The sequence below is a fragment of the Oncorhynchus mykiss genome, chromosome 13, assembly GCF_057628025.1.
Source record: "Oncorhynchus mykiss isolate SJ-2025 chromosome 13, ASM5762802v1, whole genome shotgun sequence".
NCBI lineage: Eukaryota > Metazoa > Chordata > Actinopteri > Salmoniformes > Salmonidae > Oncorhynchus > Oncorhynchus mykiss.
The window spans coordinates 65201371-65319576 of NC_143034.1; the positions used below are offsets into that span (position 1 = coordinate 65201371).

At 44.6% G+C, this 118206-nt stretch overlaps 5 protein-coding genes across 11 annotated transcripts in view; 3 read left to right on the plus strand and 2 right to left on the minus strand.

Moving 5' to 3' along the window:
* Positions 1-1103, plus strand: part of LOC118938331 (retinoic acid-induced protein 1) — a 235966-nt gene extending 234863 nt beyond the window's left edge. The window contains exon 5 of the mRNA XM_090197175.1: positions 1-1103. This exon is cut by the window's left edge and continues 860 nt beyond it. The gene's annotated coding sequence lies outside the window, so the exon portion shown is untranslated.
* Positions 1104-5550: 4447 nt separating this feature from the next.
* On the minus strand, positions 5551-39959 carry LOC110486859 (sterol regulatory element-binding protein 1). Of its 2 annotated transcripts, none has more exons than XM_036941593.2 (19): positions 39571-39959; positions 35548-36132; positions 34010-34173; positions 33566-33709; positions 28860-29078; positions 26797-26911; positions 26157-26317; positions 23318-23534; positions 22906-23090; positions 19872-20130; positions 17779-17945; positions 17467-17635; positions 17032-17140; positions 14646-14755; positions 9607-9739; positions 9269-9434; positions 8554-8736; positions 8317-8428; positions 5551-7871 (listed from the first exon to the last, which is right to left on the minus strand). In XM_036941593.2, exons 1-19 carry the CDS (start codon positions 39671-39673, stop codon positions 7651-7653), a joined length of 3522 nt encoding a protein of 1173 aa, XP_036797488.1. In that variant the 5' UTR covers positions 39674-39959; the 3' UTR covers positions 5551-7650. The 2 variants fall into 2 exon arrangements, with proteins under 2 accessions (XP_036797488.1, XP_036797487.1); XM_036941592.2 differs by having other exon boundaries at positions 26797-26914; positions 39571-39952.
* A 2933-nt stretch (positions 39960-42892) lies between these two features.
* On the minus strand, positions 42893-90011 carry LOC110486860 (TOM1-like protein 2). 6 transcript variants are annotated; one of them, XM_036941599.2, is made up of 16 exons: positions 89897-90011; positions 73242-73326; positions 69055-69133; positions 66501-66650; positions 65904-66038; positions 64863-65048; positions 64326-64442; positions 59172-59305; positions 58798-58840; positions 57429-57636; positions 55730-55847; positions 55242-55320; positions 54056-54127; positions 48863-48922; positions 47911-47953; positions 42893-47394 (listed from the first exon to the last, which is right to left on the minus strand). In XM_036941599.2, the coding sequence occupies exons 2-16, from the start codon at positions 73277-73279 to the stop codon at positions 47249-47251; spliced, it is 1608 nt and encodes a 535-aa protein (XP_036797494.1). In that variant the 5' UTR covers positions 73280-73326; positions 89897-90011; the 3' UTR covers positions 42893-47248. The 6 variants fall into 6 exon arrangements, with proteins under 6 accessions (XP_036797494.1, XP_036797490.1, XP_036797492.1 ...); XM_036941595.2 differs by lacking the exon at positions 89897-90011 and adding an exon at positions 89063-89183; XM_036941597.2 differs by lacking the exons at positions 54056-54127; positions 89897-90011 and adding an exon at positions 89063-89183.
* Positions 89955-101755, plus strand: LOC110517037 (dynein regulatory complex subunit 3). The gene is made up of 13 exons (XM_036941601.2): positions 89955-90054; positions 90544-90749; positions 90908-91024; positions 91227-91393; positions 91576-91722; positions 92332-92451; positions 92700-92812; positions 93049-93223; positions 94507-94638; positions 98144-98214; positions 98467-98590; positions 101136-101267; positions 101472-101755. The coding sequence occupies exons 2-13, from the start codon at positions 90590-90592 to the stop codon at positions 101577-101579; spliced, it is 1566 nt and encodes a 521-aa protein (XP_036797496.1). The 5' UTR covers positions 89955-90054; positions 90544-90589; the 3' UTR covers positions 101580-101755.
* A 413-nt stretch (positions 101756-102168) lies between these two features.
* LOC110516169 (glucose-induced degradation protein 4 homolog) lies at positions 102169-110252 on the plus strand. The gene is made up of 6 exons (XM_036941602.2): positions 102169-102586; positions 103211-103270; positions 105948-106055; positions 106228-106329; positions 106467-106597; positions 106941-110252. The coding sequence occupies exons 1-6, from the start codon at positions 102362-102364 to the stop codon at positions 107002-107004; spliced, it is 690 nt and encodes a 229-aa protein (XP_036797497.1). The 5' UTR covers positions 102169-102361; the 3' UTR covers positions 107005-110252.
* Positions 110253-118206: the final 7954 nt, after the last annotated feature.

Sequence of the window (118206 nt, forward strand, 5' to 3'; positions counted from 1 at the left end):
AAGAAAAAATGACTGAATATAACGCTCTTCTTCCGGTATGTATTTTGATGTGCATATTACGGCTATACGACACCACTGAGTCAGCGTTGGTATCTGTCCCGCTTTGTGTTCAATTAAACATTTTTATAAAAATAAAGGTTTCAATATTCACACTAGCGTACTACTTTAGAATGCATGCCTTATACATTGCTTCATTCTAAGTGGGTAGTGTGCTAATTTGGATATTGGGGGGTGGTCAAAACTCTGGAGGTCACCGAGTCGAAGTTCAGACGTGTGCTCATACAACATGATGTACAGTAGACGCCACATCATCACCATAAAGGTTAAAGGTCAGGGCATAGGGCCCGGCCGGCATCATCTCACACGTCGTCATCTCATCTCACCACAGTTCTTCATCAATATCTCTGTCCATCATCTCCATCACCAAAGGCTGCTGTCTCCATAAAAATGAACAAGTATTCGACTCCAATAGATTCTTAGTCCTACACGACTTGAGTTCTCAGCACCATAGAGCTGAATCAACCGTACAGAGACTCAAATATGTCATAATATGGACACCGTACAGTAACACAGTCCTCCCCATTAAATGGGGAACCGTGACTGTTGTACAGTGTCCGTATTCGGACTGTTTCAGTTTTCTGACTCCACATCAAGTGTCTCTCTCATTCCTTTCTCTGTATGTGGCACTCACAGTAGCGTAGCCTGTTCCCCTTACTGCAGCATTCTCACACACACAGACAGCCTCTTTAGGGTGTAGTGTACAGTACTTCAGTACTGCTTTAGGATGTAGTGTACAGTACTTCAGTACTACTTTAGGGTGTAGTGTACAGTACTTTAGTACTTCATATCAGTGGACACATACAGTATTAGGGCGTACAGTACAGACAAGAGCAAAGCATCACACCACAAACCTCTTCTTCTTCTGATTCTTGATTATGATGCTCTCATTATTTAATGGTGTATATAAGTATTTGACGCTGTTTAACTGTAAGATGTGATGTACTAATATAATTGTGTATAGTATTTCCTAGAGATGTTTATTTTCTATAAAATGAATATGTTATTGCTTATAAAAATGTTATTAAAAGAATCCATTCAGAAAAGAGACTTTTGGGAATGTCACTCGTTCTAAGTTGAGCATGCAGTGTTTTTTATTGTTCATGTTTTCATTGTTTGAATCGATGACACTACAGCATCAATTTGTGTGAAATGTTTTTGTAACGCCAATGTCAAATATACCAGCACCTTTCAACGCTGCCCAGACCAAGGACTGTTCTTTTTTTCTCATCTTCTTCCAAATCTACACTGACACACAGACACACATTTGTGATCATTAATGACAGACTGTGAGGACAGAAATACAGATGTAAGAATAGGACATGTCATGACACACAAAGGTGCACACACACACACACACACACACAGTACACACACACAGTACACACACACAGTACACACACACACACACACACAGTACACACACACACAGTACACACACACACACACACACAGTACACACACACACTACACACACACACACACACACACACACACACACACACACACACACAGTACACACACACACACACACACACACACACACACAGAGTACACACACACACACACACACACACACACACACACACAGTACACACACACACACACACACAGTACACACACACACACACACACACACACACACACACAGTACACACACACACATACACACACACAGTACACACACCAAGGTTATCATAGTTTAGTTGTTTTATATTCAAGTGTATTTCTAGAATGTAGCTTTTTATGTTAAATTCAGTTTAGTTTCAGTTCATTTTCAGACCTGCTAGTTTTGATTTACTTTTAGTTGTATCAACATATTTCTATTCGTTGTTATATTATTCCGTTTCAGTTTCAGTGTTAAGGACAGAAAGCATGCGTTGGAGCAGCAGCAATACATAAGGTCATGGGTCAGGTCATAAGTTAGGTTCGGTTTCTAAAATAAAGTCAATCTCAATGTGACTTGGATTGAAAAAGAAAGAGCGCTGAGACTGGTGCTAAACGTATGTTGTAAACACTCTAAACCATGTTTACACCAATCCAAAGCTTTTTAACTTTAGTAGCACATGTAAGAAGAATGACATGTTTCCCTGTTAGCTAGCTATGTTTCCCTGTTAGCTAGCTATGTTTCCCTGTTAGCTAGCTATGTTTCTCTGTTAGCTAGTGATAGCTACACTGTAAAGGGCTTGCGTGGATTTGACAGTAACTAACAGGCGGCAAAGTGGCAAGTAAGTTATATGTATTTCATATTGTAGTACACCTACTGTAATCTAAACACAGTATCAAAGCAAGTACTGTGTAATGACACAGTATAATACCGTAGAATGATGAATGCATGAATAATTGACTGGATGAATGAACGAAGTTCATTGAGTGGAGATGGGATTTGTATTTCACAGTATTTTACTATAATTACATGGAATTGGTACAAGCAGGCTGGCTGAAAGGTCAGGTGTTTACACATTACAGCACATCAATAAATATTTGGTGGTTTATATTACTTGCCCTTCTAGAAACCTGAAAGAGATTCAGCAGTACGTTTGTATACTTTTTAGCCAGTAATTCTGAAAGATGCATTCACAAGACGAAAGTGGTCCCCGAATATTGCGTACTACCTCACATACAGTATGGGCAGATATGTGCACCACGTCATTGCTCTCTCTCTAACTCTCTCGCTGTGCTATGTGTGCGCATCTTGCTAACTGTCACTCAAATGGCAAAGGGCTGAAGCTCATTGGCTAGGACCAGTGCTTGACATGGGCAGGAGTACCGGCATCTCAAATGTTCTAGTTCTTGAATTCCTGCACCTCTTATTAACTCAACAGTATTGTTCCTGCACCTCTTATTAGCTCAACAGTATTGTGGAGCTCCTGCACCTCTTATTAGCTCAACAGTATTGTGGAGCTTCTGCACCTCTTGTTAGCTCAACAGTATTGTGGAGCTCCTGCACCTCTTATTAGCTCAACAGTATTGTGGAGCTCCTGCACCTCTTATTAGCTCAACAGTATTGAGGAGCTCCTGCACCTCTTGTTAGCTCAACAGTATTGTGGAGTACCTGCACCTCTTATTAGCTCAACAGTATTGTGGAGTACCTGCACCTCTTATTAGCTCAACAGTATTGTGGAGCTCCTGCACCTCTTAGTAGTTCAACAGTATTGTGGCGCTCCTGCACCTCTTATTAGCTCAACAGTATTGTGGAGCTCCTGCACATAAATGTAAACAAAACCGGCACCCGAAATGAGTACTGGCACCTATTTTAGTCCAAGTCAAGCACAGGCTATAACTGTAATTGCAAAGGGGCTGGCCCTCACGGGGGGAACATTTTTGGGAAATGGTGGAGCACAGTTCTAGAAAAAACAGTTGCTTTCAAACTCGGGATTTGGTGGCTAATTGAGGTAAGACTAATTCTGCATGTATGAACTACACATTGACACATCCAGCCCAAAGCGGGAGATTAAAAAAAAATACTTAGTAATCGCCAAAGTTCAGGAGCGTCTTTCCAAACTGACAGCCACTACAGGGCAAAACAGGTTAAAAAAAAGACATGGAAAAATGCTCAAGCATTAAAGGTTTAAGACTTGCTGCCACTCTAATCTGTCTGTTAATCTGTTAAATTGATGGGCATTACTACCACATACCAGTTAAATTGGTACAGCACTATTAATATAGCCTCCTATAAGACACTCCTAAACATAAGACAGAAACAACAATACCACTCGTGGTCAAAATGTTTTCAACCCACCAAAAATGCCATATACAGCAATTACCCCCCCCCCCCACACACACGCACAAAATGTTCCCACAATGCACCATAATTGACAGCATGCTGCAGTAAAACTTTCACAGTATTTTACTGCTGATAATAGCCCAAATGACTGTATGAATGCTAGTTTTATGTTAGTGTGGTGCAGAGCCTGTGAGCAGGGTTGTGGGTGGAAATCCTGTTCATCGCTCTCTTATGGAGTGGTGCTTGTCCACCACTCTATGCCCCATGTCCTTTCCCACCCTCTGCTAAAAACTGCTCTGTGCCCCCGAGAGTGAAAAACACAGTGTAACGGCTGTTGGTGGAAGAAGGTGAGGGCCAAGGTGCAGCGTGGTACGTGTTCATCATTTATCAAATAGAACTGAACACTAAATACAAAAGAACAACCGAAACAGCTCCGTCAGGTGCAAAACACACTGAACAGAAAATAACTACCCACAACCCATAGTGGGAAAACAGGCTGCCTAAGTATGGTTCTCAATCAGAGACAACGATTGCCAGCTGCCTCTGATTGGGAACCATACCAGGCCAAACACATAGAAATACAAAACCTAGACTACAAAACACAGAATGCCCACCCCAACTCACACCCTGACCAAACCTAAACAGAGACATAAAAAAGGAACTAAGGTCAGGACGTGACACACTGCCATTCCAAATTCACTCCAATCAACCAACACCCATCTATTTCTGTGAATACCTGGACCTACCAATTGGTTTTGAAGTATTGAAACCAAACCATATGGATTTGAATGGAAAGTATTTGAAAAAACATTAAAAGGTGAATCAGGATACGTATCTTTTCAGATTCCACATTGATTCTTTAGTTGTGGACACTACACGTCCGCAATCCTTCTCTTGCTCTTGGTCCTCCTTATCTTTGTAAGTGACCTTGATTTTTCACCTGAGTGTTTCACCAGTTTCTTTATGAACATATTTAGTAAACTCCATGACAGTAGCTACAGCAAGGGGCTGTAGCAGCACACAAGTAGACTAGAAATGCTGCTGGGCCAGGCATGCACGGAGCTCGTAAAGTGAGCGCTTGTGGAGCAGTACTGGAGCAAAATTGTAGCCCCAACCTTTGGAAATCTCAAGCCAACCTCCAGTCAAATTGGGCGAGCTCCGCTCCAGCTCCGGTCTCGACCTGTATGTAGTATGGTGACAGCAATGCACAACATCTCCATCTCCTGGAGGAATTTACCCGCCAGATTCGACAAACAACAGAAGGCAAAAAACTTTTTTTTTTAATTTCATGGTGGTTTTAATTTTATTTAGTTCATTTTGGAGCCAAATATAGAACTATACTGATAATACTTTATAATAATATTTATTTTGCAGGTATTTGTCCTATTTCACACATATACACGTGTGTAATAATACCCATGTGTAAATTAACCCAGGTAGTTAACCCACTGTTCCTAGGCCTTCATTGGAATTAAGAATGTGTTCTTAATTAACTGACTTGCCTAGTTAAATAAAGGTTAAATAAAATGTTTTTTTTGCCTATCCCACTCTCCCTGAGAGACCCTCTGAGAGTGGGGTCACAGCCAGGGTCAGCCATTATCAACAGTGACCCTGGAGCAATTAGGGTTAAGTGCCTTTCTCAAGGGAACATCAGATTTTCTTGTAGGATCAGGGATTAGGACTAGCAACAGTTGGGTAGTTTCAGTTTCTCTCACCCCCCCACACCCTACACCCCCCATCAAAGCACCACAAGAGACCCTTAGGCATTTCGTTACAAAATTGTATTTTTATTTACATATCCAGGAATAAACCAATGAGCAAAGAAGGAGAAAGACAGGAAAGGAAATAATATGTTGATTAAGAAACTAAATAATAATAATACTACATGTTCAGATGTGGTTGTGATGATTTAACACAGTCACACCACAGACTGACCCAACACACTGGGAAGGAATCATCAGTCCAGTGTCCCTCAGTCAGTCATTTACAATGATACACTATTACAAACTAGCATGTCCTGGGATAAACACAACAAAAGCATGCTAAAGAACCAAATGGGGTTTTACAGTCTTCTGAAAACAAAAACTGTGGTTCTGGAACAGCGTTGTACACACAACTCTTTCACTCTGTCTTTTTAACATATGGGTCCCTGTTCAAAAGGAGCACACGTTTTAAAAACGTTTTGCAATGGAAAACAAAAATAACAGTTTCTTATTGGACAAGAACAACCCATTTTCTTCCATTTGGGGCCTAGTGAACAGGACCCAGGGGCCTGACTACAGGAGGGTGTGGCAGCCTCACTACAGGCCTTCTTTTGAAGAAGATGATAATAACAAGAGTCAATTAAATCATGAGATCTAGAAATACTAGATGAGACTCGGGCTCTTTTGTAAGCTACTGGTCTTGAACGGAGTGACTTGGGGGGGGGGGGGTCACCACCATAGAAATAGAATTACTAGAATGGACATTCCCATTAAAGTCAATGTTCTGTTATGGGTGGCCCAGCGGCTCAACCCTAGACTGGAGCCTATCGCTTGAGGACTCAACACCTCCAATTCTTTCTGATATCATCATAATGGCAGCACACACCTTGCACAATAGTGCAAAGGCTCACATGAGTCTGATGACAATATTGAATGGTCTTTGACACTCCTTGGCCCCAAAAGCACATGGACACTGTCCCCTTTTTTGATACACTTACCAACTATGGCAACAAACATAGGTTGAGTAACACATACCAAATGGCACCCTATTCCCTTTTGTGCTGCACTACTTTTGACTAGGGTCTATAGGAAGTAGTGCACTATATAGAGAATAGGGCGCCATTTGGGACTCATCCATACTCCCCATTGGACCCCAAGCCTCTGCCTATGCTACACAATGAGGGTGGAAAGTAATAATGATCACCCGGCCAATGGAAAATACTGATGAGCAGAACAAATCTCAGACAGATTATAAATACATTGTAAAATATATACACAGCAACAACGATAAAGAAAATAATATGAAAAGGAAAAGCTACAACATTACACAACTCCTCAAATACAGCCCCTCTGGGCCAGTGCAGATTAAAAGATGTGACAGAGATGCAACATTTCAGACCATCGCAGATAGAAACACAATGTATAGATCTGTCATGGTCCTCTTTTCAACATGATAGAGAAAACCGTCTGCTCTATACGATATATTTCCATTTTTTTCTGAAATGTTGTGCTCCTCAAAGAGACCAGTCTGTCCCAACGCAGTTTCCTCCTCCCACCGCAGCCAATCAGACAGACAGCCACTCTCTAAACACACCAATCACAACAAGAATGCTTCGCTTTGTAAGGTGCATCGTCCAATCAAAACATGGGGCTAGTAGTGTACAACTGCAGGTAAAAACCTTTCCCCTTCTCTCTCTCTCACACACACACACACACACTCCCAGCCATCACACCTTCACAGTCCTGCAGAGGGCGCCAGAACCCCACCCAGTGGACACACTCCGCCACTACAGTGCATTTCACGCAGGGGAATAGAAAAGAACCAGAACCGTGAACCTATATATCCTGGTGGATGATGACTAGCTTACATTGCAGATCATGTCAACAATGTCAACAGCAACACTTTACTGGGGTGAAGTCCTCCCCTGCTAAACTGTCACTCTGAGAGCTGTCTACTGACAGGTGATATGAAACTAATGGCAGGTAACTGTCAGGTATGTTCATTCGTCTGTCTGTATGCCTGATATGATTCTCAATGTCTAGTTAGACTGTCTGTATGTCTGTTCGTCAGCTGCAGGCCAAATGCCAAAAACCTCCATCCATTTGTGTGTGTGTGTGTGTGTGTGTGTGTGGGGCTGGTCTCTCTGCCTCGCTCTGTATCGTCTAGGCAGAGGTGACAGTGGTGCCGCTGCCCAGCTTAATGATCATCTGCTGGCAGTCGTGGAGGGTGCGCTTGTCCCCCAGCTTCTCCAGTGTCCGCGCTGCGTCCGCCAGCATGCCCACCCGCTGGCCCGGTGCCGACAGGAAGGAGGGGGGCAGGTAGCGACACGCCAACATCACCGCCTCAGCCTGCTCCCTCTGGCCAGGACGCATCTCACACTCCTCTGTAGAATCACACACACAGGTGAGTTGTGGGGATACAGAGAGGGATACTACACACACACACACACACACACACACAGGTGAGTTGTGGGGATACAGAGAGGAATACTACACACACACACAGGTGAGTTGTGGGGATACAGAGAGGGATACTACACACACAGGTGAGTTGTGGGGATACAGAGAGGGATACTACACACACAGGTGAGTTGTGGGGATACAGAGAGGGATACTACACACACAGGTGAGTTGTGGGGATACAGAGAGGGATACTACACACACAGGTGAGTTGTGGGGATACAGAGAGGGATACTACACAGGTAACACTCATATCGCGCCGTGTCCCTTTCGACCTCATTATGAAAGGCTTAAAAAGGCACACAAAACCCACAGAACTTCCAACCTTTCTCACACACGCAAACTACAAAAAACCCTCTCTGCAGTTACCCGTCTTGGCTCCGGGGGTGGCTCTGCGTCTGAGCGAGCGGTCCAGGAGCTGATGTGTTCGTGTGGGACTGGCCCCAGCCATCAGCCTGGCGGTTGCCTCATGAAGAAACAACTGAGAGGGAGAGAGAACAGTGTTTGATGAGTGAGAAGTCAGAAATCTACCTAGATCAACCTGTGTCCATATACACGTATGTGCCCGTGTCTACATGTGTATGCATGTCTTCCTCCACGTCCTACCCTGCGCATGGCGGGCCTGAAGCTCTGGGCCAGCTTCCTGAGGGAGGAGAGGTCCTGCTGGAAGCCGTGCAGCTCGGCCGGGGAGGCCTGCAAGGAGAGACCCCCGGGACTGGAGCTCTGCTGCAGACGCCACACGTTAGTCCGCATCACCAGCAGCAGGTCACACAGCAGCAACTGGACCACCTGGGGAGAGAGAGAGAGACAGAGACAGAGACAGAGAGAGAGAGAGAGAGAGAGACACAGAGAGAGAGAGAGAGAGAGAGAGACAGAGAGACACAGAGAGAGAGAGACAGAGAGAGAGAGAGAGAGAGACAGAGAGAGAGACAGAGAGAGAGAGAGAGAGAGACAGAGAGAGAGAGAGAGACAGAGAGACAGAGAGAGAGAGAGAGACAGAGAGAGAGAGAGAGAGAGACAGAGAGAGAGAGAGAGAGACCGAGACCGAGAGAAGCAAACCTTATGGTGTGCGTATTGAAAATGACATTAGTTTGAAAGGCAGTAACAGTGTGTCAGGGTGTGTTGATGTCTCCTGCCCATTGTGCTGTATGGGGCCCAGCTCTGTCTTGCACTGCAGGAACATTGCACCCAGCTGAGAGACACATGCAATGCAACTACAATGCACCACAGCTCTGGCCATAGCTGCTGTGTGTGTGTGTGTGTGTGTGTGTATATATATATATATGTGTGTATGTGTGGATGTATATATGTGTGTGTGTACCTTGTCTAGGCTGCTGCTGTGACAGTGTGGTCCCAGGTTGAGGCTGTCTCTCAGCAGGCCGCTGGCCCTCTCACTGTGGCTCAGACTCAGCTGACAGTTCTCTGGTTTGGTCAGCATGGCGCGCACCGCTCGGAACGTGTTCAAAGACGCCTTGGGCAACGGACTCCTGAGGCCATATGAACAACTCTTTTCAGAAAGGTGGTGGAGAAGAACTGGGGAAGTGTGTGTGTGGGGGGGAGTAATCTGTATGTCACTCCGGAATGTTCTACAACAGCTTGGTACAGTCCCTCGGCTGTGTGTGTGTGTGTGTGTGTGTGTGTGTGTGTGTATACACTCACTCTGCAGTCTGTAGACTACGGGGCAGGTGCTCGGCGGCGGGGTACAGTCTCTCAGCCGCTGCGTCGTCTCCTTGGAGCCAGTTAATGATCACCACGGCAACCGACGACCACCATTTGGAATGAAGGTCACAGCCTGGAGGTCCCAGACAAGGTTTACACACAGTCAATAAAGAAAATACACACAGAGACAGGTTATTATTGGGATAGTTCCTGTAGCTGATCTAGAGATATCAACTGTAACTCTGTTGATACACAACAGCTTGCTGGGGTTAAGTTCAGGGTTATGTTTAGGGTTAAGTTTGGGGTTAGGTTTAGGATAAGGACAAGGGTTATGTTTTGGGTGAGGCCTAGGGTTAGAGTTTAGGTTTAGGGCTAGGTTTAAATGTATGTTGAAGGTTAGAGGATAGTTAGTTGACATGATGTTGACAGGTTTAGAACATCTATCTACAAACCATCTATGTGGGACTATCCAGACATGCTGAAACACAGACACTATTCCTTCCTTTATCTCTCTCTGTTTCACACATGATCAAATCCAGCTGCTGATGACGACCTGAGTTTCAATCTGTTCTCTGGCATGTTCCCCCTCTGGCATGGTCACACCCTGCTAATACTGCAGCTATACTGATAGCCACATCTCTCCAAGGGAGAAGACCTCCTTGGCTTAACATTGGGCCAACACAGCTTTCATCAAATCAGATGGCTGATTCATCACAAAACCATTTGATGTTGCCAATTATTTCAATGATTACTTCATTGTCAAAGTGGGCAAACTAAGGCAGGAAATGCCAACAACGAACAGTGAGCCATCGTACACATGCATAAAAAAAAACAATACTGACAGAAAAGCATTGTAAGTTTGAATTTTGTAAAGTTAGTGTGGGAGAGGTGGGAAAATGATTGTCATCGATCAATAATGTCAAACCTCTTGGCATTGACAACTTAGATGGTAGGCTGTCATTGTAAATGAGAATTTGTTCTTAACTGACTTGCCTAGTTAAATAAGGGTTAAATAAAAAATACAAATGGAAAGCTACTGAGGATGGTAGCTGACTCTATAGACACTCCTATCTGTCATATCTTTAATCTGAGCCCAGAGGAAAGTCTTTGTCCTCAGGCCTGGAGGGAAGACAAAGTCATTCTGCTACCCAAGAGTGGTAAAGCGGCCTTTACTGCTTCTAACAGCAGACCTATCAGGTTTCTGCCAGCTTAGCAAACTGTTAGAAAAAAATTGTGTTTGACCAAATAAACAAATTAACAATAGACTTTCAGCATGCTTATAGAGAATGGCACTCAATATGTACTCCACTGGCACAAAATAAATATATAAGAAGAAGATTGTGGGAGCTTTACTGTTAGATTTCAGTGCAGCCTTTGATATTATTAACCATAACCTGTTGAGAAAATGTATGCGTTATGGCTTTTCACCCTCTGCCATATCAGGGTTTTCTTTAATGGAAGCTTCTCGAATGTAAAACATGTAAAGTGTGGTGTACCGCAGGGCAGCTCTCTAGGCCCTCTACTCTTTTCTATTTTTACCAATGACCTGCCACTGGCATTAAACAAAGCATGTGTGTCCATGTATGCTGATGATTCAACCATATACACATCAGCAACCACAGCTAATGAAGTCACTGAAACCCTTAACAGAGTAGCAGTATACTCTGGAATGGGTGGCCAATAATAAAGTGGTTTCTTAAACTAAGAGCATTGTATTTGGTACAAATCATTACCGAAGTTCTAGACCTCAGCTGAATCTGGTAATGAACGTTGTGGCTATTGAACAAGTTGAGGAGACTAAATTACTTGGTGTTACCTTAGATTGTAAACTATCAGGTTCAAAACATATAGATTCAATGGTTGTAAAGCTGGGGAGACGTCAGTAATAAAGAGATGCTCTGCTTTTTTGACACCACACTCCACAGAGCAAGTCTGTCAGGCTCTAGTTAGAGCTTATCTTGATTATTGTCCAGTCATATGGTCAAGTGCTGCAGGAAAGACCTAGTTAAGCTGCAGCTGGACCAGAACAGCACGGCACGTCTGGCTCTTCCTTGTAATCAGAGGGCTGATATAAATACTATGCATGCCAGTCTCTCTTGGCTAAGAGTTTTTATAATAAAAATGAATGTGTTGGAAATTCAAAATTGTTTGCATAGTCAACTTAGACACAGCACTGACAGACACACACACTTACCCCACCAGACATGACACCAGGGGTATTTTAACAGTCTCCAGGTCCAGAACAAATTCTAGGAAACGTACAGTATTATACAGAGCCATGAGTGCATGGAGCTCCCTTCCATCTCATATACAGTATTATACAGAACCATGAGTGCCTGGAACTCCCTTCCATCTCCTATACAGTATGATACAGTGCATGGAACTCCCTTCCATCTCATATACAGTATTATACAGTGCATGGAACTCCCTTCCATCTCATATACAGTATTATACAGTGCATGGAACTCCCTTCCATCTCTTATACAGTATTACACAGTGCATGGAACTCCCTTCCATCTCTTATACAGTATTATACAGTGCATGGAACTCCCTTCCATCTCATATACAGTATTACACAGTGCATGGAACTCCCTTCCATCTCTTATACAGTATTATACAGTGCATGGAACTCCCTTCCATCTCTTATACAGTATTACACAGTGCATGGAACTCCCTTCCATCTCTTATACAGTATTATACAGTGCATGGAACTCCCTTCCATCTCATATACAGTATTATACAGTGCATGGAACTCCCTTCCATCTCCTATACAGTATTATACAGTGCATGGAACTCCCTTCCATCTCCTATACAGTATTATACAGTGCATGGAACTCCCTTCCATCTCTTATACAGTATTACACAGTGCATGGAACTCCCTTCCATCTCATATACAGTATTATACAGTGCATGGAACTCCCATCTCTTATACAGTATTACACAGTGCATGGAACTCCCTTCCATCTCATATACAGTATTATACAGTGCATGGAACTCCCTTCCATCTCTTATACAGTATTACACAGTGCATGGAACTCCCTTCCATCTCTTATACAGTATTATACAGTGCATGGAACTCCCTTCCATCTCTTATACAGTATTATACAGTGCATGGAACTCCCTTCCATCTCATATACAGTATTATACAGTGCATGGAACTCCCTTCCATCTCTTATACAGTATTATACAGTGCATGGAACTCCCTTCCATCTCATATACAGTATTATACAGTGCATGGAACTCCCTTCCATCTCATATACAGTATTACACAGTGCATGGACCTCCCTTCCATCTCATATACAGTATTATACAGTGCATGGACCTCCCTTCCATCTCATATACAGTATTATACAGTGCATGGACCTCCCTTCCATCTCATATACAGTATTATACAGTGCATGGAACTCCCTTCCATCTCATATACAGTATTATACAGTGCATGGAACTCCCTTCCATCTCATATACAGTATTACACAGTGCATGGAACTCCCTTCCATCTCATATACAGTATTATACAGTGCATGGACCTCCCTTCCATCTCATATACAGTATTATACAGTGCATGGAACTCCCTTCCATCTCATATACAGTATTATACAGTGCATGGAACTCCCTTCCATCTCATATACAGTATTATACAGTGCATGGAACTCCCTTCCATCTCCTATACAGTATTATACAGTGCATGGAACTCCCTTCCATCTCATATACAGTATTATACAGTGCATGGACCTCCCTTCCATCTCATATACAGTATTATACAGTGCATGGAACAGCAAACCTGGTTTCAAAAAAACAAATAAAGCAACACCTCACGGCACAACAAATAGCTTACAATACTCTACTCAGCAAACTGGATGCAGTCTATTATAAGCCCCTTATACCACCCACCACTGCAACCTGTATGCTCTAGTCGGCTGGCCCTCGCTACATATTCGTCGCCAGACCTACTGGCTCCAGGTCATCTATAAAAGCCTATGCTAGGTAAAGCTCCGCCTTATCTCAGCTCACTGGTCACGATAACAACACCCACCCGTAGCACGCGCTCCAGCAGGTACCTCTCACTGGTCATCCCCAAAGCCAACATCTCCTACCTCCCCACACCATTTGCACACAGTGTATATAGACTCTTTTTTTCCCTTTTTCTTCTTCTATTGTATTATTGACTGTACGCTTCTTTATTCCATGTGTAACTCTGTGTTGTTGTTTGTGTCGCACTGCTTTGCTTTATCTTGGCCAGGTCTCAGTTGTAAATGAGAACTTGTTCTCAACTGGTCTACCTAGTTAAATAAAAAGGTGAAATACATTTTTACAAATAATAATAAAAAACGCCTCTCCCCCATGTGACCTACTTGTTGTGTGTATGTACTGACGTATGTGTAACTGATAGATGCGCGTACACACACACACACTTTAAAATGTAAAGTATTTTGTCTGTAAAGTATTTTTGGTTATGTGTCGTACCCCAGTAAGAATAGCTCCCATTGGCGTCGGCTAATGGAGATCCTAATAAATCACATCCAATCAAACGCACACTCACACAAAGAGACAGCTATGCTGACTGGGCAATCTAACACCATGCCAAGAAAAGTCTCCTTTCAAACGCTCTTCCTTCTCTAGCTACTTCTCCAAGATGATTAGAGGCTTGACAGGACTGGTAGATGGAGCGATGCAGAGGACCATGCCTTTTAACCTCCCATCTCCTCTCAGAGAAAATGAGCGAGAGAGAGAGGTGCTGAAAGGAGCGAGGCTATCTGAGGGGGCATCTCAACAGTCTAGAGTGGCTTCCTCTCCTTGTCTTTGATTGCACTGATCTGACAACACAGGGATCAGTGGAAGCAATGTCAGAAGATAGAGACATGTTACTGAAGATCAGTGTGACTGAAGGAAAGGAGATAAGAAGAGGAAGCCACTTTAGACTACAGATACACTGTCAAGTACACCCTAAATGAGAGAGTACCCAGTATTTTGCCTGAACTGCAGAGGTGAAACTCGGACCACAGCATATAGACACATAAATATAAGGCCAGGAGTCATACCAGTGACGGTGGCCATGTTGGATCCGATGGCGAAGGACTGGGTGTTGGCTCCGGCGGCGTCTGATGCACTAGTCAACAGCTGAAGGTACTCCAGAGCATCCGCATACTCCCTGGGGAATACACACACAGTTTAGTTAGTTAAAAGTACTTAAAAGACTATTAGTTCTCCCTGAGGAATGCACACACAGCTGAGTTATAAGTATTTAAAAGACTATTAGTTGTCCTTGAGAGAACACACACAGCTTACAGTTGAAGTCGGAGGTTTACATACACTTAGATTGGAGTCATTAAAACTCGTTTTTCAACCACTCCACAAATTTCTTGTTAACAAACTATAGTTTTGGAAAGTCGGTTAGGACATCTACTTTTTGCATGACACAAGTAAGTTTTCCAACAATTGTTTACAGACAGATTAGTTCACTTAAAATTCACTGTTTCACAATTCCAGTGGGTCAGAAGTTCACATACACTAAGTTCACTGTGCCTTTAAACAGCTTGGAAAATTGTCATGGCTTTAGAAGCTTCGGATAGGCTAATTGACATCATTTGAGTCAATTGGAGGTGTACCTGTGGATGTATTTCAAGGCCTACCTTCAAACTCAGTGCCACTGCTTGATATCATGGGAAAATCAAAAGAAATCAGCCTCAGAAAATAATTATAGACCTCCACAAGTCTGGTTCATCCTTGGGAGCAATTTCCAAACACCTGAAGGTACCATGTTCATCTGTACAAACAATAGTATGCAAGTATAAACACCATGGGACCACGCAACCGTTATACCACTCAGGAAGGAGACGCGTTCTGTCTCCTAGAGATGAATGTACTTTGGTGTGAAAAGTGCAAATCAATCCCAGAACAACAGCAAAGGACCTTGTGAAGATGCTGGAGGAAACAGGTACAAAAGTGTCTATATCCGTATAGATACAGAAAAACAAGTCCTATATCGACATAACCTGAAAGGCCGCTCAGCAAGGAGGAAGCCACTGCTCCAAAACCGCCATAAAAAATCATCCAGACTACGGTTTGCAAATGAGCATGGGAACAAAGATCGTACTTTTTGGAGAAATGTCCTCTGGTCTGATGAAAAAAAATAGAACTGTTTGCCAATAATGACCATCGTTATGTTTGGAGGAAAAAGGGGGAGGCTTGCAAGCCGAAGAACACCATCCCAACCGTGAAGCACGGGGGTGGCAGCATCATGTTGTGGGGTGCTTTGCTGCAGGAGGGACTGGTGTACTTCATAAAATAGATGGCATCATGAGGAGGAATATTATGTGGATATATTGAAGCAACAACTCAAGACATCAGTCAGGAAGTTAAAGCGTGATTGCAAATGGCTATTCCAAATGGACAATGACCCCAAGCATACTTCCAAAGTTGTGGCAAAATGGCCTTAGGACAACAAAGTCAAGGTATTGGAGTGGCCATCACAAAGCCCTGACCCCATCCTATAGAACATTTGAGGACAGAACTGAAAAAGCGTGTGCGAGCAAGGAGGCCTACAAACCGCGGCAGGTAGCCTAGTGGTTAGAGCGTTCGTCTATTAACCGAAAGGTTGCACTATTGAATCGCTGAGCTGACAAGGTAAAACAATTCTGTCTTTCTGCCCCTGAACAAGGCAGTTTACCCACTGTTCCTAGGCAGTCATTGAAAATCAGAATTTGTTCTTAACTGACTTGCCTAATTAAATAAAAGGTAAAAAATAAATAAATAAATGACTCAGTTACACCCGCTCTGTCAGGAGGAATGGGCCAAAATTCACCCAAGTTATTGTGGGAAGTTTGTGGAAGGCTACCTGAAACGTTTGACACAAGTTAAACCATTTAAAGGCAATGCTACCAAATACTAATTGAGTGTATGTAAACTTCTGACCCACTGGGAATGTGATGAAAGAAATAAAAGCTGAAATAAATCATTCTCTCTACTATTATTCTGACATTTCACATTCTTAAAATAAAGTGATGATCCTAACTGACCTAAGACAGGGAATTTTTACTAGGATTAAATGTCAGGAATTGTGAAAAACTGAGTTTAAATGTATTTGTCTAAGGTGTATGTAAACTTTCGACTTCAACTGTAGTTAGTTAAAAGTATTTAAAAGACGTAAAAGGCTTGTTCAAAAAGGGATTGTAGACAATTTAAGACAAAATAAGGCCTAAAATATTAATAAGTCAACATTCTGTATTTTACAACTCAATGTTAGATGGTTCTCCACGCCCTGAAAGTAGACTATGGGCCTTTTTAAAATGTTTTTTTTTTACAGCCACTAGAAACATCAGCTAACTTTAGCCACCACTGGCTAAAATTCTGTGGGATTGATAAAGTCAACTTTTAAGACTTCTGCAGATAACCTGAGAACACTATTTGGCTGTGTGTTGCACCTACCCTTCTCCATCACTGGGGGTCTTCTCCCCCCGGGGCTGGGCCACACAGTATAGAGCCTTCTCCAAAAGGTGTTCCCTAAAGGCCTGGGTCACCTGGGCCAGAGGGTCCACTACGGAGACAGAGAGAGAGAGAATAATTAGGGTTAGCATAGTCATGGCAACCAATTTAGACAATGAAAACTTGTTGCCCATATTGCTTTCATCATAACCAGTTTCCATGACAGGCGTTTCCTTTCATAAAGACACAAGCTGCCCACCTGTAGAGCCTCTCAACGCTCATTCTTCTGAGGGGCTCTTGTCAATAGTTGTACACTATATACCAGGGAATAAGGTGCTGTTGGTCACATACACGTGTTTAGCAGATGTTGTTGCGGGTGTAGTGAAATGCTTGTGCTTCTAGTTCCAACAGTGCAGCAGGTGTGTCTACAGTACTGACCTGTGTTCCCTGCCTGGCTGTAGATGCTATCTTTGGGGGTGCTGCGGACGGCCCAGTCCCCGTCCACAAAGAAGCGGTGGCCCAGAGGGTGACAGAGCCACTGCATGGCCGGGGGGACACTGCCACTGGAGGAGAGACACGCCTGGCGGGCACTGCTCAGGAACACACGCTGGGGATGGAGAGAGACATGTAGATACAGGAGTGAGTAACGAGGTAGAGACACGCACGATACACTGAGCAACAAACCACACATTATAGCCAACACCTCCCCCTCTCCCCCACACCACTTGGTAACCTAACTCGGTTACTCACGGAGGAGAAGTGAAGGAGTCTGGGTAGGCTGGCTTTGACTCGTAGGGCTGCAGAGACGTAGATCTCTCCTAGCGTGGCCACGGGGAGACAGGAGCCTGAACACTCGGCCAGGTTTACAGCACTCAGAGCCATGTGAACCGCAGACAGGTGGCTACCGCCCAGCTTACCTGCACACACACCCGTTGATTATAGACAGCTTGGCTGAACAAACACAGAAAACACACAGGATTTTCAGACAAAGACTCCTGAAAACACGCATGCATTCCTCTCAGGTCTACATAAAGTGTGTAGGAGTAGGGAGCTAGTGGATAACTCTGTATTAGACAGTAGTACTGCAGAGGAGAGAATGTACCTACTGTGTGATCTTGGGGAAATCTGAATCCATTTAGTGTTTGTTTTATTTCCCTACGTATGAGGATCTGAGACATGTTGGTGACAACCCTGAGGTATTCTGGTTACGAGACGAGCAGGGACACGTTGGTGACAGCCCTGAGGTATTCTGGTTACGGGACGAGCAGGGACATGTTGGTGACAGCCCTGAGGTATTCTGGTTACGGGACGAGCAGGGACACGTTGGTGACAACCCTGAGGTATTCTGGTTACGGGACACGTTGGTGACAACCCTGAGGTATTCTGGTTACGAGACGAGCAGGGACACGTTGGTGACAACCCTGAGGTATTCTGGTTACGGGACACGTTGGTGACAACCCTGAGGTATTCTGGTTACGGGACACGTTGGTGACAACCCTGAGGTATTCTGGTTACGAGACGAGCAGGGACACGTTGGTGACAGCCCTGAGGTATTCTGGTTACGGGACGAGCAGGGACACGTTGGTGACAACCCTGAGGTATTCTGGTTACGGGACACGTTGGTGACAACCCTGAGGTATTCTGGTTACGAGACGAGCAGGGACACGTTGGTGACAACCCTGAGGTATTCTGGTTACGAGACGAGCAGGGACACGTTGGTGACAACCCTGAGGTATTCTGGTTACGAGACGAGCAGGGACACGTTGGTGACAACCCTGAGGTATTCTGGTTACGGGACGAGCATGAACACGTTGGTGACAACGGGACGAGCAGGGACACGTTGGTGATAACGGGACGAGCGGAGGCTTAAATTCTGTTTCAGACAGGGCATGTTTCAGACAGGGCATGTTTCAGACAGGGCATGTTTGTTCATAATGCCTGGAGGAGAAGGAGAAATGTATTGTTGGTGTAGGGCGGCTAGATGGTAGCCGGCTGTGTAGCGCGGCTAGATGGTAGCCGGCTGTGTAGCGCGGCTAGATGGTAGCCGGCTGTGTAGCGCGGCTAGATGGTAGCCGGCTGTGTAGCGCGGCTAGATGGTAGCCGGCTGTGTAGCGCGGCTAGATGGTAGCCGGCTGTGTAGCGCGGCTAGATGGTAGCCGGTTGTGTAGCGCGGCTAGATGGTAGCCGGCTGTGTAGCGCGGCTAGATGGTAGCCGGCTGTGTAGCGCGGCTAGATGGTAGCCGGCTGTGTAGCGCGGCTAGATGGTAGCCGGCTGTGTAGCGCGGCTAGATGGTAGCCGGCTGTGTAGCGCGGCTAGATGGTAGCCGGTTGTGTAGCGCGGCTAGATGGTAGCCGGTTGTGTAGCGCGGCTAGATGGTAGCTGGATGTGTAGCGCGGCTAGATGGTAGCCGGTTGTGTAGCGCGGCTAGATGGTAGCTGGATGTGTAGCGCGGCTAGATGGTAGCTGGATGTGTAGCGCGGCTAGATGGTAGCCGGTTGTGTAGCGCGGCTAGAGGGTAGCCGGTTGTGTAGCGCGGCTAGATGGTAGCTGGATGTGTAGCGCGGCTAGATGGTAGCCGGTTGTGTAGCGCGGCTAGATGGTAGCCGGTTGTGTAGCGCGGCTAAATGATAGCTGTACCGGCAATGATCACTGTATGCATATAATTTGTCAAATGTTATTTTGTTCTGTAGTCTTGTAAGCCCATGTGGGCTGGGTACCGGTAGGTGTATGACACTTAAATCATATCAATCAACTAGCTGGTAACATTGACAAGGTAGACAAGGTTAGCCTTACCCTTAGCATTTGAGCCACAGGTCAAGTCCCGTTTCCAATTTCCACCTACCGGTCATGTGCAGCTGGTGCAGGCGGTGGTAGACCAGGGCAGCGTCGCGGCTGCTCATGCGAGCATCCTCCCGGAGCCCCCTGGCGCGGAGCCCCCCAGCCCTGGCAGCCAACCAGCGACCCACCCCTAGTCGCTGGAGGCAGAGGCGGAGCAGGGCCCACAGGGCGGCACAGGCCAGGTCCAACTGAGAGGTGGGTAAGGGGCGACCCAGGGCCTTGAGGCAGGTCCATAGGTTCTGACTGGCCTGGGCAAAGTCTCCCTATTGGGGGAGGGAGAGAGGTGGGTAAGTAACCCTCACAACACCAAATTTGAAAGAGATACAACCTACAGCGTTGTAGTCTAAATGGTCACAGCAAATGAACGTTACATTTGTCAACCGTGTAAAGTACAAGTTTATTAAGGTTATGATATTGTAGAGAACAATCTAATGATTCATTCTGTGTCATTTATAATGACATAGGGCAAAGAGAACTGTTTTGACGTTCATTTTATAGCAACCTCTTGGATTGCCCCGTTTCTATCTACATTATAGAGTGGTTCTTCCTAAAAGTTGCGTTGCACTGCAGCACAGCTTGCGGGCTGCCGCAGAATTCTATGGCACGTTATTTAAGTGTCAGCCATTGTTGCCATTAATGCTAGTTACTGCTAGTTTGACCACCAGAGGGCATCTTTGAGAAGCATTTGACTGTTTTTAATATTGGCTGTACTACCGAATTTAAAACCGTTTTGTAAGAACATAGTACACGGGATTGAATAAGAAATGTAGCTTAATTCATTTGATTAATATTATGGTGTGTCTATTCCAAGAAAAACCTCTGCGTTTCCATTAGGAAAATATGGCACTGTACAACGTGACCGGTCGGGAGTAGGCTACTAAGTGACTGAGAGTGAAGAGCAAAGTAATCCGAACATTTCCAACCCCTAATTGCAGGCTAACCAATACCCAAATAGATTAATCAAGTCTAGTCCCCATGCTTGTCTTAGAGGAGCGCAAAACGGTGCTGAAAACCCTACAAGCTGGTAGGCTACTGCTTCAAATCCTCTTATAACAATTGGATGACTTTGTTACAATTTGTTACTTTCATTAGCCTACTTTATTCCAATATTTCTGTCATTCAGTGATATTTATTCACATAGTAATTAGTTATGGAACCATCCAACCATAGAAAACAACGCAGCCTGTTGTCCTGCTGATAGCCCATCAGGGGTGGACGACTTAAAAGAACTCCAGCACAGAGAAGAGAAAAGAGTCTTGAATAATTAAACATCTGGGTAAAATACTGTTCGACCTGGGGATTATGGTCATGGACAGTGCTATTTGCCGGTGTTACGCCGAACATGAAAGCCCAGGAAAATGAACAGGTACAGTAGGCTACAATACCATAAAGTAGGCCTAATAATGCTAAAAATAATGGCTAAATAAATTGACTGTTGGTCTTTACTGTACGCTGCACATTTTGACATTCTATTCCATTTCCAGGGAGACCATTCAAGCCATCGACTCACTGATGGTTGAAGATGATGAGCGATCGGCAAAGGCAATCTGGAATCTGCTGGCATCATCGCACAACATCAGCATCGCTCTAATCACAGTCAGAAGACAGTTGAAGAAACTGGAGTGAACTTAGAGAAAGGCTCTGTAAGACACTCATTATTTTTTATTTTATTTTTTCTTCCTCAGAACATTAACCATGTGTGTACTCTTGTTTTGACCCAATGACTCGTCTGACAAACAAAGAACTTTGCGTGCTGCAGGCCAGCCATGGATCAAAGCTGGCGAGACATTCAATGACATCAAGAGATATGCTGGACCCTATGTCAGAGAGGTGTTTTTGGGACCACATCATGTCTATTGTCCTGCTAATAGCCCTTGTAAAAAACAAGTGTTGTTATCTACTATCTAAGGGGCTTTTATAGAACTATAATGCAGGGTTAATAGTAACAATAATAATCGTTGGATGGGCTCTCGGGACTCATTCTATCTTCAATATATTCATTCATTCAGAAGGTTAAACCCTTAGGTTTCAGGCCTGCAGTAGGTTATGGAAACATTGTTTTCAAGTCCTCTGGTGGTTACAGTCCTAACCCTGGAACGTGTGGCACCATTGAAAGAAGCTGGTTTGATGAAAACTGTCAATTTCGTCTGTTCTCTTTGGTAGCAATGTCATAGTTTTTTTATGAACACAGTTACCAATAAAAAAACAATATGTTTCTCTCTTCAACTATTTTACAATCTATATGGCACAGCTGGCATTGTTTTGGTCCTTAAATGAAACTAGTATATATTTTTATTTATCACAATTTTCTTTTACCAATTTTGGTCTTTAATCCAGGGCCGACAGACAAGTTCCTTACTTCTTCCACTTGATAAAGGTTCCAATTAATCATGTTTTTTTTTATCTATTAGAATATTTGAGTTTAACCACAATATGATATTTTGGAGATGATTTTGTTTTCAAATAACTGAAAGTCAGAGGTTATAATCTGAATAAAGGGAAAAAGGCCATTCTTGAACACGCGGTGAGACATTCTTAATCATTTGTAAATAAAGCCAGTTTTGTTATTTAGAATTATTTATTTCTGTTTTTAGAGTGAAAGAAACCAAAAGCCAAACGTGCCTATTTTTGGGAAAATCGTCAGTCCACATGTAAAGTGTAATTCCCTCATTTACCCAAGTTCTCACTTAACTCCAGGCACACAGCGACAGTTTTTTTGTTGTTGCCTGATGCAGGACTCTAGTGCCAGAGGAGACTCTCAGACTGAAAACACTTCCATTAATTTACGAAAAGACAGTCAATTTGTGCCACAGTTTAGACTATCGATAGATCAGCGTTCTAACTCCGCCTTGTGATAGTGTGGCGCAATGACAGAATGCCACCATCTAGCACTAATGGTCGCAGCATAAGCTTGCAACTTTTAAAGGAAGAACCACTGTACAGCAGTGAGTGAACACCATACACCCTATTCCCTACATAGTGCACTATATAGGGAATAGGATGCCATTTTGACAAAATCACATTCTCCATATTCTCACCCGTGCCAGGTCGAGGTCTGCCTGCTTGCGGTGCCTCCAGAACAGCACGGAGGATCCAGAGTGGGGCCTGGTGACTGGCTCTCCATAGACCAGCACTCTGACCAGAACCCCAGCCACCAGCACACCATTCAGCAGCCAAACCAACAGAGTGGGTAGCACCCAGTCCATCCAGCCCCACGAGTCAGCTAGGAGGAAAACACAGAGAGAGGATGACTTTTGGAGACACCCACACAGAATTACTTTTGGAGATACAACAACACAATGAGTTTGAGACGCGCACGCAAACACACACACACACAGACAAAGAAGAGATGGACTCACAAGAAAATACACATGGGAGTATTAGATGAACTCACTAGGAGTAAGATACACACCTCCACCACCCTCCAGCTTTCTCTCCCTCCCTCCATACCTGCGTTGTCTAGGCCCAGCATGATCCTGCCTGTCCCAGGATGCACTGCTTGGTTGTTAGCGGTGGTGCTGGAGCCCATCCCTCCACACAGCATGGCAGCCAGGGGATTGAGGGAGAGGAAGAGGAAGGTGAATGTGCACAGCGCCATGCGGGAGCGGTCCAGCATGCCAGCACTGCCCGGAGTGGATGAGGACGTGTCCATCAGATTGACCGCCGGCTGGACGGGAGAGGACAGAACACAAGGAGTCAGGGTTAGAAATAGAACTAAAGCAAGAGGCAGAGATGGAACTGGAACTATAATTGTAATCAGGGAGTTAGAACTAAGAACTATAACTTATATAAGTTTACCTTACATGATAATTGGAGACACCAATGGTTAGCCATTGAACAAAACAACGGTTTAGCTTCTCTGTTTAAGTTTGTCTCCAGCCTTGTTGCTACAGGATGTATGCTGCTAGAGAATTTCCTTTCATAGCGTTCTATTCTAGGTAACTATAGCTGAGAAGTCCAACATCTTTCAAGCTCCTTTCTTAAAGTCACGAGAAGCATTAGTTATGGGTTGGGTTGCAATGGGTCTGAAACTTTCCGGGAAATTTCCGGACATTTTCCATGGGAAGTTAAGCCCTGGAATTTGGGGAATTTAGCTTAAATTCATCAAAAATGTTAGCTTATAACAGTGAACCTTTTTTGTGGTACAGACAAGGCAATTCTAGGTCTGTGGCATATTTTGGTTAAACTATCCCCAATTCAATTGAATTCCAACCCTCTGCATGGACAGTGCATTCATCCATCACATGTGCAGTGCACTCTTCCATCAGATGTACAGCTAATTCTCAAGATCTTGCACACTAATGAGATGCTATTGAGCCCACACTAATACACTGTCTGAGCCAAGGACTACATGCTTTCTGGTAAGTTTTGATTACAATGCTGGGTGGGGTGAATATATTTTATACGACAAACATGATTATTTGTTAAATAGTAGTCTACAGCAAAGTGTGTTTAAATCATTTATAACTTGTTAACAATTTATGCTAGTTAGTTTCTGCTACCATGTTGGTTTTAATTGCTTGAGGCTGCTAACTGAGGAGTGTTAATTCACCTGTTTCCATACATGTTTCATTTTAAAACATTTATCTTACAAAGGAGTTGTTTAATCTAACTGCTTAACCATTTATCTTTACATGGAATTTTATTTTTTCTCATCTTTACAGGAAAATGCCACGGGCACTATCTGATGTGTGGAGACATTTCCCTGCAGCTAATGTAGAAGGAAAAGCTGTGTACATTTGCAAATACTGTGTCAAATCATACGTGCAGAATGCAACAACGATGCAGAATCATCTGGCCAAGTGCATAAAGTTCCCTCAGCGCTCACAACAAGCAACCTCTGACAAAAGTCCCTCTACTTCTATTCGAGGTGAAAATGATGAATCAGATATCTTATCGATAGCAACAGCTCATGGTCCTCCTGGAATCAGAAGTTTTTTTTAACTCAATGGAGGAACGTAGTCAAAAAAAATGCTGATGAATGTCTTGCTCGAGCTGTGTATGCAACTGGTTCACCTCTGATGCTCACAGGCAATGTGTATTGGAAGAGATTTCGCCCAGCATACACCCCTCCAACCAGACATGCTTTATCTACTAATTTGCTGGATGCAGAGTTCACCAGAGTTCAAGTGAAGGTCAAGCAAATCATAGAGAAAGCAGACTGTATTGCAATCATCTCTGATGGGTTGTCAAATGTTCGTGGGCGAGGAATAATTAACTACATTATCTCCACCCCTCAACCAGTATTCTACAAGAGCACAGACACAAGGGACAACAGACACACCGGTCTCTTCATCCATACACGCTGCAGTGTACATGTTGGACCCCAAGTATGCTGGCAAGAGCATCCTGTCTGGTGCAGAGATCAACAAGGCCCATGGTGTCATCACTACCGTGTCTCGCCACCTTGGCCTGGATGTGTGCAAGGTTCTTGGCAGTCTGGCGAAGTACACTTCCAAGCAAGAGCTTTGGGATGGAGATGCAATATGGCAGTCGTGCCAACATATTTCATCAGCCACCTGGTGGAAGGGACTTTGTGGATCTGAGGTTCTTTCCCCTGTTGCCTTCATCATCCTCCAAATCACACCAACATCAGCCGCATCAGAGCGCAACTGTTGCTTGTTTTGGAACACACACACCAAAGCACACAACAGGCTGACCAACACAAGGGTTGAAAATTTGGTGGCCATCCAGGCAAATTTTAGGCTTTTTGAGCCTGACAACGAGCCATCCTCAACAAGGTTAGAAAGTGATAGTGAAGATGAGGCCTCAGAGTCTGATGTTCAAGAGGTGGACATTGAGGAGGTCCAGGGAGAAGACATGAAAGCTTGAGAGGAAGACAACCAAAGCTTTAGTTTCTAGACTATCATTTTATGTTGAAAACATTTTTGGCAGATGCCATGGATCATTGGGGATCATTCAATATTCCCTTTTGTTGTTCAGTGAAATCATCCCATGTGAAGAGTCAACTCATTTAATTAAAGTTAAATTAGTAACTAAATCGTTTTTTTTTTCTATTGGAAGGATTTAATCATTTGCAATTGTGTCTACTTATGATAAGGTAAAAGGTTTATGTTTATGTCTCCATATGATATGGTAAATATATCCAATGCAAAAAACATCTATATTTAAATGGTATTAATATTAATTCCCGTATATTCCCGTTAACTCCCACGGAAAGTTTCCACTTCTGAATATTCAACCCTAGTTACGGGTAACATCCAGTCTCCTGACTGGCTCCACTCAATGCTTTTCAGTGAGGTTTCACGTCTCAGGTTGTGAAACCCACCTTGCTGTCCTCCCCCATGGGGCTGTCGGGTTCTGAGTCGCTGCCACAGTGGGAGTAGGAGGTGGGAGAGCCCACGTCGGATGGCGGCGGGGTGGGTAGCTCGCTCTTTACGTCCGTCTGTGGGCCATCCACCTCCATGGCAACCAGGTCCTTCAGAGACTCTGGAGAGGAGGGAGAGAGAGGAAGGAGGAGAGAGGAGGACAAAAGAGAGGAGGGAGGTAGAGAAAGAAAGGATGAACCTCACAATAATTCAGGCCAACCTCATCACACTGTTATGACAACTATATCTGTATCTATAAAGTGTCTCAGAGTGCTGATCTAGAATCAGTTTAGCCTTTAAATCATAATGAATACAATTATATGGACAGGGGGAACCTGATCCTAGATCAGCCATCCTACTCTGAGAAGCTTTATGAATACGGGCCCAGCTCTTGATCTGAGCACAACAAGCACTTGCTATCAGAAATTGACTGCATTTCACAAAGCACTTCTTTAAGCAATTAAAAGCTTTAGCCATGAAGAATCCTTCTTCTTCATAAAGAATAACAATAGGATCATGATAAAGGGAGGATGGAAGAGAGGAAAGGACAGGCATAGAAGGAGAAGAAGAGCCAGGGCAGGGAGGAGAAGAACCACTCACTGTTCTTCTGGGCAGACATCTTCAGGGCCATGTTCTCTTTTTTCAGTTTCTGGTTGGACTGCTGCAGGTAGCGGATGTAGTCTATTGCCTTCTTCAGAATTGCTGACTTGTTGAGCTGCTTAGCAAATGAAAAGGGTAAATACAACAACTTGTTGAGCTGCTTAGCAGATGAAAAAGGTAAATACAACAACTTGTTGAGCTGCTTAGCAGAACATAATAAAAAGGTGAATACAACAACTTGTTGAGCTTCTTAGCAGAACAGAATAAAAAGGTGAATACAACAACTTGTTGAGCTGCTTAGCAGATGAAAAAGGTGAATACAACAACTTGTTGAGCTGCTTAGCAGATGAAAAAGATAAATACAACAACTTGTTGAGCTGCTTAGCAGATGAAAAAGGTAAATACAACAACTTGTTGAGCTGCTTAGCAGATGAAAAAGGTAAATACAACAACTTGTTGAGCTGCTTAGCAGATGAAAAGGGTAAATACAACAACTTGTTGAGCTGCTTAGCAGATGAAAAAGGTAAATACAACAACTTGTTGAGCTGCTTAGCAGAACATAATAAAAAGGTGAATACAACAACTTGTTGAGCTGCTTAGCAGAACAGAATAAAAAGGTGAATACAACAACTTGTTGAGCTGCTTAGCAGAAGAAAAAGGTAAATACAACAACTTGTTGAGCTGCTTAGCAGAAGAAAAAGGTAAATACAACAACTTGTTGAGCTGCTTAGCAGATGAAAAAGATAAATACAACAACTTGTTGAGCTGCTTAGCAGATGAAAAAGGTAAATACAACAACTTGTTGAGCTGCTTAGCAGATGAAAAAGGTAAATACAACAACTTGTTGAGCTGCTTAGCAGATGAAAAGGGTAAATACAACAACTTGTTGAGCTGCTTAGCAGATGAAAAAGGTAAATACAACAACTTGTTGAGCTGCTTAGCAGATGAAAAAGGTAAATACAACAACTTGTTGAGATGCTTAGCAGATGAAAAAGATAAATACAACAACTTGTTGAGCTGCTTAGCAGATGAAAAAGGTAAATACAACAACTTGTTGAGCTGCTTAGCAGAAGAAAAAGATAAATACAACAACTTGTTGAGCTGCTTAGCAGAAGAAAAAGGTAAATACAACAACTTGTTGAGCTGCTTAGCAGATGAAAAAGATAAATACAACAACTAGTTGAGCTGCTTAGCAGAAGAAAAAGGTAAATACAACAACTTGTTGAGCTGCTTAGCAGATGAAAAAGATAAATACAACAACTTGTTGAGCTGCTTAGCAGAAGAAAAAGGTAAATACAACAACTTGTTGAGCTGCTTAGCAGATGAAAAAGATAAATACAACAACTTGTTGAGCTGCTTAGCAGATGAAAAAGATAAATACAACAACTTGTTGAGCTGCTTAGCAGAAGAAAAAGGTAAATACAACAACTTGTTGAGCTGCTTAGCAGATGAAAAAGATAAATACAACAACTTGTTGAGCTGCTTAGCAGATGAAAAAGGTGAATACAAATTTAATGCAAGATTTTAAGAGCCTCTGATAAACAGTATGCATTTGAATGCAACCAATGAGCTTTTCTTCGATATAATACGAACACAGCATTAACGTCTTGACATTGGAATCCACAAACAAAACAGTGGCCGTGTCCCAATACCCATACTAGCGTACTAAACAGTACGCAAAAAAATATATAATGTATAGTATTTTTTTTTAAATGTAATAGTACTCCAAATGAGTCATCTAATATGAGATTGCGTTGATTCCTGCTATTCGTTCGTTTTGGTACAGCGTGTCAATTTATCTAATTATCAGCTGTTGTCAAACACTCGAGTCGGAAAAGACGAGTGACTTAAACTAGATCAGCCTAAATGAGTATGCAGAATGTAGTACGCTAGTATGGGTATTTGGACACAGCCAGTTACTTTTCTCTGTCAGATGATTCAGTTCTTGAAAGCTCTACTGTATCTCAATGGGAATCTCCTGCTTAAAATGTATGTTGCAAATAATATTTAGCAAATATATATATATATTTTTTAATATATGTATATATTTCCAATATTAATACCTTGGCCTCAGTCCCGGCCACCAGGTCTTTAAGCTCAAGGATCTTGTCGTTGATGGATGAGCGGTAGCGCTTCTCGATGGCGTTGTGGGCGGTGCGCTTCTCGCCCTTGGGGGGCAGGCCCATAGGTTTACTGCTGATTGTGATACGGTTGATGGGCAGCTTGTCAGAGTCCATCATCACTGGCACTGTGGTCAGGAAGGTGCCACCACTCATCAGAGCCTAGAGGGGTAGAGAGATAGAGGGAGGGAGGGAGGTATGGAAGAAGAAAGAGGGAGGAGAGAAAGAGAGGGAGGGAGAAAGAAAGAGGGAGGAGAGAGAGAGGGAGGGAGGGATGGAGAAAGAAAGAGGAGGGAGAGAAAGAGAGGGAGGGAGGGATGGAGAAAGAAAGAAAGAGGGAGGAGAGAAAGAGAGGGATGGAGAAAGAAAGAGGAGGAAGAGAAAGAGAGGGAGGGAGAAAGAAAGAGGGAGGAGAGAGAGAGGGAGGGAGGGATGGAGAAAGAAAGAGGGAGGAGAGAAAGAGAGGGAGGGAGGGATGGAGAAAGAAAGAGGGAGGAGAGAAAGAGAGGAAGGGAGGGATGGAGAAAGAAAGAGGGATAAGAGAAAGAGAGGGATGGAGAAAGAAAGAGGAGGGAGAGAAAGAGAGGGAGGGAGAAAGAAAGAGGGAGGAGAGAGAGAGGGAGGGAGGGATGGAGAAAGAAAGAGGGAGGAGAGAAAGAGGAGGGAGAGAGGAGGGAGAGAAAGAGAGGGATGGAGAAAGAAAGGAGGGAGAGAAAGAGGGAGGGAGAGAAAGAGGGAGGGAGGGATGGAGAAAGAAAGAGGAGGGAAAGAAAGAGGGAGGGAGGGATGGAGAAAGAAAGAAAGAGGAGGGAAAGAAAGAGGGATGGAGAAAGAAAGAGGGATAAAGAAAGAGGGAGAGAAAGAGAGGGATGGAGAAAGAAAGAGGGAGAAAGAAAGAGGAGGGAGAGAAAGAGAGGGAGGGAGAAAGAAAGAAAGAGGGAGGAGAGACATTGTTTCTAAGAAGACAATCACTAAAGTAGCATCTAGATCAGGGGTGTCAAACTCATTCGGGCTTCAACGACGTCCAGAGGGCCGCAATGAAAAATGTGTTAGATACCATTGCCGTCAAAATGTGTAAGAAATTGTTCTCTATCCATCGTTTTTTGGAATTTTGCATTAGTGAGCTGGACATAGGAAACTGTATGAATGTAGGTCCAAGACCATTTCTACACAGTTTCCATTCAGTGTTAGTCATCATCAAGTATATTGAGTTTGTTTCCCCCTCAAACAGGCAGTATGTTTGACACGATGTCCTATACACCACAATACTTTCTATTCTTCCACTACCATAAAAATACTTTTAGACTATTTTTCTTCGGGAAAATGACCATTTCTAAATGCTGTTACTACTTTATGACATTACTATTCCTACCATCTCGTTCCTACCTGGAGTGAGTGGGTGGTCTGGGCTGTGGTGGTGGTTCCTACCTGCAGTGAGTGGGTGGTCTGGGCTGTGGTGGTGGTTCCTACCTGGAGTGAGTGGGTGGTCTGGGCTGTGGTGGTGGTTCCTACCTGCAGTGAGTGGGTGGTCTGGGCTGTGGTGGTGGTTCCTACCTGGAGTGAGTGGGTGGTCTGGGCTGTGGTGGTGGTTCCTACCTGCAGTGAGTGGGTGGTCTGGGCTGTGGTGGTGGTTCCTACCTGCAGTGAGTGGGTGGTCTGGGCTGTGGTGGTGGTTCCTAACTGGAGTGAGTGGGTGGTCTGGGCTGTGGTGGTGGTTCCTACCTGCAGTGAGTGGGTGGTCTGGGCTGTGGTGGTGGTTCCTACCTGCAGTGAGTGGGTGGTCTGGGCTGTGGTGGTGGTTCCTACCTGCAGTGAGTGGGTGGTCTGGGCTGTGGTGGTGGTTCCTACCTGCAGTGAGTGGGTGGTCTGGGCTGTGGTGGTGGTTCCTACCTGCAGTGAGTGGGTGGTCTGGGCTGTGGTGGTGGTTCCTAACTGGAGTGAGTGGGTGGTCTGGGCTGTGGTGGTGGTTCCTACCTGCAGTGAGTGGGTGGTCTGGGCTGTGGTGGTGGTTCCTACCTGCAGTGAGTGGGTGGTCTGGGCTGTGGTGGTGGTTCCTAACTGGAGTGAGTGGGTGGTCTGGGCTGTGGTGGTGGTTCCTACCTGCAGTGAGTGGGTGGTCTGGGCTGTGGTGGTGGTTCCTACCTGCAGTGAGTGGGTGGTCTGGGCTGTGGTGGTGGTTCCTACCTGCAGTGAGTGGGTGGTCTGGGCTGTGGTGGTGGTTCCTACCTGCAGTGAGTGGGTGGTCTGGGCTGTGGTGGTGGTTCCTAACTGGAGTGAGTGGGTGGTCTGGGCTGTGGTGGTGGTTCCTACCTGCAGTGAGTGGGTGGTCTGGGCTGTGGTGGTGGTTCCTACCTGCAGTGAGTGGGTGGTCTGGGCTGTGGTGGTGGTTCCTACCTGCAGTGAGTGGGTGGTCTGGGCTGTGGTGGTGGTTCCTAACTGGAGTGAGTGGGTGCTCTGGGCTGTGGTTCCTAACTGGAGTGAGTGGGTGGGCTGTGGTGGTGGTTCCTAACTGGAGTGAGTGGGTGGTCTGGGCTGTGGTTCCTAACTGGAGTGAGTGGGTGGTCTGGGCTGTGGTTCCTAACTGGAGTGAGTGGGTGTCTGGGCTGTGGTTCCTAACTGGAGTGAGTGGGTGCTCTAGGATGTGGTTCCTACCTGCAGTGAGTGGGTGTCTGGGCTGTGGTTCCTAACTGGAGTGAGTGGGTGGTCTGGGCTGTGGTTCCTACCTGCAGTGAGTGGGTGCTCTAGGATGTGGTTCCTACCTGCAGTGAGTGGGTGCTCTAGGATGTGGTTCCTACCTGCAGTGAGTGGGTGCTCTAGGATGTGGTTCCTACCTGCAGTGAGTGGGTGCTCTAGGATGTGGTTCCTACCTGCAGTGAGTGGGTGCTCTGGGCTGTGGTTCCTACCTGCAGTGAGTGGGTGCTCTGGGCTGTGGTTCCTACCTGCAGTGAGTGGGTGCTCTGGGCTGTGGTTCCTAACTGGAGTGAGTGGGTGCTCTGGGCTGTGGTTCCTACCTGTAGTGAGTGGGTGATCTAGGATGTGGTTCCTACCTGCAGTGAGTGGGTGCTCTAGGATGTGGTTCCTACCTGCAGTGAGTGGGTGCTCTGGGCTGTGGTTCCTACCTGCAGTGAGTGGGTGCTCTGGGCTGTGGTTCCTAACTGGAGTGAGTGGGTGCTCTGGGCTGTGGTTCCTACCTGCAGTGAGTGGGTGATCTAGGATGTGGTTCCTACCTGCAGTGAGTGGGTGCTCTGGGCTGTGGTGATGGTTCCTACCTGCAGTGAGTGGATGATCTAGGATGTGGTTCCTACCTGCAGTGAGTGGGTGCTCTAGGATGTGGTTCCTACCTGCAGTGAGTGGGTGCTCTAGGATGTGGTTCCTACCTGCAGTGAGTGGGTGCTCTGGGATGTGGTTCCTACCTGCAGTGAGTGGGTGCTCTGGGCTGTGGTTCCTACCTGCAGTGAGTGGGTGCTCTGGGCTGTGGTTCCTAACTGGAGTGAGTGGGTGCTCTGGGCTGTGGTTCCTACCTGCAGTGAGTGGGTGATCTAGGATGTGGTTCCTACCTGCAGTGAGTGGGTGCTCTGGGCTGTGGTGATGGTTCCTACCTGCAGTGAGTGGGTGATCTAGGATGTGGTTCCTACCTGCAGTGAGTGGGTGCTCTAGGATGTGGTTCCTACCTGCAGTGAGTGGGTGCTCTAGGATGTGGTTCCTACCTGCAGTGAGTGGGTGCTCTGGGCTGTGGTTCCTACCTGCAGTGAGTGGGTGCTCTGGGCTGTGGTTCCTAACTGGAGTGAGTGGGTGCTCTGGGCTGTGGTTCCTACCTGCAGTGAGTGGGTGCTCTGGGCTGTGGTTCCTACCTGCAGTGAGTGGGTGCTCTGGGCTGTGGTTCCTAACTGGAGTGAGTGGGTGCTCTGGGCTGTGGTTCCTACCTGCAGTGAGTGGGTGCTCTGGGCTGTGGTTCCTACCTGCAGTGAGTGGGTGCTCTAGGATGTGGTTCCTACCTGCAGTGAGTGGGTGATCTAGGATGTGGTTCCTACCTGCAGTGAGTGGGTGCGCTAGGATGTGGTTCCTACCTGCAGTGAGTGGGTGCTCTGGGTTGTGGTTCCTACCTGCAGTGAGTGGGTGCTCTGGGCTGTGGTTCCTACCTGCAGTGAGTGGGTGCTCTAGGATGTGGTTCCTACCTGCAGTGAGTGGGTGCTCTGGGCTGTGGTGATGGTTCCTACCTGCAGTGAGTGGGTGCTCTGGGATGTGGTTCCTACCTGCAGTGAGTGGGTGCTCTGGGATGTGGTTCCTACCTGCAGTGAGTGGGTGCTCTAGGATGTGGTTCCTACCTGCAGTGAGTGGGTGCTCTGGGATGTGGTTCCTACCTGCAGTGAGTGGGTGCTCTAGGATGTGGTTCCTACCTGCAGTGAGTGGGTGCTCTGGGATATGGTTCCTACCTGCAGTGAGTGGGTGCTCTAGGATGTGGTTCCTACCTGCAGTGAGTGGGTGCTCTAGGATGTGGCTCCTACCTGCAGTGAGTGGGTGCTCTAGGATGTGGTTCCTACCTGCAGTGAGTGGGTGCTCTAGGATGTGGTTCCTACCTGCAGTGAGTGGGTGCTCTGGGCTGTGGTTCCTACCTGCAGTGAGTGGGTGCTCTGGGCTGTGGTTCCTACCTGCAGTGAGTGGGTGCTCTGGGATGTGGTGGTGGCCAGGGAGGTGATGCATGGAGAGGCCACAGTAGTGACCATACAGGGGTCACGGTTCAGGGTGGTAAGCAGCAGAGACTCAGCCTTGATAAACTGGGGCTGGAGCAATACCTGAGAGGAGGAGGAGCGAGTGGGAGAGAGAGAGAGCGAGTGGGAGAGAGAGAGAGCGAGTGGGAGAGAGAGAGAGAGCGAGGGAGAGAGAGAGAGAGAGAGAGATGGAGGGTTAGACTATAAGCCTGAGGGAGCAGTTCTGTTCCATTGAAATAAATTAGAAATGAAACAAATACTAGGACAATAATAGGTTTGAATGCAAAGAACAAATCATTTTTTTCTGGTGTGTTGATATTCTTAGGGTTAATGAGTCTCATCAAACATAACACACACACACTCACTCCAGGTGAACAAACTAACTTGTTGAATGTGATGTGATGCGATGGTCTGAGCTGGGGGGCTTGCTGAGGTGGTCAGGAGGGGGGCCGTGGTGGTCAGAGCCTGGATGGTCATTGGCTGAACACCGGAAGGGGACGACGACAGGCTGACCATGGGCTGGGCGGGGCCTCCTTGATGATTGACAGCTAGAAAAAAAATCAGGGTCATGTTCATTAGGCACCAAACGGAAGAAAACTGCCTGAAACAAGGAGGGAGTACTTAAACATTTGTTTCTGGGTTCAAAACGTCATGCTAGTATGGACTCAATTGTGTTTGAAATAGTTCAAGCTGTAAAACCAGCTGTAAAACTAAAACACCATATAAACTGGCGTCACCATAAGTCTTTGGCGAGGCCAAAGTTCACATACATTTTTTGCGTGGCTTAGTAGTGTATGACCTTTCCCCCTGGTGAGTGATATCATTATGGGATACTGGCTGAAGCGGGGAGTGTACACTACAGTACGTTTGGTAGCTATAAAGACACTTGAGTCACTGACCGATAACAGTATGGATTATCATTGTAGGAATGACCTTTGACCTCTAGAAAACATATGATATGATGACTGTAGCAGGCAGTGTGTAACATAACAGTACAGGTGGCTGTAAAGACATTGGTCTACACAGAGTCAGTAGGTTTGTAATGCTGGGGCATGGCTGCATGGGGCAGATATCTTACTGTAGTTTATAATCTAATTTTATTTGTCACATACACATGGTTAGCAGATGTTAATGCGAGTGTAGCGAGACATTGTTAAAGGGACAGTGTTGCACAGGTATGCGACACGGGCAAGGTGTGTATATCTGAATATGGCTCATAGAGAGCGTAGACAAAAAACCCTCTCTCAGCCTCAGGGACGGTCCTTCACTTTGACCAACGGGTATTAGATTGGGATTTTGACTGACAGTCAGCGGAGGTTGTTGAGTAACCCACTGACTCTCCTTTGGAAACATGCTGAACTACTACTGTTACTGCACCATAGAACACAACTCTATCTCCTCATAACATAACACCAAGTAGGCTTTCTTCAGGGAGTGAGTGTTTTTGCTTTGTATACCAGTTTCCATTGTCAGTCCCTACCTTTCGCCTTGAGAGAGAGAGACAGAGAGAGAGTGTGTGTGAGAGTGGGTGAGACAGTAGGAGTGTGAGCATGTGTAAACTGTTCCTCCAGTCATGCTCTGCTCTCATCCAGACACAACAGCATGGCCCTGCTCTGCATCATAAATAAGACGTCTTAACGACCATGTGGCTCTACTACTAGCAACACATGGTGGGGTCCCTCCTTCCCTCCCATTACCTGGCAGGACGGGGCTGAGCAGGGAGGGCCATGGGGAAACCCCTACAACCATTAAAATAGCTATGTTTCATCTCCACGTGGAAGGGGTTAGGATTAGGGGGAGTGACTCAGTTTTACGTTTCCTTGCATTCGTTTGCTCCCTTGGCCTTATTTTCTGACTCTCATCCATCTACTACCAGCATTTCAACTATTAATACAGAGGAATGGAGACAATCTGTTCCTCACCTTTGTAGCCATTGTGGGTGCTGTAGTTAATCCGTATCTGCTGGGTGTGGGCCTGGGACTGCTGGGGGGCAGGAGAGGTGAACAGGGCTTGGGGGGCGGCGCTGAACACGGGGCTCTGGCCGGGTACAGTATGGGGGGAAGAGGCTGGGGGAGGAAGCTGGACTGGAACAGGGGCTGGGGGGGAGAGGACCGGCAGGGGCAGGTCCACCTTGGACTCCCTGAGACCCTGAGCAGCCTGGGCTGATGGAGAGCCCTGCTGGGGAGCTGGCTGCGGCCTAGGTAGTGGTACAGGGGTGGAGGTGGTGACTTGGGCCAGGGGTGACTGCTGGAAGGTGGGGGGGTGGAAGGCCTTGTCTGGGGGGGAGGAACTGCGGATGATGGGGGGCCCCAGGAGAGCATCAAGGTGGGGGCTGCTGCTCAGGATTGAGGAGGTGGTGGATGGAGGGGAGGTGGTGGAGTGGGGCAGGCTGAGGGCAGGGAGGTCCTGGGTAGGGGTGACCCCTGTGAACTGAGGGGGGTCAAAGAGACCCGCCATGTCCTGGTTGAACTCCACCATGTCCTGGTTGTTGATGAGCTGCAGCATGTCTGAGGAGAGATGGGGATATAGTCAGAGTACTCCATAGATTGAGAGAAGCAGAGACAGCGAGAGACAGGGGATGCCTTGTTAACCATGACATTACCACAGAAATCAGGAGAAGAGGGTCAAATAAGACAAAACTAAAACAAAGTAATCTAAGTTGAAGACTGTGATTAGTTGAATCATGTGTTAAAGCTAGACTGGAACAAACAGCTGTACACACACACACACACACAAAGCAGAGCCTTTTGTTCACTCCATACTGCAGTCATTTTGAACATCTTAAAAACCTCTTGAGTGTAGGGGGCAGTATTTTGATTTTTGGATGAAAAACATACCCAAATTTAACTGCCTATTTCTCAGGCCCAGATTCTAGAATATGCATATAATTGTAAGATTAGGATCGAAAACACTCAGTTTCAAAAACTGTCAAAATATTGTCTGTGAGAATAACAGAACTGATATTACAGGCGAAAACCTGAGGAAAATCAAACCAGGAAGTGGCTTCTATTTTGAAAGCGCCATGTTCCATAGCCTGCCTTCGCTCCATTTAAAGGGATATCAACCAGATTCCTTTTCCTACGGCTTCCCCATGGTGTGAAAAGTCTTTAGACATAGTTTCAGGCTTTTATTTTGAAAAATGAGCGAGAAAGATCACATCGTGTCAGTGTATAGCTGGGTGTCCCCAGAATTTTGCTTGCGCAAAAGTTTGGAGCAGCCTTTGTGTCTCTCTCTCCTATTGACGAAGCTAAAGTACCGGTTGATATATTATTGATTATATATTGAAAAAACAACCTGAGGATTGATTATGAAAAAAAGTTTGACGTGTTTCTGTGGACATTACGGATACTATTTGGAATTTTCGTCTGCGATGTCGTGACCGCTCGCGCCTGTGGATTTCTGAACATAACGCGCCAAACAAATGGAGGTATTTTGGATATAAAAATAATCTTTATGGAACAAAAGGAACATTTATTGTGTAACTGCGAGTCTTGTGAGTGCAAACATCCGAAGATCAAAGGTAAGCAATTTAATATATTGCTTTTCTGACTTTCATGACCAATCTACTTGGCTGCTAGCTGTTTGTAATATTTTGTCTACTGAGAGAGATGTTCTGCTGATGTTGACGTAAATGATCTCGCTAACGGGATGGGTGCATCAGCGTGCCTCCCAATGACCAAACCACGTTTCTGGGCCTCTGAATGGAGCAGAGATAAAACCCTGTAACCCAATCGGAGCGTTTCATGATTGTCAACTAAAGGCTTAAATTAAGACTTGAACCACTGGGTGACTGACTGACAGAGCATTTCTCCCATCTCTCTCGCCACACCACATGGTAATGTGTCACTTAATCTCTGCCCTAACTCCACTAGAAAAACCAAGAACTGGGCTCAAAGTGTCCCAGAGTAGGTGCTGATCTAAGATCAGTTTTGATCATAATGAATCAGATTATCATGAACACAAAAGATCTGATCCTAGAACAGCACTCATACTCAGATACTTTGTGGATATGGGCCCTGATCTGCGAAGTAGAGCAGGACAGTAAATGAGGCCAGCTCAGTTCAGTCCTGGTCAGTAATGCAGTTATTATGGAGCCACTGCAGCAGAGGAGACTGGCTCTATGCCACTCTAATGGGCTCCAAAAGGGCCACAGCGAGACAGGCAACACAATAGACACTATGATCACAGTCACACCATCCCAGACCTGCAGCTACTTCACTACTATTCACAGCATTATGATGCACACGGTCTGTCAAAAGGACAACAACCCTGAGTAGGTGAGGATGGAGACACAAGAAGAATTGAGTGTTGATGAAAAGGGTGATGTTTACTATGCTATGCTGCACCCTCCATGTAAACATGGCATGGTAGCACTTTACATTAGAACATGGAACTGAGTAATAGTAGCAAGTTAATTACTCAAACTGAAAACTTTATTCTCTAATAATACAACAGGCCTTGTTTTAGGGTAATACACTGTATAGCATACTTGTTTCATCAGCTAGAGATGCTCACAATTATTGTCTATGAGAAACCTTCGTTAGTACAGGATAGCTTATTCTTCTGGATTTCCAACAGAAATAGGCTGTAGGTTAGGCTATCCCGAATGAGTTTCAGGCAGCACAGTGAGGAGGCTGTTCCCTGGCAAGGAGAAATACCATTTTGTTTAATCTTAGACCAAATCATCAAGCTAATAGTCATATGTTATAAGGACTAGGTTCAGTAATAACGGAACACACTTCATGCTTCTGCCTTTGCTCTCTGTCTCTCTGCACACCAGTCTGACTAGCCTGGATTTGTAAACCAATGTTTTGTATGAGGTGATCGCTGCCGACCAATCAGAAAGTGCCTCAGACACTTGCAATGCAGACCAGCCCCCAAGATAGAAAGAGAGGAAGCACTTGTGGTTTCAATGAGAAGGGGTTACTATGGGACAATTTAGTGCTGGGTTACTCTCGGTCAATTTTTAGGGTAGTGAGTGGAATCAATGAAGGGTGAGATGCTGCAGCAGAGCAGTTGTTGGCAAACAACCAACCATTGATTATACTGACAAATAACATTAGTTAATATCACCAACGAATCGAATAGCCACCATTCAACTGAATGCACTTATACATTGACGTAACTAGGTTCGATATAACTATACTAATTTAAATATAAACGATTAACATTTTATTAATAAGACTGCAACATATGATTAATTCATACATAAATAGGAATTATATATGGGTGGGAAAAAAGCAACCATCAGATCATGATTCATGTTATAGACTTATTTCACGCCTCTTGAAATGAACCCGACAGGGAACGCTCGACATTAACCTCGTCGTGATGTCAGTAGGACAAGTTGGAGGGGGCGGGGCACATTAACTAGCGTCTGTTCCGTTCATCACACACAAGCTAGCAGTGAACTATCAGCTCGTGTAGTATGTACATTGTTTTAACTTATCAATAACATGCAAAATAGCAGATATAAATGTGTCTAGAGTTAGATCAGAACCAAAACGCAAAAACGAGAGCAGCAACAACAGAAAAACAAGCACCGAACTCAGACAGTAGCTAGCTAGTTCCATAAGGTTAACTAGCCTCGACCCTGAGAGAAGGAAGCCTTCTCCTACTACCACATAACGTAACTGTTTGAGTAAAATATAACTCGTTAATTTGATTTACGGTCATAACTAATGTAAGTTAGCTAACTTGCTAACATGACAGCTAACTAAGCTGTACATCATTCTAAATTACTCACTGGGTGCCTATACGTAGTTAATGATACCTCACTCAGTAACGCTATGTGTACAAGCTGTTTCATATATGTGTTGCTGCTATTGTTGTCACTTGTTTGGCTAGCTAACATTCGCAACAACAATAGCTAACTAGCTAACGCGTTACCAAGTTCAAGTTGTCCGTTTTGCTAGCTAGCTTACTAGTAAGCTTAACGTTCTTACCATCAATGTCATTGAGCAGAGCCGTGTCAATATCGCTGGGGTCATTTAGGGATATGGTTGGATCCAGATTATCCAGTGACTGATCGTCAAAAGACAAGTTCATTTTTGCTGTCTCGTTATGGTTAGATAAATCACTGTGGCTAAAAACTTACACAAACATCGATTTAAGTGGAAATCGTATCTAGCTACATTTGCAATAATTCCAGTGAGATAAACTCTGTTATTGATCTGTCAAATAGTGCCTTCTTCTGTCTTCATATTGATGCCCAAGAGGCACACTTCTCACGCTAAACAGTGCTCATTGAGGATCCACATGTTTAGCCAGCTAGTTACAGAGCGCTTAATGAGTGACACTTGTTCTAGCCAACCCCCGACCACTTGTGAATGCTGACTCCCCCTTCATGGTCTCATACCTTTCTTTGACTGGCAACTCCAGGACGAAATACAGTGTCCATGGTATTTACATTTGTGCATGGCTATTGCAAAGAATAAAAAGCAGTGTTCCTTGAAAACGAATATATTGTTGGATGAACACTGTGGGGAAATACATATCCAAAGTCAATAAGCTTCTTCAAGTGCCAAATACATAAATTGAACGTGGAAATATCATGTCATGTTTTTAATATTTGTTTTGTTTCGTGGTCTGTACTTATATAATGCATTAATGACGTTTTATAATCGAGAAAACGGTATTGTCCTCTGGAAAACAACAGCATGGGTGTTTATTATGGGCTTGTCCTTAACAGCCAATCAACGCCAAGCAGGGGTGGGCTAACTACTGTTCAAGCTTGTGTGGCCCGTAGTGATGACTGTCTGTAGAACCAGAGAATTCGACCAATGGGGAACTCGGAAACCGAGTGGGGTGATCTGACATCACGACTTTGGCTCCCGTGGTTACATCATGTATTTCTCCTGGAGTAGTGGAGGGGAAGGGGGAGCAGGCTAAATATATGGAGGGACATACATAGTACAGTGCGGCTTCAAAACTTTTAGGGCAAGACGAGATTAACAGGGTTGATTTAACAAAGCTCATGGAAGTCCCCTTTGGTTGGACAATGACATGTAGCATAAAGTCAAAGCAAACATTTTCCTCAAAGAATAAATAACAAAAACACATATTATTCAAACCATGGTAATTAAGCAATTAACACAAAGTAATGGCTCTCTAAAAAGACCATTCAATAATCAACAATAATAACCTTGATCAAATTATCCGATATGTGGATTGTAGTAGGACATGTGAGCCGTGTGTGAGCTCACCAAAACACAAGCACACACAAAGGGGGCACAACAAAGGTGTGGTACTGGAAAGAAATGGGTCAACGACCGACAGTAGCACAGCTGCAAACTAGTTGTTGAATAGCAAGCAGTGGAGCAGGAGAGATATAGTATATAGGGGCCCGGCCTGCTTTCAGCAGGACTGCCTTTGTTGCCTGGGGCGATTGTTGTCCTGACTGACATGATGCTCTTTTGAATCTGGTAACACACCAGGAGATCAGTGTGATGCTCAACAGGCAGCCAAAGGAGCAGTCAGTTATCAGCATAGATCCAATTGAGAGGTCTATGGGTGTGCACTGTATTCAGTCAGGGAGATCCAGGCAGATCTAAACTGAACAAAAATCTAAATGTAAAATGTTGGTCCCATGTTTCATGAGCTGAAAAAATAAAATCCCAGAAAATGTACATAAAAAGCTTATGTCTTTCAAATTGTGCACACATTTGTTTACGTCCCTGTTAGTGAGCATTTCTCATTTGCCAAGATAATCCATCTACCTGACAGGTGTGGCATATCAAGATTAAACAGCATGATCATTACACATGTGCAATTTATGCTGGGGACAATAAATGGCCAGTCTAAAATGTGCAGTTTTATCACACAACACAATGCCACAGATATCTCAAGTTTTGAGGGAGCGTGTAATTGGCATGCTGACTGCAGGAATGTCCACCAGAACTGTTGCCAGATAATTTAATGTTAATTTCTCTACCATAAACCACCTTAATGTCATTTTAGAGAATTTGGCAATATGTCCAACCGGCCTCACAACCACAGACCACATGTAACCACGCCAGCCCAGGACCTCCACATCCGGCTTCTTCTCCTGCGGGATGGTCTGAGACTAACCACCCGGACAGCTGCTGGAACTGGGTTTGCACAGCTGAAGAAGTTCTGCAAACTGTCAGAAATCATCTCAGGGAAGATCATCTGTGTGCTCGTCATTCTCACCAGGGCCTTGACCTGACTGTAGCTCTGCATCGTAACTGACTTCAGTGGGCAAACGCTCACCCCCGATGGACCCCGGCGCGCTGGAGAAGTGCACTCTTCACAGATGAATCCCGGGTTGCAACTTTACCGGGCAGATGGCAGACAGAGAGTATGGCGTCATGTGGGCGAGGGGTTTGCTGATGTCAACGTTGTGAACAGTGCCCCATGGTGGCAGTGGGGTTATGGTATGGGCAGGCATAAGGTAGACAACAAACACAATTGCATTTTAATCAATGACAATTTGAATGCACAGAGATACCGTGATGAGATCCTGAGGCCATTCATCCGCAGCCATCACGTCATGTTTCAGCATGATAATGCACAGCCCCATGTTGCAAGGTTCTGTACACAGTTCCTGGAAGCTGAACATGTCCCAGTTCTTTCATGGCCTGCATACTCACCAGACATGTCACCCATTGAGCACGTTTGGGATGCTCTGGATAGACGTGTACAACAGCATGCTCCAGTTCCCACCAATATACAGCAACTTCGCACAGCCATTAAAGAGTGGGACAACATTCCACAGGCCAAAATCAGCAGCCTGATCAACTCTATGCGAAGGAGATGTCGTGGTGCATGAGGCAAATGATGGTAACACCAGATACTGACTGGTTTTCTGATCCACGCCCCTACTTTAAGGTATCTCTATTCCCAGTCATGTGAAATCCATCGATTAGGCCCAATTTATTTATTTAAAAATTGACTGAATTTCTTTTGTGAACTGTAACTCAGTAAAATCATTGAAATTGTTGCATGAATACATCTGGAGTGTCTGCATGGACATCAACAGGAAACTATTACCTTGGCATGGGAGGGGAGGTATAACTACCTACAGTATAAGGGGAAAGGTTCAGGGTAGGGGAAACATGCAGTGCTATGAATAACATGGTGCAAGAAGTGAGTCTGTTGCATCACTCAGTGGGCCACTACGCCAGGTTGAACTATGAGCTTGTCTCTGCCTGAATTTACCATGTGTGTTCACTATCATATTTCATATACTAACACCATCGCAAGGACAAATGTAATACACACAAGAAAATAACCATAAACAAAGTGTTGGTAGAGGTCACACGTTGCTAGTGTTTTATTGGTTAATACGTGCATAATCAGGTCACACAATAGAAAGCTGAAACCAAAGTAATGAATTGCAGAACAGCACAGCCATAGAACACCCACATCATCATACAGGAGGGACAAGAGTTCTCCTGACCATTTAGTCTAGACCGGAACATTTCCTAGTCAGGAAAAACAGCTGTTCCTCAACAGAACACCGGAGGACACAATTTCCAGCTCCCCCATGTCCATACTCAGTGAGCAAAACTGGTTGAAAAAACATTTAACTAGTTTTGCTGTTGAAATTACATATTTCAACCAGTTTTGCGGGTAGTGAAGAGATACATTGGGTTACAATGTCCAATAGCTCATTCCTGTTGCAACCCAACAGGTCCACATGTTCCATAGCAATCCAACAGGTCCACATGTTCCATAGCAACCCAACAGGTCCACATGTTCCATAGCAACCCAACAGGTCCACATGTTCCATAGCAACCCAACAGATCCACATGTTCCATAGCAACCCAACAGGTTCACATGATCCATAGCAACCCAACAGGTCGACATGTTCCATAGTAACCCAACAGGTTCACATGATCCATAGCAACCCAACAGGTTCACATGATCCATAGCAACCCAACAGGTTCACATGATCCATAGCAACCCAACAGGTTCACATGATCCATAGCAACCCAACAGGTCGACATGTTCCATAGCAACCCAACAGGTTCACATGATCCATAGCAAACCAACAGGTTCACATGTTCCATAGCAACCCAACAGGTCGACATGTTCCATAGCAACCCAACAGGTCGACATGTTCCATAGCAACCCAACAGGTCGACATGTTCCATAGTAACCCAACAGGTTCACATGATCCATAGCAACCCAACAGGTCGACATGTTCCATAGCAACCCAACAGGTTCACATGATCCATAGCAAACCAACAGGTTCACATGATCCATAGCAAACCAACAGGTTCACATGATCCATAGCAAACCAACAGGTTCACATGATCCATAGCAAACCAACAGGTTCACATGATCCATAGCAACCCAACAGGTCGACATGTTCCATAGCAACCCAACAGGTCGACATGTTCCATAGCAACCCAACAGGTTCACATGATCCATAGCAAACCAACAGGTTCACATGATCCATAGCAAACCAACAGGTTCACATGATCCATAGCAAACCAACAGGTTCACACAACCATCTGATCGGAGGACAGCGTAAAAGATTAAGCATATACATAATGCTTTCTGGTTATAAAAAATAAAAAGTGACACACATAGAAATCAACTGTTTAAAGTGACATGTTATATTTGTTCAGTAACAAAGAATCTTAGTTCAAACATCTCTATGCTTTGTCCAGCCTTAAGACATAAGAGGAACAGCAACTGTTGATTGTAAAATGTATGCTACTATTTCATAAGAGGTGGAATTAAAGCAACAGAAGACCAACTAGGACAAGAATGAAACAGAGTTAAAGCGCATTAATAACAGTTTATTCTGTTACAGTATTCTAAAACACATTCAAACATTAATGCCCAAGACAAATCATACAAATAATGTACTTGTTTGTAATATCACCCTCACATTTATAAATGATTGTTACAAATAATGTTTGATCTGGAAGCAGATGTTTTTAAATAAAATACAGTAAGGTCTTTTTTACTTATTTGAGTATCTCATTTACAGTATAATACACATTACTTTGATAAGTATATAAGGATACTTGCAAGTAAACACATAGTTCCTATTGAAGTGAAACGTCATGGCGTTTTGTAGTTATTCATTTGGTGTTAATTGTAGAAGCTTTATAAGCATTAACTTTGAAAAGTACTGGCAAAAGAGTTGAAATGAAGAACGAACCTCTTTTGCCTCAAAGGTCTGTAGCCCATGTTTTCCTGACAACAGGAAGAGAATGTTATGCCCGCATCTAACTCCATTACCTACTGTAGGTAAGCAAAGTAAAATAGAATGTTAACAGGTTAAAATGGGCCGTCCCACTAGCAGAGTCACAGCCCACAGCTACCGCCCACTGTAATCCTCAAAAATAAAAGACAGGAAGCTTTACCAGACAATTTAGACCACAGTAAAAACACATAAAACACGGTAAAAATAACGTTTTTGGTCATCCTTCTGAAGCACATCCGAACCTATTTCTGTTCCACACATGTATGTGTAAAGAGAGGAGAGCAGGGGAGCTTCCCCAAAGTAGAAAGGATCTGGGAGGAATTTGTTTTCCTGCATGACATTACTGTACATATACAACCAGGAGACCAAACAATACATTAATGAGTTAGCCTTTCGACTAGGCGACCTACACAAAAGCTAATAATTCAGTTGGACTTATAAACATGTACTGCAGGTAATACTCACATATTTCTGATGTATATACATATATTTATGTAAACATACATACATTTTTTTTTATTACAATAACTACATGTATAAGCGTTTGCAATAACTCTTTTCTGTGAAGTATGCTACCAATACGCCATCATAAATTTACAATTTGATTCGATTTTCAGTGCCATATTTCACCTGCACTATTCCTTTAATTTCCATATCAGGAAAAAGTGTCCGGTTTTCTATTTACGGCTGTCTGTAAAGTGTGCTTTGTAGAGCAGAAAAGGGCTGAAATTTCATAAAGATATAAAATCTTATGCAATTAGTCTAAGAAAATGTCTTGTGTCCTATAAAAACAGTTCCCATCTTATTAACACAAGGATAAACATACCGAAACGTTCAAGGGTCCAAAAGTGCATAAAGTTCATTAAATTGGTCTCATGGTAGAAGGGGAAGGAAAACATTGAAGAATAGCCCAATATCAGTAGACACCAGTGGAGGCTGCTGAGGGGCTGGAAAGAAGCAAACGGAATGGCATTAAACACATGGAAACCATGTGTTTGATGTTGTTGATACCTTTCCACTTATTCCGCTCCAGCCATTACCACGTTCCCGCCCTTCCCAATTAAGGTGCCACCAACCTCCTCTGATAAACAATTACTAAATTAGTTTGTCATTAAAAAGTCTTTGGAAGAACTCAAAATCGCTACACTTACATAGTGTACAGATAGTACCAGAGCGGAACGTCACTGCTGCAACTCATACGGTTGTTGTCGTGGTAGTATTAATCACATTCCATTTGTCACATGCGCAGAATACAACAGGTATTTCACCTTACTGTGAAACGCTTATTTACAAGCCCTTAACCAACAATGCAGTTTTATGAAAAATAAGAGTTAAAAAAAATATTTACTAAATGAACTAAAGCAAAAAAATAAAAGAGCAACAATAAAGTAACAATAACGGGGCTATATACAGGGGGTAACGGTAACGGGTCAATGTATGGTACCGGTACCCCCTGTATAATATCCATCAGAAATATTTGGTGGGTGTTACTTAGGTTCTGATTGAAAAGACTACTTTGGACCCTTTCCTTCCCTACAGTATGTACACACCACACAGATAACATGGAGGGAAGTTGACAACAGCTTTTCAAAGAGGAAAGCAAATATAAAAGCTGTGTGCCAGATATTTGCTGTGGTGCCATAGGGCTTGAACCTTGACATGGCTGCTTGCAGCTGTATATATTTTGTCCTTCTCCCTTTTGAAATGTGGAGACAGACAGATACAGGTAAGTCATGTTTGCTATTTGGCCCTGCAGAACTATTGTGCCATAATTGAGTAACACTAGCATGGAGTCTGTCAAACAGTAGTCTTTCCTCATGCATTGCCTTTCCCTGTACCAACATTTCACAACTGTAGAATGGGTAATGAAAGGGTTAAGGAAACCTAAAAAGGAACGTGAGTAAATAATAAAAAAGAGACAACTACAGAGTGCAGCGCTATTACATAGTACAGTACAAACTGTTAAAAGAATAAATGCATCAATTATTCATAAGCTACATTTATTAAAATAACACAGTACTCCTCTGTTTGTATAGACTATATGCCTCGGTCTGCTTTTTCAGAAGGATTTTTTCTGTTAACCTTCACACCTTCAGAGGAACATAAAGACGAGGTTGTGTCATTTTATCCTCATCCTCACAATGTTAGGTTATATCCTCCTTAGGGTAGCTAGCTGCAGATGAGATACAAGACGACAGACACATCCCACACTGACAGACGGATCAAACCCTCAATAGTAATACATGATGCAACGCGGCTGGGCAGGCGGACAGCAAGCAGACAGCAAGCAGACAGCAAGCAGACAGCAAGCATGGTCCTCTGCAGGAGGAGGATTGGTGTTCAGTTCAGTAGCTACACTGCTGCTTGGCAGGAGTGGCGGATAGGGGATACCTAGGTACTGCAGATGTCTCAGAGAGAGAGGTTTCCTGGGGGAGAGTCTACAAGGCAAAGAGGGCATCCTCCGTCCGTTCAGCCTTCTTGCGGGTGCCGCTGGGGGCGCTGAGAGGGGGACCAGGCTCATCACCAGGGAGCGATGGTAAGGAATCGACCACCTTCGCTCGATCCTCCAGAAACTTATCAAACTCTAGAGGAAGAGGAGAGAAAACCCCTGTTAACAGCAGGACATATACAAATGGTTAGTCAGTTGTTGACTTTTTGGGTAGTGATCCTCATTGCTGCACCTTCTGGAGAGGCACAGTACTGCATGTTTTTGCCCCACATCAGCAGTGAAACACCTGATTCAGCCAATCAATGTGTTGAAGATCAGTAGATTGGTTGAATCGGGTGTGATGGTACTAAACTGAGACAAAAGCCTGCAGTACTGCGGCTCTCCAGGAGCAGGATTGAGAATAACAGCACAAAGGCTGCGTTTAAACAGACAGCCAATTCTGATCTGATTGGATTGGTCAAAAGACCAATTAAGTGGCAAAAGATCAGAATTAGGCTGCCTGTGTAAACGCAGCCTAATATATCAAGTACTAAAGAGCTGATCAGAGAATTTTGACACAAATTAGGAAACTGAATCTATGCCACATTTAATGAGAGCTTCTACATGAGACATGCACAGTATCAAGTGTTAGTGCCCTGAATCCATCCATACCTTCACTCGTCACCCCTTCCTCACCATCTAAACCATCGCCTTTCTATTCAGAGGAGAAGAAATGGAAATCAGTGAATCCATAACATTTGTGGGCAAGTCTGCCAGGAGGAGCACACAACCATTGACTCACCAAGATGCCTTACAGTAAATGGACATTGTTAGGCGTCAAAGTCGAAACATTAGTCTTCCCTTCGGTATTGAATAAGTATGGGTTGCAAAATTATTTCCCAAAATCCCCTTGTTCTCCTTAAATCTCGGAGTAGAATTCACAGATTTCCTGCTTATTCCCTCTTGATTCCAGGAATCTTCCAACAAGGATTTCTTGAAAACCAGGGGATTTTGGGAAAGTTAGACATGTTACAACCCTACGTACAAGTTGACTAAGCTACTTACCTCCCTGACCTCTACAGGACACCATTCACAACTCAGGGAGGTCACTCTCACGCAGTGCTTTTGTACTGACATTGAGGTACTTCAAGAACATGTACTTTCCACCACTGTGACGGACCCATGCTTCCACCATACTTCAATAGACCCATCCACTCGTCCATCCAACTTTTCAGAACCTGTTTACTCTGCTATATATCCCTTTAAGGACCTGTGAGTACCTTTCACATTCATCAGGGAGAACCACTGTAGCATCAACTGGTGTGATATGATACAATACCAATGTCATCTTTAGACAGGCAGGTTTTATTCTTCACTCCAATAGATTCTCTAGATTAGCATTATGGTAGCATGTGAGAGATAGGTCACAGTTATATCACTCTCATCATTGGTGGAAAACCATTAGTCAGATAATGAATGGAAGGAAGATGGTCAACTAAAGTTTGGAACACTACATGTGATCTACCTGGTTACGTGAGATGGATAGAAATGTGAATAAAGAAAAATAAACGAGAGAGAAGAGGAGAGAGAAGAGAGCGAGAGAAATCAAGGTAAAGAAGCTCACCACATCAGCACAGAGCCACTCCTCTATGTCATCCATGACAGAGGACTGCGATACGGGGATCTATGGAGCAAAGCCATGGACAAACCCAGCGGACGGCACAAAGCCACACAATAATAAACCCACCCGACAACACAACAGAACAAAGAAATGACAAAAACAAAAGAAAAACAACAAGAAAAGATTCACCGGAGGCTCTGAGAGGAAAATGACAAATAACAAAAACAAAGCCATCAAACCAAAACCAAGATCAGAGGAAGAGAACACCAGACACATGGCCGTAGTCCTCAGACAGTCTCTGTCTGTGTGTGCAGGTTCCTCTTTCATGTTCAACTCATTGATTTATTATGCATAGGGACCGGATTTCTAGCTGACTTCCTGACCTGACCAGGAAAAAATAAATAATAAGAATTGGGTCCCTGGGCATAGGCTATTATTACCAGTTCATAGGCTATTACCAGTTCATAGGCTATTACCAGTTCATAGGCTATTTATTACCAGTTCATAGGCAGTAACCAGTTCATAGGCAGTAAACAGTTCATAGGCAATAACCAGTTCATAGGCTATTACCAGTTCATAGGCTATTACCAGTTCATAGGCAATAACCAGTTCATAGGCAATAACCAGTTCATAGGCAATAACCAGTTCATAGGCAATAACCAGTTCATAGGCTATTACCAGTTCATAGGCTATTACCAGTTCATAGGCAATAACCAGTTCATAGGCAATAACCAGTTCATAGGCAATAACCAGTTCATAGGCTATTACCAGTTCATAGGCTATTACCAGTTCATAGGCTATTACCAGTTCATAGGCTATTACCAGTTCATAGGCTATTACCAGTTCATAGGCTATTACCAGTTCATAGGCAATAACCAGTTCATAGGCAATAACCAGTTCATAGGCAATAACCAGTTCATAGGCAATAACCAGTTCATAGACTATTACCAGTTCATAGGCAATTACCAGTTCATAGGCTATTACCAGTTCATAGGCAATAACCAGTTCATAGGCAATAACCAGTTCATATGCAATAACCAGTTCATATGCAATAACCAGTTCATAGGCAATAACCAGGGCCCAGAGATTTACCTGGGTCAAATCACATGGTCAGGATTCTGGGAAAACTCTTGTCCCAGACCACTTCCAAGGTATTTATTTTGTCCTTGTTAGTTCTAATGAGTAGTCATGAAACTATCAGCTGATTTGATAGCTACAGTTATGTAACACTGTTAATTAGTCCAGGTCATTAGTCAATTAGCAGATCAGCCAATTCACATGAGTCAATCATTTATTGGAAGGACAACCAGCAAATGACAGGGACCACCGAAGACTGGGAATGAGGACTAATGTCATAATGACACACAAGCACACACAGAGCATGAGCAACGCTGGCTGCATGACATCATGCAGTGATAGTGAGAATGGAAAGGAGAAGGTGAGAGGGTGGATGCCATGGTTTGTGTGTCATGTGGAGGTCGGAGTGACTCCGGGTACAGTACCAGCAATCGGGACTGATAGGAGAGGGGTCAATGGTCATGAAGTCTGCTCTAACATTTGCATATATGCACAGGTCTAGGATCAGCTTACACTCCTGGTTTAATGGTTCTGGGTGAAAGTATACCCATATGCACAGATCTAGGATCAGTTTACCTTCCCCAGATCCTAACCTGAACCATTCATTAAAACATCCGTATCACGATGTAACTGAATCCTAGCCGATCTCTTTCAATCTCCTTCTAGTTGCCGATCACAAAGATCCAAGAGACGGAGATACTGAGAAGTTACACAGAAGTACACAAACTAGTGGTGTTGAGAGCAGAACACTATGATGGAGAAGAGATCATGCTCAAGCTGCCAGGCATCTGCATTCACTGATGTCATGTCGACAATCTAGTCTTTAGAATCTAGATTATCTAACAGATCAAATTCCACTGTTGTGTACCGATATAAGAAGGACATAAACGTATCATGCTCTTAAAGATTCTATTAGCTCTTTTGGGACTTTGACGAGAGATGTTGAAACAAAGAATCAAGGAAAACATCAACAGGTACTGTTGTGTAGGATGCTCCATACACTAGGTCACTAGCGGTAGATAGAAAACTCACTCAAAAGGTAAAACAGAGGGTGAGTTACTGTAAGGGAATTCCCCACAGAGTCACGTGATCTGCATAATGATATGAAAGTCAGATCATATGGATTTGGCTGTCTAGCTAGCTAAACTCCTTTCCAGCAACTTCACAATGTATTGTTTTTAAGCCTTGTTCACAGATTCCGGTTGTTGAACATTATGCAAAGTCAACTTTGCAAAGCCAACAGGGTTGACATAGAATGGTCAACATCCCTTCAAATTAGTGGATTCTGCTATTTCAGCCATACCCATTGCTGACAGGTGTATAAAATCAAGCTCACAGCCACGCAATCTCCAGACAAACATTGGCAGTAGAATGGACTTACTGAAGAGCTCAGTGACTTTCAACGTGGCACCGTCATAGGATGCCACCTTTCCAACAAGTCAGTTTGTAAAATTTCTGCCTTTCTAGAGCTACGCCGGGTCAACTGTAAGTGTTGATATTGTGAAGTGGAAACGTCTAGGAGCAAAAACAGCTCAGCCGTAAAGTGGTAGGCCACATAAGCTCACAGAACTGGACCGCCGAGTGTTGAAGTGCGTAAAAATCATCTGTCCTCGGTTGCAACACTCACTACCGTGTTCCAAACTGCCTCTGGAAGCAACATCAGCACAATAACTGTTTGTCTGCAGGTTAATGAAATGGATTTCCATGGCCTAGCAGCCGCACACAAGCCTAAGATCACCATGCACAATGCAAAACATCAGCTGGAGTGGTGTAAAGTTTGCCTCATTGGACTCTGGAAATGCATTCTCTGGAGTGGTGAATCACGCTTCACCATCTGGGTTTGGTGGATGCCAGGAGAACGCTACCTGCCTGAAAGCATAGTGCCAACTGTAAAGTTTGGTGGAGGATGAATAATGGTCTGGGGCTGCTTTTCATGGTTCGGGCTAGGCCCCTTAGTTCCAGTAAAGGGACATCTTAACACTACAGCATACAATGACATTCTAGATGATTCTGTGCTTCCAACTTTATGGCAACAGTTTTGGGAAGGCCCTTTACTGTTTTTGCATGAAAATGCCCCCGTGCACAAAGCAAGGTCCATACAGAAATGGTTTGTCGAGATCGGTGTAGAAGAACTTGACTGGCCTGCACAGAGCCTTGACCTAAACCCCATTGAACACATTTGGGATGAATTGAAATGCCGACAGAGCCAGGCCTAATCGCATGACATCAGTGCCTGATCTCACTAATGTTCGTGGCTGAATGGAAACAAATCCCTGCAGCAATGTTCCAACATCTAGTGGAAAGCCTTCCCAGAAGAGTCAAGGCTGTTATAGCAGCAAAGGGGGGACCAAGTCCATAATAATGCCCATGATTTCAGAATGAGATGTTCGACGAGCAGCTGTCGACACACCATGGTCAACAGGGTTGACATAGGACTAGAATTCAAATAAATAAAAGTATGGTACAATATTGAACAGTTTAATACCAATCACAACAGCAACCAATGTGTCAGATCATCAACAGTATTGTAACTAATAGGTTTAATATGTTAAATGGGTTAATGCACTAGTGTTCCAGTGTTAAAACAGGACTTCTATGCTAGTTGTCTTTAAATATGTATAGTATATTATCTCCACTGAACAAAAGTATAAACACAACATGTAAATTGTTTGTCCCATATGTTGGTCCCAAGCTGATTACACGGCATGATCATTACACAGGTGCACCTTGTGCTGGGAACAATAAAAGGCCACTCTAAAATGTGCAGTTTTGTCATACAACACAATGCCACAGATGTCTCAAGTTGAGGGATCGTGCAAGTGGCATGGCAGGAATGTCCACCAGAACTTTTGCCAGATAATTTTATGTTAATTTCTTTACCATAAGCCACCTTAATGTCTTACTAGAGAATTTGGCAGTACGTCCAACCGGCCTCACAATCACAGACCATGTGTATGGAGTTGTGTGGGCGAGTGAGTTGCTGATGTCAACGTTGTGAACAGAGTGTCCCATGGTGGCGGTGGGGTTATTGTACGGGCAGGCATAAACTACAGACAACGAACACAATTGCATTTTAATCGATGGTAATTTGAATGCACAGAAATACTGTGAAGAGATCCTGAGGCCCATTTTTAAAAAAAGGTATCTGTGACCAAGAGATGCATATCTGTATTCCCAGTCATGTGAAATCCATGGATTAGGGCCTAATGAATGTATTTAAATGGACTGATTTCCTCATATGAACTGTAACTCAGTAAAATCTTTGCAATTGTTGCATGTTGCGTTTATATTTTTGTTCAGTGTAGTTCAATAAAAATGTATCTATAGACCGTTAGCTTGACAATGCATCTGACAGAGATGGTGATACTTATTGCTACACAGACGTTTGAACCAGGTCGAATCAGCAATAATGATACTGTTGACAACAAATCTGATGTCAACCATAGAAATAGAATCCCTTTTAAAATGGCCGCCGGTCTATCCATTCTAGACCGACTGACTTGAATGGGGATTCCCGTTCCAGTGATTATATTTCTATAATGTCAACAGCCATGGCAACATAACACCTGTTGTGCAGCAGTAAAGTATCTGTACCTCTCCTGGGTTTAGTGTGTGACTGTTAGACATTAACTGTTTGTGACTGCTGAAAACCCACACCTGGCCCTGGGGACCAAGCAGACCTTTCACGTCATCCATGAAGGGAGGATGAGAGGACCAGGACCAACAGTAGGAGGGACAGAGTGAAGGGAGTCCACATTTGTAACAGTAGGTAGGTGTGTGTTTGTATTCAGAATATGCATAACTCAGATTCACCAGCTCAGAGGTCCTAGGAGTTTAGATTCCTTTCAGAGCACACAAGGACAAATTAAGATTCTAACAGCTTATTTATTCATCATTGTGTGGGTATTGTACAATTGGAGGAGTCGTCTGGCTTTTTCTAACGTGTCTCCATTCTACTGTTGGCGCTAGCTGGTTTAGCAGTGCTGGGATATGGATTGTCAGGGGGATGGATGGATGGATGGGGGGGGGGGGGGGTGATGAGGGTGCCAGCGGTGTAGGGGGATATGGATGATGGGGTGATTGGACATAGGGGGAGGACACTGAGGATGGAGTCCTCACCATTCCTTGGGTAATAAGCCAGCTGTCTATGGGCAGCTCCAACTCTGGGTTATCATCCCCTATGACCCTCAGCTGAATCAACAACAGAACAACACCTTACACAAGATAGAGGAAGCCCCAGACCAGAGCAACAGAGCACAGAGAGGAAACAGAGAAATCAAATGCAATGCAACAACCTAGACTGAAGAAAATATAGGGAGAGGAAAGGATGGGGGGAACAAATGAGAGGAAAATACCAGAATCATTCCAATTAAAAGGTGAACGCATGGGGAAAGGAGGAAGAAAATAAGGATAGTTTGAACTTTGAATCCTCAGCTGATCACTAAGCCCCAGACTGGCAGATACATTCCATCTGAGGCAATCTCAACTGGCACTGGAGGGTGAAGGGTGTGTGTAATCGGTTTGTGTAATCGGTGTGTGTGAGAGAGAGAGAGTTTAGATTTCATAATACTTTATGTCTGGCCTTACAGGTGTAGAACCTGATTACAAAGTGCCTTGTTAGTACTGACTGACTGTGGTACAAGAAGTGGAATGAAAAAAATAAATACAAGAGTTTTGACAATTTGAAGGAGAAAAGGTGACATGCAAAAAGTGGAATTCAATAGCATGGTTTCCTATGACCTTTGACACCCATAACGTGACAAAATACTGTCTTACAGAAAGCAATGACCAAGACGAGAGGAAAAAACAACACCAAACACTACTGAGGAATGACAGAATGACCAAGTAATGGGAGTTTATAGTTTAAAATGTCTAGAGAGAGTATTACATGTAGCTCTTTAGAATACCTAGTTATACTAGACTACAAGCCATGCGGTAGTGTGTGCTTGTTACTCCAACAGTGTAGTTCACCATACAGAGCTGGCTAGCCATGGTCTACTACTGTATTAATCTGGTATTACTCCTGGAAAGTCAGAGGCCTGTGTCCCAAAGGGCAACCTATTCCCTATATAGTTCACTACCTTTTGACCAGGGCACTATATAGGGGATAGGGTGCCATTAGTGGTACAGAGAGCAGAGGTCAACTAACATCACACTACAGGCCATCACATGCAGAGAGAGGAGACCATGAGCTGAGAGATTAACCTTATCAGCCATTTTAACAGCACGTCAACCACACTTCACACTTCACTGTGGTGGGATGTGAATCTAAACTACATCCTCCAGCATGCTTTGGTGCACTCACCCCTCCAGTGGCGTTCTGTTGTCTGACGTCCAGAGCTGAGGCAAGCCCACCCAGGGCTCGAGGGTCCTCGTACTTCACACTGACAACACACACACACAGACAGAGAGAACACGTTAGATCCCGTCCCACTATGTGGCATGGAGATGGTTCTGGAAGGCTGAGAGTGGTTCTAGAACAGGAATGGACAACACCACATTCACAACTCTGGTCCTGGGGGACAGCATATTGCAGGCTTTTGTTCCAGCCCAGTTCTAACACACCAGAGTACATTGATGTTAGTCTAACTAGAAGACTATGATAAATAGATTTTATTAATCAGGTGTGCCATTGCGGGACTGTGACCAAAAGCCTGCACACACAGCAGTCAGTCTGACAGGATCAAAGCTGCAAATCCATAGTAACAGGGTTCTAGAAGTTTGGAAGGGGTTCTAGAAGTTTGGAAGGGGTTCTAGAAGCCAAGGGGAGAGCTAAGTTTGAGGAAGCCATACTTTTTGCGTTGATCTGCCAGAGAGCTGGTCCTGGTCTGAGCAAACATGTCAAAGTCGTCTCCAGGGTTGTGGCCCGACAGAGAGGACAGGGTACCACTGACACTAACCCCACCCACATCTGAGAGAGAGAGAGAGAGAGACAGAGAGACAGAGAGACAGAGAAGGGGAGGAGGAAGGGCAGAGAGAGAGGCAGAGACGCACAGAGAGAGAGAGAGGCAGAGGAGAGAAAGAAAGAAAGGAAGAGTTGAGAGAGGGTGTAAAGGGGGGTGTGGGGAAGAGAGAAAAATAAATAGATGAGATCTAAATGTCCACAATGACAGTCATCATCCTGCACCAGTCCTCTAGAATCAATGACAGTCATCATCCTGCACCAGTCCTCTAGAATCAATGACAGTCATCATCCCGCGCCAGTCCTCTAGAATCAATGACAGTCATCATCCTGCACCAGTCCTCTAGAATCAATGACAGTCATCATCCTGGGTTCTGGTCTACTACCTGCCCTCCAGGACACCTACACCACCCGATGTTACAGGAAGGCCATAAAGATCATCAAGGACAACAACCACCCGAGCCACTGCCTGTTCACCCCGCTACCATCCAGAAGGCGAGGTCAGTACAGGTGCATCAAAGCTGGGACCGAGAGACTGAAAAACAGCTTCTATCTCAAGGCCATCAGACTGTTAAACAGCCACCACTAACATTGAGTGGCGGCTGCCAACACACTGACACTGACTCAACTCTCAGCCACTTTAATAATGAGAATTGATGGGAAATGATGTAAAATATATCACTAGCCACTTTAAACAATGCTACCTAATATAATGTTTACATACCCTACATTATTCATCTCATATGTATATACTGTACTCTATATCATCTACTGCATCTTTATGTAATACATGTATCACTAGCCACTTTAACTATGCCACTTTGTTTACATACTCATCTCATATGTATATACTGTACTCGATACCATCTACTGTATCTTGCCTATGCTGCTCTGTACCATCACTCATCCATATATCTTTATGTACATATTATTTATCCCCTTACACTGTGTACAAGACAGTAGTTTTGGAATTGTTAGTTAGATTACTTGTTATTACTGCATTGTCGGAACTAGAAGCACAAGCATTTCGTTACACTCGCATTAACATCTGCTAACCATGTGTATGTGACAAATAAAATTTGATTTGATTTGGTCAAAAGTAGTGCACTATATAGGCAATAGGGTGCCATTTGAGACGCAAGCGCTGTAGAGCAAAGGAGCATATTCTCCCCCTTTATCTGTCTCAGGCCTCAGCCAGAGCATAGTGCCACGGAGTGCAGCAACATCATTTAGGCTAACAGGCTAACAGAGGAGTCATTTACAGAGACTTATAGAGCAGGGCTTATTTCCCATTAGAGCTCTGATTAGAAACCTTCTTACACTCCACTGCCCTTGTGTGTGTGTGTGTGTGTGTGTGTGTGTGTGTGTGTGTGTGTGTGTGTGTGTGTGTGTGTGTGTGTGTGTGTATGTGTGTGTGTGTGTGTGTGTGTGTGTGTGTGTGTGTGTGTGTGTGTGTGTGTATGTATGGGCAGTGTGTTGCTTGCTATGGGCTATGCATCATTACAGTATAGCGTACCTAGCATCTGGTGCATTTGTATATAGTACACAGAGTATCATTTGCGTTCCTATTGAACCATTCCCCATCCTTACCCAGGCCGGCGAGCTGAGTGGACAGAGTTGAGGGACCAGAGGTAGGGTCTTGGATCAGGGTCCGGGCAGGGGAGGCTGTAGCCCCAGCCCTAGGGGCGGTCACAGGGGGGATGCTGGACGGGGGTGTGGAGGTGGCTCGGAGGCTGACCACAGCGGGCGAGCCTGGCGTTAGGTCTATCAGGTTGTCCTCTGTGGCTTCACTCAGCATCTGGAGGGAGACAACAGAACACAGTCAACACACACAGCGGTGGCTCCTGTAGAGAAAATTAACAGCGGTAGGAGGATGGAGGTAATGGAGATGTCTACTAGTCCAACACATCACTGTCCTCTACGTTAGACTACGGACATCAGAGGGCTTTACGAGAGAGAGGGAGAGAATATTCTAGTTCTCTGGAACACGACCACTATATAAAAGGTTCCATGTGAACATGGTCCAATAAGGAGGTCCATACATTACAGTAGTAAGACATGTTTCAACATTCTCCTCATTGACTCTATTCATCTCAAGACTGAGCTGGGATAGAATGGAGTGCTGTCATGTTTCAACATTCTCCTCATTGACTCTATTCATCTCAAGACTGAGCTGGGATAGAATGGAGTGCTGTCATGTTTCAACATTCTCCTCATTGACTCTATTCATCTCAAGACTGAGCTGGGATAGAATGGAGTGCTGTCATGTTTCAACATTCTCCTCATTGACTCTATTCATCTCAAGACTGAGCTGGGATAGAATGGAGTGCTGTCATACTTGCCTCCATTAGCTGACCACGACACAGAGAAACAGAGAAACACACAGAGACATAAAACTGCTATACACATGCAGCAAATTAGCCACAAACATTGACAAATCTAAATCATATCGCATTTCAGAAAATACATTGAGAATGGACTGAACCAAATAACACAATCAAATCAAATGTCATTTGTCACATGCTTCGTAAATAACAGTTGGAGACTAACAGTGAAATGCTTACTTACCTTCCAAACAACACAGAATACAATAACACATTCATAGTATAATATAACAAAATAATACATGGGCTACCAGTACCAATCTGATGGGCAGGGGTACGAGGTAATTGAGATAGACATGTACATATCGGTAGGTGTAAAGTGACTAGACTACAGGATAATAAACAGTAGCAGCAGTGTATGTGATGAGTGTGGAAATGTGGAATTGTGTGTGTGGCAACAGTGTGCCTGTGTGTACGTGTGATGTCTGTGACTGTGTGTGTGTGTGTGTTGGAGTGTCAGTGTAAAGTATGCATGCGTGAGTAGAGTGCTGATCACATCAAACTGACAGATAGTAACATTAATATCCACTCCTGTTGAGTTGTTCATAGATGTATAGATCAGTGAGATAACTCACCCCGTTATTCTGAGCCGCTCTACCCGACCGGTACCGCTCATACCTGCAACACACCACAAGTCCTCAGAGTTCCATGTAAAGAACACGTGGGCATTGGCATCAATCATACATTTACATTTCTGTCATCTATAAAACAACATGAAAGGAACGCTTTGACTTTTTGAGACCATGGAATCTTCAATAGAAGTGTCTGCTTCAGACAGGTCCCCCGGGGCCCAAGATTATTAACTGTTCTTGTAGGGCCTGCTGAAAAAAACGTGCTCCACATGCAACATGATGTCACAGCAGATATCCTTGTTCACCAGTGGACTTTGTGTAGCTGTAAGCATATGAAGTCAAGTAAGCCTAATTGTGTGTGTGTGTGTGTGTGTTACCTCTCGTATCGTAGGAAGATGTTGTTGAGGTCGTCGTTGACGTGCAGCAGCTCCTCTGTCACCTCCTCATTGGAGACCCGGGAGATCAGCTCCACCACCCGCTGCTGCATGGCCCTGCACGTCCTGTTCAGCTCCTACACACACAAACACACACAGGGTGAGGACACAGACAGCATGGCCCAGCACGTCCTGTTCAGCTCCTACACACACAAACACACACAGGGTGAGGACACAGACAGCATGGCCCTGCACGTTCTGTTCAGCTCCTACACACACAAACACACACAGGGTGAGGACACAGACAGCATGGCCCAGCACGTCCTGTTCAGCTCCTACACACACAAACACACACAGGGTGAGGACACAGACAGCATGGCCCTGCACGTCCTGTTCAGCTCCTACACACACAAACACACACAGGGTGAGGACACAGACAGCATGGCCCTGCACGTCCTGTTCAGCTCCTACACACACAAACACACACAGGGTGAGGACACAGACAGCATGGCCCAGCACGTCCTGTTCAGCTCCTACACACACAAACACACACAGGGTGAGGACACAGACAGCATGGCCCAGCACGTCCTGTTCAGCTCCTACACACACAAACACACACAGGGTGAGGACACAGACAGCATGGCCCTGCACGTCCTGTTCAGCTCCTACACACACAAACACACACAGGGTGAGGACACAGACAGCATGGCCCAGCACGTCCTGTTCAGCTCCTACACACACAAACAGGGTGAGGACACCGACAGCATTGCCCTGCACGTCCTGTTCAGCTCCTACACACACAAACACACACAGGGTGAGGACACAGACAGCATGGCCCTGCACGTCCTGTTCAGCTCCTACACACACAAACACACACAGGGTGAGGACACAGACAGCATGGCCCTGCACGTCCTGTTCAGCTCCTACACACACAAACACACACAGGGTGAGGACACAGACAGCATGGCCCAGCACGTCCTGTTCAGCTCCTACACACACAAACAGGGTGAGGACACCGACAGCATTGCCCTGCACGTCCTGTTCAGCTCCTACACACACAAACACACACAGGGTGAGGACACAGACAGCATGGCCCTGCACGTCCTGTTCAGCTCCTACACACACAAACACACACAGGGTGAGGACACAGACAGCATGGCCCAGCACGTCCTGTTCAGCTCCTACACACACAAACACACACAGGGTGAGGACACAGACAGCATGGCCCTGCACGTCCTGTTCAGCTCCTACACACACAAACACACACAGGGTGAGGACACAGACAGCATGGCCCTGCACGTCCTGTTCAGCTCCTACACACACAAACACACACAGGGTGACGACACCGACAGCATTGCCCTGCACGTCCTGTTCAGCTCCTACACACACAAACACACACAGGGTGAGGACACAGACAGCATGGCCCAGCACGTCCTGTTCAGCTCCTACACACACAAACACACACAGGGTGAGGACACCGACACAGGGTGAGGACACCGACACAGGGTGAGGACACCGACACAGGGTGAGGACACCGACACAAGGTGAGGACAGGGCATCACTGATGGAAAGGTGAGTATGTCTCTCAGAAGGTGGATGACTAGAATTCTCTAAAACGGGTCTCTAGCCAGCAGGTAGCCATACATGTCCATCATTAGACTCAGTTGTGTTACTTAGTAAGAGAAATCACAACACCTACATTTCATTTATTTAATCACAGTTTAACTGTATTACCTAAAGTCACCTCATAAAACAGTGGAAAGGTCACCTGAATCAACTACCTATCTATCACACCCTCAGTCACTGCCTGGTATGGCAACGGCTCAGCCTCCGACCGCAAAGCACTACAGAGGGTAGTGCGAACGGCCCAGAGCATCACTGGGACCAAGCTTCCTGCCATCCAGGGCCTCAAAATCAGGAGGTGTCAGAGGAAGGCCCTAAAAATTGTCAAAGACTCCAGCCACGCTAGTCATAGACTATTCTCTCTGCTACCGCAAGGCAAGTGGTATCGGAGGACCAAGTCTAGGTCCAAGAGGCTCCTAAACAGCTTCTATCCCCCTAAGCCATAAGACTCCTGAACATCTAATCAAATGGCTTCACAGACTATTTGCGTTGCCCCTCCCCCTCATTTACACCGCTGCTACTCTCTGTTGTCATCTATGCAAAGTCACTTTATTAACTCTATCTACATGTACATATTACCTCAACTAACCGGTGCCCCTGCACATTGACTCTGTACCGGCACCCCCCTGTATATAGTCTCACTATTGTTATTTACTACTGCTCTTTAAAAACGTATTACTTGTTACTTTTAACAAGATCAGCATCTAGGGACAACTTCACCCTACACCAACTGTCACTTAAGCAAGTACAGGAATATTTGTTGTTCCCCTCTCCTCACCCCTAGAGTGGTGGAACTACTCTCCCTAGAGCGGTGGTACTACTCCCCATAGAGTGGTGGTACTGTGGTGGTACTATGGTGGTACTACTCCCCCTAGAGTGGTGGTACTATGGTGGTACTACTCCCCCTAGAGCGGTGGTACTACTCCCCCTAGAGTGGTGGTACTATGGTGGTACTACTCCCCCTAGAGTGGTGGTACTATGGTGGTACTACTCCCCCTAGAGCGGTGGTACTACTCCCCCTAGAGTGGTGGTACTATGGTGGTACAACTCCTCCTAGAGCGGTGGTACTATGATGGTACTACTTCCCCTAGAGTGGTGGTACTATGGTGGTACTACTCCCCCTAGAGTGGTTGTACTACTCCCCAAAGAGTGATGGTAGCCTAGTGGTTAGAGCGTTGGGCCAGTAACCAAAAGTTTGCTGGATTGTATCCCCAAACTGACAAGGTAAAAATCTGTTGTTCTGCCCCTGAACAAGGCAGTTAACCCACTGTTTCCCGGGTGCCAAAGACGTGGATGTCGATTAAGGCAGACCCCCCCCCCCCCGCACCTCTCTGATTCAGAAGGGTTTGGTTAAATGCGGAAGACACATTTCAGTTGAATAACTGACTAGGTATCCCCCTTTCCCCTAAAGTGGTGGTACTATGGTGGTACTACTCCCCCTAGAGTGGTGGTACTATGGTGGTACTACTCCCCCTAGAGTGGCGGTACTACTCCCCCTAGAGTGGTGGTACTATGGTGGTACTACTCCCCCTAGAGTGGTAGTACTACTCTCCATAGTGGTGGTACTACTCCCCCTAGAGTGGTGGTACTACTCCCCCTAGAGTGGTGGTACTACTCCCCCTAGAGTGGTGGTACTACTCCCCCTAGAGTGGTGGTACTACTCCCCCTAGAGTGGTGGTACTACTCCCCCTAGAGTGGTGGTACTACTCCCCCTAGAGTGGTGGTACTACTCCCCCTAGAGTGGTGGTACTACTCCCCCTAGAGTGGTGGTACTACTCCCCCTACAGTGGTGGTACTACTCCCCCTACAGTGGTGGTACTACTCCCCCTAGTGGGCTAAATGAGTTCCAATACATTTCAGAGCGGTGGAGCGGTGGACTCTAGAGCGGTGGTACTACTCCCTCTAGAGCGGTGGTACTACTCCCTCTAGAGCGGTGGTACTACTCCCTCTAGAGCGGTGGTACTACTCCCTCTAGAGCGGTGGTACTACTCCCCATAGAGCGGTGGTACTATGGTGGTACTACTCCCCCTAGAGTGGTAGTACTACTCCCCATAGAGTGGTGGTACTACTCCCCCTAGAGCGGTGGTACTACTCCCCCTAGAGCGGTGGTACTACTCCCCCTAGAGCGGTGGTACTACTCCCCCTAGAGCGGTGGTACTACTCCCCCTAGAGCGGTGGTACTACTCCCCCTAGAGCGGTGGTACTACTCCCCCTAGAGCGGTGGTACTACTCCCCCTAGAGTGGTGGTACTACTCCCCCTAGAGCGGTGGTACTACTCCCCCTAGAGCGGTGGTACTACTCCCCCTAGAGCGGTGGTACTACTCCCCCTAGAGTGGTGGTACTACTCCCCCTAGAGTGGTGGTACTACTCCCCCTAGAGCGGTGGTACTACTCCCCCTAGAGTGGTGGTACTACTCCCCCTAGAGCGGTAGTACTACTCCCCCTAGAGCGGTGGTACTACTCCCCCTAGAGCGGTAGTACTACTCCCCCTAGAGCGGTAGTACTACTCCCCCTAGAGCGGTAGTACTACTCCCCCTAGAGCGGTAGTACTACTCCCCCTAGAGCGGTAGTACTACTCCCCCTAGAGCGGTGGTACTACTCCCCCTAGAGCGGTGGTACTACTCCCCCTAGAGTGGTGGTACTATGGTGGTACTACTCCCCCTAGAGCGGTGCTACTACTCCCCCTAGAGTGGTGCTACTACTCCCCCTAGAGTGGTGGTACTACTCCCCCTAGAGTGGTGGTACTACTCCCCCTAGAGTGGTGGTACTACTCCCCCTAGAGTGGTGGTACTACTCCCCCTAGAGTGGTGGTACTACTCCCCCTAGAGTGGTGGTACTACTCCCCCTAGAGTGGTGGTACTACTCCCCCTAGAGTGGTGGTACTACTCCCCCTAGAGTGGTGGTACTACTCCCCCTAGAGTGGTGGTACTACTCCCCCTAGAGTGGTGGTACTACTCCCCCTAGTGGGCTAAATGAGTTCCAATACATTTCAGTTGAGCAGCAGGGTGACTACCGCAGGGAAGGTTTAAACTTGTATTTTTAAAAACTAAACAGATGGAGCGCTATGTGTGAATTCCTTTTTTATGTTGCGTGCAATACACAGCTGTCTCAAATTCTCAATGATGAAAAGCTTCCACAGTTAGGCCAGTGATGAGGCTGAGGGGGTGTCAGAGAAATAGAATTACTAGACTGAACGTCCCCATTCAAGTCAATGTTGTGGAATTCTGAGGGCCTCCCAAGTGGCGCAGTGGTCTAAGGCACTGCATCGCAGTGCTAGCTGTGCCACTAGAGATTCTGGGTTCGAGTCCAGACGACTCTGTCGCAGCTGACTGGGAGACCCATGAGGCGGTGCACAATTGGCCCAGCGTCGTCCAGGATTTTTCAAAAATGTTTTGAAATTGTGTGTAATTATATTCCTATGGGGATGTAGTATCTGACCTGGAGTTATAGAAATATAATTACTAGAATGGGCATCCCCATTCAAGTCAATGTTCTATAATTGTATTTCTATGCTGGATGTAGTCCATTTTCTGACCTGAAGGAGTTCCAGGTCCGAGGAGTCCTCCTGTCCAGGCACCATCTCAGTCAGCATCTCTGACATCACTTTGGTGTTTCCCCTCACAATGTCCAGTTCACTGCGCAGCCGGGCGATCTGAGGAGGACACACATGGGTCAAGGGTCAGAGAGAGAAAGTATTCCCTGATCTGATCAAAGCTAAGTGGAGGCACCCTTGCTTTTGTACCTCTACGCATGATAGATCAGTGTGTATAAGGTAGTTGTTGTGAAATTGTTAGATTACTTGTTAGATATTACTGCACGGTCTGAACTAGGAGCACAAGCATTTCGCTACACTCGCATTAACATCTGCTAACCATGAAAATCTTGGGCCCTGTTTGAAAACTGTGAACATACATCCTTCCTTCCTCCCCTTCTTTGACACAACCCTGAGGACAGGAGAAACTTTTTTTTTTTATTGGGCAACGTCCAGTCAGTTCTTTTCCGTTATTAGCCTAATGAACATGACTCTGGCAGTAGTTTAACATTAGCCGTCAGAGGCCATCTTTATCCTCACCTGTTCAGGGTTGGCGGTGATGGGGCCCTGTACGTTGGGGATGTGTGGTATCTGTAGGATGGGGGTGAGGGGGGCGGGGGCCGGAGCCGGGGCGGCTGCAGGCTTGGGGAGGGTGGCTGTGGCTGCAGCGTGGGGCTGGATGGGGGCTTTGTATTTTAGTACAGCTGGGTCCACCTCTGGTAGACCCTGTAGAGAGAACACAACATGTAGTTAGTTAGTAGAGCTCTGTAGAGAGAACACAACATGTAGTTAGTTAGTAGAGCTCTGTAGAGAGAACACAACATGTAGTTAGTTAGTAGAGCTCTGTAGAGAGAACACAACATGTTGTTAGTTAGTACATCTCTGTAGAGAACACAACATGTAGATAGTTAGTAGAGCTCTGTAGAGAGAACACAACATGTTGTTAGTTAGTACATCTCTGTAGAGAACACAACATGTAGTTAGTTAGTAGAGCTCTGTAGAGAGAACACAACATGTAGTTAGTTAGTAGAGCTCTGTAGAGAGAACACAACATGTAGTTAGTTAGTAGAGCTCTGTAGAGAGAACACAACATGTAGTTAGTTAGTAGAGCTCTGTAGAGAGAACACAACATGTTGTTAGTTAGTACATCTCTGTAGAGAACACAACATGTAGATAGTACAGCTCTGCTACTACAGCAGTATAGTCACTGCTTCAGATGATTCTACCTCATTAGCATGGGTTCATGTACGCCTGTGTGTGCATGTTGGGTCTCGCCCCCTGTGGTGTGTGGATGCGTGTTGGGTCTCGCCCCCTGTGGTGTGTGGATGCGTGTTGGGTCTCGCCCCCTGTGGTGTGTGGATGCGTGTTGGGTCTCGCCCCCTGTGGTGTGTGGATGCGTGTTGGGTCTCGCCCCCTGTGGTGTGTGGATGTGTGTTGGGTCTCGCCCCCTGTGGTGTGTGGATGCGTGTTGGGTCTCGCCCCCTGTGGTGTGTGGATGCGTGTTGGGTCTCGCCCCCTGTGGTGTGTGGATGGGCGTTGGGTCTCGCCCCCTGTGGTGTGTGGATGCGTGTTGGGTCTCACCCTCTGTGGTGTGTGGATGGGTGACAGAGTGTCCAGGTCAGCCATGGGGAACTCGATGCCTTTCCTCTTCAGCTCCTCATAAATATGGACCACCCCCGTCAGGTCAGGACTACTCCTGAAGGCATCCGCCCAGGCCTGACAACACACAGACAAACACAGAATAAGGGCTGGAAACAACCCGGTTACATCCTGGTGGACATCAGAGGAGTGGATAGATGAAGGCCAAATAGTGAGGGCCCAGGTGTTGTGTTGCTGACTTCAGTCCTGTGTGTGTGTGTTCAGTCTCTGGTTACCTGCCTGGAGCTGCTCAGGTACAAGGTGTCCTCTCACTGTATTTAGAGAGGTTTGTTGGAGGTGTCTGGACTCATTTTGGATGTAGAATATTCCTAACTGCAGGGTTCTCCTAACTGCTACAGCCTGGCCTCTTACAGCTCTCTGTCAATTGCCTTAGAGATTTGAGGTTGGAGCTCCACCTTGCTCTCTGACTGACTTGGTGAAATGTTCACCATGTTGCTTATACCTATCCACTTCTCTCAGATGTAAAAGTACCTAGGGATTTCTTATCATGTGCCATGTGATTATTATCATGTGCTGTACCTGGATCAGAGCCAGGACTTTGTCCTGTACGATGGTGGGGGGGTTGGTTTTGGGGGAGATGATTTTGACGAGGACACCATCAATGAAGTCCCGATTAGCCACGAGGACATGAAACCGGTGGCCGCAGTTCTTTACACACGTCTCCAGCACCTAGAAATGGAAAGATAGAGGTAAAACATCAGAAAGAAAGAATGTTTACATATATCCTGTTTCCCATGCCAATAAAGCCCCTTAACTTGAAAGAGGAGAGGAGAGAAAACATCAGGAAGTAAGAAAGTATGATAGAGAGCAAGAAACTCCCTGGAAGAAGAAAAGTGTGCTCAGATATTGATAAAGAGCTGACTTCTGTCATCTGACATGGAATAAAGGAGCTTTGATGCAGCTAAAAAAAAAAATCAAGATCCACGTAAACAAAATAAAATATGAAGACAGAAAAAACATAACAGTTGAGAAATCGCCTGAGGGAGAAGTCACAGTGAGACACAGCAGACAGCTAATTCATGAACGTGTGTTGGTGGCTTTTTGAAGCTCAGGCGTGAAGAACAAGTGTAACGGATAATAGCACTGTCCTAGTTAAGCATGCAGGCGTGTTTGCAAGTGTGGTAAGTGTACTCTAAATGTGAAAGGTCTATTTGTCTGTTTCTCTTCCCAGAGACTGGTTGTTGTTGAGGGTGAGTTCAGACAATAAGCATCACTTAGGTCTAGGCCTAGCTCTGGACGGATTCGCTCTGTCCCTGCTGGTGTGCTCATCCAGTGTTTTCCAAATGGTGGGTCTTCAGCGCTTTGTGACAACTGCCGACGTATAATGGGCTTTAGAAAATACATCCGATTGATTTGATTGGTCACGTTCTACTGCTGGGTAGCAGATTGTGGGCTCAAGACATTCCAAAACATCTCCAGATGCCCTTGGACACATGATCAGTGATGTGACCTGTATGTTCCAGGCTTTTCAACACCACACACCCTCTATTGTTCATCTGAAAAGATTTACAGTGGGGCAAAAAAGTATTTAGTCAGCCACCAATTGTGCAAGTTCTCCCACTTAAAAAGATGAGAGAGGCCTGTAATTTTCACCATAGGTACACTTATGACAGATATGACAGACAAAATGAGAAAAAAAAATCTAGAAAATCACATTGTAGGATTTTTAAGGAATTTATTTGCAAATTATGGTGGAAAATAAGTATTTGGTCAATAACAAAAGTTTCTCAATACTTTGTTATATACCCTTTGTTGGCAATGACAGAGGTCAAAAGTTTTCTGTAAGTCTTCACAAGGTTTTCACACACTGTTGCTGGTATTTTGGCCCATTCCTCCATGCAGATCTCCTCTAGAGCAGTGATGTTTTGGGGCTGTTGCTGGACAACACGGACTTTCAACTCCCTCCAAAGATTTTCTATGGGGTTGAGATCTGGAGACTGGCTAGGCCACTCCAGGACCTTGAAATGCTTCTTACGAAGCCACTCCTTCGTTGCCCGGGCGGCGTGTTTGGGATCATTGTCATGCTGAAAGACCCAGCCACGTTTCATCTTCAATGCCTTTTCCTTTACACGGATCAGTCTTCCTGGTCCCTTTGCAGAAAAACAGCCCCAAAGCATGATGTTTCCACCCCCATGCTTCACAGTAGATATGGTGTTCTTTGGATGCAACTCAGCATTCTTTGTCCTCCAAACACGACGAGTTGAGTTTTTACCAAAAAGTTATATTTTGGTTTCATCTGACCATATGACATTCTCCCAATCATCTTCTGGATCATCCAAATGCTCTCTAGCAAACTTCAGACGGGCCTGGACACGTCTGGCACTGCAGGATTTGAGTCCCTGGCGGCGTAGTGTGTTACTGATGGTAGGCTTTGTTACTTTGGTCCCAGCTCTCTGCAGGTCATTCACTAGGTCCCCCGTGTGGTTCTGGGATTTTTGCTCACCGTTCTTGTGATCATTTTGACCCCACGGGGTGAGATCTTGCGTGGAGACCCAGATCAAGGGAGATTATCAGTGGTCTTGTATGTCTTCCATTTCCTAATAATTGCTCCCACAGTTGATTTCTTCAAACCAAGCTGCTTACCTATTGCAGATTCAGTCTTCCCAGCCTGGTGCAGGTCTACAATTTTGTTTCTGGTGTCCTTTGACAGCTCTTTGGTCTTGGCCATAGTGGAGTTTGGAGTGTGACTGTTTGAGGTTGTGGACAGGTGTCTTTTATACTGATAACAAGTTCAAACAGGTGCCATTAATACAGGTAACGAGTGGAGGACAGAGGAGCCTCTTAAAGAAGAAGTTACAGGTCTGTGAGAGCCAGAAATCTTGCTTGTTTGTAGGTGACCAAATACTTATTTTCCACCATAATTTGCAAATAAATTCATTAAAAATCCTACAATGTGATTTTCTGGATTTTTTCTCATTTTGTCTGTGATAGTTGAAGTGTACCTATGATGAAAATTACAGGCCTATCTCATCTTTTTAAGTGGGAGAACTTGCACAATTGGTGGCTGACTAAATACTTTTTTGTCCCACTGTAGGTGGGTCAACATTGGGAACCCAAGTAGAGCCTGTCTCACCGTCAATCCTAGCATCACCTCCCGGTAGTTCCTGTTCCCACTCAGTCTCTTCTTCAGCGCCCGGATGGCATCTTTAGGCCTGCAGGAACACAACACATAGAAACATAGTTAAGCACACAAATATCCTGTTAGCGTTCTGTAAGTCATTCTATGAAGCTAATCTTAAAATGTAAAGTAAAAGTATGCCTGGCATTCTTGGATTAACATAGGGCTTTGGTCATGCTATCAACTCAACCCGTTGTTTTTATTGACCTAAACCATCTTAGCCGTGGTGTTGTTGATTTTGTATGAAGCCCTGCGCAGGTCTCAGGAGTGGGACGTCACACGGCAACTAGCAGTAAATATCTTTCCTCCGTGGGGCAATAACCACACATTGTTACCTACCTGGCAGTCTAAACACACACACTCCATTAAAGGCTCAGTGCAGTCAAAACTCAGTTTTTTGCATATTGTACAACAGCTGTTAAAACTAACACTGTAAAAGTTTGCAATAATGTGATCAGTGTTATTTCCTTATAATTGCTGGTTAAAAATATAATTTACCTTCTAATCAGCAGGTTTTGCATGGATGGAGTTTTGGCTTGCCTGGTGACATCACTAAGCAGTATACAATAATAGACCAATAACAAAGAGAGTTCCAAACCAATAACAGATCGTTTTGAGGTTACATATCCCTCCCATTAAGCCCCTCCCATTAGGCCCTTTCACAGACCAGCTCCCAGACGATCCTGGCAAAATTCTTGCTTGAGAAATAGTTTTGCTAAAAAAGATATAGATTTTTTTCTTTCTTACCCTTTTAATTAACAACTATTACTACAGTAATGTACTTAATTTTTACCCATAAATGATTTGACATTGAGATCAAAATCAGCTGCATTGGGCATTTAAAAAAATAAACGTCCTCTCGTATCAACTGCGTTTATTTTCAGCAAACATAACATGTAAATATTTGTATGAACATAACAAGATTCAACAACTGAGACAAACTGAAAAAGTTCCACAAACACGTGACTAACAGAAATGGAATAATGTGTCCCTGAACAAAGTGGGGGGGGGGTCAAAATCAAAAGTAACAGTCAGTATCTGGTGTGGCCACCAGCTGCAGTGTACTGCAGTTCACCTCCTCCTCATGGACTGCACCATATTTGCCTGTTCTTGCTGTGAGATGTTACCCCACTCTTCCACCAAGGCACATGCAAGTTCCAAGACCTTTTTGGGGGAGAATGGCCCTAGCCCTAATCCTCCAATCCAACAGGTCCCAGACGTGCTCAATGGGATTGAGTTCTGGGCTCTTCGCTGGCCATGGCAGAACACTAACATTCCTGTCTAGCAGGAATCAGCCATACTGCTTGTTCTGTGCGTGGTGGCATTGTCATGCTGGAGGGTCATGTCAGGATGAGCCTGCAGGAAGGGTACCACATGAAGGAGGATGTCTTCCCTGTAATGCACAGCGTTGAGATTGCCTGCAATGACAACAAGCTCAGTCTGAGGATGCTGTGACACACCGCCCCAGACCATGACGGACCCTCCACCTCCAAATCGATCCTGCTCCAGAGTACAGGCCTCAGTGTAACGCTCATTCCTTCGACGATAAACACGAATCCGACCATCACCCCTGGTGAGACAAAACCGTGACTCGTCAGTGAAGAGCACTTTTTACCAGTCCTGTCTGGTCCAGCGATGGTGGGTTTGTGCCAGGTAGGACGATCAACGTTATTGCCGGTGATGTCTGGTGAGGACCTGCCTTACAACAGGCCTACAAGCCCTCAGTCCAGCCTCTCTCAGCCTATTGAGGACAGTCTGAGCACTGATGGAGGGATTGTGCGTTCCTGGTGTAACTTGGGCAGTTGTTGTTGCCATCCTGTACCTATCCGCAGGTGTGTTGTTCGGATGTATCAATCCTGTGCAGGTGTTGTTACACGTGGTCTGCCACTGTGAGGACGATCAGCTCTCGGTCCTGTCTCCCTGTAGCGCTGTCACAGTACGGACATTGCAATTTATTGCCCTGGCCACATCTGCAGTCCTCATGCCTCCTTGCAGCATGCCTAAGGCACGTTCACACAGATGAGCAGGGATCCTGGGCATCTTTCTTTTGGTGTTTTTCAGTCAGTAGAAAGGCCTCTTTAGTGTCCTAAGTTTTCATAACTGTGACCTTAATTGCCTACCATCTGTAAGCTGTTAGTGTCTTAACGACCGTTCCACAGGTGAGTGTTCATTAATTGTTTATGGTTCATTGAACAAGCGTGTTTAAACCCTTTACAAAGAAGATCTGTGAAGTTATTTGGATTTTTACGAATTATCTTTGAAAGACAGAGTCCTGAAAAGGGGACGTTTCTTTTTTTGCTGAGTTTATATCTGCCTGCCTGTCTGTTAGCCCTATAGAAAGTTCAAAGATCATCTTAATAGAGAACGCACTCTGTTACAGATGAGGTAATGAGCTTCCATGAACCTCTCTCTGAACTCTGGAGCTCTGTGAAGTTTCAGAGGAGAGATGAGTGTGTATATCACTGTCTGTGACAGCCACGGCTGAGTGTATGCAGTGTATAAAACATTAACGGAGTAGTGCTCAGGCAGTAGTCTCACTGACACTAGTGGATCCTATGGGAGGGAGTTGAGGCCTTCAGACACAAACAGACTATAGAAAGAGAGGAGCTCAGGGAATACTGGTGTGCATGGGTGTTACATCATCTCAAAAGTTCCACTTCCAGAAGTTTCAGGTAGGCAGTCTATGTTTATCTGTCTGATAAGTGGCATTAGTGCAGCTAGCTGGCATTTCTTCCACATCTATGTCCTTGTCTGAACCTAAAGAGGATTGCCTGCATGCCATTCAGTTGTCACCATGTCTGACTTCCTACACTAACACAATACACAAAGCCAATAGTAATTTGCTACTTGGTAGCCTTCACACTCAAATTACACAACGCTTCAAGTAGGAGGTGGAAGTTGTAATGGAGGCAAGGGACTGATATATCTCAAAAGACATGGGGCATTTTTTTTCCTGAATTGTACTGAAATAGTGTTCTCCCAGGACTTCAGACAGCTAGCCAGTAGGCAGTCATACCTGTTAACCACAAGACACTCCAGTGTTCAGTCAAGCAGAATAGAGTGGCTGGGGCTGCGAGTGAGAGTCTGAGTGTCTGTGCCAAAGCCTGAGGAGTGTGTGTGTGTGTGTGAGAGTGAGTGTGAGAGTGAGTGAGTGAGTGAGTGAGTGAGTGAGTGAGTGAGTGAGTGAGTGAGTGAGTGAGAGAAAAGATAGATAAAGGGGAAGCAGAAGAATGATTCGGGGAAGAGGAAAGAATTGTAGGTTTGAATCCCTCCAGTTTTTCCTAAAGGTCACAGAACTCAATCAATTTCAGGAGAGTCAACAACTTATCAAATTAAACTCAAAGAAAAGTTAACACTAATTAGTAAAAAAGGATATTCTCATTCCATTCTATCTGCACTGCAGCTTGGCCCTGTGCTTGTCTCAACTGCATGTGTGATGTGTGCCATGTAGAGAGTTTGAGAGCAGAGCAGAAGACAAATGTCTGTTGTAAAGTTGTATTGTATTTGTGCACATCATTTGTATGTTAAGAGGTTTTTGTTTGTGCGATTGACTTGTTCAGTCAATCAGTAAGGCAGCCAGCGAGCCCGTCTTTCAGCCAGCCAGCCCGTCTTTCAGCCAGCCAGCCCGTCTTTCAGCCAGCCAGCCCGTCTTTCAGCCAGCCAGCCCGTCTTTCAGCCAGCCAGCCCGTCTTTCAGCCAGCCAGCCCGTCTTTTAGCCAGTCAGCCCGTCTTTCAGCCAGCCAGCCCGTCTTTCAGCCAGCCAGCCCGTCTTTCAGCCAGTCAGTCAATCAGTCAATCTCAGCCAGCCAGCCAGCCCATCTTTCAGTCAGTCAGTTAGTCAGTCTTTTAGCCAGTCAGTCCGTCTTTCAGTCAGTCTTTCAGCCAGCCAGTAAGTCCATCTTTCAGTCAGTCAGTCCGTCCATCTTTCAGTCAGTCAGCCAGTCAGTATTTCAGTCAGTCAGCCTTTCAGTCAGTCAGCCAGTCCGTCTTTCAGTCAGTCCGTCCGTCTTTCAGCCAGTCAGTCAATCCGTCCGTCTTTCAGCCAGTCAGTCAGTCAGTCCGTCTTTCAGCCAGTCAGTCAGTCAGTCAGTCTTTCAGTCTTTCAGTCAGGTGAAAGTGTACTGATGTAGTCTGTTTCTCACCCTTCCTCCGTCTCATTGATGATGTCACAGATCTCCATGTTGAGGGTCCAGTCCTCAGCCTGCAGGCCGCCATCCGTGGCCTTCTCTAGAAAAGACAACAGGAAGTCAAAGACAACAGGAAGTAAACAAACCTGCTCCTTGGACCAAGGAGGACACTAAGTAGTAGGAAGTTTCCCATAGGAATAATCGGTACAGCCCAAAAAGGATGAACCACCCCTTTGGGACTGGTTCCTACCTAGGTTTCTTCCTTCTAGGGAGTTTTTCCTGGTGCTTTCACTTCTGCTTTTCTTGCTCTGTGGGGTCTAGGCTGGGCAGCTTGTGACAACTGCTGATGTCAAATAAATAAAATAAATGAGGCCTAATTGATTGATTGACAAGATGGGAGATGTAAAACAGGTTTTATAACAGACCTAGAGTCAGTACTCTGCCAACCCACTGTCCACTAAGCCTTGGGCTATATTTCAGTCTGACTGCGCTGTGACCTGTCCCCTTATCTCAACAAGCCGCACTAGTTAGCCTAAACTCCATGGCTTATGTAACATTACTGAGGGCATGAGAAAAAGTTGTGTAACCAAGCACGTAAAAAGAGATAACAGTAACAGGGTTTCTATAGTAAGCCAATGTGTGTGATGCATTTGAACCTATTCAAACAGGATGGGTGTTCTCTGCATTGTCTTAGAGAGGAAAGTAATGGAGGGAAACATGACAGGATTTGGGCTATTGGCTTTTCAACACAGTAACATTGAAGTTTTATAATGACATAATTGAGCTGACGTCTGGAAGTCCACTACCACGGGTGTCGACCAATTACCATGCTGAATTCATCCCTCCATGAAACAGGATTAAAGAACTGCATGTCCCACATGGAACACAATTCCCTTTGAGCCCTGGTCAGAAGTAGTGCACTACATAGGGAATGGGGTGTAATTTGGGAAGCACACCTAGTCTCACTCCTGTTCTTGGCTGGGAGAAAATAAGGAAACTGAGCCAGCAAGAGCTATAGGTATTTAGAGTCAAAATACAGAGCTAAGAGTTAAAATGTTTAAAAGTTAGTCATGATGACTAGACTAGCTCTAGGTTAGCTCAGTCACTCAGAACATTTCCACCTCCAGCCCAGGGGCTCAGAGCAGTGTGGCATGCCCAGATCACACAGTCTACCACTGAGGCCACCTTGTGTGAAGGACTAATGCTTTTGGTGTCTGTTTCTCTCCTTTCACACTGCCTCTAATCTAAATATTACTAAAATAATGTATTTCCTGTGTACACAAAGACAGTATTCTGCTAACAACATGTCAGAACATGAGAAGCCAAGGTAAACAGCATGACACGGTGTTTAGCTGCCCAGGCTCAGTGTGTGAACAGCAGAGCATTAAGTGTTAAGTCTTAACCACTGCTATCTCCACTGGCACGCCCCACGTAATCTCCTCAAGTGGATTGGAAAGCGGACAAGCAGGGAGAGCGAGGAAAAGAGGGAGGGAGAAAGACGAAAATGAAAGGGATAAGGAAAGGACCAGACCTAGTTAGGGCTGTTGTGGTCATGAGATTTTGTCCGAAGTTGATTGGGAAGCAAATAATTGCCGGTCTCACGGTAATTGACCGTTAATTAACAAACACATTTAGCATCTCCTGGCTTCCTCACATAGCCTACAACATGAAGGTCACGCGCTGTGTATGTTTGCCAGTTAGGCTCTACACCCGTTCAAGCGGATGAATGTGCTTCATTTTAAGGCGTTATTTGGCCACTTTAGCTGTGATAAAAACCTTAACAAAACATATAGGCCTATGGGCTAGGCTACATGAGGTGTGATACTGACCTTATTAAAACATATAGGCCTATGGGCTGGGCTACATGAGGTGTGATAATGACCTTATTAAAACATATAGGCCTATGGGCTGGGCTACATGAGGTGTGATACTGACCTTATTAAAACATATAGGCGTATGGGCTAGGCTACATGAGGTGTGATACTGACCTTATTAAAACATATAGGCCTATGGGCTGGGCTACATGAGGTGTGATACTGACCTTATTAAAACATATAGGCGTATGGGCTGGGCTACATGAGGTGTGATACTGACCTTATTAAAACATATAGGCGTATGGGCTAGGCTACATGAGGTGTGTGACTATGATTTGAAAAAGTTGCACAAAAAAAGGCATGTGCTGTTTCTTGCCTTACTGCACACAAGTTGGGCATCTTTTACAAGTGATTTCACTACACCCGCAATAACATCTGCTAAATATGTGTTTGTGACCAATAAAATTTGATTTGAGAAGTGATAATAGATCATTCACAAGTGGTAGGCTAATATTGTCAATAGAAAAGTTTGTGGTCATATGCACAACCTTAAAAACATAGGTGCTGCGCTAATAAAGGATTCTAGTATAGAACAAGAAGGCCTGCACACCTTTAAAGCTCCCAATTCACCGCTTTAATCTGAAACCAATCTCCAGCAGGTCAAACAGTGTTCACATCCCAAAATATACACATTTCACCTCACATGACCAGTGGACACGACGCATGGTGGATGCAAAACACATGTGTATCTCTAATAATTAAATGAGTACATGTAGGTGGATGCAAAACACATGTGTATCTCTAATAATTAAATGAGTACATGTAGGTGGATGCAAAACACATGTGTATCTCTAATAATTAAATTAGTACATGTAGGTGGATGCAAAACACATGTGTATCTCTAATAATTAAATGAGTACATGTAATGGTTCCACAAAATAATATACATTTAAAAAATGACCAAGTGAGTAACCTGGAAGGCCAGACAAATCAAAGTAAGGGAACATATTCAGGTAAGCAATGGTCTGATACCAAACTCTTGGTTCAGACCTCTAGGAGACACGGTGCACACAAGGTGAATCCAATTAAATCCTCTTCTCAGTAATAGATGATCAGTATCTCCGCCCCTCCTAGGAGTCTTAACATGTTCCATACCAATGTGACTCAAAGAGCTGACGTTGTGACGAGCCTCCATGACATGAGCAGCCACAGGGTTTCTCTGGTCAAGGGCCCTGATATTACTCCTGTGTTCTGCTATCCTTGTTTCAGAGCTCCTTGTGTTTTTTCCTACATAGACCACAAATACATTTGATCAGGTATATCACATGTTTTGTGGAACATGTAATGATGTCCTTAATCTTAATGGCCTTGCACGTAATAGGGTGACTGAACATTGTGCATTTGTTCGTGAAGTTACATTTGGTGCATCCGCCACGTCTATAGTTACCGTCCGGCACACTGTCTAGAAAGGTACTGCGTGGCACTGGTGGAAGATCAGACCTCACCACCATGTGACTGATGTTGGGGGGGCGTGTCTGAAGACCGACCCGCGGGGGTTCTTTAAACGTCTTTTCCTGTTGTGGATCAGTGCTCAAGATGTGCCAATGTTTTTTAATAATGTGGTTGAACTGTTTACCAAGTGGGGAGTACTGAAGGAAGCATTAAATGCATTGGTCAGGAGAGCGGGGAGGTTTGGACGTGAGGCTGTCATCCTGGGTCATATTTTTATAACGTTCCCTTGCGTCCTGCAGCCATTCCTCTGGGTAACCCCGCCGTCTGAAACGCTCATCCAGATGGGCGGTTTGTTTGACCTAGTCACTCCGTGTACTACAAATCCTACGTATGCGACTGCATTGGCTAATGGGGAGGTTATATTTTAGGGGTGTAGGGTGGAAGCTGTCTCCGCGTAATAGGGAATTTCTGTCAATCGGCTTCCTGTATAGATCCGTACTAACCACCTCCCCATCCCTCTACCTTAAAATGTCAAGAAGACGTATTTCACAGGCAGTGAATTTCGAATGTTCACTGTTGTATTGATGGAGGAGTGGAATCGATTAAGCTCCTCCGCTGTGCCCTGGAATAGAACGAATATGTGATCAATTAAGAGTCTAATATGGTGCAATAATGGATTATTAGGGCTACAAATCACCTTCTTCTAAAAAATTAAAACACATACAGATTGTGAGTAAAACATTTAAAAGTGTTAACCCTCGCAAGGCTGCAGGCCCAGACGGCATCCCCAGCCGCGTCCTCAGAGCATGCGCAGACCAGCTGGCTGGTGTGTTTACGGACATATTCAATCAATCCTTATCCCAGTCTGCTGTACCCACATGCTTCAAGAGGGCCACCATTGTTCCTGTTCCCCAGAAAGCTAACGTAACTGAGCTAAACAACTACCGCCCCGTACCACTCACTTCCGTCATCATGAAGTGCTTTGAGAGACTAGTCAAGGACCATATCACCTCCACCCTACCTTACACCCTAGACCCACTCCAATTTGCTTACCGCCCAGACCCACTCCAATTTACTTACCGCCCAAACAGTTCCACAGACGATGCAATCTCAACCACACTGCACACTGCCCTAACCCATCTGGACAAGAGGAATGTGAGAATGCTGTACCTATGTGAGAATGATGTTCATTGACTACAGCTCAGCATTTAACACCATAGTACCCTCCAAACTCGTCATCAAGCTCGAGACCCTGGGTCTCGACCCCGCCCTGTGAAACTGGGTACTGGACTTCCTGACGGGCCGCTCCCAGGTGGTGAGGGTAGGTAACATCTCCACCCCGCTGATCCTCAACACTGGGGCCCCACAAGGGTGCGTTCTGAGCCCTCTCCTGTACTCCCTGTTCACCCACGACTGCGTGGTCATGCACGCCTCCAACTCAATCAGCAAGTTTAGGGACGACACTACAGTGGTAGGCTTGATTACCAACAACGATGAGACGGCCTACAGGGAGGAGGTGAGGGCCCTCGGAGAGTGTTGTCAGGAAAATAACCTCACACTCAATGTCAACAAAACAAAGGAGATGATTGTGGACTTCAGGAAACAGCAGAGGGAGCACCCCCCTATCAACATCGATGGGACAGTAGTGGAGAGGGTAGTAAGTTTTAAGTTCCTCGGCGTACACATCACAGACAAACTGAATTGGTCCACCCACACAGACAGCGTCGTGAAGAAGGCGCAGCAGCGCCTCTTCAACCTCAGGAGGCTGAAGAAATACGGCTTGTCACCAAAAGCACTCACAAACTTCTACAGATGCACAATCGAGAGCATCCTGCCGGGCTGTATCACCGCCGGGTACGGCAACTGCTCCGCCCACAACCGTAAGGCTCTCCAGAGGGTAGCGAGGTCTGCACAACGCATCACCGGGGGCAAACTACCTGCCCTCCAGGACACCTACACCACCCAGGAAGGCCATAAAGATCATCAAGGACAACAACCACCCGAGCCACTGCCTGTTCACCCCGCTATCATCCAGAAGGCGAGGTCAGTACAGGTGCATCAAAGCAGGGACCGAGAGACTGAAAAACAGCTTCTATCTATTTCAAGGCCATCAGACTGTTAAACAGCCACCACTAACATTGAGTGGCTGCTGCCAACACACTGACTCAACTCTAGCCACTTTAATAATGGGAATTGATGGAAATTGACGTAAAATATATCACTAGCCACTTTAAACAATGCTACTTAATATAATGTTTACATACCCTACATTACTCATCTCATATGTACAGTGGGGCAAAAAAGTATTTAGTCAGCCACCAATTGTTCTCCCACTTAAAAAGATGAGGCCTGTAATTTTCATCATAGGTACACTTCAACTATGACAGACAAAATTAGAAAAAAAATCCAGAAAAATCACATTGTTGGATTTTTTATGAATTTATTTGCAAAATATGGTGGAAAATGGGATGGGATCCTCCTCTTTTTAATAGAGGCCATCAAATCTCTTTTCTCACACAATAGCCTACAGAAATGTTGAGCAACATGAGCTCACATGAAATGTTTGATTAGATTTTCCATTCAATTTGCATTGATGTCAGAGTGATTAGAGGGACAATAGAGTGCTGAGTACCAGGCAGTTAGCAAGTTTGGTAGGCTACTAATGACCATCAGCAGCATCAGTGCTTGGAGTAGGCTAATTACCATGACTAAACGGTCATGTGGAATTTGACTGCCCTCATGACTCGTGACCACCGGTGTGGCGGTAATATGGTCACCCTAACAGCCCTATACAGAGTCATCCTTTTTGAGGCCTCTATTCGCAGAACAAGACAGCCATTACAGCCAGAGCTTTGAAAATAGAAGAGAGACTGATTGGGTGCAAGTTCAACCCAGGCTCCACCCCCACTCCCAGTGCCATGGAGTGAAACCAGTACAACCAGTCACGTGGCCACACAGGCGGAAGGCTGTGCCATCCACTGCCAACTCCACAAATCTCCATTTCAGATCCCTCTTCGCTCCCTGTCTGTTCTCTCGCTCTATACCCTCTTCCTCAATCCCACTATCTTTTCTCTCCCCCCCTTTGTCTGTCTTCCTCCCTCTCCCCCTCCCTATTCCTCAATCCACTAATGCATAGCTCTGAGATAAACATTTGAAATTGGCTCATTATATGACCCAAACATGTATCCATGGTTACCAAACTATTCCTCTGTCTTATAGTCTTCTTTTCAACATCTCGTCATAGAGGGCTTATTACCAGAGAGTGCTCCAACCCATTAGGGACAAATCCATGGGCCTGCTAGCTACACTAACCCTTCCACTAATGGAGATGGCAGGCAGATTGTTCTGTTTCCTCCAGGATGTGTAGCTGCTTTCCCTCTATGATGGTCTCTGTCTCTTTAGCAGCTAAAAGGAAGGAGATGGAGTCAGCATCTAGGTCAACTGTACTCTGAGACAGAGTAGTTACACTAGTATCAAACCTCAAGCCACACACACACAATCCACCCACCACAAACAAACACACCATCCACACAAATACGCACACACACTGCAAACATAAACACACACTTGCTAACACACACACACACACCATCCACCATGCCTCTCTCTCTCTCTCATCCTGTCCACCCCCTGCCTGTCAGGCCACTTAAGGTAATGAGAAAGGACAATTAAGATTCACAATGCAAACCTCATCAGTAGGGTTGCTGCCTGTTCTGTTGCCCTGTCTCTGAGTGCTCTCCCATTTCCTCTGTGGGAAGTGAACCTGATCCCTTTCCCCTGTCTTGCTGCTGCTGTACTGTGGTGTTGGGTACCACTCTCACCACCAGCACTGTATCCACACGGACAGACAGAATGCCTTTATGGACAGCACAGTACAGTGAGCACTCAACCAGAGAGATAACACACTGGGGCAGATGATTTAAAGCTAGTAGCTCCTAAAGAAATTAAAGATCCACTCTCCTGCTCGCTGGGCACAGTGTGTAGTGACCTGAGCAGACCGCTCTCAGAGCTGACAATGATGATGATGGTAGTAGGGACTTAGCCTAGCTGGTGTGGTGGTGTTCAGCGGTGGCCATCTAGGATGACTTGGCACCAAGCTGGCTGGGGAAGCAGGGCAGTGGGCAGGGGGACACACCCTGGCCTGTAGGCTACACTCACAGCAATGAAAGACCCTTCTTCTGCACCTCCTCAGACCAACTTCCTTCTAACCTGGTCCCAGATTGTGACCATGATGACCAATGGAGTTGATAAGGCAGCACAAATATATCTGGAACCAGGCTAACTTCCTTCCTCCAGAGTATACCCATGATATGTTCCCATTCTGATTTCACACAGATGCATGACTAGGGGCTAATAAACTGTGGCCATTATCAGCTTCAGACATCAATATCTCATCTTCGGAAAAAGGCCTAACCATGAGAAACTGGACTGAATGCATGGGAAACTGTGCAATCTGCCTGGGTGACATCCTAGGAGATTCTCTCAGCGACAATGCAGAGAGGACAGCTCACCTTGTCTGCTGTCTAGTTTGTTAGGCTATACATGATCTCAACTGAGCAGTAAGGATACAGTACTGAAGACCTTTATAACATAGGATAGTTATGGTTGTAGCTAGGGCCTTGAGCAGTAAGGATACAGTACTGAAGACCTTTATAACATAGGATAGTTATGGTTGTAGCTAAGGCCTTGAGCAGTAAGGATACAATACTGAAGACCTTTATAACATAGGATAGTTCAAATCAAATCAAATCAAATTTTATTTGTCACATACACATGGTTAGCAGATGTTAATGCGAGTGTAGCGAAATGCTTGTGCTTCTAGTTCCGACAATGCAGTAATAACAAGTAATCTAACTAACAATTCCAAAACTACTGTCTTGTACACAGTGTAAGGGGATAAAGAATATGTACATAAGGATATATGAATGAGTGATGGTACAGAGCAGTATAGGCAAGATACAGTAGATGGTATCGGGTACAGTATGTACAAATGAGATGAGTATGTAAACAAAGTGGCATAGTATAGTATAAAGTGGCTAGTGATACATGTATTACATAAGGATACCGTCGATGATATAGAGTACAGTATATACGTATGCATATGAGATGAATAATGTAGGGTAAGTAACATTTATATAAGGTAGCATTGTTTAAAGTGGCTAGTGATATATTTACATCATTTCCCATCAATTCCCATTATTAAAGTGGCTGGAGTTGAGTCAGTGTCAGTGTGTTGGCAGCAGCCACTCAGTGTTAGTGGTGGCTGTTTAACAGTCTGATGGCCTTGAGATAGAAGCTGTTTTTCAGTCTCTCGGTCCCAGCTTTGATGCACCTGTACTGACCTCGCCTTCTGGATGATAGCGGGGTGAACAGGCAGTGGCTCGGGTGGTTGATGTCCTTGATGATCTTTATGGCCTTCCTGTGACATCGGGTGGTGTAGGTGTCCTGGAGGGCAGGTAGTTTGCCCCCGGTGATGCGTTGTGCAGACCTCACTACCCTCTGGAGAGCCTTACGGTTGAGGGCGGTGCAGTTGCCATACCAGGCGGTGATACAGCCCGCCAGGATGCTCTCGATTGTGCATCTGTAGAAGTTTGTGAGTGCTTTTGGTGACAAGCCGAATTTCTTCAGCCTCCTGAGGTTGAAGAGGCGCTGCTGCGCCTTCTTCACGATGCTGTCTGTGTGAGTGGACCAATTCAGTTTGTCTGTGATGTGTATGCCGAGGAACTTAAAACTTGCTACCCTCTCCACTACTGTTCCATCGATGTGGATAGGGGGGTGTTCCCTCTGCTGTTTCCTGAAGTCCACAATCATCTCCTTAGTTTTGTTGACGTTGAGTGTGAGGTTGTTTTCCTGACACCACACTCCGAGGGCCCTCACCTCCTCCCTGTAGGCCGTCTCATCGTTGTTGGTAATCAAGCCTACCACTGTTGTGTCGTCCGCAAACTTGATGATTGAGTTGGAGGCGTGCGTGGCCACGCAGTCGTGGGTGAACAGGGAGTACAGGAGAGGGCTCAGAACGCAACCTTGTGGGGCCCCAGTGTTGAGGATCAGCGGGGAGGAGATGTTGTTGCCTACCCTCACCACCTGGGGGCGGCCCGTCAGGAAGTCCAGTACCCAGTTGCACAGGGCGGGGTCGAGACCCAGGGTCTCGAGCTTGATGACGAGCTTGGAGGGTACTATGGTGTTGAATGCCGAGCTGTAGTCGATGAACAGCATTCTCACATAGGTATTCCTCTTGTCCAGATGGGTTAGGGCAGTGTGCAGTGTGGTTGAGATTGCATCGTCTGTGGACCTATTTGGGCGGTAAGCAAATTGGAGTGGGTCTAGGGTGTCAGGTAGGGTGGAGGTGATATGGTCCTTGACTAGTCTCTCAAAGCACTTCATGATGACGGATGTGAGTGCTACGGGGCGGTAGTCATTTAGCTCAGTTACCTTAGCTTTCTTGGGAACAGGAACAATGGTGGCCCTCTTGAAGCATGTGGGAACAGCAGACTGGTATAGGGATTGATTGAATATGTCCGTAAACACACCGGCCAGCTGGTCTGCGCATGCTCTGAGGGCGCGGCTGGGGATGCCATCTGGGCCTGCAGCCTTGCGAGGGTTAACACGTTTAAATGTCTTACTCACCTCGGCTGCAGTGAAGGAGAGACCGCATGTTTTCGTTGCAGGCCGTGTCAGTGGCACTGTATTGTCCTCAAAGCGGGCAAAAAAAGTTATTTAGTCTGCCTGGGAGCAAGACATCCTGGTCCGTGACTGGGCTGGGTTTCTTCCTGTAGTCCGTAATTGACTGTAGACCCTGCCACATGCCTCTTGTGTCTGAGCCGTTGAATTGAGATTCTACTTTGTCTCTGTACTGGCGCTTAGCTTGTTTGATAGCCTTGCGGAGGGAATAGCTGCACTGTTTGTATTCGGTCATGTTACCAGACACCTTGCCCTGATTAAAAGCAGTGGTTCGCGCTTTCAGTTTCACACGAATGCTGCCATCAATCCACGGTTTCTGGTTAGGGAATGTTTTAATCGTTGCTATGGGAACGACATCTTCAACGCACGTTCTAATGAACTCGCACACCGAATCAGCGTATTCGTCAATGTTGTTATCTGACGCAATACGAAACATCTCCCAGTCCACGTGATGGAAGCAGTCTTGGAGTGTGGAGTCAGCTTGGTCGGACCAGCGTTGGACAGACCTCAGCGTGGGAGCCTCTTGTTTTAGTTTCTGTCTGTAGGCAGGGATCAACAAAATGGAGTCGTGGTCAGCTTTTCCGAAAGGGGGGCGGGGCAGGGCCTTATATGCGTCGCGGAAGTTAGAGTAACAATGGTCCAAGGTCTTTCCTCCCCTGGTTGCGCAATCGATATGCTGATCAAATTTGGGGAGTCTTGTTTTCAGATTAGCCTTGTTAAAATCCCCAGCTACAATGAATGCAGCCTCCGGATAAATTGTTTCCAGTTTGCAGAGAGTTAAATAAAGTTCGTTCAGAGCCATCGATGTGTCTGCTTGGGGGGGGATATATACGGCTGTGATTATAATCGAAGAGAATTCTCTTGGTAGATAATGCGGTCTACATTTGATTGTGAGGAATTCTAAATCAGGTGAACAGAAGGATTTGAGTTCCTGTATGTTTCTTTCATCGCACCATGTCACGTTAGTCATAAGGCATACGCCCCCGCCCCTCTTTTTACCAGAAAGATGTTTTTTCCTGTCTGCGCGATGCGTGGAGAAACCTGTTGGCTGCACCGCTTCGGATAGCGTCTCTCCAGTAAGCCACGTTTCCGTGAAGCAAAGAACGTTACAGTCTCTGATGTCCCTCTGGAATGCTACCCTTGCTCGGATTTCATCAACCTTGTTGTCAAGAGACTGGACATTGGCAAGAAGAATGCTAGGGAGTGGTGCGCGCTGTGCCCGTCTCCGGAGTCTGACCAGAAGACCGCCTCGTTTCCCTCTCTTTCGGAGTCGTTTTTTTGGGTCGCTGCATAGGATCCACTCCGTTGTCCTGTTTGTAAGGCAGAACACAGGATCCGCGTCGCGAAAAACATATTCTTGGTCGTACTGATGGTGAGTTGATGCTGATCTTATATTCAGTAGTTCTTCTCGACTGTATGTAATGAAACCTAAGATGACCTGGGGTACTAATGTAAGAAATAACACGTAAAAAAACAAAAAACTGCATAGTTTCCTAGGAACGCGAAGCGAGGCGGCCATCTCTGTCGGCGCCGGAAGTAGAGTACCAGTTATGGTTGTAGCTAGGGCCTTGAGCAGTAAGGATACAGTACTGAAGACCTTTATAACATAGGATAGTTATGGTTGTAGCTAGGGCCTTGAGCAGTAAGGATACAGTACTGAAGACCTTTATAACATAGGATAGTTATGGTTGTAGCTAAGGCCTTGAGCAGTAAGGATACAGTACTGAAGACCTTTATAACATAGGATAGTTATGGTTGTAGCTAAGGCCTTGAGCAGTAAGGATACAGTACTGAAGACCTTTATAACATAGGATAGTTATGGTTGTAGCTAGGGCCTTGAGCAGTAAGGATACAGTACTGAAGACCTTTATAACATAGGATAGTTATGGTTGTAGCTAGGGCCTTGAGCAGTAAGGATACAGTACCAGGGCCTAAAATTAACACCTGCGGGTAGATTTTGTCATTGGTGGGTAAAATGTCTATTTCACCAGCCACGTTGGCGGGTTGTCAGGGCTCCACAGTGCAAGCATTTCACTCGCATGTGAATAAAAAGTCAAGTTCGATCACATTTATAGTAAAATAAATGCTCCAGTAGCTTTTTTCAAAGTATTTTGCCGTTTTGTTTCATAGCTGGTAAATTAAGTCTATGAACTACGAATCCTATATAGCCTATTCCATCTTACGCTGGAACCCTGGGTGCATGCGAAGAGTTGAGCGAAAGGTACATTTTTAGAAGTTAATTTTTATAAGCGCTGCGCACAGGCATAAATATTGGTCTAATTTACTTGAACTGAAAGTCTACTGAAGTGAGACTTGTCCATTTACATTGTGTTGTTCACAGGCTAGGTTGTTTTTCTATGTTTGAGTTTCAATTGCAAGGGAAGAGAAAACAACACCTCTACTAGTCAGACTCAATCACAGGCTCAAACATGACTGGAGTCGAGCTACCACGGTAACCTCCCACCCTTAAATGGGCAGGTGAAAATGTTTGTCTCATCTGTGATAGTTTGGTTTAATGACGCAGGTCACAAAAATGAAATTAAACAATTTAACACATTATTTCTTACTAATAATACAAGTATTGTTTCAGAAACATTAAAGCATGCTCATCTGTTTTTTTGTGTTTTGTTGGTATAATTTTAGCAGGGGAAAAAATCTGAGTGGCTGGTAGAAACTGGGTGGTTCGAGCACTGAATGCTGTTTGGCTGAAAGCCGTGATTGGCTGAAAGCCTTGGGATATCAGACCATATACCACGGGTATGCCAAAACATGTATTTTTACTGCTCTAATTACATTGGTAACCAGTTTATAATAGCAATAAGGTACCTCGGGTGTTTGTGGTATATTGCCAATAAGGGCAAGGGCTGTATCCAGGCACTCCACGTTGCGTCATGCAAAAGAACATTCCTTATCCGTGGTATATTGGCCATATACCACACCCCCTCGGGCCTTATTGTTTAAATCTACCTGCCACAGTGGCTGGTGGACCAGAAAGTGAATCGTATGCCCTGTACAGTACTAGGATCTTCATAACATAGAATAATTATGGTTGTAGCAACGGCCTTGAGCTGTAAGAATACTGCACAAAAACCTTTAAAACATATAGATATTGATATAGTTGTAGCTAATGTCTTTATAAAACATGTATAGCCTAACTATTCTATCCATTGAGCCCTGGTTAGTATTCTGCCATGTTCCATTGTTCGTGCAATCGCCAATCCAATAGTTTTGCTGTGGATGTAAATGTGCTGTTAGATAATCAGTGACTCTATCAATGAAGGACACAGTCCCTGCCTGAGGGTACATAGGCCCAGTAGAGTCCTACCTAGCCTCAGCCCAGTCCCATCCAATCATCACAACCACATCTTATCTCAGCCCAGCCACACTCTCCTTCTGGCCAGGCTACACTTTATCACAGAGTCTGCACAACCTGGGGTTGGCAACAGTCCATTGTATTACCTTTTATTTTATATTATTAACCTTTATTTAATCTGGGGAACCCATTGAGACCAGGGTCTCATTTCCATTGGTGCCCTGAGAACAACAGCTTAAGCAATGTGAGAAACCATTCAACCAAATTACAGTTACCACATTTCAAATGAATTACAATACACTAAAAAGGGCAGTAGTAAATAATATATACAATCGATAAAAACAAGAGCCCAAAATTCAGAATTTGGGACCAAATAATCAAGTTTCAGAGTGACCTGTAGGTCATTCCAGGACAGAGGGCCATAGTAACTGAAAGCAGTCTTCCCTAACTCAGAGGGAACCCGCGGATCCTCTAGGACCAACCAGTCTAGAGACTGAGTCTTGTAGTTACTAGATTTCCAATTTAGAAATGAGGTAGTATGGGCGTTTCTGGAGAAGTGCTTTATATATGAGTAATAGCCAATGTTGGGCCCTTCTGGTCGTCAGAAACTCCCAGGCAACTATATAAGAGACAATGATGCTTATGGAAATGATCACCAGTGATAAAACACACGGCTGAGTATATAGCCACAGAACTTAGAAGTCCACACTTGTTAAACAGCCCTCAAAAGAAGCAAGCCAATAACAACGCTATTTTGAAATGTTTTATTTAACTTATAATATGGAGGTGCTATAGAAGTTGTCAAATAGCCTAGACCCCCCTCACCTAGAAGTGAAAAATGATTCCTGCTTTACCACATCTAGACCAATCCCAACCGCAGGGATCACTCCGTTATTTTCCTTCTGTTATCTCCCAAATCACAGGCCCAGGAGCAGGGCCTGGAGAAATGTCCACAGACTGAGCCAGTTACACCTGTTGCAGGGGTAAACAAACTAGGCTAACTGAGCTTCAAAATATTATGACTGTGATTATAAAAGCCTTAAAGCTGTTCGTAAAGCTAACTGTCATGGTTATTAGTACAGTAGATAGAAGATCTATGCACACTACACAGTGGACCAAGCCTATCAAATCAGGCATTCCCTATCCATATAATTTTGCATGCCCTACTGTACAAGGCCTCAGTATGAACCTAGCTCTGGTCCAGGGCATTATGTGTGGCTTACTGAGCTACAATAAACCATACAGACAGGGTGGAAAATAAAAGCCTGAAGGTAGTAACAGGTTAGGCTACACAAAATGCCATTTCCATTAGGTATTGGGCTAATCAGGAACACAGAAGAGCTTCTAACATGTTTATTTTCTTATGCCTTTAATGCCCATAAACACTTCAATATTCAAGTCAATATTTCAGTCCAAATAAACACTGTTGAAGCTCATCGTCCCAATGACAGTGCAGGAAACTGCCCGGAAAAAAGCTATGTCTTTAGGAACTGCAGGAGGGAGGGCATTGAGGGGAAGGAGGAACTTTGAGGGAAGCTACAGGGGGATGTCGACTAGCTTCCTCATCACCATTCATTACAATCCCAACTGACCGAACTACCACCCTAACAACGGAGCCCATGGAAAAAAACTGGGCACGGTTTAGTGGCGGCTGGTAGCCTAGTGGTTAGAACGTTGGGCCAGTAACCGAAAGGTTGCTGGATCGAATCCCGAACTGACAAGGTAAAAATCTGTTGTTCTGCCCCTGAACAAGGCAGTTCAGTTAACCCACTGTTCCCCGGGTAGGCCGTCATTGTAAATAAGAATTTGTTCTTAACTGACTTGCCCTCCTAGTTAAATAAATAAATAAAAAGTTAAATAAAAATCTAGGTCAGCTAGTCACTGAAAGGCTGGCAACATAGCCACCCGTGGTTGACAATGCAAGTCTATCTTCTCGTAATAGAAGTGAAGCTGCAATGAATCATCTTTGAAGGGTGTTTTGCTAATGTGTCATCAGTATTTGTGAGAAAGCTCATTGTGATTTGTCTGCATTTTTCAGCATAGTCAAATGTCAAATGACGTATCTTCCCGTTTATCCCCTTCCATTATCAATGTCATGCCTGTACGGACTTAAAGAATACAGACCAACTGTTCGAATGTGAATTCATTAATTACTTTAAAAGCACTAGTCAGTGTCATAAAAACACTATTTGGCAAATGAGACCGCACATCGTAATTGATAAACAATTTCAATTGAAAAACTGTTCCCCGGCTGTTGTATCATTGCATTTCAAAACAAAGGAGAATCCAGTACAAAACTCCCTCGTGAAATAATTTCGCTTCATTTGGAGCAAATTTGTACTTTCCAGCAAATGTGCCACCCTGATTCCAATTAGCTTAGCTAACGTTTGCATGGGCTAGCCGCGAACCGATATTTATAAGGTTACTGTAGCTGGTCGATGATGCTACAGCTAGCTAGCTTAGCTCGCTACTGGTGCTTCTGAATGCCGTACAATAACACATGTAAGTCACCATTCAAACCTTACATTATGGCTTTATAAGACCTGATTAAACAGTATCTATAGCTGGTAACTTACCTAAGCACTGGCCCACAGGAGTGCTGTACGGATTGCCCAGTAAGAACTCCATCTTTATGACAACAAACAATACCCACAGAATGACAGAAGCTGGAAGAGAGGCGCATTTTCTGCAAGTCCCTCCCACTGAGCAACCACATTGGAAGATAAAACTGAGATATCAATCTGTATGGCTGGATTTATTGTCGATCAAAATTAGCAGCTATCCAGGGTATGTTCACCACCAACACTAAAGATAGCTATCTATGCACAAGATCCAAGCCTTTGCTGGATGTGATCGATGTTAACGTTACTGTTCATGTTATGTATCACAACCTGCAGTGATTGGGAGTCCCATAGGGCAGCGCACAATTGGCCCAGCGTCGTCCGGGTTTGGCCGGTGTAGGCCGTTATTGTACATAATAATGTGTTCTTAACTTACTTGCCAAGTTAAATAAAGGTTACATTTAAAAAAAATATATATATATATATATATATATATATATATATATATATATATATATATATATATATATATATATATATATTAATATTAACAATAAAGTATTGTTGTTTGGGGAAATTACTTTAAACCTTTCCCTACAATCTGTACTATCAAACTATTGTTGTTGTTTGATTGACTTGATTCTGAATATCCCGATAATTTCTAACATACTGCACTCGATGGGATAAACTAGCTAGATAAACTCTGGGTTACATGGCATATTTCAGGAAATCCTGACCAATACAGCGCTGATCCTGGCTAGAAGAGATAAACATTAATGATTCCCTTGATTCTAATAATTGTAATTTAAGTACATAATATTCACAAAGAACCCCCATAGTAATGCTTACATTGGTTCGCATAGTGCATATCGGAAGAACTGTATCCTCTGTGAAATAGTTTAAAACTGTGTAGCTATAAACGTTTCCGTGTTCCATGTAGCCCAGTCCTGCTGCCTGGTTGCTAGGCAACATTATACATCTGTGCGCAAAAGACGTGGGTTTGAAAGGTATGAGGCTGATAACATACATTTATTTTCAAATTACTTCGTTGTTTGGTTTTCTTGTGGTCTCTCAAAACAGCAGCTTGTGAGAGAGAGAGCAATCTGATACCTTTTTAATTTAGCAGAAATTAGGTTACTCAGCTCTGGCTTGTTGTGTTGTGTTACTGCTGAAAAAGTACTAGCTACTATTAGCTAGCTAACGTTAAGTTACTGTATTATAGCTATCTATATAAACGTTTGTTTACAATATTTATAGCTAGCCACCGTAGCTAACGTTAGCCAGTTAACCTAGCATAAATACATTATACACAGTTTGTGTTTATTTGTTATTGCAAAACAGCCACTCAACTCTACAAAGCTACGTACCTGGCAGGATTGTGATGACACTGAGACTCACTGTTTATCAATCAGAAAAACATTTGTTAGACCTACAACCACCGCCAGACAGTGGCATTGAATGCAGCATTTGATATTGCGCTGCCCTTCTCTCCACAGTAACAGTACAGGGTAGAGAGTCAGGGGATCCAGAGACATTAGCAGGATGAGCAGGCTATATGATACCGCAGAGCCCAGTTTGGTGGACGAGGAGCTACTGCAGAAGGCAGTGGAGGAGCAAGGCCCTCAAGACCAGGCTGGGCAGATTGCCAAGGAGGAGGGCATGCAGTATGACGAAGTCTGCCAATTGCACCTGGACTACAAGAGTAAGACATTTGACAGATGTTGATGTTCTTCATTCATTTGCATACTTTTTTGGTGCAGGCATGTCATGTCCATTGTCCACAGAGAGAAGGGCAATAGTTGCAGTGGAAATAGTTTTTATTCCTTACTTTGTCCGTATTTTTTATATTTTTGTCCATAGACATCCTGAAGATTGATCACCTGTGGCAGTTCACGTCTCTGACCAAGCTACAACTGGACAATAACATAATTGAGAAGATTGAAGGACTGGGGTGCCTCACTAATCTAAAATGGCTGGGTAAGAAAGCCGTCTCTCATAGACCCTGAATATGTTCCACATACAGTAAATGTTAGACAGGTAATATATGTGTTAAACTGTATATAGCTAGATCAAGATGACTATATTGTTTGTCACTAAAAGACAAGCCCTTCACTGTTACAAGTCTATTATGGCCTAGCTATCAATATTATCTTTCTCTCTATCTTCTCTTCTCCTCTAGATCTGTCCTTCAATAACATTGAGGGGATCGAGGGGTTGGATTCTCTGGTGAAGCTGGAAGACTTGAGTCTCTACAACAACAGAATCTCTGTCATTGAGAACATGGACACACTCCTAAACCTACACGTTCTCTCTATTGGGAACAACTTCCTGGCTCAGTTGGAAAATGTGAGTAACTTTCATGCACTACATACATGTATTGTTTATGTTTCAAATTATGAATGTAAACTCTCAAATTGTATACTGTAGAATATTTGTGACAAAATATGTTATTTTCATGGCATGGGCTGGTATTGCATGTTTGCTGGACACTGTAGGAATTGCAATCAACCATATCCTCTGATTCCCAGGTGATCTACCTCAGAAAGTTCAAGAACCTGCGCACTCTCAACCTAGCTGGAAACCCCATCTGCAAAGAGGACCGCTACAAGATCTTTGTTGCTGCCTACCTTCCAGAGTTGGTTTACTTGGACTTCAGGCTACTGGATGAACAAACAGTGAGTGACGGAACAGGGTGAAATTGCCCCTTGACACTTATATTGGGTCAGTCTTCTAATCCCCCCACTAATGGTTAAGGTTAGGATCGGGGAGGGGAAGCTGATCCTAGATCTGTACCTATAAGAAACACATCCCTGGCGTTAGAGCGACAGGCACAGGAGCACCAATGGGCTGACAAGGTTGTACAGTATATATATGTGCTTGTATCCACACCAAGTCTTACAAAACACAAGTCTTACAAAATAAGAGATTTATGCCTAGGCTCAGGGGCATTCCTGTCCTGATGAATTAAAGCATTGATGTAAACGAGAGCATTACAAAACGGTTAGTCATGGATTACAAACGTTTCCCCTGGGAATCAGACAGCTGAATAAGCACCATACTAAAAGCAGAATTGCAAAACTGCTGAACTGACAAACCTTTACACATCCCATCCATATTGTAACCACAGATTTAAAGAACAGTTCCAGAGGTCTAGTTTATACATTTTTCTTCAAGCACTGCACTGGATATACCATTAGTTTGTATTAATACATGAATACCTTGCTTTTTTTTTACTCTACCAACCATTTAGGCAGGCATTGAACATTAAGTATTTCCTTATGTAGCGAGAGCAGGCGTTTGGAAAATACCAGTATGCCATTGAGGAGATGCGCCACAATGAGGCCCAGGAGAGAAGGGCGATGGATGCTAGGCAAGAGCAAGAGGACGAGCTGCAGTTGCACAGGGTACCCTACGAAAAACCTACATTCAGAGCAAAGCATACATTCTACATCCATGTGTGCATTGAGCTTGAAATCATTGGGTAACTCTGCCATCTACTGTTGTGTGTGTGTGTGTGTGTGTGTGTGTGTGTGTGTGTGTGTGTGTGTGTGTGTGTGTGTGTGTGTGTGTGTGTGTGTGTGTGTGTGTGTGTGTGTGTGTGTGTGGTGTGTGTGTGTGTGTGTGTGTGTGTGTGTGTCTTCCCTACTTACAGGATGCCTTTGTGGAGCTCTTGAATGGCCCATATCTGTTTGACAGCATGTACGCAGATGATGCAGAGGCAGCCAAGCTGGCCTACCTCCCCGGAGTGTCTGTACTACTAGAGACATATCCTTCTCCATACTCTGTTCTCTCAGTGTCAGTCTATTTGGAGCATGCCTTCTCCCTTTGACAACTGGCCCTTGATTTGATGGATGGCTAAAAGCAGAGGCAGGTGAAATAATAGTAGAATGATATATCTTGTTGTAAGATAGGGATTTCAAGGAGAGAAAATAACTGGAAAATAACACAAGTCCATTATTCTACTATTGCATCGAAGGCTCCTTCCTTGACTCTGTTCCTACATACAAGAGCCACCTGGTGGCGCTGTGTGTGCAGGTGTTTGAGATTGGCTTGGCACAGCGCGGCCGAAGGGAAGACGAGGTCAAGTCCTTCTTTGACTGTTCCAGAGAAGCCGTGGACGACAACCAGCAGAGAGCAGCACAGATCGCTGCAGACTTTGAGAAAGCCAGGAGACAGGTGCGTCATGGGACTGTAGCTTTTAAGGTCATGTCAAGAAAGGATGCCGCTAATGTCAAAGTGATGTCAAAACCTGCATATCCGAGTAGCGTTGGGGAGAATTTTAGCATTTTTGCTAACACTAATGCTTTTCCTAACCTTAACCTAATTATCCTAACCTGCTACATTGATTCTCCTAACCTGCTGCGTGGGTTCTCCTAACATGCTACGAAGAGTAACTTCTGATATTAGCGGCATTCCATCTAGTCAAAACCGGCTTTCACTTGCACTGACAGTGAAATGGTCCCGTTTGAGAGCATCAGTTCAGCGCAGACTGGCAGATTACAAATCTTAATTAGTAGACCAATTGGCAAGTCTAATTGGAAAATGTTGGCCACACAATTGGCAAGTCTAATTGGAAAATGTTGGCCACACAATTGGCAAGTCTAATTGGAAAATGCTTTAATTACAGTTCTTCCCTGCCCATGCAACCTTTATCAATATGTAAAAGTTTTTTAAAAATCCTAAATTAGCACTCCTACTCTGAGATGCTTTATAATAATAATAATATATTTAATTTATTTTGCGCTTTTCATTATACAGATCATCTCAAAGATGCTAAAAAACAATACAAAAGTACATGTAGTTCTTGGGCTGGACAATGGTCTTCAACAGAGGCTAAATATGAATATGGCCCATAGAATTCAACTGACTCCTATCGGCCCCATCTCTATGGAGGGATATAAGTGTCAAAATACATTTCATTTGAATTATTTTTGAACAAATATTACGTATTTAATGTATTTAAATGCACTGAATATCTTCTTGGCCACACATAGATAATGTAAGAGCCATGTTCTTTAGAGAGTTCGGCAATTGAGGTTTTCTGCATGATGTGCATTTGCATGACACTACAACATTCTATGGCAGCCATGGTAGTGCTGCATTAAAATAACATGTGGAATATAATGTCTAGAAGGAGCATTGTGATGTATTTACATGAAACTTTCAAATTCTATGGCAGCTTTGTTAGCGCCCCATTAATATTACATGGGGAATATTTAAATAATGCTCTGTAACTGAATGTCTAGAATAAGAACAATATTCAAAAATATTACTGAAATATATGGCTCTGGATAATGATTTAACAAACTGCTGTGAAAAAAAACCTGAGAGCAACAGTTTAACAAAAACGGTGCGATTTTTATCATTTCAAATCCACTGTACATGAATCTTACAAATCACAAAAAAATCATGCAAATCACACATGAATGTTGTGTATCTCCACGTGGCCACACACCCAGGTGATGTCTGAGATACAGCTGGCCACAGATGCACGTCTCCTGGAGGCCCAGCTGAACCACTGCAGCGAGGAGATCAACCAGCTCTGTGACAGCCTCATGACCCAGGAGCTGCAGCTCGTCGACCAGCTGGAGGTGTGTGTGTGTCTGTCTGTGTGTTGTTAAAACTTCTTGGTGACAGGGGGACAGTATTGAGTAGCTTGAATGAATAAGGTGCCCAGAGTAAACTGCATGCTACTCAGTCCCAGATGCTAATAAATGCATAGTATTAGTAGCATTGGATAGAAAACATTCTGAAGTTTCTAAAACTGTTTGAATGATGTCTGTGAGTATAACAGAACTCATATGGCAGCCGAAAACTTGAGAAAAATCTAACCAGGAAGTGGGAAATCTGAGGTTTGTAGTTTGTCAACTCTTTGCCATTCCAATATACAGTGTAAATGGGGTCATATTGTACTTCCTAAGGCTTCCACTATATGTCAACAGTCTTTAAAACTTTGTTTGAGGCTTCTACTATGAAGGGGGAGAGAATGAGAGGGGATTGAGCCAGGTGTCTGGCTGAGTGCTACAGGCTCGTGACACGAGGTCATGAGAGAGTTAGCTCTCGTTCCATTGCTTTTCTACAGACATAGGAATTCTCCAGGTGGAACATTATTGAAGATTTATGATAAAAACATCCTAAAGATTGATTCTATACTTAGTTTGACATGTTTCTACGACCTGTAATATAACTTTTTGAACTTTTCGTCCGACGTTCGGCTGGACCTGAACGCGCGTTTGGATTTGTTTACCAAACGCCCTAACAAGAGAAGCTATTTGGACATAAATGATGAACTTTATCAAACAAATCAAACATTTATTGTGGAACTGTGATTCCTGGGAGTGCATTCTGATGAAGATCATCAAAGGTAAGTGAATATTTATAATGCTATTTCTGACTAATGTTGACTACACAATATGGCGGATATCTTTTTGGCTGCTTTGTTGTTTGAACGCTGTACTCAGATTATTGCATGGTTTTCTTTTTCCGTAAAGTTTTTGTTGAAATCTGACACAGCGGTTGCATTAAGGAGAAGTATATCTCTAATTCCATGTATAACACTTGTATTTTCATCAACATTTATGATGAGTATTTCTGTAAATTGATGTGGCTCTCTGCAAAATCACAGCATGTTTTAGAACTACTGAACGTAACGCGCCAATGTAAAATTAGATTTTTTGATATAAATATGCACTTTAGCGAACAAAACTTACATGTATTGTGTAACATGAAGTCCTATGAGTGTCATCTGATGAAGATCATCAAAGGTTAGTGATTCATTTTATCTATATCTGTGCTTTTTGTGACTCCTCTTTGGCTGGAAAAATGGCTGTGTTTTTCTGTGACTTGGTGGTGACCTAACATAATCGTTTGTGGTGCTTTCGCTGTAAAGCCTTTTTGAAATCAGACACTGTGGCTGGATTAACGAGAATTGTATCTTTAAAATTGTGTAAAATACTTGTATGCTTGAGGAATTTTAATTATGAGATTTTTGTTGTTTTGAATTTGACGCCCTGCACTTTCACTGGCTGTTGGCGAGGTGGGACGCTACCGTCCAACATATCCCAGAGTTAAGATCTACATTCTTGGCCGCCCTTAAATCTGAACTGAATAACTTCTAAGAGGTTAGGAGTAGAGGTTTTTACGGATCCACCTGTACCAATCCAAGATACCCGATCTGGGACCCGATTAGGGGCAGATCCAGAATTCTAAATAATGTCATGGGTCTGGGTCGGATCTCATGAAATTCTCGGGTCTCTGGTATGTGTCCTTTTTTGTCCTTTTTTTAAATTACATGTTTTACTTTGACCCCTTTTACTCCCCAATTTCGTGAAATCCAATTGGTGTTTACAGTCTTGTCCTATCGCTGCAACTCCCCTACAGACTCGGGAGAGACAAAGGTTGAGAGCTATGCGTCCTCCAAAACACGACCCTGTCAAGCCACACTGCTTCTTGACACACTTCTTAACCCGGAAGCCAACCACACCAATGTGTCGGAGGAAACACTGTCCAGCTGGCGACCAAAGTTGCCCGGCCGCCACAAGGAAATCCAGGCCGGCCAAACCTCCCCTAACCCAGACCACGCTCCCGGTCATGGCTGGCTGTGACACAGCCTGGGATCAAACCCGGGTCTGTAATGAAGCCTCAAGCACTGCGAAGCAGTGCCTTAGAGAGCAGTGCCACTCGGGAGGCCTTGGGTCTGTGTCATTTTAACTGACTTGCCTAGAAGGACCCGTACAGAGCCGAACGTGACTACTGCAGTAGTTGTTGTTGACCAATCATTAGTCATCAAAGCGTCAATAGGCTACAGTCATATAGGCTCTGTGTGTGGCAAAAGTTAGGAGATATGTAATCATTGGAAGATGGAATTAAAATGACAGAATTAAAAGTTAAAGGAGAAGGATAGGCTACAACGACCAAGAGCCAACAGGTAGACTGCTACTTAATATTCTGAATGGAGTTGTTGTTAATCAAATCAAAGTTTATTTGTCACGTTATTTGTCAATGCTTACTTACAGGCTCTAACCAACAATGCAATTTCAAAATAAAATACATTTAAAAAAGGATGAGAAAGCGCATGCACTGCATCCTCAATTACCCTAGCTAGCTAATGTTAGCTAACTTAACTAGCTAGCTTCTCAAGGTTTGATGCAGTCAAAACAGGTACTGTGTAATCATATTGGATGATAAATAATCTAGCTATGGCAGTTATTTGTTTACTATAGTGCGTTTTGGCTTGTTGGTTGGTTGCTGTCTGTTGTCTCTCCCTCCCAGCTCCCTGTGTCACTCCCTCACAGCGGCACCTTTCTCTTCCTCCTCTCGCGCTTTATCAGCTCCGGTAAATAAAACGCTTAAAAAATGGGTCTCCATATTACTTTTTTTAAATTATTTGTATGCATATTGGGTACAGGTGGGAAAGCCCAAGGTCCATATCAGAACAGGTCCAACTTATTTTGGCCCGTGAAGACCTGTAGTTAGAAGGCCCCATAATGCAGAAACTGTTATCCTAGGTGACCTCTGGGTGATCTCCCTGAGGCCAAGTGCCAATGGCTATAAATTCAGCCATCGGGAGTTTCAAATGATAGAGATGTCTAATATGCGGCTCACTCTGACCCAAGTGGTCTCGATAGCCTTGATTTATGTTGTGACCAGGGGCCCGGAACACTTGGAGAACCAACAGATAAGCAAGAGTATTTATGCTTTACTGCAGATTGGCAGATTGCTACACAGCTCTCAGAGGAACATGTCTGTCTCGCCATATGCATATGTTTGTCTGTCTGTCTGTCTGTCTGTCTGTCTGTCTATTAAACCTTTAAATATAGAAGTCATTCGCCTTATCTTTGGGTACAGCATTTTCCACACCTTGAGAAAATCAATTGGTGTGTGTGTGTGTGTGTGTGTGTGTGTGTGTGTGTGTGTGCACGGTTGATGTATATTATAGTACACGTGCAAGAGTTCATATGGAAACTCTCATTTATAGAAGAATGTTTGGAGTGGTTAATTAATAAATTTGTATTTTCCATTTGATATCAAAACACACATTTCAATTTGAGATACATTATTCATATGTCAATAACTATTCTCCTTTTTTTTCTATAGGACATAATCAAAGATTTTGAGAGGAACATTTCAGACATGGTTGCCGGATTCATTGAAGTTGTTCAAGGAATATATCCTTTTCTACCATAGGTATTTATTTCAATATAACTAAACGTTGCATGTGTATTATAATGGTGTTGCAGTGCACTGATGCAGTTATTCAAATCAGGGTCTGTATGTACCAAGTGCTGATTTAGGATCAGTTTTCCAATTAATAAGATGACATGGACAAGGAGGACCTGATCCTAGATCAGCACTCCTCCTCTGACACGCTTGATATACAGTGTACAGTGTCAGACAAAGTCTCCTTGACACAGACCCACTTTCGCCCAGTGCCGAGACTTAGAGAACCACCATCACGAGAAGCTACTGGAAATCGCTGTGGCAACCCTGGAGCGAGTGGCCAAGAATGAGCTGGAGGAGGATATGCCAGATGATGTCCGAATGGTCAGTGTCAGAAAGTCCCTGTGTCTACAGCAAATCCTACAGGCCATGGTCAAAAGTAGTGTACTATATGTGAAATAGGTGGCTATTTGAGACGCAGTCTAAATAGTGTTTCCCTACCCCTCTCTCAACCCTGTCTCTTATCTCCACAAACATTTTCAAATATTGTCAAAGACTCCAGCAACTCAAGTCATAGACTGTTCTCTCTGCTACCGCACGGCAAACTGTACCAGAGTGCCAAGTCTGGGATCAAAGGGCTCCTACCCCCAAGCCATTAGACTGCTAAATAGTTAACTAAATAGCTACCTGGACTATCTGCATTGACCCTTTTTGCACTAACTCTTTTTGACTCTATGCACACACACTGGACTCTACCCACACACTCACACATACTTACACTGATACTCCAACACAGACAGCGCTTTCAGACCGTATTCAGAAGTATTCAGACCGTTTGACTCTTTCCACATTTTGTTATGTTACAGCCTTATTCTAAAATTGATTAAATTATTTTTTCCCCTCATCAATTTACACACACTATTCCATAATGACAAAGCAAAAACAGGTTTTTAGACAGATCCTCTCAAGCTCTGTCAGGTTGGATGGGGAGCGTCTCTGCACAGCTATTTTCAGGTCTTTCCAGAGATATTTGATCGGGTTTAAGTCCGTGCTCTGGCTGGGCCACTCAAGGACATTCAGAGACTTGTCCCGAAGCCACTCCTGCGTTGTCTTGGCTGTGTACTTAGGGTCGTTGTCCTGTTGGAAGGTGAGCCTTCTCCCCAGTCTGAGGTCCTTAGCGCACCGGAGCAGGTTTTCATCAAGGATCTCTCTATACTTTGCTCCGTTCATCTTTTCCTCGATCCTGACTAGTCTACCAGTCCCTGCCTCTGAAAAACATCCCCACAGCATGATGCTGCCACCATCATGTTTCACTGTAGGGATGGTGCCAGGTTTCCTCCAGACGTGACGCTTGGCTTTCAGGTCAAAGAGTTCTTGTTTCTCATGGTCTGAGAGTCTTTTAGGTGCCTTTTGGCAAACTCCAAGTGGGCTGTCATGTGCCTTTTACTGAGGAGTGGCTTCCGTCTGGCCTCTTTACCATAAAGGCCTGATTGATGGAGTGCTGCAGAGATGGTTGTCCTTCTGGAAGCTTCTCCCATCTCCACAGAGGAACTCTGGAGCTCTGCCAGAGTGACCATCGGGTTCTTGGTCACCTCCCTGACCAAGGCCCTTCTCCCCTGATTGCTCAGTTTGTCCAGGCGGCCAGCTCTAGGAAGAGTCTTGGTGGTTCCAAATTTCTTCCATTTAAAAATGATGGAGGCCGCTCTGTTCTTGGGGACCTTCGATGCTGCCAAAAATTTTTGGTACGCACCCCAGATCTGTGCCTCGACAAAATCCTGTCTCTGAGCTCTACGGACAAGTCCTTCGACCTCATGGCTTGGATTTTGCTGTGACATGCACTGTCAACTGTGGGACCTTATATAGACAGGTATGTGCCTTTCCAAATCAAGTCCAATCAATTGAATTTACCACAGGTGGACTCCGATTAAGTTGAAGAAACATCTCAAGGATGATCAGTGGAAACAGGATGTACCTGAGGTCAATTTCGAGTCTCATATTAAAGGATCTGAATACTTATGTAAATCGGTATTTCTGTGTTTTATTTTTTATACATTTGCTAAATGTTTGCTTTGTCATTATGGGGTATTGCATGTAGATTGATGAGGATGTTTTATTTACTTAATCCATTTCAGAATAAGGCTGTAACATAACAAAATATGGATAAAGTCAAGGGGTCTGAATACTTTCCGAATGCACTGAACACACTCACTTGCACATAACACTTCCACACACGCGCACATTTGCCACACACACACTTCCACACTCATCATATTGTATTCTGCATTGTTGGGAAGCATTTCACTGTCATTTACGAAGCATGTGACAATTCAAATTTGATTTAATATTGTATGTGTACATGCTCATCCATATTGCACTCAAACACACTGCACACAGTCCAACTGTATTCTGTTCTTACTGCTTTTCCACCCTCACTTCTCTGACAACATTTCCACTGTCACTGCTATTGAAACTACAGATCTGCTATCTTAATTTAATCAGTCTGTTGTCACAGACAATATACCGGCGCAGCAGAAAATGCATATTGTAGTGTATTCAAGGTTTAAAAAGTATTCTAAAGTTTGTAATTGCCCTAACAAAAACAAAAGTCTACCAAAACAAAAAATGTATATTCATTATAATCCACATAATTAATATTTCCTGTTTTCTTGTTGTGAGAAGCAGGGTCAAATTAAGATCTGTAGCACCTCAGCAGCACTTGCCCCAGTGGCACTCAGCAGTATTTTGATCCCACTGGTGCCATGGTGAAGTTTCCCCTAGGTACAGATTTCGGATCAGCTTTCCCTCCCTCAATCCTAACCTTGCCCATTATGTTGAGAATGAAAAACTGACCCAAGATCAGTGTCTTGGGGTAATTTCAGCCTGCATCATTCATCTGTGTTACACCGTGTCTGTCTGTCCCCCCATGCAGCTGTTTGTAGACAAGGACACAGTGATCAATGCAGTCAGCGCCTCCCACGACACCCACCTGCTGAAGATCGACAACCGTGAGGACGAGCTGATGACGCGCTGCAACAGCTGGATGAGTGCTCTGATGAAATCGGTAGGCAGGGGAATGCATGGAAATAGGATGACATAGATTGTATTTCTATGGGGAATGAGTTGAAATAGGATGACATACATTGTATTTCTATGGGGAAGGCAAGGCATTGCCACAAACACTCAGTATGACAGTTTACAGTTTTCCACCATGAAGAATACCTTTTCATTTGTTGTTGTTTTGTCTCTTATTCGCCTGTCCATGCAGGTACAAGATGAAGAGGTGAAGCGGAATCGCAAGCGCATCTCAGAGATTCACAACTACATTGACTACGTTAGGGATCAGCTGGATGAGATGCAACATGAGCACCATTGATTAAGAAGAGGGGAAAGGAAATATAGCAGAAGAAACCATCCTAACACAGATTCAAGCCTCACAGACAAGCCTCAGGCATACAGCAAATGCCCTTATTTTCATACTTACTTATTTCCATGAACTTGGATTATAAGAACATTGAATTGTGTCAAAATGAAGTTCATTATTTTAATGAATCCTCAGTGTTATTTCCCTTGTGTTCATTTCCAGAAACAGGCAGAAATGTTTGTCTATTCCTAACTGGTTCATATTTCAACTCTCTAGGACAACTCTGCCATCTACTGTGTGTGTTTTGTGTGCGCGTGCGTGCGAGATACACTAACCATGCATAACCATCAACACCCAACCAAAACCATTCAACTAAACATGTTGTTATGTTTAGATTATAATCGTTGTATTCTATAATACATTTCAGAACGAATAGAAAGTAGGGTCCAAATATATACGTTTTCAACCTTAGTACAAAACTGTAAGAACGCTGATCCTTCATATGGATATTTTTTAGTGGAAAGTAGCGTACAAATGTGCAACTACATATCCCAGAATGCATTTCCGAAGACTATCCAATTACGTTTCCGTTCAAATGAGGAGTGGACATTTCCAGCCAATCAAATAGGGTGATTCTGAGTTGTCTAAAGAAACGTTGACGTTCTCTTAAAGCCAGTACACGTCCAGAGTGAGCTATCCTAGGGCCGGGGAGGAGTATAGTAAAGTGGCAGGCTTCTAGATACTGCTGGTCAGTAGCCCCTCTCCATATTAAGAGCTTCCTCAGTCTGTGGTTCATGACTGTTGCAGTCGGGGATACGCACGCATTAGCGCTCATCATGCCTGTTCGAGCTGAGTGCTGCAGCAGTGCGGCCCGTACATCCTCGGCCTCTCTTATCCCTCCTCCGCCGATCAACACGCACCAGCCCGGGGTAGCTACTTCGCTGCTGTACAGCGGTTCACAGTTTCGAGGACATCAGAAGAGCAAAGGAAACTCGTATGATGTTGAGGTCGTTTTGCAGGTAAATACTCTTGCTTTTAAGAAGCTTGGTATAATGGATGGCATGTTTACTAGCTGACCATGTAAGGTTGTCTTGTACTGCTGCTAACGTTACTGACTGCCAACCACCACTGACAAGCAACCGATTTAGCAAACTAACCAGGTGAACTAGCTAGTTAGCAAACAAACTAGTTTAACAAGCTTGATAGCAAGCAATCTGTAGTTAGCAGCTAGATGGCCCATTCAAATCGACTAAATGTTAATAAGCCCTCTTGGGCCCCCTAGGGTTGTCGAGAGAGAACAGCCAGCTAACTGGCAGTGAGATGAACATTTTGTTTATGCAAACATTTGGATATATGAATACTGGCATTAACATGCATGATGTATGTTAACATATGGCCTAGTTGCTAAATGACATAGGTGGCTAGCATTCAGCATTTTCATTGGTGTTTGCCCAGATTCACAGACAGCTGACTATTGATTAGGCCTGCTCATTCATTTGACAAAACCGCTGAAAATATCTGAACTCGTTAATAGCCTGGTTGTCATTTGTGAAGGCACCTGATGGGTTCTTGTTGTACACACACTGACATTGTGACCACTGCACTTGAATACCACTCATTGTGCGATTGTTTGTCTCCTGCAGCATGTGACCATGGAGGACTCTTATCTGTGTGGTTACCTGAAGATCAAAGGCCTAACCGAGGTAAAGTGGAGCAGAACTGGGTCAGATACAGTGTACTTCTACCTTACCCCTCACATGCAATGAGTGATGATGTTGTCATGGGTCTGTAAGCCCCTTTTGGGAACTTATCATGGCAGAGGTCAGTGTAAGCCAAGTGCAATGCAGCTTACCAGCCCCAATTGACATGTATACTGGTACAACCAACCAATGTGAAACTGGCATGCATTATGACAACATGCTAAAACAACAAGCCAGAGCCAGCTGTTGACCAATTTGTAACACCAGTATGAAGGCCTATCTGTTACGTTGCAAAAGTGTCTTGTCTGAGCACTGTATTTGGATGTATTGACTGACTGCCTGACTGACTGCCTCTAAAATGGTGCAGACAGTCAAAGAACAGGCCTGTGTGCTGCAGCTCTCTGCCTGCATTGTCTGTTTACAGCAATGTCTACAATTCAGAGGGTGTGTGGTACAAAATGTGATTGCTGTGCACTTTCTCTCACTGGCAACACTAAATATCAGGGCTCTTCCCACTCTCTCCTTGTAAATTACACAGATCCCTACTCTGACCCCGTTCACCTCCTTTTCCTAGAGAATTAGTTGTGAGTGACTCAAAGGGAATGCTCAGGGAAATGGTGCACTTTGTTTACTTAACAAGGTGCTACCTACCACTGATCTGGCACCTTGGCATAGTGTTACAGTGAGTTGGGTCGTATTCAATCGGACACACCGCAGCAAATTATTTTGCAACGGAAAAAGAGAACACGTTGAGGTTGTCCCTCCCAGTTTTAGTTTTTCTGTTCTTCTGTTTGTTGCCTAATGAATATGACCCTGCATTAAAAAGGCATTGCTGTTTGTTATTGATGGCATTCCTGTGTGTGACACACAATTTGTCACTGCACCAGCATGTGTTCCAGCCAGAAACCCTTCCTAAAGGAACCTTGGTAACCATGACTGTAGAGTCAGATTATGGTAATGGCAAGTGGGAGCACAGCTAGATCCATGTATTCAGGTCTATACCCAGAACATAATTGGTCATATTTACCTACTTTGTTGGACAACTGTTATGTGTTATGTTATGTGTGACTGTGTTATGTGTGACTGTAAGAACGGCTGTTTCACAACCGGCTGTGATTGGGAGTCCCATAGTGCGGCACACAATTTCCCCAGCATCGTTAGGGTTTGGCCGGGATAGGCCGTCATTGTAAATAAGAATTTGTTCTTAACTGACTTGCCTAGTTAAATTTAAAACATAAAGTGAGTGCCGTGTATAACTAAAACACTATTTTGTTAGTGAAAGTCCTTACGGAGAAGGAAACATGGTCGTAGTCTCTAATTCTCTAGGAACCAAAGCAAACGGCAAGGGACTTACCTGAACTTGTCCAATAAACAAAAAGATTAGCTACGGTGTTCACTAATGAACCCAGCTCTTAGTCTGTGTTTCTGATCCTTGCAGGAGTATCCCACTCTCACCGCGTTCTGTTTCTGATCCTCGCAGGAGTATCCCACTCTCACCACGCTCTGTTTCTGATCCTCGCAGGAGTATCCCACTCTCACCACGCTCTGTTTCTGATCCTCGCAGGAGTATCCCACTCTCACCACGCTCTGTTTCTGATCCTCGCAGGAGTATCCCACTCTCACCACGCTCTGTTTCAGATCCTCGCTGGAGTATCCCACTCTCACCACGCTCTGTTTCAGATCCTCGCAGGAGTATCCCACTCTCACCACGCTCTGTTTCTGATCCTCGCAGGAGTATCCCACTCTCACCACGCTCTGTTTCTGATCCTCGTAGGAGTATCCCACTCTCACCACGCTCTGTTTCTGATCCTCGCAGGAGTATCCCACTCTCACCACGCTCTGTTTCTGATCCTCGCAGGAGTATCCCACTCTCACCACGCTCTGTTTCTGATCCTCGCAGGAGTATCCCACTCTCACCACGCTCTGTTTCTGATCCTCGCAGGAGTATCCCACTCTCACCACGCTCTGTTTCTGATCCTCGCAGGAGTATCCCACTCTCACCACGCTCTGTTTCTGATCCTCGCAGGAGTATCCCACTCTCACCACGCTCTGTTTCTGATCCTCGCAGGAGTATCCCACTCTCACCACGCTCTGTTTCTGATCCTCGCAGGAGTATCCCACTCTCACCACGCTCTGTTTCTGATCCTCGCAGGAGTATCCCACTCTCACCACGCTCTGTTTCTGATCCTCGCAGGAGTATCCCACTCTCACCACGCTCTGTTTCTGATCCTCGCAGGAGTATCCCACTCTCACCACGCTCTGTTTCAGATCCTCGCAGGAGTATCCCACTCTCACCACGCTCTGTTTCTGATCCTCGCAGGAGTATCCCACTCTCACCACGTTTTGTTTCTGATCCTCGCAGGAGTATCCCACTCTCACCACGCTCTGTTTCTGATCCTCGCAGGAGTATCCCACTCTCACCACGTTTTGTTTCTGATCCTCGCAGGAGTATCCCACTCTCACCACGCTCTGTTTCTGATCCTCGCAGGAGTATCCCACTCTAACCACGTTCTGATCCTCGCAGGAGTATCCCACTCTCACCACGCTCTGTTTCTGATCCTCGCAAGAGTATCCCACTCTAACCACGTTCTGATCCTCGCAGGAGTATCCCACTCTAACCACGTTCTGATCCTCGCAGGAGTATCCCACTCTTACCATGTTTTGTTTCTGATCCTCGCAGGAGTATCCCACTCTTACAACGTTCTTCGCAGGAGAGATCATCAGTAGAAAGAGGCCCTTTTTAACCAGGAAGTGGGACGCCGACGAAGATGTGGACCGCAAGCACTGGGTATTTATTTGAAGCTCTCGATGTCATTCAGTTTATATTCCCATTAAAGCGTAGTCATTTGGTGTTTTCTTCTTTTTAACAAACACTTATTGGATGCAGCATTGTATTTCAGTTTTTAATTGTCTTTGAGAAAAAGTACAACTAAAACAACATTTGTTTTGTTTCTTTCCAGGGTAAGTTTCAGGCTTTTTATCAGTATGCAAAGAGCTTCAACTTGGACGACTTTGATTACGAAGAGCTGAAGAACAGTGACTTTGTCTTTATGAGGTGGAAGGTGAGTCCAATATCACCTGACGTTCCATTGATCTCTCTTTCTCTCTCCCTGTATGTACTTGAATCCTTCCTCTTTCTCTTGTCCTTTCTAACATGGCCATCTAGTGACTGTTTTGTTTCTTGTTCTCTCCCTTACAGGAGCAGTTCCTGGTCCCGGACCACACCATTAAAGACATCAGTGGGGCGTCCTTCGCTGGTTTCTACTATATCTGCTTCCAGAAGTCCACAGCCACCATTGAAGGCTACTACTACCACAGAAGCTCTGAATGGTACATAGTTTGGGTCCCAAATGGTACCCCATGGGCCCTGGTCAAAGTAGTGCACTATATAGAGAATAGGATGCTATTTGGGATGCAAACACACTGGAGTGTCAATATTTTAGATGGCTTGTTCAAATCTGATAGATGCACTGTACAGTTTGGCTCTTTGGGATATTCAGATTGAGTACATATTTTGATAGTTGCTAGTACTAAGCATACTAGGTCATGTTAATACATCTTTAGTAGATAGTTAGGTTCTGTACCAGTTGTTTTGTGTGCTGATCTGATGTGAACATACAGGGATGTGGCTACTGGCTAGCTGCTCATTCTTGGTCCCCTTGTTCTCTTTCAGGTACCAGTCGTTAAACCTCACCCATGTCCAGGAACACAGTATGCCCATCTACGAGTTCCGGTGATACCCGCCCGCTGGCAGAGGGGACTTTGATTGGCACTGCCCTAGAGACTTGCTTATGTAGGGGAGATGAACTGACCAATCATGCCAAGGATGTACCTATCAGTATTCCCTGGCGAAAGGGAGAGAACAATGTAAGGAGGGAGGGATAGACAAAGAACAAGGCCACCGACCGACAGTTTTTCCCAGCCTGCCTTTCTCGACTTTGCATCAGCTGGGATCAACAGCACTTTTTCTTTGGTTGTTTTCTCTTCCCCACTCTTTCTCCATTCAGCTTCCTGTTTTTGAAGCTACTTTTCCTCTTTCCACCATGTTGAAAACGCTTTCCACTTTTCAGTTGGGAATCCCCCCCCCCCCCCCTCTGAAAATGGGTGGGGGGTGCAGCAGTCTAAAATTTAAGTACAAAGTTTGATATTGCATTTTAATTTGTCTCAATGAATTGATGCCTGATTGAGATTGACCAAGCTACAGAGTGGGCAAGCAATCCTGAAAAGATGGATCTCCATAAGGTCTTGAGGTGTGACATCATCAAGGGTGTGCTCAACAGAAGATCGATGGTCAATGATCTGCCATGATGCAAGATCTGACGGCTTGGTCGGATGACGTCTTGGTGAAGGTTGATATTTGAAGGCAGGGCATAATCAGATGTGTGTTGTGAGCTACTGAAACACATAATACCACACCGATGGCTACTTTAAATCTGTCCTCTCTCTGAGATGGTGGTGTCGACATCATCTGACCTATAGAGGGAGTCCCCATGCCCTAGTTCATATTGGCGGACATATTTCCAGGCTGCTGTTACTGCTGCTTTTTGAAAAGCCTCCTACCGTTCCCTGCCTCAACCAAGTGAACTGATGAAGTGATTTACGCTTCACTCATTTTTCTATGCAATTTACAAAAACATGTCTTAGCCGGCGCTTACCTACTTTCCATTTTATTTTCAGAAAGGACTTTTAAAAAGTATTATGATGATGTACGTGAGTGATCACACGGCCACCAGAGTATTTATTGAAAATGAATATTGTTCTTAATTTACATGTGTATAGATATATATAATAAAGAGTTTTTATTCACCAGGCTTTTAAACTGCTTTGACACAGCTATTTGAGGGTACTGCTCTGGTGTCTTGAGTTATGTGTGGTGGCTCTGAAGTACTGGTGGAAGAGAGTGTGTAGTGCAGATTGAGCTTGGGCTGCATTTAGACAGATCAGAATTGGCCTGCCTGTTTCTCACTAATTGCTATTTGGACCAATCAGATCTTTTTCAGAGCTGATCTGGTCAAAAGACAAATTTAGTGAAAAATATCAGAATTTGTCTGCCTGTCTAAACGCAGCCAATGAGTTGTCTGCGTGGTGACGCTAATGCTAGAGCGCTACAAATCAAAGTGAGTGCAGTGGACTAAATGCCATGGGACAGATGAGAGAGTGAGCTAGTATGGAGTTTTGGCTGGAGGAGGAAAAGATGAGGTATAGAAATACAATGATTAGAATGGGCACATGTAAGTATTTCGTAAGACGTTGATGACCAAACAAGATATGGATTTTGTGTTGGTACTGTGCAGTATGCTGCGTTTGGATCTGACTCAACACATGTACAGTATTGCTGACAGTCAATGATTTTTAACGAGGTCGACCCATTCTGTTCATTTTATTTCTACCTTTCTGATGTATTGAATGTGGCAGGCAGCTAACTGAGCTGTCTCCTCTGCGTTCTTCACTTTGCCCCTAATTATACCAACGCACAACCGGTGTGTCTCTCTCCTGTATCATTCTGACGTCTTTTCCATTCACAGAATGAGAAATAGTGGCGTTGTTACAAAACCTTGATGACATGTGAAGAGATGTTTTCTTAGAGTATAAAATAAACTGACAAGAACATCTAGTCAAAAGCTTTTGAAACACCTAATGCCTTAACTGTAATAAGTTTGTACAGAGCCCTGTTTTATAACAACGTTGGAGTTGAGTCATGACTGTGAATTGTTAAAGCATGTTTGTGTGATTTCAGTTGGAGAGAAATGCCACATCAGCCCTCAAAAGACCTTTGAACGCCAGTGAGTGTCCTGGGTCATGTTCATTAGACACCAAATGGGAGATAAAGACTGAAACGTGAAGGGACTACCTGGACTTGTTTTCAATTTCTGTTAATGTTTTATAACATTTCACTATGGTGTGCCCTAATGAATATGACCCTGAATTATGTGACATCACATGACTGGTGTCAACCAGGAAGTGAAACTACTTAGCCTACCTCATTGGTCAGTTTAATGTTGCTCGAGCCAGCATAAATAACATTACTACACTAAAAAGCTGGTTTGGACATAAAGAATGGCAAATTAATAAGATTTTATAGAAATATGCTATGTAAGAATGTCCTCCAAAGACATTTGATAATAAGTATCCTTTCAATACATTGCTCTGCGGAAGTTGTTTCTTTTCACAAATGACATCTGATTTTAAAATGTGTTAGGAGTTGCTGTCTGGACTGCACTATGAACTGACTTGGTTTGCTGTCTGGACTGCACTATGAACTGACTTGGTTTGCTGTCTGGACGGCACTATGAACTGACTTGGTTTGCTGTCTGGACTGCACTATGAACTGACTTGGTTTGCTGTCTGTACTGCACTATGAACTGACTTGGTTTGCTGTCTGGACTGCACTATGAACTGACTTGGTTTGCTGTCTGGACTGCACTATGAACTGACTTGGTTTGCTGTCTGGACTGCACTATGAACTGACTTGGTTTGCTGTCTGGACTGTACTATGAACTGACTTGGTTTGCTGTCTGTACTGCACTATGAACTGACTTGGTTTGCTGTCTGGACTGCACTATGAACTGACTTGGTTTGCTGTCTGGACTGTACTATGAACTGACTTGGTTTGCTGTCTGGACTGCACTATGAACTGACTTGTGTTTCCGTGTCCATACGCCAGCTCCATTCTCCAGGTAACAAAGAGTGTGACATACATTATTTCCTTTGATCAAGCTACAAGAATGGACAAAAAAGCTAGTTGAAATTGCAAATTAAGCTTCGATAAGTTAGTTGTGTCAGTTGAGTTCAATTAAGTCAATTGGATTGTATGATACAGGAGGAAGAGTTGGTGTGTTGTTCACTATGGTGGCTGTTTTTACTGGTGACTGACTGTCTGAAATCATGGCACTTCTACAGAGAGATTTTATGAGAAAGTTTATGGATGGAGGAAATTGAAAGAATGAGGTTCCATCAACATTGCAATAAAACTATTCCCAAGAAACTACCGTCTTTCTTTTCTTCTGTGGGTGTTTGTCATTATGTTTATATTATAGTTATCCATTATTTAGTGATGAATTGGGTGTTTGTTTCTAATACTTCTGAGTGATAGTTGAGGACTATAGTCTTCAGTAACTGTCCAGTGTTTCCAGATTTCTATGAAATATGACCTAATGACTTACAATAGCTAGGTTTCCATCCAATTGGGGACAGATTTTCATGTTAATATTCTAAAATATACATAAAACAATGAAGAGGTTGTGCCTGATGAGGTGGTGCACATAACTTTTGCGGTTACATTCCCAAGTATCGAATAAAGAATACAATTTTTTATCCTTGAGTCTATGTAACAGTTAAAAAACTATTGAAATGTAAACCTACTGCATCTGCCTATGTCAAACTAATATGAGACTCACACGAACACAATGGTGTTCTCCGTTTTGCTCTACAACCCCCACAAGTGTCACAGTCTGAAGGTAACCCATTCAAAGAAATGGAAGTAAAAAGGTAGTTTTGTGCCAACAAAAAATAAGGGGTTAAAAAAAGACAGGTTAAATGATTTTCCATCGCATTTTCAACTCTGCTGATGTTTTTTTTTCACAAAAACTGTTATTTAGCAAATGTGCCCACTCTGGTCTTGACACATGACATCACAAACATCACAAACATGCCCACTCTGGTCTTGACACATGCGCTCTAGCCAATGGCTCGCAGATAGATTGCGGGTATAGCCATGAGTTTATTATGGATAAACGCAAGATTATTTGTATTTATCAAACGGCAGCCAAGCATCAATCATCATGTCTCCAGTATAAGACCATCGATTTATTAGAAAGGAGCATCAAACTCATCACCGTGCACTTTCACCACCCTGTGAAGCTCATCATAACTTATTTCATCTGTATCTGAATAAACTGTATGCTTTCCCGAGTCGTAGTGGGAGGACCACACAATATCATCAAGTGACTCCAGGTTTACTTCGATATGATGGTTATTATATCAATATTTGCGCATAAAAAACATTCCCTCCACCATTTCTCACATCATTCATTTTACAAACACAAAAAGATCCCACCTCGTCTACCATATTTTGTTTTGTTGACATTTGGAAAGTTACCTGAAAAAGGTGCTGTTTCCATCAGGCCTGTCGTGACATGTTCTATGTACTTTACTCGCATAAAAAGGTTGGATGGAAAACAAAAAGTACGTCAAACAGCATTGTGTGGTCGTACTCGTACCCCAACAACAGAATTGTGTGGTCGTACTCGTACCAACAACAACAGAATTGTGTGCGCATATACCGGTCATTCAAAATATTCATACGAGTGGATTGGCCAGCTCATCCTCCTCTAGACCGCTGATTGGCCAGTTCATCCTCCTCATGAGTATGATGTCATACTCTGAAGAACTAACAAGCATTTTTTAAATGGTCTGTTTGAGGTACCAATTTGAGGTGGGGTTTATGAAGAAAATAATTGCAGTCCTATATCAGATGATTCATGAGCATTAGAAATGTACCTGATCATTTTGTACTGAAAAGCCCACTCATATCACCACCACACTCAGTAGGTATATGAAAAGAACCCTAGAAAACATCTTAACCACAGAAGTGTCCAGCACAAGTGTTTTATGTCAAATCAATCCCCATAGCCGCTATTCCCCAGGGGAGTCAAACTCATTTTGCCCTGGTCTTAAACGAGGTCTGTAGGGCCGCACTGAAAATTGGTTATATTTCCTTTCCGTCAAAATGTGATACTAGCAAGAGCAGTGATACTAGCAAGAGCAGTGATACTAGCAAGAGCAGTGATACTAGCAAGAGCAGTGATACTAGCAAGAGCAGTGATACTAGCAAGAGCAGTGATACTAGCAAGGGTAGTGATACTAGCAAGGGCAGTGATACTAGCAAGAACAGTGATACTAGCAAGAGCAGTGATACTAGCAAGGGTAGTGATACTAGCAAGAGCAGTGATACTAGCAAGAGCAGTGATACTAGCAAGGGTAGTGTGCAGGTTTCTTCTTTTTTCTCAATTGTGTATAACTGCCTTTAATTTGCTGGACTCCAGGAAGAGTGGATCCATAAATACGAATACAAATATACATCTTTTTTTTTTTTTTCCCATGCAAAGGGTGGCTACTTTGAAGAATCACAAATTTAACATATTTTGATTTGTTTAACACTTTTTTTGGTTACTACATGATTCCATATGTGTTTTTTCACAGTTTTGATGTCTCACTATTACTGTAATACATGTAATTTTGCAGATGCTTTTATCCAAAGCAACTTGCAGTCATGCGTGTATTCATTTTACATACGGGTGGCCCGGTAATCAAACCCATATCCCTGGCATTGCATGCCTTTACGAACTGAGTCATACAGGACCACTATAATGATGCAATGTTGCACTTGGTTTGTGCTTGGCTCCTGAAACTGTCATTGATTATGTTCATTTTGCAGCTAACTGTTACAGATGTGAATCTATTGAGTATGATTGCAAGCTCTTAATGCTAGGTTAAAAAAAGAACGTCTTAATTGAAAATCAGATAATATAAACAATCTAGCCTACTATTTCCTTCAGCATATCAAAATAGCTTTGCTTTCTACCGTCACATAATGATTTAAGCTATTGTTGTGGATCAAATACATCCACTTCCAATCTAATAACTGTCCATATGAATATATATTTAAATTAACATTGACAGAGTATAACATCTATAAATATAAATGTTCATATATCAAATCTACACTGACAAAGTATAAAAAACGAAACAATACCCATTTTCCCCCATATACTGGACATGAAATGTTTCTTCTTGACCAATACAAACAAGCATGATAACATATATAAAGTGCTTCCTGTGAAGTCCACCCTGAACAAGTTATTTCCAGCTCTTATGAATGCCCAATAGGGATCCAGATCAGGGTACCAAATTATATGTGAAAATACCCTAACTGGCTCCTTATTGGGCATATTCATGTGTCTCATTGGTAGATTCTATGGGACAGAGGCAAAGTGTGTCAACTACAGAAAATGCAGGGTAGATGGGCTCAGTGAAAGTGGTGTGAAATGTCTGCAGGAGAGTCACCATGTCAGAGGTGACACTATACAGAGTCAGAGTGCCAGCAGGCCAGTCCAAATATATTCCCACCCGGTTAGAATCTGTGGGAAGGGCACAAACTGGAGTCCTTTCTCTATTATGTCTTATTGAGAAACCTCCATCATCTGTGCAGTACCAACTCCATGACATTTCATTCCAGCCTAACCAACTTGGGCTGGTATCCCTCTATACGTTACTGCAATCTTAGTCTTTTTACTACCAAATTCAAGTTCCCAGTAACAGCGATCAGAAAGACTCTCTCCACACAGCACTTGTACATTTGCCAGGCTGAATCTGTCAGGGTGATCGGCGTATCGCTGCACCTCCCTTGTTTTTGCAACGTTTCTTCTATCTTCACTTATTCGCAGCATTTTGTTTGCTGTGTTTGAATCTAGTGTAAACTGGCATGCATCTGTAAATGAAAGAGGGGTTAGGAAGGACTGGAGTTTCAATCTGTTTACAGATTCAGAGGCAGAGAAAGTTTGCTGGCTGGTAGAGCCTTGATTCACAGATTTAAAACCACCACAGATAAAACAATACAAATATAGCTTACTTTTCAAGAGCCTCCATTTTTCCCTGCTTGATCCAAGACGGTCAATACTGAAAGTTGAAAACCAGAACTGTGAGCATATATTTTACACGCAGTTTATCTGGCAAATGTGTGGTTAACATTGGTATTACTGGAATTTCGGAGCCAGGGCACTTTTATTGAAACAATTCACTTAATCACATTTTGTGAAATGTGTTTAGAATGCAACAGTCAAACAACTGAATTATGATCACTGCTCTATATACATGAACGTGTTTTTAAATACCATACGTATCGAGAGAGTACTAACATAATGTATGGTTTTGTCCCCACTCCGGTGCTCAACATCACCAGTCTATTTACCACCGGTCCTGCCAACCCATCTTTACACACACCTGGCAACCATCATTACGCACAGAGCTGGGTTGAAATGCCATGGCTTCCTACCTCAGTGCTCCCTCTATTTCGCTGATCAGATGGGAGCCCCCATCACCGAGAGGTCCAAGGTTGACATGGTCATTTCTCTGCTGACTGGACGGGTGTTGGAGTGGGCCACGGCTGTCTGGGACAGAGGAGAGGAAGAGCTGGGTTCCTATAAGCGGTTCATGGCTCTGTTCAGGGGAGTCTTCCACCGTCCACCAGAGGGCAGAGGGTGAGCGCCTGCTCCAACTACGGCAGGATGGCCAGACCACGGCAGAGTACAGTTTTCCCTTTTAGACTTTACCCTTTCCCTGTGGTTCCACATCGGTTGAGAGTCCTGTGGTTGCCCTTCAGCCCAACATCCCTGAGTTTTTTTTCCAAGACCCGCACCACCTGTCTCCCTCCTCATCGCCCATGGAACTGGGCCATCGACCTGTTTTGCAGGCTCTGTGCAGCCGCATCTACCCTCTGTCGGTGGCTGAAACCAAGGTGATGGAGGAGTACATCCAGGAGGCTCTCCAGCAGGGTTTCATTCACACATCCACCTCCCCTGCTTCTTCTTCGTGGCCAAGAAGGACGGAGGATTGCGCCCTGCGTCGATTACAGAAATCTGAATTGCATCACCACGAAGAACCGCTACCCTCTTCCGTTGGTGCCGGCCACGATTGAACAACTCTGCGGGGCCTGGTTTTTCACCAAGTTGGACCTGCAGAGTGCCTACAATTTGATCCGTGGGGGGATGAATGGAAGATGGCCTTCAGCACAATGTCTGGTCACTACGAGCACTTGGTGATGCCTTTTGGATTAGCCAATACTCCGTCAGTGTTTCAGGCATTCGTCAACGAGGTGTTCCGGGACATGCTTGGATGCCAGGTGGTCGTCTATATCGACGACATCCTGGTCTACTCAACTACCTTGGAGGAGTACATCGCTCAAGTCCGAGTAGTCCTGGAACGCTTCCTGGCCAACCACCTGTACGTCAAGGCGGAGAAGTGCCAATTCCATCAAGAGGAGGTCTCCTTTTTGGGTTACCAGATCGGCCAGCAAGGAGTCATGATGGATGAGAGGAAGGTGGATGCTGTCAGGTCATGGCCAGTCCCAACCACCATAAAGGGGTTCCAACATTTTTGGAGACTTGTCAACTTCTACCGACGATTAATTAAAGAACTTTAGCTGGATCGCCTTTCTCACTTCTCTTCTCAAGGGTGGTCCCCGGAAGTTGGGATGGAATTCTACAGCTGACGAAGCCTTCAGCATACTGAAGGGTCGTTTCACCTCTGCCCTGTTGCTTAAACATCCAGATCCTACGCTGCCCTTCATGGTGGAGGTGGACGCTTCAGAAGTAGGTGTTGGGGCTGTCCTGTCCCAACGTCAACGTAATCCACCGAAATTGTATATATTTGCATATTACTCAAAAAAGCTGTCTTCTGCAGAGAGGAACTATAATGTTGCCGATCGGGAGCTGGCATTAGAGGAGTGGAGACACTGGCTGGAGGGCACCCAGGACCAATTTCTCATTTTCACCGACCATTGGAACCTGGAGTACATACAGACAGCGAGGTGACTTAACCCGCGTCAAGTCAGATAGGCCCCTTTCTTCACCAGATTCGATTTCACGCTGACATATCGCCCAGGTTAAAAAAAAACATCAAAGCCGATGCCCTGTCCTGTCTCTATGATTCGGGAGAGGTTCCTGTTTTGAGTGCACCCATAATCTCGCCCCCTCGAGTCGTAGCCCCCGTGCTCTGGGACGTAGATGTGGACATTCGCCAGGCCCTGGAGAGGGAACTCGCACCTGCCACCTGTCCTCCTGAGTGCACCTACGTTCCCACGGGGATAAGGAATCGGCTATTGACCTGGGCGCACACAACTGTTGTTGCTGGACATCCAAGTACCATTCAGTCCATCTCCGAAAAGTACTGCCGCAGGATGTCACTCGTTATGTCAACTTCTGTTCCGTATGTGCCCAATCCAAATCCCCCAAACACTCCAGCAGGGAAACTCCTTCCCCTTCCCATGTCTCAGTGTCCCTGGTCTTATCTGTCCATTGATTTTGTCACTGATCTCCCCTCTTCCGGTGGTTTTACAACCATGTTGGTCATAGTGGACAGATTCTCTAAATCATGCCATTTCATCCCTCTCTCTGGTCTCCATACCACTCTCCAGGTCACTGAAGCACTGTTCCAGCAGGTATTCTGGCACTAGGACTGCATGGAAGTTATCGTCTCCGATTGTTGCCTCCAATTCACATCACATGTATGGAAGGCTTTCATGGAGAAGCTGTGGGTCACGGTCAGCCTCACTTCCTGCCTCAGTCTAACGGGAAGGTGGAGAGGATGAACCAGGAGCTGGGGAATTTTCTGAGGAGCCACTGCCAGGACCGGCAGGGGGAGTGGGCCCGATTCCTTCCTTGGGCTAAATACGCTCAGAATTAACTCCCTTCCAGTGTGTTATGGGTTATCAGCCAGCCCTGGCTCCATGGACTCTTGAGCCAGATCGAAGCTCTTGCGGTGGAAGAGTGGTTTATCTGCGCAGAAGAGGTATGGATCGATGCCCACGTGAGACTCCAGCGCCATCAGAAAGAGCAGACGGATCGCTACCGCAGTGAGGCTCCCTTATTCCATCCTGGTGATCATGCCTGGCTCTCCACCAGGAACCTCCCACTCGCCTGGGGCTGTTCAAGGTCCTCCGGAGGGTCAACGAGGTAATTTACAGATTACAACTCCCCCCTAACTACCGAATCTCACCATCTTTTCACATTTCCCTCCTCAGGCCGGTGGTTCCCGGTCCCCTGGCTGATGCCATCCCCCACAACACCACTCCGCCTCCCTTGTACATCGAGGGGAGCCCCGCTTATGCCGTCAGATCACTCGTGGACTCCTGACGCCGTGGGGGTCGGCTCCAGTATCAAGTGGACTGGGGGGTATGATCCAGAGGAGCGGTGTTGGGTTCCGGTGGATGACATTCTAGATCCCAACATCATCCGAGATTTCCATCTTTGTCTTCTGGACTGGCCCGCTCCTCGCTCTCGGGGCAGTCCTCCTGGCCAGTATCGTCCTGGGGCTGGAGCCGTGCATTGGGGGTCTACTAACCACCGGTCCTGGCAACCCATCTTTACGCACACCTGGCAACCATCAGTACACACACCTGCGTCTTGTCAGTCACACCTGGACTTGATTACTCACTTGATTACCTACCCTTTAAATGGCACTCTTTTGTTATCAGTCACCATGTACTATTGCTTATGTTTCTATGTCAGACACTTCTCTTGAATCATTATTATTAAATTCACTAACTGCACCTGCTTCCTGACGTCACTTATTTGTGCTCAACATGTTTAGTGATTACTCCAATATTATTTTTGCGCAAACTGTAAATTCCCTAAAATATGAATGCAGATGATGCATAACTCAGCTCAGTGCCTCTAGTTTACAGTGTGGATCCTCCAGTACAGCAGATAGCTGCTCTACCCCTGATTCCTCTGGATAGTTGAAGCTCAGATCCAGGTCTTTAAGGTGTGTTGAGTTTGAACTCAAAGCCATGGCTAGAGAAACACAGCCCTCGTCTGTAATTCCACAGTGAGAGAGAGTGAGAGCCTGCAGAAAAATGGAGGGAGGATGAAGGTTGGAGGGAGGTTGACGGCCAGACATTTTCACTGAAGAGCAAAAACAAGCAACCTTTTTTATTTCACATGCTAAAGCACCTTTCACAATCGCTTACTAATTTGGCCCTGAACCTTGGCAAAAATGTCGATGCAAAATAGTGAATATGTGTAGCAGTGGGGATTAGTGAAACCTCGGCCTGCAATCTCACCACTTGCACTGCCGAAATGGGCCTTTCCCATTAGACACACCATGTCATTTCATCATGGAAATTTTAATAATATTTGGTAGGGACGTTGATCAATGACATG

Bases quoted from the DNA above. Each gene is read 5' to 3' on its own strand.
- LOC110486859 (XM_036941592.2), bottom strand. From the start codon at position 39,673: ATGAACTTGTCTTTTGACGATCAGTCACTGGATAATCTGGATCCAACC. The intron at 9,435-9,606 runs GTGAGTGTATAC...ATATGGCCTCAG, and splicing joins CGTAGTCTACAGACTGCAGA to GAGTCCGTTGCCCAAGGCGT. The intron at 7,872-8,316 runs GTAACTGCAGAG...GTGATTCTACAG, and splicing joins CACCCCCGGAGCCAAGACGG to AGGAGTGTGAGATGCGTCCT.
- LOC110486860 (XM_036941595.2), bottom strand. From the start codon at position 89,114: ATGGAGTTCTTACTGGGCAATCCGTACAGCACTCCTGTGGGCCAGTGC. The intron at 55,848-57,428 runs GTAAGGATGGGG...TCTCTCTCTCAG, and splicing joins CACTCAGCTCGCCGGCCTGG to ATGTGGGTGGGGTTAGTGTC. The intron at 47,954-48,862 runs GTGAGCTTCTTT...TCCTCTGAATAG, and splicing joins AGTGGCTCTGTGCTGATGTG to AAAGGCGATGGTTTAGATGG.
- LOC110517037 (XM_036941601.2), top strand. From the start codon at position 90,590: ATGAGCAGGCTATATGATACCGCAGAGCCCAGTTTGGTGGACGAGGAG. The intron at 91,394-91,575 runs GTGAGTAACTTT...TCTGATTCCCAG, and splicing joins TCCTGGCTCAGTTGGAAAAT to GTGATCTACCTCAGAAAGTT. The intron at 91,723-92,331 runs GTGAGTGACGGA...TTCCTTATGTAG, and splicing joins GGCTACTGGATGAACAAACA to CGAGAGCAGGCGTTTGGAAA.
- LOC110516169 (XM_036941602.2), top strand. From the start codon at position 102,362: ATGACTGTTGCAGTCGGGGATACGCACGCATTAGCGCTCATCATGCCT. The intron at 102,587-103,210 runs GTAAATACTCTT...TGTCTCCTGCAG, and splicing joins ATGTTGAGGTCGTTTTGCAG to CATGTGACCATGGAGGACTC. The intron at 106,598-106,940 runs GTACATAGTTTG...GTTCTCTTTCAG, and splicing joins TACCACAGAAGCTCTGAATG to GTACCAGTCGTTAAACCTCA.